The sequence below is a fragment of the Camelus bactrianus genome, chromosome 6, assembly GCF_048773025.1.
Source record: "Camelus bactrianus isolate YW-2024 breed Bactrian camel chromosome 6, ASM4877302v1, whole genome shotgun sequence".
NCBI lineage: Eukaryota > Metazoa > Chordata > Mammalia > Artiodactyla > Camelidae > Camelus > Camelus bactrianus.
In genome coordinates this window covers 25,919,144-26,034,392 of record NC_133544.1, presented here as the reverse complement: position 1 = coordinate 26,034,392, position 115,249 = coordinate 25,919,144, and the positions used below count along the sequence as shown (strand labels likewise).

Sequence of the window (115,249 nt, the reverse complement as noted above, 5' to 3'; positions counted from 1 at the left end):
TAATCTAGTAAGTTAAGTTCTTTTTAGGACGTTAACATTACAGAATGAAAGTTGTTAAATATTTTTACAGGCCATTTTAGGAATTTCAAACTTCTTTTAACTGCCTCTTTGGTCCTACCTGCGCGTTTAAGCTGTGTGATTGTACTTTCTTAAAAACCACCACAGACTTTGCCAGTTATTCCTTGGTAACAAGAGTAGTTGTTTTCTAGAATGACTTGAAACATTAGGTTGCACACCCGAAATTGACACAAAATTGTAAAGTGACTATATACTTCAATTTTAAAAAATAGTTGTTTTCCAGGGAAAATTAGTACTTGGGGTTTCTACTGAGGTCCCCGGTGAAGCCCTGTTATCAGCCCATCGAACCTCAATGACCCACAGAAGAAGGTTCTAATCCCAGAAACACAAACTACAAAAAGTGGGAAGTCCTCTAACAGCCCTCGCTCCGTGTCCGGCCGGAACCTTGACCTCAAGATGGCGTCGCGTAATTATAAGATCCAATCAGCTCCAATCAAAAATGGCAGAGTGGGTCGTAATTTACAGATCGAGCCTTTCTAGCCCCGACTAGGCGGTCCTTCTCTATGGTTATTCGCCACTGCATGGTGATTCCTAGCCAACCGTGAAGACTATCTATATATGCTCTTCTCTATGATCCTCCTCGCCACGCCCCCGGCCGCAGTGCACGCCGGGCAATAGGAAGACCTCCATAAGCTCCCCGCACAGCGCGGCGGCGTTTGCGGCCTGTGTGAGTAGGCCCTTTGGAACCAGTCTCCCGGCGAGCGGTGCGCAGAAATCTCGAACTGGTGGCGCCCACTCGTAACCTGGAGCCCGGAAGGCCGCGAAGACAGTACCGTTTCCTCAGCGGCGGGTGAGTTCACGCCTCTGAATGCGTGTGGAGACCGGGAGACGGGGGTTCCTCGGCTGGGGGAGGAGGGAAAGTCGGGGAGGCTGCAAAAGGGCCAGGGTGGGATGGGGATAAGGGGGGGTTGGGGTGGGGGAGGGGACGGGCACGAGGCTTAGGTTTCTCCACTTCGGTAAGGCCTCGAAAACCAATGGGCCCAGCAGGAGCCCGTGGAGGCCGGACCTACTGCCACAGCCTTCCTCTTTGCATTGTCGCCCACTTTCCCTTTCCTTTTCACGGTCCGCCAGAGTGGGCTCGGCCCTTTCTAGGCTTCACGTTTGCCACAAAACGATCGGTCCGCTCCTGGGGAGCCTTTCTCGGAGGCCCCTTTTTAACCCTAGCTTGCGGAAGCCCTACGGTAGATATTCGGGGCCTAGGATATACTTGTCCCAGACTTTACCTAGAAGCCGGCCAGCGCCCACCCTTTTTAGCGGGGGAGCTGGCCACCAACTGATTTCTTTCCCTTCCTCTTTGGTCATCTAAAGCCCGCCACCGGGTGAACTGCCCCCCCCCCCCCCCTCTAGTTCAATTTTGCTACTGCCCACTTTTTTTTTTTTTTAAGCACTCCCCCCCACCCCCAGGTTGGTTTGCTTGTCTGATTGTGATGAGTGTTGTGGTCCTGCCGCCTTCCTCCACTGGAGGTTATAGTAAACTGTGTCTCCGTTGACTCTAGCGGATGCAAGCTCCACGTTAAAATACGGTGCTTCGTTCTCATCCTTCTTTGGTCTTCAATACTATTTCTTAAATACATTTTTTGAGTTCTAGGAGTATGAAGATTATTTTGAGGTTATGTGATGTGGGTTTATATTACCATGGAAAAGCCATTTTGATTTTGGGCAGAGTGGAGCCGACCAAAAGGAGGGAGGAGATTGGACTCTTGCACCAGACTGCTATAGTATGAATTGGGTAGTTGCAGTAGTGTATAAACAATTATATATTGTCTTGGGAGCTTTAATTTTTTAAAAGGTTATTAACAAGAACATTCAGAGATCTAAAAAGGCATTCAAGTAATTTAGTCCATATTAACTGATAATATTTGTTATTTAAGAATTTTAAGTGAAGTATAAGAGCCTAATCGTGACTCTAAAATTTCTTCTTGTGTACTCTGAATAGACTTTAATAAAGTCGAAGTTAATCCTTAATAAGTTTCTCATTGGTATGTTATTACTAGAAACAGGCGTTGTGATAAGCCAAAACAGCCTTTGGATTGGTAATTTCAGGACAGAGGGGATCCTTGGAGACCCTACTCACTTACTGTGTTTCTTTGGACAAGTTAGCTTCTTCATCTGTTAAAGGAGAACAATATATCTACACCAGATAATTTGGGAGATTAAATGAGATAATGTATGTTGAAAGCTTTTGTAAACAGAAGTAAATTAAGATGTTAACTGATATTTTTATTAAATAATTCATCTTCTTGAGGTTAACAGATTACCTTTTTGGGTTCCCAAAATGTTTTTTTTTTTCCCCTTTCTTTTTCTTTTTTTTTTTTTTTTTTGGTAAGGTACCCAAATACTTTTCAGAAGAGAGAGTTTTTATTATCCCACTGTTGCATATAGGCACCATATGTTAATGATAGTTTTGACTACTTGTTTTGTGGTTTGCTTTTCCACTGTGTTAAGGCTCTAAGTATATTTTCAAAATAAAAATGAGTCTATTTTAACATTGCGTTAACTACTTGAGACTTAATGTAAGCCTGGGATTTTCAGGTTTTTTGGCTACAGGCAAATTAGCTACATATCTTTTTCATTTACACATGATTTAGAGAAAAATTATATTGACTCTTACACTGTGGACGCAGAAGTAATCATTGAATGTTTTAACATCTTACAAAAACATTCTGTGTATTTTTTATCATCCCTTGATATTTTTTTTCTGATACTACCACTGGTATTCATAAGAGGATTTTGATTGATTCTTTAAAGTTTTGCACAGCTTTTTCCTACTTTTTTTGAATTTTGAAACTTGAGAAAATAAAAAGAACATAATATTCCCACTAACTAGAATTATTGGTATTGCTTTTTTTCACTTTTAATTTTGACGTAGTTTAAAACATTTTAAAAGTTGTAAGAATAGTACAAAGAATTCTCAAGTATCTTTCACAGAGATTCCCTGAATGTTTACATTTTACCAATATGCTTTATCCTCTCCTTTTTATCTCCATAGTTTTCTTCTGAAATCTTTTTGTCAGTAAGTTGCAGATGTGGTGTCCCTTAACCACTAAATACTTAGGTGTAAATTTCCTAAAAACAAGTGCATTCTCTTAATTAACAGCAGTACGATGATCAAAATCAGGAAATAATACTGATACAGTATTATGTAATCTACAGGTCTGAATTGGATTTTGCCTGAAATTTTCCTGAATCAGTATTGCTCTTTAAAGCTTTATTAAAGTATAAACCTGTTGTAAATGTACAATTCAGGGATTTTTTAGTAAATGTGCAGAGTTGTGCAACCATTACTCCAAAAGGATCCCTTTTTCCTGTTTGCAAGTCACTCCCCGTTCCCACCCCAGCTCTAGACTACCACTAATCTTTTTCTATAGTTAGTATTGCTTATTAATCATTGAAATGATAAAATAGCAAAGTGGAAATCTCAGAAGATCAACTTAGAGATTCAAAACACTTGAGTGTTTGAGTTTTCCTGTAAAAGAAACTTTTTGTTAGGCATCTCCCATTCTTTGGACATGGAACACTTTTTCTTAGGAATAATTCCTGAATACTCCAGTTCCGTGGAAATTCAGTTGAGAAATGTTTTGAAAGATTTGCTTAGGCTGGGGCAGTTATGTCAGCAGTTATGTGTGGGCTATAAGCAGAGCAGGAAACAGTGCAAGCTGCACTAATAATCATTTATTATTAGCTGGACTGGCTATAAAACTACACATAATAACTTAAAATTTGCCCTTTTAGAACTAATAATAATGCTCAGAAAAGAACCTGGCACATAATTAGAGCTAGATGTTTTATTGACTGAATGAATAAGTTGTATATGAGTGTTTGCTGAGGTGACTCTATTAGTTCATTTGCCTCTTACCACTTCAGAATTTCAGCAGGCAGTGTCCTGATGGGGTTAGTCTGTAAACCTATCCTGGGGTGAAATAACTTTGTTTCTATCGGGATACATCTGCAATGGAGGAATACCCAGTAAGGGTATTTTCAGAGTGCAGAAAAAGAGTGGTTTAAAATAGTAAAGAGAAAAAGTGAGAAAGAGAAGAGTAGAATGCATGCATATGTTCAGTGGTAGAGAGAAATCTTATTTAGAAGTTTTTATTTTTTGAAGGGATGAAATTTATTGAGGTAAAATTTACATGCAGTAAAATGCACCCATTTTAATTTTAGTGAATTTTGACTAGTGCATAAACCTATATGACCACTGCCACACTAGAGGTAGGGAGCACTTCCAGCATAGCTGCTTGTTGTTTCATGCTTAGCAGGTAAAAATGCTTTGAACCTTCTAAAAGTGAAGTGGTACTATTCAGATAGTCTTAAAATGCTATTTCAATCATTTCAGTGCTAATAAAATAACCTCTGCAACTCTTCTTAAATCCCACACATAATCCCTCAGCAGTTGGCTGCATTCAAAGTATATCCAGAAACCAATAACTTGTTACCATTTTCACTACTTCCTGTTCTAGGCTAGCCCTCTTTTGTCTGATTATTGTAGTAATCTCTTATTTTCTGCTCTTTTTCATTTCCAGTCTTAATTTTAACATAGTGGCCAGTGACAGTGTTAAAATATGTCAGGTCAAAAACCTTTGAAATGTTTTCCATCTCATTCAGAGTAAAAACCAAAACCTCTGTTACAGTGGCCTACAGTCTTTGAACCCCTTCCCCAGGTAATTCTCGGCATCTGTCTCCCAGCTTGCCTCCAGTACCATGTTCCAGCTGTCAGCCTTGTCGGTCCTTCTGCAGACACTCCGTACCCACCTCGGGCTCTTAATATATGCTGTTTCCTTTACTTGAAAGGCTGTTGCCCCCAGGTGTGAATAGGGTTTCCTGCCTCAGTCTCTTTCAAGTCTTTGTTCAAATGTTACCTTCTTGGTGATCACCACCATGTTCAAAATAAAATACTCCCTAGCTGTCTTCCCTACTTCGTTCTACAAAGTATCTGACCACTTTGATTATCTATATAATTTATTGTAAGAGAGTATTACAATTATCAACCATAGGTAAAATGATAAGTTTTACTTATGGTTATAAAAGTTTATTCTCCTTTTTTACAAATGTCAAAACATACAAAACTTTATGTTGAAGTAAGTGATTGAAACTCTCATTTTAGGATGTTTAAAGTGAACATTAATATGTATATCAGAGATCACCAGAAATGTTTGTTTTCTGAATTCCCGTATGAGGGGCTGTTATCTTATTAAGATTACCTTCACCTTTGAAGTTCAGCCGATGCATAAGCAATTTCTGAACAGTTCTAGATTAAAAGGAAATATTTTGTAGAAAAATGAGAAGTGAACAAAATGGTTATATTAGCATGAACCAAAGCATAATCTGGTTAACTCTTAACAGAATGAATGATACACTTGAAAACCATGAAAAATATTTTAAACACCAGGAACATAGAGGGTTTTTTTAATTGTAGTATATATATTTAATACTTGAGAAAAAGTGATTCTAAGATGAATTCATACCCAGTCTTTATAACCATTGTGAGGCTAGGAGTACCTGTCACATGGTAGCTTCTTCTCAATGAATTTATTTAAAGAGGTTCTCAGAGTTTATTTGTTTACTGATTTATTCATTGATTGTTTATTCAACAGGTATTAATACCAACTGCCCTCCTAAGAAAGTGCTGAGGTAGAGCATTGTAATGATAATTCAGGAGCTTCTGTAAGTAGGACAGTAGCCCTCTCTGTTTTAGAAGGATATACGCTCTGTCCCCTTCCATGTAGAATATTTGTTTTGTTTTGGGGCAAACAAGTATTTAAAAAGGATTATTAAAAATTTCAATGCATTTACAATCTTAAATTAGTTGCATTTTTCTTTTTAATTTATGAATGGTACCTGCTTAGTATTTTAAGGCATTTCCAGTACCTTAATCACTAAGTATATGAACTTACGAATTTATCTTACCTGTAAAGCTTTCTAAACATTTCAAGTGTAGTGTTGTTTTTTGAAATTGAAGTTTAGATTATATAGAATACTGTACTCATCCTAACTTGCTAAGTAAAAAGAACACTCAGGAAGAATAGCTGTGAGGATGAAGGACATAGTTTTTACAGAAATGTCTAATAAACAGGTAAAAAGATATTCAGCCTCATTGGTTAGGGAAAATGCAAGTTGAAACAACTTTTTACCTATCAGATTGTTATAATTTAAACACTGACTTACTCCAGTGATGGTGAGGATATGAGGAAAGGGCACACCCATATATTGGTGGTGCTGTTATTAAGTTGTACACTAGTTTTGGAGGATGATTTAGTGGTAAAGTGTGGATACACATAGTACTAACCTGTATTATAGAATTATTTGCACAAGTACTCAGAGTTATAAGACCAGTATGTCCAATAATGTTTAACATTGTTTGTAAGAGGTAAAATATGGAGTTAGCCCTCAGTTAAATAGTTGTATTATATCTATATAGTAATAGTTTACTGCATTATAAATAATGAAATAGAACTTTATGAACTGACATGAAGAGATGTTAATGATAATGAGGGAGCAATGCACATAACAATATAGTATGATTATATTGTTTGCAGAAAATCACAAGTGATTGTATATTAGCTTGTGTATAGAAAGATATTTAGAAGAATACAACGATATATACCAAACTTGGGATTAGGGGGCAAGGAAGTGGAAGACATGCACTTTTTATCCTCTCTCATCTGAAGGGTGAGTAAAACAATATATAAAACAGAAAAGAAGATAGTAGAGACAAACTTTTTTAAAAGCTTCTAACAACTCTGGACTCCTTCAGTTGTAGTGTAGATGGGGAGTTTTTCCTAGTGTCCAATAGAAATATCTCCTATTAATCACATCATTACTTTTAACAGTATCACTCATATGAGATCAACCCACTTATTTTGACTACTTTTTTTAAATTAGTGCATGGAATTCTCCTACAACATTCTAATATAATTTTTCTACTTTTTCCAGTAGTTCTGAATACAAGTATGGTGACAAAAATGTGAAATTTGAGGGGGGGTGGACTCTTAAAATATTTCTATTCATTTAGCTAAAAGGCAAAAGTTTCTTGTGAATAATAACATAAACCAAATGAATACAAGTGTGTTTTTGTGTATTTTAAAAATTAAATGTTAGCATCTGATTCTTGAATTTTATTCTTTGGTTTATTGAATATCATTCAAGAATGGTTAAGAGGTTTACTTTTAAGTTTAAGAAAAATTACGGCTTTTGTCTCATTGTCACAAGTTGTATGTTCTCTTTATATTTGAATGGTTACTATGTGACCTGAGGTCAGGAGGTCCCGCCCTGGCGCTCCCCCCCCCCCCCCCCCCCGAGTTTGTAGACTCACTGAGACATTCATTTGTCCTTGAAGAACTGGCCAACACTGAATCAACAAATACCATGTAAGTTTGTAAATTTAGTTTTCAGGGTGTGATATGTATAAAAAAATGAGTGCATCAGAACACTTCAGGAAAAAAAAAAGTTGTAAGATACCTTCCTGGATTCTGAGTTTCGTTTAAAAAGATTCATTGATGTTTGGTTTTTAATTTTTGGATATTAACTGAACCTCAAAATTTTTTTCTTCCTTTATATGTATTCCCATATGATTGTAGGAGTCTATCCTGAACTTAGATCGTGTACTTTTGGGAACTTATTTTAGAAAAGATCTAAGTTTTAAAAATTCTCAATGGACAGACAGAGAAAAGAGGGTCTTTGCCAACTCCTTTGGGTAAGAAAACTTTAGAATTTTGCAGATACTCTAAAAATGAAGGCCAACAAACCAGGCATATCGAATTGTAAAGTTTTCAAATAACATGATTTGTCATGATTTCTTTCTTTAGACCGCTGCAGTAAGAATGTCTTTCCCACCTCATTTGAATCGCCCTCCCATGGGAATCCCAGCACTCCCACCAGGGATCCCACCCCCACAGTTTCCTGGCTTTCCACCACCTGTACCTCCAGGTAAGTTTGTGGATACTGTTTTTTTCTAACCCATCCCTGTGTCATTGCAATATTAACTTTAGGAAAATGATATGTTTGTAACTGTTGGTAGTAAAGATGTCTGTTAGCGTTCTGGAAATGTGGTGTCTCCTTTTCTTATGGTGGTAGTTTTCGTGTCTGGCTGAGTGTCAGAAACACCTGGGAAATTACAAAAAATATCTTTGTTTAAAATATAGGTAATACATTTATACCCTTCAAAAATCCCGAAGATACACAGTGAAGAATATTCCTGACATTCCATATAACTTGTTACAATCCCCTACTGAAAGAGGGAGACAGAACAGAGTTATTTATCCTTCTAGATTTTTTTTTTGCATATTACAAGCCACTATAAGTATATATTCTATCCATTTTTTTTTAACAGATATGTAGTAACATATGTACTGTTCTGCCCCTTGTTTTTTTAATACTTGACGATATATCTTGGAGAGCTTTCCAGATCACTATTTACAAGCTTCTTCCAAAGTTCTATGAAGTTAAAAAAAATTCAGGCTGCACCCCTCCCTGCTGAAACAAATGCTCAGAAATTGGGGCCCAGGAATCTCTATTTTTAACAAGTTCACAGGTGATTCCTAGGCATCCATTTAAGCACAGTTAAGAGAACCCACATTTGAGAACCATTATCTTGAGGTTCATAATTAACATTGCTTGGCTTAAGAGAAGGAGTTTTCCTCTGGTTTATAGGTTTAAAATATTTTAATATTTTAATGTGGTTGAAAACATTTCATACAAAATCAGCTTTCCTTCTGAAAGATAGTATCTTTGAGTTCTTAATTTGCATGTTAGAAGTATTTTCTTTTAATAAAGAATCCATGTAATCCAGGGTGAAATCAACAAATGATCTTGTAAATCATCCAGAAGTACTTCTTTTTGAGGAAAACTTTACACCAGGGACCTGGCTTTAACCATTGGATTATCTATTCGAAATTACACTGTTTTACTAAAGAGCTTGACTTCTACAAAATCGAAGTACATTGCAGTTGGCTTATATGATGGGTTGTTAATTCATAACATGTACATCATAGAGATTCATCTTTGGGGGCCTTCTACCCCTAGGCCAGGTACATAACAGTGTTGGAGTAAGTGTTAAAAGCCACAAGATAAACATGGCAGTTTTTCTGGCATATCATTTAAAACTTCAAGGATTTGAGAGTAAATCATAATTTAAAAAATCAGAACAACTACTTAATGCATATGTATTTTGGGGGGTAGAATGCAATATTGGTACAAGTTTTTAAGACATGGTTTTAGCAGGCTGTTTTAAGTTGTTCCTTGTGTGTTTGTTACCCCTTGCTACCAGGAATGTAGTGTGAAAGTTTAAATACTATCCTTTTATTATCCCACGTGCCAATCATTGAATTTATCAATAACTTAATTGCTCTGTAATGGACTATAAAGAGATTTCTGCTGAAAAGGATTGAGAAAATAATCTTAACAGAAAACTTAATGAAGTTAGTTGTCAACCATCAAACAGATTACTTACTTAAGAAGGATAATGTCCTAAGCCACTGTCATTTGGGCATCAATTTTTGAAGGAGTCCATACCCTGATTTTTATTTATATGTTTATAGTCTCCTAATAAGATCTGTTTTTTTGATAGTATCTACTAATGACCATGATACTTTCTAGCAAAGTCCTTGTGTTACAGAGTTATAGGGAAGAATAGTTTATTTTCTATTTGTGAAGAAATTTAAAGGGTTGGGAATGAAGCTTAATTACTTGTTTAGAATCAGGAAAGGTGACAATAAAAAATCAATACCTTAATTTCCTTACCAGTAGATTGATTTTATAGAAAATATTTTAATTGTTTTTGAATTAAAAAAAATACTAAATGTGACATTTTCTGATGAACACTATGTCAAATTATAAATGGAAGGAGTAGATAAATGGGCCATATTTCTCTTAAGGCTACTACTCCCAGCATATCTTTTAAGATGAGTCAGCAGACAGACCCCAAAGCCAGATTTTCAGTATTTCTTCATCTGATTCGTCAGTGCCATACTAATGTGGGCATTTGTTCACAGAGTGGTAATGCTAGTAAACAATTCTGATTCCATTTGCAACAGCATACAGAATCATTTCTGTTTAGGGAAGCATGCTTGGGTGATAAATTGGACTTTAGTTGCAGCTCATTTACTGCCTGCATTCTGTGGGCAGCATCAGTAATTGAAAAGGTAACTGAAATATATGCTAAACTATTATAATAATTCAAGACCACAGTACCCGTCTTCGTGTATAATTTTGTGTTACCTGTTAGTGCAATTAATTGAACTCTAAATGAGATAATGTATGTGGCAATCATATATATTAAATTAGAAAATAAATTTGAAAGCCCATACTTTTTCCTTAAAAAGTAATGCATGCATATAGAAAAAAGGACGTCCCCGTCACAGCTCCTGAGAGTTTCCTTCTGTAAAGACAGCCTTTCTTAGCAGTTTCTTGTGTGTAACTCTCCAGAGATGCTATGTGTATCCCAGTGTATTTGCTTATGTTTACTTCCGCAGCCCACTTGTTTTTTGAAACCTCAGCTAGTATATACACTTTGTGCATTTTGCTTTTTTTTTTTTTCACTTTAGCATGTGTAGATCTTTGTAATGAGCAGCAATATATTTCTCAATGTGAATTCTACATTGCATGAAATTAGTAAGTTGAGGTAGGAAACATACTATTAAATGTTTAGTAACTGTTAAAAAGGAAAAAAATTTTTTTCTAATGTGTCTTTTTCTGAATGTTTTGTGAAATAGAAAATTTATCTATGCAAGGGGTGCCACATAGATTATAGTTGGTAAATGGAGTATTTGTGTTTTGCAGAGTATAAAGTGAAAATTTTAGATACAAGTTGATGATAGTTTTGAGTGTCCACTGATTTAAGTGCTCCACATAAATGATCTCAGTTAATCTCACAGGACCTCTGAGGAAATAATTACCGTACTAGAATTGAGGAAACTGAAGCTGAGGTTAAAGAGCTTGCCCAAGATTGCATAACTAAGTGATAGAACCAAGGAATGAACCCAAGTTTTGATTTGCAGTCTTTTTTTTTCTATCTTGTACAATCTTCTATAGGCTTATTGATAGGAATCTTAATTTTATGTTTTAAAAATCTTATGTTAAAAACTGTGAAGTTATTTTAAATAAGTTATATTGGAAAATAAATGGATAGTGTTATATGTTTAAGAATTTACTATAGTCTTAGATGGAGAATTATCTTAAAGTAATGTTAGATTTAAACGGAAATGTAATTTCAGAACTTCTTGATATAGTTAAGTGTTTCAAAATTGTATTAGAAAAGTAGACTAATCTTTCACTGATTTTGCCCTCATTACCACCTTTTTCTTAGTTGTAAAATAGTAAGATTTCTTCATTACTTATGTACACAGGGACTCTCAATATATAGCTATTTGATAAGTAAACAATGTAGTTGAAAACAAAAATGCAGATTCCACTAAAATGTCAACAGTAGGTAGCCCTATAATAGTGACTGAGATTACTAATCTTTTTTTTTCATGGTTTTTGCTTTTATTAAATAACCAGGAATAACAAGAGTCTTCCGAGGTTTCCAGGTTAATTTCTTACTTGATACTTTTTTTTTTAACTTTCAAAGAATTTGTTTTTACTTTTAAAGGATTTGCTAATACCATTGTTAACCTATATGTGAATTTGTATTTGTAAAAGTTGCTGGTTTTGAGGATATACTGAACCAGATGAAAATGAATCAATAACTGTGCAGAATTTTCTATTTCTTAAAGCAAAAGCATGTTGTAGTAGTCTTTGCTTTTAGAGCAGTGTTTTTGTTTCTTAAGTTTATATAGTCTGACCTGATACTACATTGCTTTTGAAAATAAAGCATCCATTAATATCTCATTTTTCCCCCCTTAGTCCACTTAAATGAACTGTGAGTGAGGTACTTATTTGTACGGCATGTAATTGATATAGAATATATAAATGTATATATAATTGTATTTTTAAGACTCATGTTTTTTCTTAGGGACCCCAATGATTCCTGTACCAATGAGCATTATGGCTCCTGCTCCAACTGTAAGTATAACTTCAGGAGGAATTAGGAGATACGGTAGTGCTACTTCTTTTAAATCTAAATAACTTGATAAACTTCAGTAAATTATTTTAAATGTAAAAAGAATAATAGGGAGGAAGAGCATTCATGTATTTCATACTACTTACTTGAATAAGTATCATTTTCACTCAGCTGTACATATATGCAGTTGCTCCTAAAATATGCTCAGTAAATTTCCCTCTTATTCTCTAGATTCTTCATATACTTGTTATCTCAGATTTAGAAATTGGCTCTTCATCATTTACTCATCTTGTGTTGGTCCTGGGGGATAGGACTGATCTGACTTGTCTGATCTCTTAGAAGAAGGGAAAAAAAGAAAGGAATGATCTAGCAGAAACTTAAAATTTTGAAGTGAAAGTTGAATGAAAGTATTCTTTTCCTCCTGCCTACCTAATTTTCAGCTTCTTCCAAGCTATTTTTTCTCTGTCCTCTAGTATGATACGTTCAAGCTTTGTAAGGTTTTATTGAAGCCCTTCCTTTTCGGAAATGTTTCATTGTTCAGTCTTATGTCTTTAACCTTAATTCTCCACATTCATAAAGACTTCTGTATCCTTTAGATGTCTTAGTTAAGAACGCTAGTGTACTATATATAACACCTGAATAAATAATAAACCTCTTAAAACTGTTATTAGCCAGAATTTTTCTTTGAGTAAATTAGAATACCAAGCTTCACTTAGAATTCCACTATGAGGGAGGGTAGGTCTCATGACTTTCAACTGTTTTCTACCTGTGGGTTTTGAAGAGGGCTGGGAGTATTGTTACTTGTATTAAAAGGGTGATGAGAAGGGAACTACGTGGGCAAAGAGGAACATGCTATAAGGCAGACCAAGCGGCAGTCCAGCTTTTCTTTCATTGGACATCCATTGTTTGGCTCTTTTGGGAAATCTTCACATGACAGATACTCTTACTTTCTTACATTTCAGCCTAGGGAAAGGTGGGACTTGGGGTTTGGAGCAGCTCCCCCAGTTCACCACTTCAGTGCCTACTGTGGGTATTTTGCTAAATTCAATTCCATATACAAAGTTGAGTAAGACTATTCCTCCTTCTAGGAAGTTGAATGTTACAAGGCAAAAATAAGATACAAACACAAATAACTGAGAAAAGGTACTTTAAGTGTGGAGAGTGTGCTTTCGGGAGTATTTGAATATTCTGCAGGATGATTAGCAGGGATAATTGAAACTTGCTTTTATACTAGTATAGAATGCAGTTGTAAAGAAACTTCTGAATATATTTGATAATTTTAAGTGATTTATGATACCTGAAATGTTTAAAAGTTATGTCTTAAACATTAAAATAAAAGTCCTATCCAAGTTACTTTTATTTGCTTTTCCAAGTTGTTTTCAAAAGAAAGGTAATCTAAAAGTTCCACGTGGAACTTTTAGATTACCTTTCTTTTGTCATGAATATGTTTGCATTAATGAAAAATGTGCTTTGGAGCTTTAAATTAAGTATGTAGAACCCGTAATAATAATGTGATTTATATTTAATACTGTAAAATGGGTGTTTTTAGCCTAATGTTACATTAAACATGATAGGAAATTTAATTACAAGTTCATATTTTATTGCTTTTCTTCACTTTAGGTCTTAGTACCCACTGTGTCCATGGTTGGAAAGCATTTGGGAGCACGAAAGGATCATCCAGGCTTAAAGACTAAAGAAAATGATGAAAACTGTGGTCCCACTACTACAGTTTTTGTTGGCAACATTTCTGAGAAAGCCTCAGATATGCTTATAAGACAGCTCCTTGCTGTAAGTTAAACTGTTTATTTTTCATTAAAAGTTTTTTTTGTTGTTATAAATTTCAAACTTACAAAAAATCAGAAAGAGGACCCTGAATAATTTTCTTTTTATTTTGAAGTTTCAATCCTGTAAAAAAGTTGAATGAATGTTTAACACTCTTGTAACACATTTTGCCACATTTACTTTCTTTCTCTCTGCATCCCCCACCCCCCACACCACTCAATTTTTTTTCATAGTAATTTGAGAGTAAGTTGTGACATTAATTACATTTCACCTCTGAAGACTTCTTTTGTCTCCTAAGATCAAGAACACTCACCTACATGATCACAAAACCATTATTACATTTAGGAAATTTAAGGCTAATACATATTGTTAACTAAAATATTCAGTTCATAAGTAATTTTCTCAGTAATTAATGTAATAGCTGTTTTTTGTGTTTGGTTTATAATCCAGTCAAGAATTATACATTGCACTGAATTGTCACATCAGCTTCTTTATTATAGACTAGTTCTCTGTCTTTTTGTTTGCTTGTTTTGTTTTTGTCTTTCATGGCATTGATGTTTTTGAAGCATCTGGGACTTTTACAGAATGTCCCTTTCAATTTGAATTTGATTGTTTGCTCATAGTTATTTTCAGAGTAAGCATTCTTTTAAGAATGGTTCATGGGTGATGTATTGTTCTCAGTGCAGCATGGTAAAGAACACACTATCTCTTGATCCTATTTTTGGTGGTTAGGTTTAGTTACTTGGTTAAGGTGGTCAGCTCTCTCTATTGTAAGGTTACCTTTACTCCCTTTGTCATTTATAAGTAACCTCTGGGTTAATATCAGTCCTTTTAACAGCCTTTAAAACAATGATTTTAGCATCAAAAGGTAATTGACTGACTTCAAGTTTTTATTCTGAGCATACATAGTATGTTTTTTTGACTTGGTCAGTGATTTTCTTTTCTGTCTTAGTCTTAAAATTTTATCCTGGTGTTACATGCACATTTTAAGTGAAAAAAATACTGAATGATTTTTTAATGAAAAATAGCAGTCCCTGTATTCACTTCCTCCATAATCTCCACTATTTCTTAGAGAAATTATTTTAAAATCTTTTCTTCATTTTATAAGTAATATACATTATTGCCCTTTCTGTTTTATAAATCGTGTGATCCTTGCATTAGAAAGGAAATAAATACCCACAAATCTACCCTTGTCAGACCTTAGTATTTTGTAATATTAGCTTCACATTTTTATCCCAAAGAAATAAAATACTACAGTTGAAGGTCCTAATTCTCATTTTTTTCTTCCACAGAGGTAATTAACATAGGTAATCCAGTATCCTAAATTTGATATTTATCATTCCTATGCATATTTTTACTTTATTTATATATTTATATATTAATAAAAAAATTTATGATTTGTAAGTTTTAATTCTATAGTCCTCCACAATTTTCTTTTTCACCTAACATATACGTAGCTCTAGGATTATTTACTTTTGATTGCTACATACTATTGCATTGTAGAAATATGCCATAAATTGTCAAATTTTCTATTAATGGTCATGGATTATTTTCATTTTTTGATAGTATGTTTTGCTATACTATTACTGGTAGTAGTCTTCCTACACGAAGCATGAGAAAATTCTATCGTGTATTCTCGTAGGAGTGAAATTTGAGTTACAGGTCATGCTTATCTTCAGTTTTACAAGATAATACTAATTTTTTCCCCTAAATGGAACACTGGAGGACATTTTAAAAAAGCATCTTTATTGACATATAATTCATATACAGTAAAGTTCACTTTTATAATGTATAATTCAGTGGTGTTTAGTATATTCAGAAAGTTGAGCAAACATCACCACTGTTTAATTCCAGAACATTTTTATCACCCCAGATAGAAACCCTGTACTCATTAACAATACTTTACATTTTCTCCTCCCCTCAGCCTCTGGCAGCCATTGTTCTACTTTCTGTCTCTATGGATTTGCCTATTCTGGGCATTTTAGATAAACAGAATTTTAGAATATGTGGCTTTTTGTGTTTTGTCTTTTCATTTAGTGTAATTTTCAAGGTTCATCTATATAGCTTAGTAGTGGTATTTTGTTCCTTTTTGTGGCCAACTAATATTCCATTTAATGGATTTACCACATTTTGTTTATCATCAGTTGATAGACAGCTGGGTTGTTTCCACTTGGTTTTTGAATACTGATTCCGTGAATACTTGTGTACAAGTTTATGTGTGGGTATATGTATATGTTTTCAACTTGAAACATCCCTTTAAAAAATTGTTCTTGATTTATATGTACAGCAGAGTATTTTCTTTTTAAGCTTTCTTAGGATTCCTGAATTTATTTTTTCCATTTCTCTTTCACTTTTAAGACATTCCTTAGCTGTCTGGTGATCTTTGATTGTTCATACTTAAGAGTTAGGGATTAAAAGGCCTTTGTCTTTGTAAGCTGTAGGATGGTGGGCATCGTTGTAGGTTAATCCAGCTGGCAGCCAGAAGTTTTGAATATTAATACGTGGGGTCTTTTCTTTGAGGCTGGTTGCTTTTACTAGAAAACTTCCGATTTTATGCCTAGTAAATATATGATTTACTGCCTATGTAGGCTTACAGATGCAGGACTGAGTGCAAGCATTTGTTATAAGTTTACTTTCTTCCCCTCTTAGTCACTCTGTATCTCATCTAGATCTTTCACATTTGGTGCTCCACATCCCAAGCCTGTTAACGTTCTCTTCAGACTGTGACTCTTATAGGCTGCCTTCTCTGGAGGTGGGAATAGGGTGTTACTTGAAAAGAACTTGAAAAGGCTTTGATTATTCCTTATTTACAGTGTCATGCAAGCACCTGGATTTTTTTAACCTCAGATTTCACCCCTATTCTCCACTGTACTTTATCCCTCCAGTCTGGATCCACTGGGCTTACTAGAGTCAGCTCAATTCTTTGTCACTGGTAACTGCTTCTGTAGTCTCTTGAAGTTACAGGCTTCTTTGCTGTACTGAATGAGTTATTATCCATCCATTTGCTTTTACCTTTTTAAAATTTTGCTGAATTCTGTTGCTGTTCCTTCATGTGATGTTTGACCTTAATGAGTTTTTAATCTTTTATATTCTTAAATTATCATTTTAGTGGTTTCTCTGAGGGGAGATGTGAAAAATTCATGCATTCTCTCAGCTTTGACAGGCAATCTTCAGTTATCATTTTCCACAAATAACTTTTTTTTACCTTCTAGTTTTTATTTGAATAATTAGAAGTAATATTTAAGAATAACTTTGAAAATAAACTATATGTACTAATATCCCACCATTCAGACATCCGCCCCATTAACATTTTGGAATATTTCTGATCATTCTATGTAAATTTTTTTCTTTACAGAATTAAAATCTTAACTGTATATCTGAAATTTCATGTCCCTTGGTAGTTTTGCATCCCATATCAAGCATTTCTGTGTAAATCCTTTGTAATATATACATGTATTTTAAATCATAGTCTTTCTGGACTCACTTATATTTACTCAAATTTATCATAGTTTGTTTTAGCTGTTAAAATATTGAGTATTTTGTTTTATATATTTTTTTGGATAAATAATGCTGTAAAATTTCTGTTAAGCGATAAGCTTTTTTTGTAAATAAATATCAGTAAACATTTATATTTTCCTTTAAAATAATTTGTTATATATTTCATATAATAGGTTTGTGGGAATTGATAAGAGTTAAGAAATTAGTTGCTGACATGATCTTTTGTTTTCTTGGTTTGCTTCTATTTTTCCTGGTGGGAATATAATTGTGCTTTTATTTGCATTATATAAATTAGCTTAAGTGGTAAGGATCCTGTTTGGTTTGTTTTCTTTTAAAGAAATGTGGCTTGGTTTTGAGCTGGAAGAGAGTACAAGGTGCATCTGGAAAACTTCAAGGTAGGTAATTTTTTCTTTATATATTGATTGTTTTAACCTAACCTATATGCATAAATCATGTTGGTATTTACTCTCATGGTCCTTAACTGTGGGAGTGTTCTACTAGTGCTCTGTCTTCACTTTTTTTTAAATAATTATGAAAACTATATTTTATACCTTTACCGAAAACTTTTAGAATAAGTTTCCATTTGTTCCTCTGAAGATTATCATGCTGTGTCTTCATTCTTAGAATAGGCTTAAAGGCAGTTGGGAAGATGTTGGCTGAATATTGAGACCAGAAAATAGAAATATATAACAGGAAGGAAATGAAAAAAATTATTCAGACTAACTGTGTTTTTAATAAGATTACTTTAAAAAGTCTTTTTTGTTTCAGCATGAGTATATGATCAAGACAGAACAATTAGGACTTAGGAGGAAAGTAGGAGAAGAGATGATGAGACGACCTGCTAGTCTTAAAAACAAACTGTTCTTGTTGGTGGAAACACCTGTTTGATATACATTCTTTAAGCACTTTTTATTATGGGAATTATTATATATTCATACAAATACAAAGTTAGAATGTTACTATGAACTCCCATGTACTCATCAGCTAACTTTAACATATATCAATCACCTCATGGCCAATTGTACTTAACCTGTATCTTTACCTATTTCCTTATATTATTTTTAACTTTATTTTTTTGAATTTGTTTTTGGCTTTATTTAGCAGGTAGGGAGGTAATTAGGTTTATTTATCTATTTTTAGAGGAAGTACTGGGGATTGAACCTAGGACCTTCTGCACACTAAGTATGCACTCTACCACTTGAGCTGTACCCTCTCCCCCATATTATTTTTAAGCACTCCTGAGCACCAGATCATTTTGCTTATAAATATTTTAGTGTGTCTCTAAAAGATAAGGTCTTTAAAAAATATATCCAAAATATTATTATAAGACAGAAAAAATCAACTTTTTCTTTTTTCTTAAATAACTTTTTATTAATTATTAAGTCAGTGTTCAGATATCCAACATTCATTCAATATCCAGTCAATGATGAGATGTCCAGTGGTCTCAAATGTAAAATTTTTAGTTTTTTTGATTCCAAATATATATAAGGTCCATGCCTTTCAATTGGTTGACATATTTTTAAGTCTCTTTTAATATTTTAAGTTCTTCTGTCTCTCTTTTTTCCCTTGCAGTTGCAACTGTTTGATGGAGAAACTGGGTCATTTGCCCAGTGGCATTTCATCATTCATTTGCAGGTTGCAGCTCCAGTAGAATTACGTGCCATGTATCTCTGTCCTTTGTATTGTAATGTAAACTGACTGGTAGTTGTAGCTTGAGACTTGATCATATTTGAGTTTGTGTGTGTTATTTTTGTTGATGCTTTTTATATGTAAGAATTCTGTAAAAAAAAAAAAAAAGAATTCTCTGAAGGTAGTGTTCTTCCATTAGGAGACTTACTGGGTCATTTTTTTTTTTCCAGTAGTAGCAGCTGTTGAGTTGATTGTTGATATCTAGGTTGATACATTCATTGGGGGAGGTTGCAAAATGACAGTCTGTTTTAAAGAATTCCATAATTCCTTCATTGAAGAACAGATCTTCATTGTAGTAGAATACTTCTATAATGGTAAACTTCCTCTTTAGTGTACTATTTGGTTACGTAGAGGTACAATGTGTATAAGAAAAATAGGGTAAATGCTTTAGTTCTTTCATTTTTCAAGAAAATGAACTTGTATCCTTAGCATCAGCTGGCAGTGACTTTTTTTTTTTAAGAACCATTATAAGGCAAGTAAAAGACAAACACAAAGAATCATTTTGAATTTGTAGATTGAAGCATACTCAATTTGTTGTTATAATGCTTAATATGGATTGTCATTATTATCACTAGTGAAGCTGAAGTTGTTTCAAGTTGACTCTACAAATTGGATCTCCAGTGATTTTGACAGAAGCCTTCTATAGCTTCCTTGTTATCTGGGATAAGATATTCTAAGCTCAGCAAGTAGTTTTTCTACCCCAGACAAGAGATCAGCCATTTCTCAAGGAGCTCTGGTTCCTTTTAGTGGGAAATTGCTTTCAAAATCAGTCTGGGAATTAGGTGTACTCATTGTAAGAGTGGCTTGGTCTTTGCTTTTACATTTTTCCAGTGCACATTAATTCAAATTCAAGACTAAATAGTTTTTATTTAATCTTTTCTGTCATATATCTGTATTTCCTTTCTTCCACACTGAGAAACCTGGGCTTCAGCACTGAGATGATGGACTATTAAATAATTACTGGCTTACTTTATCTCACATTGCACATAAAATAGTTTCAAACTGATAGCACCAACACTGTTATCCACAATATGATTATTGAAATTTTCTTTTTTATTGACAAGTCTTTCTGTCCTTAGGAGGTATCATACTAAAGTTGTATGGCCAAATTTTCTGCTTTAAAATGACTCAGAATATATGGTTATATAATTAACTGTATACATATTTGGATTCATTTGTTTAATTTGATTTTCAATTTTTAGATTACTCTTTTAAATTTAATTTTGTTTTAATACCTGTTTAAAGTCATGGTAATAATGAGACTAGTTATTAAAATGAAACAGAAAATTAGACTGGTAGCAAGAATAAAGTTCAGTCTTTTGTAGTTTAACATCTCATAATTTAAAGTGCTGTTTTTAGATTCGAGTAGTCTGTTTTCTGTTAGGAACTCAGGGATGGAATGAAATCATGAAATAATTGGAAGAGTTACTCATAAAATCTGATTCTCAAATATTTTATCAGCACTTCTAATAAGTAGCCATTTGCCTGATTATAATTTTTCTTTCTTTTCTCTATTTTTTTTTTCTCTTTTTTGTTTGGTTGTTTGAGGGTGCTAAAAGTGAAATCCTTGGGGTGGGTATTACAGCTCAGTGGTGTAGAGCACATGCTTAGGATGCATGAGATTCAATCCCCAGTACCTCCATTTAAAAAATGCTATAAATCAACTATACTTCAATAAAAAATTTAAAAATTTTTTAAAAATTAGAATAAAAGTGAAATCCTTATCAAAGATAATTGAAGGAAAAGGAGGAGCAATGACATAAATAATCCTTGTATTATAATATTTGGTCTCTGATGATTTCAATTTTTCATAAGTATTTTTCATCTTTCATAATTGCATTGATATTTCATTAATTCTTTACATCCATTGCTAGCCTTCGGATTCTGTGAGTATAAGGAGCCTGAGTCTACCCTCCGTGCACTCAGGTTATTACATGACCTGCAGATTGGAGAGAAGAAGCTACTTGTTAAAGTTGATGCAAAGACAAAGGCACAACTGGATGAATGGAAAGCAAAGAAGAAAGCTTCTAATGGGGTATGTTTTTTATAATGTTACCTCCTCTAGGCCAACTGTGTTCTTTCAGTGTAAATACTTCTCACTGTAAATGAATCTAATATGGGGCTTCACAAGATCATCAAGAGGGTGTTTATTTATAGTTTATAGTCATTTAAAGTCTTTTATCTACCCATAGTGGGTGGATGACTGTTGGTTTGCTTGTTCCAGGTTGGGATGAAGGTAGTAAGGGAGGCTGGACAAGGTTAACTTGCCAGAGAAAACACTGGTACAGACTATTCCAAACAGAGCTAATTCATTAAGGCAGCTTTGTAAGTAAGTACAAAATATATTTCAACCTACACAATTTTTATTAGTTGCCCTCTTAGAAGTACACGTTCTAAAATGAATGAAAAAAAGTCTTATTACTTTGATCAGGTGGTGGCTACATTAAGTGAAGCTAAAAGTAAAGGAAATTTTTGTATGTTGTGTTGTAATGTATGCCTTATTACTCTCTGTCAACAGAGCAAAAAATAGCTAAAATCTGAGTGTATATTTCCTTGTTTTCCTTTCCTAGTTCCTTGTGACACCTCAAGCTGAATGGATCCAAAATAGATCCGTTATTACCTTCCTGTCGCTACAAAAACAAAACAGCCTTTTTACTCTCTTGAGATTTTCATTATCGTTCAAAATAGAAATAGCTTTCTTGGTTTCACCACTCCTTCTTTTACAAAAACATTGTTTAAAAATTCATAAAATAGAGCAACCTATAAAGAAGACATTAAGTACCACCCATAATTCCACCATCATTATTAACCAGTGTAGACATTTTTGTTGCATAATCTTCTAGGCATTTTTCTGTGTAGATGAATATAGTTTTAATTAGAATATATGAATTTGATTTTTTTTTTTTTACACAAATACAGGGTTGAACTCTTAAGTACTGTTTTGTAAATAGTGTTTGTTTTTTTTAAAACTTATTCCTGTCTTTCCCTGGATTTTTAATAGTATTTTAGCTGATTTATCTACATTTACTTTCTTGTATGGCTGGAACAGCATTGCCTATATTTCTAAAACATAAGTATAATTATGTGAGCCCTCTGCTCATGTATCCTTAGTTTTGAATTGCTCACAGTATAAAGCTCATATCCTTAGCATGCCATTCAAGACTTGCTCTGGCCTGTCTAGCTTTCCCCATCAGTCCTTCTCCATGTGTCAGTCATGTATCTCTAGAAACTTCCTTTGTGCTCAAATGTTCTCATTGCCCATCCAAACTCGCTGTTGAAATTCTATCCATATAGTTAGAATGTTTCTTGATTCACATAACCTTCATTAATCCTATCCTTGATTCCTCTCAGGCAGTTCAATCCTCTCCTCTCATATAAAGGAGGATTTTACTACTGTTACATCAGTCTGCTTTGTAGTATATATTGTTTGTATTGTTCTCTCACAGCTCCTCATATCCTGTTTCATCCCCATATCCTGCATTGTCTAATTACAAGATAGAAAGGGCAATAAATTCATAGACTATATTTTTTCATCTTGTGCATTCATAGAACCTAGGACAAGATCTTGCCCATAGCAAGAATGAAGTGAACATTTTATCATAAGTTGCAGTTTTATTGCTCACCTGATGATCTTAACTGTGTTTCCCTAGCTTTATAAGGAAATACTATAATTTACACTCCAGAGAAATTATATTTTATCTCTTACCAGCACTGTTGCCTGTCATATCACTAAAACCTTAAAAAAAAAAAAAAAAAAACCAAAAAACCCCAACTCTTTGCAACATGACTTTTTAGATTTTCCTTGCTGTGTAACTGAATTCTTATTTAAAATAAAGCTTGGATTCAGTGTCTTCAGAGTTTTTTGTGTAATTCCCTGGGACTCACTGTTTTACTGTGTTTGATCATTAGCTTGTGAGGTGGTTTACATTGTGGTATTTGCAAATGGTAGATTCTGAACATGAAGTAAATCGTTTCAGTGTATATTTGTGTAAAGAAGGAAATGCACAATTGTGTGACTGATTTATTTTGTAATTGTCATTAATAAGAGGAATCACAGTTAAATCTATTCATATTTTTCTTCAAGAATGGAATTGAAACCACCTCTAAAAATAGAACAGCTATTTCAGATAAAACGAAATTAAAAAAATTAACAGAAATGACTTGTGGGTACACTTGGCTTGGTGCCCACAGGTACTTGAAGTCACAAGATAAACATGGCGTATCTTCCTAGAGTGTTGATTTTACTTGACAATATTGGTAAAATGAAAACATTGAGTGGTTCTAGCAGATACAATTTTTTTCAAACAACTAAAGCAAATACAGCTATATATATAGTGGATAGATTGCAGATCTGTTATGTTTTAGGATAAAATGAAAGTGTACTTGTTCTTTATGGATTTGTTGGAGACATTTAGAAAACAATGACTTAAAGTAGTTAATATGAAAATGAGACACTGAGAAGCTTGTATGTTACAATATTCAGGCATTCTCCTGATTTCCCAGGTGTAAGAGAGAATACAATTAGTTGTCTAGTTCTCTTTGATTAAAAAAAAAAAACACAAGTTTGCCTAGAAAGAGAGTGAGATACTTAATCCTGACCTGGAATTTTAAGAGGAGTTATGTGCCTTGAGTATAGTCGTTCAATTAAACTCTTTTATTTAGATTTTGTAAAATTTGTAGAAGCAATATTTTTGACCTCTAGTAAAAGTATTTTTCATTTGTGGTACCTATGCTGATCTAGTCCATGTCCTGTTCCTTTCTGGCTGTTCAGCAATAACAGTGTAAGAGTAGAGATAATGTTAATTGTCACAAGTAGTGGCTGTTAACCACACATTCAAGAACGAATTCTGCCAAGTGCTGTAAGTACAGATAATTGGAAAGAGCCACTTGCATTACATTTTAATTGAGGACAGACTAGATACTGTAGGTAGAAACATCTTCATGTCTTTGTCTGGAAGTTAGTCTAGTTGAACCTACATTTTCTCAAAAGAAAGAGCTCTGTATTTGCTTAAGTTCCCAAAGAAGTTCCTGTTTTGGACTCCAGACATCAGTGCCAAAAAGTGAGCTGTTTTCTAACTGGCCAACCAGTAACTTTACTATGGAAGTTTTTGATTCCTCTACAAAGAGCCAAATAGGTGGGTCACATAAACATCTCAGATATTCAGTTGATTTCTATGATCCCCTTGTACATCTAAACTCTTAACTGTTTGCTGCTCAGTATTGTTGAATGTGCTTTCTGTTTCTGAAGTTGAAGAAGAAATTGGAAATCAGGAAATTGTTTATGGTTCAGGACCCAGAGGTAGATTTTGAGTTGAAACCAAGAATAGCCTTTCCTTCCATGGCATATCTGGTTGTTTTTGTTTTTCTTACATTAACAATTGATTAAGATATTTGGGCTCATAAGCTTTTCTTCTAAAAATGTGCATTTTCTCTCTAGATCAAAGGGCAATAGTCTTTTGTAAGGTGGTGTGAATTAGTTCATTCCAAATGCTGTATTTCTAATTTAGGTAAGATCAGCTATACTAATATTTAAACTTTGGTTTAGGATGATAGTGGTAGGGAATTGAGGAGGTATGAGTATTTTTAGTTGAGTAAGCCTTTGGATTTATAACCCCACCTGTATCCTTACACTTAGGAAAGCATAGAGATGTAGAGGGTTCGTGGAAAGCAATTTAGAATGTAGGGGGAAAATGCTAAAGATAGGTACCCTTGGATGCTCTCTCATGAGGTATGTTTTCATGATAAAACATTTAGGTCTCAACAGCTAAAGGTTTGGGTAGAATTAGCCATGTTTGGTACAAGACCTATGGTTTCAGTGACCACAGTTACTGGAGGGTTAATTCTGTCATTCTGTCATTTAAAATCTGTGGAGAAGCGAATATCACTGAATGGATTTTAGGGAAAGCTGCATAAAGACCTTATTGTGATATATTATTGATTTAAAATAAGAAAGGAACACATCACCATAATTTTAGTTGACAGTATTTTTAGTAAATAATGTAGGCAATGTAATTACAGTCCTTGGTTAAAGCGTCTTGTCTTTATCCAAGGTGCTGACTAGAAAATTGGCTACAAGAAGATTAGATGAAGAGGCAGGTTTGAGAATGTACGAAACTCAAGAGTGGTTAGTTTTATAATACCACATTTAATGGCATAGAATTTACCTGTATCATAACCTTCTCTTACCTTATATTGTTGAATGCTTAAGGGCAAGTTATTTCTTTTTTCAACTTTAAATTTTTTTTAACCATCTAGCATAGTATCTTGCACATGATAGCCTCTTAAGAATTTGTTGGGCAAATTAATTTAAGAAATAAATGCTGTTGAGTAAGTATCCATTAGCAATAGCTTTCAATATGCTGGTGGTGGTTATGAAGTCATGGCTACGTTAAATGAAGGAGCCACTGGCATGAAACTCACCTTGAATAGAGTTGCATGCATTGTGATCAAGAGCCAGCATTTGTGCAGAACTGCAGGGTTCTTGTTTGTATCTGAAAATTAGTACAGTGTATGTTTACCAAGTAAATTGATAAACACTTGGGGAATGCATGTATGTATATATAGTTTTAAGTTACAGAAGTATTGTACACATTCATTTTTATGTTTATCTTTTTGCTTGTTATACTTTTCTACCTTTCCAAGTTTTAAGAGGAGAAAAGTTGAGGTTAAATGGAAACTATTCAGTGTTGGGGTCATTCTCTGGATTTTGTCATTTGAACTGGATTAATTCCTTAACTAGGAGGCTAAAAATAAAACGTAAGATAGAAACAAGAAGAATAGCACATTGGAAACCAGTAATTTTTTTTCACATGGACACAATTAACAACCTAGACTTCTTTTAAAAAATGATAAAGTCCTACAAGTACTTACGTGTGAGAAGTATTACAACATGAATTTTGTGTTTTTAATTTTTTTTTTATAATGTCACATGTACAAGTTATGGGGAGAACTACATTTGTTTAGAGTTGATTCCTCAGGACAGTCTGAGCAATTGTGAAAGTTTTGCAGATATGTTGTATAGTATGCTAGTCCTGTGATTAATCTTTCTGTAGCTGGTTAGTGGTCAGAATATACTAGCTATCAAGGAAAGAAAGGAAAAGAAAATGATAAAGTACCAGTATCTAAGGAAAAAACAATAAAACGAATGAAGTTAAGAACAAAATTTAGTTTGATGAAGTTAAGAACAAAACCAAATCTGCATTTAATAGGACTATGGAGATGTTTTCAAGAAAACATGTTTGTTTGTTTTGTGTGCTAACTTGTTTTAGAATGATTTTCATTTTCTTGTTTGATTTTTCTCCCTCCCTTTCCTGAATTTGCCTTTTTTTTTTTTTTTAAAGAATGCCAGGCCAGAAACTGCCACTAATGATGATGAGGAAGCCTTAGATGAAGAAACAAAGAGAAGAGATCAGATGATCAAAGGGGCCATTGAAGTTTTAATACGTGAATACTCCAGTGAGCTCAATGCCCCGTCTCAAGAATCTGACTCTCACCCTAGGAAGAAGAAGAAGGAAAAGAAGGAGGACGTATGTGTTAACTGATTTCTAACAAGAGTCAGTTTACTTCTTGTGGTGTCACTCTTGTGTTTTTATTACTTTCCAACTTTTGAGGGGAAAATAGAATGACTAGCATTTTTAGCAGTATACTCTGAAGGCTAATTTGACCGTGTTTTACCAACAAATTCCTAATTTTTTTTCCCCAAGATGGTCCTGTTTTGCATGTTTGAAATGCAGTGGCATGGAGACTTGTGCTTATTTATGGATTCATTAAGTAAGAGGATAAAAAAAAATGCAAACGAGTGATAAATAGGAACTGATATTAAAGGGGTAAAGTAAGATTATTTTTTCTGGCCACAGAGTGGCTGGCCTTGTTTTGCCTTACTCCCTGATTATTATTCTTCTGTCTCTGCTCCAAGCAGTATACCAGGTCTCGTTCACTGAGAATTTTCACCCGTTTTCAAATTTTTAGCCACCTTTCCTTAAGAACCACATCTCATTCCACTCCTTGGATAGTAATGCCGATGCCCTTATAAATGGAGTACTGTGAAAGAGCCCCACAAGATGAAACACTCCTCCCCAGAGTATTACATCATCACCCACTTTTGTCAGCTTAAACTAATTGAATAGTAGGGAGTCCAGGTTGAAAGAAAATGTTTGGTTTTCTTATATTTATTTCTTTTGGATAAACTTTGAGAAATGATGGGGAGTGTTCTTTAAAAACATTGGAAGTATCTTATATACATGGATTGTATTTGTCATGAAAAAGTAGTACTGTGAAACCTGTGAGTTAATATCCTGGGGTAGTTACAGTTCATACTATTTTGGATTTTATTGCCTTTTAAGGCCATTTTCAGCTTTCTCTGTGGCCAAATACATCAGATACATTTTTATTACTTGTCTTGTTCTTTGTCGTAGTCGTAAAAACCTGTCTAGTGAAGTACCAATCACTGGAAATGGTAATCAGTAAGAGTAGTCAGGAATAGGGTAATTGAGACCTGTAGAATTTGTTCTTTTTTTCCCCTGCATTAATGGCAAAGAAGAAAATAACTAGAGATACGTGTTTGATATGGGTTGGGAGGAGACAAACCCTGCACTATGACAGGAATTATAGGTAAATTTGTCATTATGATTGTTTCCTGTATCTTGGATCAAGGGAAAAGCGCTGCTAGTGCGAGACCCTCCTTACTCCATTGGTTGAGGTTGTTGGAGGGAGAGGAGGTGGTGGGTCATGGGTGGGGTTATAGAGAATGAGTGAAATCTTTTTTATTATCAAGTAATTTGAAATCAAGAAAATATTACAAAAATCTTGCATTGCTTACAGTGTAAACATAAACTATTTATTGAAAATTGTTTTACAGAGTAATATGAACTCTTCGTTTGTTTGTTTTAATCTTTGTGGATTTTTCCGCAGATTTTCCGCAGATTTCCGGTGGCCCCACTGATCCCTTATCCACTCATCACTAAGGTTCGTTTACATTTATAGACTTTGACAATAACTTATGCTTACTGCTAATTGCCAGGTTTGTGATTCTTATTCATCCGATTCTTCACTATTTAACTTAGATCATTGAATTTGTTGCTATATAAGTTCTATTTATTTATTTACCCCATCTTCTGTAAGACCTGTACAGAATATCTAACCTTTAATTTTTGTTTGTTTGTATCGATGTAGACTAATCTTTATGTATTCCCACCTCTCCCCCTTGTCTTTTAGGAGGATATAAATGCTATAGAAATGGAAGAAGATAAAAGAGACTTGATATCCCGAGAGATCAGCAAATTCAGAGACACACACAAGGTAGTATTCTTGTTTTTTCACTTGATACCAGTCTAGACTTTTTACAGAATCCAAAGCAAACAGACAAAAAAATCAACCTTACAGTAGAATATAATTTTAAATGCTTTTTATAGGTATAATTGATATTTAGGTAGAAACAAACAGAAGACCAGTACCATATTAGAGTAGTCCTTGGCATATTGTACATAGTTTTTTCAGTTACTGACTACTCTGCAGTCATCTCACTTTAATATGAATAAAAGCTAGTTTTATTTTAGATTTCAACATAAACTTCAAGGTCAGATTTAAACTAGATTCAAGGGGGCAGCAGGATAACATACACTGTAGAGTATTTCTGGGGGCAGTTATTTAACTTAATCTTAGGAAAACCTTTTCTTTAGAGCTGAGATTAAAATTTAAGATTATATTTGTATAGATTTAAGTTGAGAGGGGGAGATTTTAAAAAGTAGGTCAGTGGTTACCAGACTTACCAAATTTTAGATGCATGGAAGAACTGTAAATTCCCATAAAGCTAATCTATTCATTGACCCCCACCATTATGATAGAGATCATATGGTGACTAATGCAAGATGAAACTCTCAGCTTGGAAAGTAACAAGGAATAGGATGTAAGTATGAGCTTCTGTTTTTTATTATATTTATGGATGCCCCCTCAGAAAAATATGCAAAGGGGTAACTGGCTTGGAAATGGGTATTTGTGCATAGTAAATCCCACTCACGTGTTTTGCCTATTGAAAGCTTCTCTCAATGACAGTGCATCTGTGACTGTTCACTGGTATTGAAGATGATGCTTATGGACGGTGAAATGCAAACACTGCATGAAATGTATTTTAATTTTAGAGATGATTAAAATGTTCCTGGTTCTTACTCCAAAGACTGAGTGAGCTTTAACTCAATGAAATGTTACGTGTTCATTTTTTCTTACACCTTTCAAAATCCCGTGTTACTGCCATTGAATCATTGCAGATTGAAAACATTATTATCCTGATGCCCAGCCCTCGTTCACATACACAGGGCCTTTTCAGGAATTAAATATGTCTAAAAGCACAGATGTAGTTCTCCCAATTAGTTTTGAGGGTTTAAAAGGTAGTTCGTGGGAAGTGATTTTAGACAAATAATCTCAGTTAGGTTCAGTACTCACTCACATTCAGGGTCTGAGTGAGCTTGAAAATGGTATACAGTTGTGTGTGTGGTTTACCCCCTTTTTGTTGTTACTTGTTAAATCCTGTCATGTCATTGGTAAAGTATGAGGAAATCATGTTTTTAAAAAATTAATTCAGGAGATACTTGCTTCAGAGTTTGAGAAGCTGTCAGGCCTTTGACTGCCTTACATGTATTTTACTGTGGGGAGAGTGTTTTGAATTTCCAAAATTGTGCTTTAAAAGTAAACTCAAAATGAAAAAGGAAAGCAGTTCTTTTTATTGGGTGGTATAGTTAAAGGGGATGTTTTAAACTTCAGTAACAAAAAATGAGCTCAGTGAACCTTTGCATGTTTTGGTATGAGTTTATTAAATAACCACGGACTATCAGGGTATCAGCGTGGCAGGGGGCGTCCATTTACAGCACGGACGAGTCTGAAGAGAGAATAAGGTAAGATTTATGATTTTTTTTCTGTCCTTTCTTCATTATTTCATTACTTTCGTATGTCTTTTGAGACTCACTTCATTTCCTCTTTCTCCAGTCTTTGTCTTAAAATATATATGTGTGTGTATCTGTTTCCTGCATATATTATCTTATATACTCTTATAGAAATGCATTTAGTATGGACCAGAGTCACTCACTTTTTCATTTACATAGAACAAAACTTTTGAAATGAGTCCTGAAACAATATTATTTACATAAATAGAACTACACTTAAGAAATAAGTAGTATAGTGAATAAGCAGGAGTAAAAACATTGAGGGAATCTACAAAAGACATTTATTATTGGAACAGCTAAAATAATCTGTAAGTATTATCTCAGAAATGAACAAATTTCTTTATAAGTGTATGACACAGAGGTAAGTTTTATGTAGTTTAGCCTCATTTTATAGTATACATTTTTATATTCCATTAGAACTGTTTCCAAAATTAGAAGTTGCCCCTTTAAATAGTTTTCAGTTTCTGTCCTCTTTCTACCATTTCTTTTCTCTTTGTAATGTCAATGTGTTCAGTATTGGCTCTGCCTACGCTCCACTTTGATAGAGCCTGGCACAGCGGCTGAATATATTGGTTTCTCACGCATTAGCTTTTCTTTCATAATCCTCTGTCAGTTCTCTGATCCATGAGCAAGAGAAAAGGAGTGTAACAGGTAAGATTGCCTTTTAAAGTTGTTTTAAATGCTTTACATGACTGAGAAAAGAAAAAAAATGCACATTTTATTGTTGGAATTTAAATATTTCGGTGACACTAAACATGGAACCAAAGGGAAAAAAATGTGTTTTGTTTTTGTTTTGTTTTTGCTGTTTGGGGTATTTTTTTTCTGAGTTTGTGTAGAAACTGTGTGGTACACTGGTAATCTTGTCAGGGTACAAACTTCGTCTGATTGTTATTTGGTTTATTTGTGAACCATGTACTTGCTCTTCCTCCCAGAAGCATAGCTTGTAGGCAAGGTTAATCCAGTGTTGGCGATCCATGTCCTAGCACAGCATCTGTAAGTTAATACGCAATCGTTCCTTCCAAGGATGGATTTGTCACTGTTGATATATTTTTATTGTCTTATAGGCATAATGGGCATAAATATATTGCTTTTTAAATTAAGCAAAAAATTAATTAAATGAAAATATTATGATTATGTACATTTTTTTGCTTGAAGTGAGTGATTTTCAAACTTTTTGTATTTGGTGGGCTGTCCATCTTGTAATGGTGGGAGTAAATGTTTCCATAGATGATAAGGCAGATATTGGTTGAGTTCACCTTGTCTTTTGGAGGGTGGGCAAGCCAGAGGGCAGAAGATTTAGTTGCATTCCAGTGAGCTGACTCTCCTCCCCCACCTCCCCTTTAAAACCCTCAACTAATAACCTTTAGGTAATGGGAAGTCTGGGGTGATAGTATCAGTAATCCCAGTGACTTGTAGAAATTCATAATGGAAAGAATTACGTTTTAGCAAAGTGATTGTATTTCTAGAAATTATTATGAACCATCACATTCCTTATGGTCATTTTAGTTATTTCATAATCATTGAGTGGTCAGCCACACTTGACACAATCTCCCAGCATCCAAGATTGGAGATTCCTGGTTGGTGTAGAGTATATGGTTTTGCACGAAATCTAGACTTGTTATTGCTTCTGTTTAATTTGTCAAATAAAACCACAGCTATTTAATATAAAAGTACCAGTGGTTTGGTTTTTTTTGTTGTTGTTGCTGTTTCCAATATTGGGCATTGCGCCGGGGAAGTCTGAATACTGGAGCTACAGAGTTAACTCTAAAAGTATTTTTGTTGGTTTCTAGAAACTGGAAGAAGAGAAAGGCAAAAAGGAAAAAGAAAGACAGGAAATTGAGAAAGAACGGAGAGAAAGAGAGAGGGAGCGTGAAAGGGAACGAGAAAGGCGAGAACGGGAACGAGAAAGGGAAAGAGAACGTGAACGAGAAAAGGAGAAGGAACGGGAGCGGGAACGAGAACGGGATAGGGATCGTGACCGGACAAAAGAGAGAGATCGCGATCGGGATCGAGAGAGAGATCGCGACAGAGATCGGGAAAGGAGCTCAGATCGGAATAAGGATCGGAGTCGATCAAGGTAAGGCTTTATTGAAGTTATTGTTTGCCTGATAGCTTTTTCCTGCCATTTACATTGATATGATGAGGGAACTTCCAGAGCGTGCCTAGCTTTCTGTCTCACATGTGTAAATAAAACATTGGTTAAATTAACAATTTTCAACCTCAAGTTAGCTTTTCTGTGTGAAGCCAGTTTTTACACAGACCCAAAACACACCAACTGTCCACCCAGTGTTCTGGATGGCTGTGATTCCTTTTTGTCTCTCTGGGTCAGTGGATAATTTTTTTTAGTCAGCATTTCCTTGAGGTCCCCTATACTGGAAAATGAGCTCAAGCGCCACTGCATTTAGCTAGCCCCTGATATCTGCTGGTCCTAGAGCCCATTGGATGGCCACAGCTCACCTCCTGAGCTCTCAGTTTACTCTCCCTTTCTTTATGGTTACTGGTAATTTCACTTTGGTTTTGTTTTATTTAAAAATCTTTTGTAATTATATTGAATTCACTTGATTTATCATCAGATTCTTCAAGAATGAGATAGAGCAAAAATGAACGAAGGGAGTGAGTAGAAGGAGGGAAGAGAGGAAAGTTCACTTTTTTTATTCTTTCAAGCTAGTTTTCCAATATACATTACTATGTTGCAGATACTCCACCTGATTCTAGTTGATGGGAAGTCCACTGGTTGCTGGATTTGGAATTCAGTAGTGCTCTTAGATCTTCAGTGGGCATTAAAATCCTTCCCTTCCTTCCTTCCCTGGAATAACCATCACCCTCTGGAATAACCATTATTGATAATTTGACATACCAGTGATTTTATACTTGTATTACAAATGTGAATCCTTGAACAGTATATTGACTCATATACATACATATATTTATATTTAATTAGATCCATGGCACCCATGTTGTGCAAGGGTCAGTTGTAGTTTTAGTTTATCCAGGCAACATGGCAAAATATTCTTTGCTTCACATCTTTGCCAGCATCTTTCCTTGATCACCAGTATGGTAGGCTATCTTGTAACATATTTTTTGGCTCTTTGTATTTCTCATATCCAGGTTTTTTTGTTTTCTAAGACAGTGGTAAGCATTAACATTGAATTTAGAATGCAATTCACAATTTGGGGCTAGGATTATATTCTGTCTTTCTGACAAATAAATAGCAGTTTGTAATTCTGTAGAAATCAAATGCTGAATTCTGATTTGTGAGTTTATGTACCATTTCATAATATATATTATTTTCCTTTCTCTTGGTTTTTAAAGGGAAACACAAAGGAAACTGACATTTTAAAATCTTTTGTTTACATAGAGAAAAGAGCAGAGATCGTGAAAGGGAACGGGAGAGGGAAAGAGAGAGAGAGAGAGAACGGGAACGAGAAAGAGAACGAGAGCGAGAGAGAGAGCGAGAAAGGGAACGGGAGCGAGAGAGAGAGAAAGACAAGAAGCGGGACCGAGAAGAAGATGAAGAAGATGCATATGAACGGAGAAAACTTGAAAGAAAGCTCCGAGAGAAAGAAGCTGCTTATCAAGAGGTAAATTGAGGGAATGCTTTTATTCTTAATTCTTAGTACTTAGTAAAAAATTTTAGAGCCCTTTGTATACTTTTTTTTTTTTTTTTTTGGATCAAGCCACTGTATTGAGGGGCTTCAGTAGAGGGTCAAAGGGTTGGGAGGACAATGAGATCTGACCTCCTCTTCCTGGCTGGGATCTCCTCGGCTGCACAGTCGCTGAAAGGAAGCCCTTTGTATGCATTTTTAAAGTTTTGACAATTTCTTTTTTTAGCGCCTTAAGAATTGGGAAATCAGAGAACGGAAGAAAACCCGGGAATATGAGAAAGAGGCTGAAAGAGAGGAAGAAAGAAGAAGAGAAATGGTAATATATTAGGTTAAAAATAAGTAATTTTTCAGGTAAAAATCAGATCAAATCTTTACTGTTAACTAGAAGTAGCTTTATAATAATTATAAGCTCCCAGTGTAGATAATTTAATTTTTATATATTTCAAGTAACCTTGAGACAATTTCAGTTCACTAAAATGGGTTTTCCTCGTACTTTTCACATTTTTACTCCCTATAAACTAAATTATCTTTCAACATACTGTCAAAGTAAATCTCTCATAGAGTAATATACAAAAAATGAGAATTTATAGAACTTTCCTTGATTAAGAATTTGCAACATTTTTCAACTTGAAGATTTGATACCATTCTGTATTGGTATAGTACATTTGGATGAAGGAAATAGTCATAAGAAACCTGTTTTTAGAAATCAAAATTACTGTCTACTATATATAACACTTAGGAATTGTTGTTTTTCCTTATGTTACTATACTATCCTTCCTTTTAGCTACATAATAATCATAAAAATGAATCTTATTATTTGCATTTATACTGTTTGATAAACTGTAACAGTGAAGCAGTTGGCATAGGTTGTTAAATAAGTTAACTAAGTAAAATGACAAAAAGATAATTTATTTTATCATAGTGTTTGCTTTAGTAGTATGTTCCATGTGTTCTATCTTTGCCAGAATTTCATGAAAGTTTCTTTATCTCCAGTTTGGAGATTATTCTTCCAAAAACTTCACTGAAGTTAGGAATCTTCTTCAAATAGCTTTTGAACATGAGACATAGAGGGAATTTTTGTAAGTAACCAAAAGGGTGCATGCAGCAACTAGATAGATAGTATGGGTTTTCCAGATGGTAGATCCTCTAAGGTCATTTAGTTATTTTTAATTTCCCTGGATTGTAACACCCATTCTAAAATTTATTCTTCAACTCTTGATTATAAAATAGAGAATAATATAGTAAGAGACATAATTATTTGAAGATATGTTTCCCAACACCAACATTGTATTGCTAGATTTGAAGTGATTCTGCTTCCTATAAGCAAATATGAAACCTGTCTTTCTAGAGAAAAATTTCCCATTATTTTTTGGGGGGGGGGGGAGCTTTAAAAAAATCTAGTTAGAAAAGCAGTTGCTTGCTTATTATAGAATGTTCAGCCGAAGTGTATGATGTAAAAAGTTAACGTTGCTACTCCTCACGAGTGGTAACTTAATTTTTTAGTATGTACCTTGTGGATCCTCCTGAATATTGTCATTGCTACCTGACCATCCACTTGAATTCATTTGACAAATTTTGAGTGTATGTTATAATCTAGCCTTGTGCTAGGTACTGGGTATACAAGAATAACTGATGCTTGAAAGGTTTAAACAAGTGAGTAGTATGGTCAGAGATGAAGTAGTTATGTCAGTGTTTAAGGTATGATAATGGTGTACTCACAGTATTTTGGGAGTACAGAGAAAATGATTAATTTTGTCTAGGGGAAGGAGTTGGTCATGGATAGATGGTTAGATTGGGGAATTCTTTACAGAGATAACATTTGAATTGCATGAAATGTGTTAAAATTTTATTGCAGTCAGAAACCTACATCTTTGTTTGTAGGTATAATGATTGTTGATATAATACATAGAGATGTAGGTTATAAATAGTTAATTTTATATACTTTATATCTATATATAATGGTTAGATGTGACTTCTACTAAATATAATAGTTGTATTTAAAATTCCAAAAATAGGAATAAGAGATTCATGTACTTTCATGGTTTGTGTACTCAAAGTTAGGCAGGCATTTCCTTTAGATTAATGCATAAATGTGATTTAAATTTCTAATCTAGGATTTCATAAAAACTAGTTCTTGTACTATCATCTACCTTTAAAAGAGAAGTTAAATATTTTTATCCAGTTAACAGAGTCAGTAATAAACTTTCAGTGTTACTTCTTGGTGTGCTCAGGTTTCATTAGAAAATACTACACTTTGAAAATTACATTCAGAGAGGAAATTTATTTTAGCATACTATATGTGGTTTTCATTTCACAAATAAGTCCTAAGTCTGACTTGTTATAAGGGTAAAGATTAAAAAAGGAATCCAATGTTATTTACATTTAATATCTGAAGTTTATGAGAATTACAAAGTTCAAGTAGTATGGATAAGAAAAATCTGTTCCCAGGAAAGGGGGAGGGGGTAATGTAAATCACTTTTATGTTAATTTTGCACACTTTGTCCTTCATTTCCTCAAAGGCAAAAGAAGCTAAACGACTAAAAGAATTCTTAGAAGATTATGATGATGATAGAGATGATCCCAAGTATTACAGGTAAAGAAGCTTTGCTTTATGAACTCACACATTCAGCTTTTTATTAGCTGTACTTTCTCTTGTCTACAAGAGAGTGCAAGTTCACTCAGTGGAATAAGAAAGAAAGAAATCCTCAAATTCCACCTTGTAATTATCCCCATAGATGATAGTGAGATGGGGGCCGGGTGGAGCTGTTGGAAAAGGATTTGACAGTTCTATGCTGCTTCTTTGGGGGAAGGCCCGTAATAGTGTTACAGCTAATCTTTATGACTATCTACCATGGTCTGGAAAATTTTGTATTAAAGGATTTCAGGAGTACTACATAGCACTCTGAACACCCTCCTACCCGTCCCCAACCCAACTGATAGACTACTATGAAGTGAGAGTTGGGAAGCCTGCCTTCCCTCATCCTTTTTTTTCCCCCATGATGTTTCTGAACTACTCTCATTCTTTTAGTACCTACAGCACTGTGGTTTTGTTATGCTGCCTCCACTCTAAACTCTAATTTCCCTCAGGTTATGCACAGTATTTTGATTTTTTTAAATCTCTCATGTGCCTGACGTGATCCAGGCATGTAGTGAGTGCATTTAATGTATATACTTTAACACACTGTAGCCAAAATAATTAAAACATTGAATTAGCAACTTAAATTGAAAGAATGCCAAGGATTTGACTTTGTAGAAAAAGTAAAAAGATGAGTAAAATTATTGAATCACAAAATAATAGTACATAATTTCAACATTCTGAGATATAATAAAGTGCTGGGTAGAACCTCTGCTTTTTGTTGATTATTCCCTACTTCCTTCTTTGATTCCCACCCCCCACCCCAAGGAAAGGAGTTTATTTAAGTTGGAGATAGAAACTATTATTAGGGGTGTTATTACTCCATGTATTAATTTTTTTACAAATTGGCATCCAAGAAAACACAAATTATGTGTTAGAGTTAGAATAGGTATAAAATGAGTACTCTTCTTTGCTCTGGAAGCTTCTTTTCTACTTATTTTAGACACTTAGAATGACTTAAGAATGAGGCATGGTGATAAATGACAAGACAGTGCTTACTTATTAAACACTAACATGTAGACAGCACACTGTATTGGGTGTTCTGTAGACACAGAACATTAGTAAGACGGTCTTTAGTCTCTAAGCGTGAAGCTTTTAGTATGGAAATGATTTGCTTTTGGAGACATCATATGTAATACCTGATGGTCTGAGTATCAAATAAGGCCTGTTATGATTTACTTTTGTAGAGGAAGCGCTCTTCAGAAAAGATTACGTGATAGGGAAAAGGAAATGGAAGCAGATGAACGGGATAGGAAAAGAGAGAAGGAAGAGCTGGAGGAAATCAGGCAGCGCCTTCTGGCAGAAGGGCACCCGGATCCAGATGCAGAGCTCCAGAGGGTAAGATACTGTAACATCCGTAACAATAGTCTTCTGAGAATATTATGTCATCTTAACCAAGCCAACTATGGTGTAGTTTAGTTTATAAGGGAAGTGCACTGTATACTCCATGCACTTTTGTGTTTTGGGGGAGAATATTAGTACTTTTTCTTTATTGTGTATGTCATCAGTATTAGTTGATTTACAACTTTAACTGTTTTAAACATCTTTCATATGTCTTAACGCCTTTATTTCTTGTTAAATGAATATCTTTTAATGTAACATTGCTAGAGACCTGTCCTTCCTACATGTATATGCTCTGATACATAATGACTTTTGTAGTTTGAGTTCTCTCACTGCCAGCCTAAAAATTTTGTTTCCAAAAGATATTTTCGCTTGTCATTTGAAAAGGAAGAGTGCCATAGGACATGGCGCCCACGTATTCTTGCTTTTTAGAAATCATGTTAGAATAATTATTAATATATCATGAATCTAATACTATAATTCTTTGTATCAACTTTAAAAATTCTTATATGCTATTAACAGAAACCACATCTTCCATGACCCTTTTATTTTTCAAAGTGAAAGTTTTTTTTTTCTATTGATTAAGTACTTACATGAGTAAATAGAAAGTTCACACGACATAGAACACAGTAATGAAGACATTTCTTATCAGCCATTTATAATCATTATAAATGTGTGGTTATTTTTTTTTCCCTCAAAAGAAACTATTTATTTAGAATAAAACAAAAGCAGCTCAACTGTAAGCACACGTTTGAGTGACAGCTACTTTTAAGCTATGTGAGCCATAAAAAAGGTTTTTCTTTACTTTTCCAGAAATCTTGTGTACACAACACAAAGCAAGGTCATTTTTTTCCACTTCAAACACCGGCATTGGCATCACAATAGCAGATTCACAACTTTAAGCTCCCATTTTAGTAAAATGCACAAATACTAAACAGATTAGCTTTCTTCCATCAAGAGGCACATGTAAACTCCACATAAGCCATCACTTCTCTTCAAAAAGGTCCATTAGAGCTTTGAATTCCATATCTTCATCCGTTGTTCACCAGTTTTGCTTGCGGGGCGGGGGGAGGTTATTCAGTACAAATGTTTACAATATTAAAAAGATATATTTCCCCTATGCCATTATAGATGAACGTAATGTTAACAAGTTCACCTTGACTTCAGAAAGCACCAATAATACCCACTGACACACACCTTGAAATGAATTTACCGTATGAATAGACAACAAGTAGAACAGTAGGGTGGATTTTTTTTAAAGACTGCAATTAAGTGAGGATTGTAGGACTGAAAATATCCTTTGTACTCATGTAACTGAGTAAAACGTCAAAAAGTTTTTCAGAAAAAAGCAAGTGTATAATCAATTTATAATCAATATATTCTAAATATAACTTAAAAGATGAAACTATAAAAAGGTGTTTAGTCAAATTTTATCCCCTCTATCTTCATTCTGTAAATTATACAGAGCAATTCAGACTTAACTCCATTAAGTAGAAAGGGGTCAAGGTACAAAGCCTTTTAAAAATCCACCTTCATCTGTGTTACCAAAGATAGCAGCTGTTATTTTCTTTTAAGAAAACACTCACACAATTGCTAAACAGCTAAAGAACACTGTAGGACTTTTATGTTCCAACTCTGTTTACACCGTACATATAAAACTCCTCATTAGGCTTGACAGTTCACCGTGGTTACCTGAAATCCTTTCTCCCTTTGGGCACATCACTACAACCAGCATGTTAACAGGGTCAGCTCTCTTCTTGTTCTCATACCTAACTCCTATCTCAAAACCAGATGCTGTGGCAGAGACAGGAAAAAAAAAAAAAGTCCAGGAATTCCCTCCAAAAATTTTCTAACAAAAAAGGTCACTAAGGCCCTCTTCTCAAGAGGATTTCCCAGTTCTGTTACCACAGGTGAATGGTTCCTACACGGACCTAAACTGCAGTTCAAGCTGCACCTGCATAATGAGCAATTTGACTCTGAAGAAAGTGGATTTAAAATTAAAGAAACAAAAACCTGTCAGTGAAAATCTGCTCATAAATAGGTTCTAAATAAACCTAAGCAAGTGTTCGACTCTGAAAGCAACAAACACACATCTTACTTTTACTACTCTACCTCAAAAGATCCAATTGAATTAAGAACGGCCAGAGTATATTTACCTTCAAAATGTGACAAAAGCTTATAGCAGCCAGAGGATGGACATTTTTAGATTTAATCCTTAAAAGGGAAAACTTAGTCTACTCTCAGTTGAGAGTCAAAGTATACATCTCAAACCAGGAATTCATATTTTTGTGAGGAAAACTTTATAGGAATCCCAGGTACAACCAACAAAATAATATTTTTTAAAAAACTGGCTAGGAGCTGAATGATTGCTTAATTTTTCATAAACGTCAAAGCTGTGATCTAAAAATCTTAATTAGCTTGATTTTTTTTTTACCAGTAATACTAAGTCATTTAATGATATACTGCAGAAATTTTTTTCATTTGAATTGAGATCCAGAAAAATCAATTAAGCAAATACATATTTTTTCAAGTAAAAGAAACAACTGGTTGTTACAAAGAACATCCAATGTTGAAATTATGAAATTCTAGCTAATGAGAATTAGAACCAGATAATTTTAGACTTTTGCTTTCATTCCACTCTGAAGCTTTAAGTAGATAGTTTGCCAATATTACAAACCTGCACAACAGAATGGGCAACAGAAGTAAGAGATTCACCTGAATGATGGCACTCTGTAGGTAAGCACCAAACTAAACATAATTGGTTATAATACATACATTTAGAAATGGTATCAAGCCATTGTTTCAAAAACACTGAAGCACAAATTGCCCAGATCTAACAAAAGCTGCGATGTCAGATAAAGATTCGAACAAACATGGAGCAAAAACCACAGTACTCTTCAGTAAGCTGTCACGTCAACTTTGAAAGAAAGAAAAAAAGAAAAAAGAAAAAAAAGAAGGGAAGAAAAAAAGAGAAAAAAAAGTAAATGTGTGGTTATTTTTAAAATGTCACACACATATACATATACTCCACTCACACAACATTTTCTAAATACAAATATCATTTACATGCTATTTTCTGATGTGCTTATTTTTTCCTTTTTACATTTTTATTGAGGTATAGTTGACATGTTAGTTTTAGGTGTACAGTGTAGTGATTGGACATTGATGTACATTATAAGTTGATCATCATGATAAGTCTAGTAACCGTCTGTCTCCATACCATTACTTAGAAGGAAAAAATGATTATATAATGACCAAGTTGAGGATTTGTGTTGCCTCTTACGTAGTGTCAGTACTCTTCTAAAAGTTTCTAGAGGGGATGTTATAGCTCAATGGTTAGAGTACATGCTTATCATTCATGAGGTTCTGGGTTCAATCCCCAGTACCTCCATTAAAGTAACTAAATAAATAAACCTAATTACCTCTCCTCCCAAAAAAACCCCAAAACAAAAAACTTCCATAAAATGAAGTTTCTAGTTGTGATTTCTTTAATAAAAGTATAAGAACATACTTTTTCATTTTAAATTAGCCAACTATTAGCATTTACTCTTGTTATCTCTGAAGAGTGTATAAAAGCTCCTGAGGAGTGGTAAATATATGTGAAATACTAAAAAGCATTTTGCAGAGTACCTAATGTGATTCTATAGATTTACATGGCTTTCTGATTATAGAAGTAAAGCAGTGTTTTGTTGTTCCTAGTGAAAAAGAAAAATAGAGATTTTGTGAAAGATACTGTAAAACAAAGCATTGGTTGAACTGAATATAGTTTTGGTCTGTTTCAGTTAATCAGATTTTTTTTTTTTTTTTTTTGATTGTAGATGGAACAAGAGGCTGAGAGGCGCAGACAGCCACAAATAAAGCAAGAACCAGAATCGGAGGAAGAAGAAGAAGAAAAACAAGAAAAAGAAGAAAAACGAGAGGAACCCATGGAAGAGGAAGAAGAGCCAGAGCAAAAGCCCTGTCTCAAGCCTACCCTGAGGCCCATCAGTTCTGCCCCATCAGTTTCCTCTGCCAGTGGCAACGCAACTCCCAATACTCCCGGGGATGAGTCTCCCTGTGGTATTATTATTCCTCACGAAAATTCACCAGATCAGCAACAACCTGAGGAGCATAGGCCAAAAATAGGACTAAGTCTTAAACTGGGTATGTTAGCATCTCCTTCCTTTTTTCTCTACTTCTCCCCCTTCAAATACCTCAATTTTGCCTCAAGGTAAAAAGTAAGTATGTGCTGCTTGGTAGGTAGATAGAAGATTATTCAAAAATGCCTTTTTAGCTCATGACTGTTTTCATAGTTCTACTAGTGCTCCTATATGTGCAGCTGCCTCAAGTTCTGAGAAGAAGTGAAAAGTTAAATTTTCTAGCACTTGTGAGTAGTGAGTTATTTTTTAAGTTGGGATCTTTCTCTGAGATTTGTGGAGGTACATTTTATACTGCTTTTGAGGGATGGTGGGTTGTAAACTGTAACATTTGAAAATTAAGTCATCATGCTAATGTAGTATTTTTACTGTAGGTGCTTCCAATAGTCCTGGTCAACCTAATTCTGTGAAGAGAAAGAAACTCCCTGTAGATAGTGTCTTTAACAAATTTGAGGATGAAGACAGTGATGATGTACCCCGAAAAAGGAAACTAGTTCCCTTGGATTATGGTGAAGATGATAAAAATGCTGCCAAAGGCACTGTAAACACTGAAGAAAAGCGCAAACACATTAAGAGTCTAATTGAAAAAATCCCTACAGCCAAACCTGAGCTCTTTGCGTATCCCCTGGATTGGTCTATTGTGGATTCTGTGAGTAGCAAATTGTATTTAATCATTTTATTTTGAGGTTTTGGTTTTTAATAAAGCATACAAACTTAGTTGATTCTACTAATGACAAGTAGGATGATACCATTGGCTAGAATCTTGACATGGCCAATAGCTTATTGTGGAAATTCTTAGTGGCGCTTGAAGTCTCCATAAATTAGAAGCAAATGCTCATATCTTGATACACACCTTTATCAGTTCAACTTTGAATGATCGTGTTTTATTTCAGCCTTAAGAAAAACTATGAGGTTATATAGGGTTTTTTTTAGTAAATATAATAAAAAACTCTTCAGTTCAATAACCATGTTTTTATTTTGCAGATATTGATGGAACGACGAATTAGACCATGGATTAATAAAAAAATCATAGAATACATAGGTGAAGAGGAAGCTACATTAGTTGATTTTGTTTGTTCTAAGGTTAGTCTTTTACTCTCTCCACCCTCAACATTTGCTATATACTTTAAAATATTAGACAGTTTCTAAATTGAACAATTTTGTAGAACCAAGTCCATGATAATTCAGTTTCATTTAAGAGATTTATGGCTACTCACGTGAGCCCCTTCACACTATTTCAGACCCCTTGCTTCATGCTTTCATTTCTGAGGTTAAGGAAGACAGTTGCTGACTATTGCCAATTTTGCTCTCTCCCTGCTCCTGAGAATGCTTCACCACCCTCTCCTTGTCTTAATGGTTAAAACATTGCTGAAGTACAGTTGAGGAGGTTTTGTGGAGACAGCCAGTAGCTTGTCTCAATTCCTTTGTCAGTCGTCCATCCTTTGGAAGAAAAGCAAAATAGTGCTCTTTATAGCATGATAGTAGTGTTAACGATTGATGACTGTGTGCCAGGCTTTGTTCTTGATAGGTACTGTGTTAAACATTTTATAGAACTTCATCTTCTTTAAACCTCCCAATAATCTTAGTAAGTTGTAAGTTACTAATAGTGTCCCCATTCTATACATTCTATACATGAAGAAGTTAAAGCTTAGGGAGAGGTTGTGTCTTGATCATGGTTACATTATAAGTGGCAGAGCCAAGCCTGTAAAACTCATACTCTTAACCACCAAGGATTACCACATCCTTTCATTGTCCCCTGAAGGCAAAGACTTTATCTTATCTTTAATAAGAAAATTATTATAGTAGAAGAAAGTTATTTTTCTATAAAGGAATAACTAACTGTGTTTTAAGGAAATGCTGTTTTTCTACCAGCACTGTTAAGTAGGAATGAGCATTAGGAATGGCAAATATAAGTGGCCCTTTCCATCGTAATTTTTGTAGTATTAAAACTCATTAGTAAATCTGGATATGGATTAGAAGACATAATATAGTGACTAAGATTCTAGGTTTAGGTGTCAAACTTCTCTTGAAAGGAAGGGGATTCTGGGAATTAAGAATTTTATAGAAAGGTTCTTCTGCCACAAATTCTCATACTAATTTGAGGGAACCTTAAATTTGTTTTGACTGTATGCTAACGTTTTGTTTGTTTTCAAAAATGACATAATTTTTTTCTTTTAGGTTATGGCTCATAGTTCACCTCAGAGCATTTTAGATGATGTTGCCATGGTAAGTTAGAAATTTACTGTTATTAATATTTTAATTAATATCATTGGGAACACATTAACTTCTCTGAATTTGATTGATTTTCTACCCATGTTGGTCCAGAATCTTTATAGGCCTGAATTTAAATTTGAATATGCATTAAAAGAGGTTTAAAGGCATTCACACAAGATATCATTAGACAAGAGTAAAGCTAGATTTTTCTTTTTTATCAGTCTCTCTCTTCCCCTCCCTTTGGTTTTTGTGTATATAAATATAAATCCTGTATGAATAAATTCATACATTTATAGAGCATTTATTAAGTGCTTACTGGGTAGAACATTGTGCTAGAAGCATAAAAAGGTGGACTATCTGCTTTTAAAGAACTAGCAGGGAGATGGGTATATCAATGTTGATACTGTAATATACTTGATATAATGGGGTTATGCAAAAAAGATAATGAGGTCAAAGGGGATAGAGCATCTGATGGTGTTGAGGGCAGTTAGGGCAGTCATCACAGGAATTGCCATCTCAACTGAGACCTGAAGATTGTATAACTCTTGTCACTTGGACAGGTGTCTTTTGGGTTGGCAGTGGTTAAACATCAAATCCCCATTTGCATTTAATTTGGATATTAGAGTAGTGGTTGCATTGATTTTTGTGAGAAAAGAAAGGAGGAAGAGAATTGATGGTAAAGATAAGAGGATACTGAATGAAGTATGAACTCCAGTCTAGGAAGAGAAGGGAGTAATACCAGAAAAGAGCTGGTAGTTTGAGTGCATCGAGGACTTGGTGGTTCCAGTGAAGGTTGTGGGAGATGTGTGTGAGTGAAATAACTGGAAGGAGAGGTATAGTTAGAGAGTAGAATGTTTAAGAATACAAGTGATGGATCAGTCCAGATGATGGCAAGATGCAAAGGATGGTGGTGGGAGAGAGTTTCTGGGGCAGAGCTGATAATTGTTTAGAATGTTAATAAACTTTAAGCCAGGTCATAACACAAAGAAACTGAAATTCCTGCGTGTTGCGACTGGGATTGGAGAGAAATACGAGAATCAGCTGCAAGAGCACTAATTTAATGTGGATGAAAAATGGTATTTGCTAGACAGCTGCTCTTGGAATGAAAAGATGGTGTAATGAGATCTCATGAGCCTCAGTGGAAATAATGTTTACAAGGAGACAGTAAAGATCCAGCAGCTTTCCCTCTCCTGTGGAGACTAAGGATTTGAAAGTGACAAACTTCCTCACGAGTGTCAGGGTCTTTAGGGGACATACTAGGTTTTCAATTAAGGTAAGGAGATAAAAAGTCAAATTAAAGAAGCTGAGGATGGTTAGTATAAAGTTGAATAGGGTCCAAAGGACAGAGTGGGAAGACAGCAATGGAAGGTGAGTCAGGGAGGAAAGAGGAACATCAAGCATGAGATAAGGTGGTAGATGACTGGAGAAATTTGCATTTTGAGCTACAGTCAAAGTCTTCAGGGAGTGGCATAGTGGGGTGCCTAACCAAAAGGAGCTTTAAGGTCAGGATATTTTGTGTCCACGTAGTATATGATGTTTAAGCCAGACAACATTAGCTTTCTGCTGCCTAACCAGCCCAGTGCAGCTGTTTAAAATTCCTAAGTAAGCCAAATCTCTAACTACTTTGAAAAGTTTCACTCTAACGCTGAGCCTCAGATGAAAGGAGAAATGTGAATGGATCTCAGTACTTGGGGACAGAATCTTAACTTCCTTGACTTTCCAGGCTCTTTAAAAAGTTATCCTTGTGGTAAAGAGAGAATTTCATAGTTAGGCCTGATTAAGGAATTAAAAAAAAAAAAAATCAGTGTTCTGGGTTTTGGCCTTGGCAGAGATACAGTCATTGTTGGTGAAGACCATATGTCAGGGTTAATCCATTTTGATCTGTTGAAATACTTTGGTATTTGGAGTTTAATTAGACTCTGCTTAATCACTTGTATTGTTTTTGATTATTTTCTGGCCCATTGTTGATCAGAGTGGGAGGAAACCAGTTGAGCTAGTGTCAGCTGGTTCTGGAAATAGCTCATGGATCCTCTAAATATTTCTTGAATAAATGAGGTTGAATTTTTAGCTCGAAAAGTATTTTGCTCTTATCAAAAATCTGACATTTTTTCAAACTGTACGTTTCTTCATTTTACATTAATTAATGAGTTTTGGTTGCAGTTTTGTCCCTTTATCTATATTTCCAGGGTATGATTTCCACATTAATTAGTATTGCAGCATAGCTCTCTCTTGAACTGCCAGTTTAGTCTGGCTCATAAAAGTCTTATTTAAAGTTCTTTATTTGTCATCATTGAGAAATTTAGGGAAATTTCTCAAAATCATTTTCTGACTTCTTTTAGGTACTTATTGATCACTCAGGTCCTAAGCTCTCTTGAAGGCTCTTTGTATATGTTAACTCTTTTAATTCCTACCATAGAACCAGTATGATACAACTATTATATCCTCCATTTCACAGATAAGAGAACTGAGGCTCATTGTGATAAATAACCCAACCAAGGACATGTAACTAGTAGGAGGTAAAAGTGGGATTTGAACTCAGGCAGTGTAGTTAGAGATCTGGCTTGCTTAACTGCTAACCTGACCTGCTGCTCCAGAGTCCTGGCAGCATTAGGCCACATGCCATCATGATGGTGGTACCCTGGAGCTCAGTCATTGCTGCCTTCTGTAGAAGAAGCATGCTATTCCATTTTACCACATGGCAGCCCTGGAGTGGAGTGCCATACTTGTGGGGGATGAGGACAGGAGGAGTGGTAAGGACATGATGCACTAAGTAAGTAGACAGAAAAATAATTTGATTTGCCAACAGGAAAAGGCCTTTTATTTATTCAGTAGTCTTGTGTCCCTTGCAATGATACTGTTCACTTTGTATCCCAGACACTATATTAAAATTAATATATTCTCATTTAATAGTTCAGTGTCACATACATAATGTGGACTCAGTAAATGTTGTGAGATTATTTAGGGGGTGATGAGTGAGATACTCTATATTATTATGTAGTTATATAACTAGTTCTGTCTGAATTACCATGTTCTTTATTACAAGCATTTGCATTCCTTAGGAGATAGTTTTTCAAGACGTGTAAATGTAGTATTTGTAAAGTTGAAAGTTAGAAAAAAAACTGGAGTACTGTGGTGTCAGTATTTAGTAAGCAATGGAATTTTGCTGAATGCTTTTTTTTTTTCGGTAGTTTACTTGTATTAATACATTTCTCACAGTAGGTTTCCTTTAAGTCATTTTATTGAAAGTAAATGCTTTTAAAAAAAAGAAAGAAAGAAAGAAAGTAAATGCTTGTTGGTAGGTAAAGACCTTTTTTGATACCAGTCACTGTTGTTGGGAGATGCTGATGATTGCTTATCTTGCATGTGAACTTTTTTTGTGTTTTTCTTTTTCTTTTCTAGGTACTTGATGAAGAAGCAGAAGTTTTTATAGTCAAGATGTGGAGATTATTGATATATGAAACAGAAGCCAAGAAAATTGGTCTTGTGAAGTAAAAAACTTTTTACGTTTAGAGTTCCATTTCAGATTTCTTCTTTCCCACCGTTCAAAGGACTTAAAAATTTTTTTTGTCTTCAAAGACATTTGTGAGATCTGTAATTTTTTTTTTTAATGTAGAAAATGTGAATTTTTTTGTCTTCTAATTTGTTGATGCCCTGTGTACTCCTTTGGTTGTAAAGACATCTGAATCCTACCTTGGTTCTCTTTATACTCACCAGGTACAAATTACTGGTATGTTTTATAAGCCACAGCTACTGTACACAGCCTATCTGATATAATCTTGTTCTGCTGATTTGTTCCTTGTAAATATTAAAATGACTCCCCAATTCTTTTGCAAAATTGCACTTAATATTGAACTGTACTGTATAAACACCAACATGAACAATGTTAATCGAAAGAATGCCCATCACACCTATTACCCTTGCCCCTCTGATCAAAAATGGCAGGCCCTCATGAAGGCATGGAATTTAAAATTAGAGTGCAAAAATTAGCAGACAATCCATTCCTCTTATATCTCTGTATGAATGTGTTTGTGTGGTTGTATGTATAAAAGTCTTACTTTTCCCTAATTTGCTTTGGAGGGTTCTGTTTCCTTAAACATTTCCTAATTGAATAGAATTGTAAAGGAAACATGGTATTGTGCCAACCCAAATGTCTGGGGTAATTAGGTTATTAGTCTCTCAGAGCATGGTATTTTCCTGTGACAAGCAAGTCTTAAAAGGAGTGGGGTTTTTTTCTGTTCATAGCTGGCTACATCAGCCTCTCTTTTAAGGGAGTATGAATCATGGTGGTCCCCCCCCCCCCCCCCCGATTTCATTGTTGAGAAATGAGGCAGATCCTTAGATTCTGGAGAGCTTTATTTTATGCATTTTTGCACTAATTGGTCCTTAGTTTAATTTTGATGTACCATTTTGTTTAAAAAAAAACAATTCAAAAAGCATTAAGTCAAAAACTTTTTAAAAAATAAGCAAAAGATAAAACTAAGCAATTTTACAGATTAGGAACATTTGACAAAATGCAATAGGAATTCAGCAAGGCAATTTACAAAGTTTACATCTATTTTCTAAGGATAAAGTAAATCGTTTAAGGTAGTTACCACTAATTTTTTGTTTTATAAGGGTTTATCTCATGTGTGTATACACAGGCACATACTTTGTTTACCTCTGCTCATCAAAGTTTAAAAATGTACTGATGGTGTTCTTAGAGACATACATGGGGCTTTCTTGATTGTAGATCAGAACTTACCAGGGAGCAAAATTACCTGAAAATCTTAACAAGTTTTTAAACAGTTCTTAACAGAAATTAGGTGCAGCTATTCCCATGTCTGAGTATTTATTTAAAAAAAAAAAGATTTGGGGGGGAGGGTGTTAAAAAAGCATAACTGAGCTTGAGTTACTAGATTTTTTTACATCTTAAGACATTTGAAAACACTGTTCTTAACATTGGACCATGACATGGTTCCATTATGTAAATATTTCAAATATTAAAAATGTATATATTTGATCTCGGGGACTCATTCTTTCAGAGTCTTGTTAAATAAATGGCATCATGTTATAATTGTGCAGTGCATCCTAGAAACTTAATTTGAAAATATGGGCTGAATTTTTGATGGAATTGATTTTTGAATATTAGTAACTGAAAGTCAGAGGCCATTGTGGATTTTGGATTAATTTATACATCTATAGAGATACCTTATTTTGAATTATCTATACGTCTATGTAGATACCCCCTTTTAGTGTTACAATTTTTTAAATTGTGGTTTCTCAAGGGAAATTTTCAGAAACATGCTCCTTGCTATTTACAGATTCATTTACTAGTTTTTCTCAGATTGACCCCCAGTGTAACTCCTTGTTTGAGCTGTTTATTATGCCTCTGTCTTGTCTTAATTATTATTATTTCTAAGGCATCATATTAGGTTGTTTTTATTTAGCCAGTATTAGCATGAAAGTTTATTCAGGTAGATTTAATTTTCCTTGCTTTGATCTCTCCTGCTCTCTTACCACATTTACCTTAAAAGGGCCCTTATGTGAAATCCTTAGGGGCATATACCACATACTGTGTAACACCTCCAGTGAGATTTGTGTCAGGATCCCAAATGTATGCATTAACATTTCTGCAGCAGAACAGGAATGATCACAGTCACTGGATTAAAGACTGCTTCATTTATAGCTTAATGTCAGTTCATATCTGTTTTTGCCACCATTAAACTTGGAGGTTTTCAGAGTTTTTTATTTTTCAAGTTTGTATGTAAAGAACTGGACCTGTCTAAGCTGGTATAGTGTAGTGTCAGAATATACATAAAGAAAAAATTTTTGCTAAATTGCTTGAGCTTTCTGGATTGTCTTTACCATTTGCCCATAGATTAATTTGGGAACCTTAGTTAATTCATATTTACCCATTCAAGTTATAAAATTATATGAAAGTTTTGAGAACCATTCTTGATCTGGCAGTTAGGAAACCCAATATTCTTTTTCCTCATTTGACCCTATAAATAAAATAATTTTAAATGTGTACATCTGTCTTGTCTACAGGAAGAAAGTGGTTTTTCTCAAACTTTAACATGCGCTTGAATCACGTGGGGGATCTTGTTAAAATTCAGACTTAGTAGCGCTGGAGTTGGACCTGAAATTTTGCATTTCTGGCCAGCTCCCAGATAGATGGTGCCAGTACTAACTGTTCCAAGAACTACTTTGATTAGCATTTTAAGGTATCTACTCAGTACTAGTATTATATCCTAAAAGACTGCACAAATGCTGCTTTAGTTTCTTTTCAAGTAGATTTTAAAGAGAAAAACATTTTGGGGGGCAAATAGATATTTAAGTTCATGAACATAAAGCAGTCTTCCAAAAATGATCCCCAAGAACAACTCTTAATATTCTAGGCTTTATTTCCAGCCAGCCCCAGAACATTTTCTCTTTAGAGAACTTTTATGTTGTTACTCTGCCTGAATCTTACCATAGTGCTTCCCGGTAAACTTTTTGTAACAGTAAAGGCTGATGATTTTGTGGAGAGTGCTGTTTCAAGTACTTATCAGGCATGAATACCAGATAATGGTGAACAAATTGAGAAAAATGAGCACGAGAGTCAAATGAGGCTAAACACTATTATAATGTTTTCTCCTTTAATATTAAGTAAAAATTTTAAGTGCAAATAAATGTAAGCAGGTGTACAGTGTGTATATGAAGCTTATTTACCCAACTCTTCTCTAGTAAGTTCTATGAATGTTTCCACTTTATACCCAAACACTGCTTAAGGGTTTTGTGTCAAAGTGGTTACACATTTTTCCAAGTCATATTTCAGCATTCTATTCCTGTGAAACTGAGAAATTGTTTGCTTAGCAAAAGATGGTGAGGTTGATTTGTGAATGCCACTGACTAATAAAGGGTATTAGAATGAATGCCACATAGGCAAAAAAACAGGCAGTCTAAGTGTCAGGAAAACTAGGGAAATTCACATATATTTTAAATCCAGGAATTATTACTGTTCATTTATACTAAGACTAAAGTGAGCTTATAATTTTTGATAAACTGGTAGATTTTTTGAAATGTTATGTTAAATTATTGCAGTATTTGTTTATCTGCATTTGAATGCTTACATTTTCCTCTTTATTTAATTGACAGATTCTTTGCCTTTCATCTTATTACTTGACTCATATGAAAGCCAAATTAGGAATGTTAATCTAAAATGCCTAGGAAGGAAAGATAATTTCTATAAACGAAAATGAATAAAAATTCTTTTCAAGCCGTCTTGTTTGCATTAAATGACACTCAAATCTGCCTGTGCTGCCACATCATGTAGTAGTTGGATTGATGACTTTTAGATTCTCTTGCACAGAGTGGTAGCTGAATTTTTAAGCAGCTATCCCTTTCATCTTTTTGCATATAACTTATGTTTGCCATTGAAGCACACTTGATATGTGCCGTTCATGTTATAAACTAGGTGGAGTGATAGGCATAAAGAAACCAAAATCCTTCTAGGAGCTGACAGTCTAGTAGTGAAGAAATAATAAGGATCACTAACAGACGTATATACAAAGTACTATATGAATCGTCATATAGTAATATAATTTAATTATAGTCATATAGCAATATAATATAATATAATTGAGATAATTTCAAGGTTGAGAGGGAAGGGACAATACGAAGATTCTCAGCAGAGGTAGTAATATAGAGGGGACCTTAGAGATCACATCATCTTAACTACCTGATGCAACACTGTTACAGTGTTCTCCAAAGTTGGATATCTAGATTTCTGCATATTGGATTCTAATTCATGGTCTAGATCTGCACTACTAAGCTTTTAAATTCATTAAAATTAAATTTTAAAATTCAGTTCTTCAGTCACACTAGCCATGTTTCAAGTGTTCAGAAATCATATGCAACTAAACTGAATTTAAAAATCCAGTTGCAGCATTCACATTCCAAGTGCTCAACAGCCATATGTAGTTAGTGGCTACTAATATTGGATGGATATTTCAGAATTAACATTACTGTGATTACAGAAAGTTATGTTGGAAAGGTATGGTCTAGATGCTAATATCCACCTAAGGGCAGTGGATAGTGCTTACTAATAAAGTTCCCCCACAGGAAGCATTTTTAGCAAACCTTCATTAAAGCAAAAAGTATTGCAATTTAAAAATAGTTCTAAACAACTTTTTCCATTTTTTTTCTTAGAACCAAAGTAAAAATTAGTGGACACTTCATATTGTGGAATCTGGACATTATAAGAAGGTTCATTTTTTTTTTCCTGTCAGTTTAAAAATACTGCCAAATATATCCAGGTGAAGAGACATGACTAATTGTTACTGCAGTAGGTATTAGAAAAGCTAGATGTTAAAGTTTCATTTTAAATATATTCTTTAAGCAGATTTTTTAAAAAGGGTCCAGGTTCTTTGTTAAGAAGGAATTTAGATTAATAAAATATTGACAGACATAAAGAACTGAAGACTGAAAATACAAGTTGAGTAACAGAGCCAGCCCTTCATCTTGAGCTGTCCCAATCTAAGGAGACCAATCCTTGCAAAGAATTAAAGCCATCTAAGAGCTAATAAGAGAATGTGGCCAAGCACCCAGCCCTGATGACAATATTATCTCTCATATTTCAATTCTACTTTACTCCCATAACAAACAGGGCAATGACACTGTATAAATGAAGGCAGACTGCTTTTTATGTGGGAAGTGTTAATTGGATTGCCTTGGAATCAGTGGTGTAAAGAACTGGCCTTGATCCTGACTCTATTGACTAGTGACTCTAGTCTTTAGCAGCCCCTCTCCCCAGGTAGTTCTTCTAACAAGTCTGGCACTCTGGATTTCCCATCCACTTCATCTGTTACTACTTACTATTGGTTTTGGCCACCATTTATTTTTGTCATTTGTTTCTCCATCCTGCTCCCAATTTCCAGACACTTACGGGGAAAATACAAATGCACCACTGCCGGTAGCCTGGACCCTCAGTACCGTTTTTCTCATTGTCTTATTGAACTTAAGCTCTCCCCCACACATTGCAGCTTTACTGTTTTTAAACCTCCAGTAGATAGGTATGAATATGTAAAAGTCATTTCATTTTCCCCCTTACTTAGCAAATAACTCAAGGTTTATAAAACCTTAACATCAAAAAAGTCATTTAGGCATGTTCTTTCCAGTCCTAGCTCTCCAGTTTATAATAACATGCATCTTGGATCTTTGCTTTCTATAATTAATGATTGGTATTCCATCCATCCTATCCAGAGACCTCCCCCACTCCATTGGCTCTGGTTTCTAATTACAGTTTGCAGTTTCTTGAGTCTTGCTCAGGTGTTTCTGTTATCTTTTCTCCTTCAGGCTAGAATAAGTTTCAAAGAACACAAAAACAACCTTAGAATTTAGATCTGAGTAGCATATAGTTACATGTGCCCTCCAGATTTCTCAGGTCTCACTCAGTGTTTGTATCTCTCCATTCTACTGGTGACTGGTGATAGCCTAAATGAGACTGGCTTTGTAAGAGGTTACATCCTAGTTTATCTCTTAAAACTATGGACATCTGCTCTCTATTTGGGACTTTTCTTGGTATCTAGGACGTTACTTTAGCCTTGTTCCTCTAGTCTGTGTCATTCTTAGTGTTTCTTTGCTGTTCTTCCTCTGTTTCCTGGGTTTTTATACTCCTAAGAAGATGAAGAAATACAGAAAAATGTACCTGTAGTTCCAGTTATTCAGTCATTGATTGCTTTTTTTTAATCACCTTTGTTTCCTTTTTGCGGGAATGTGTTTTGACATATGCTTGAATCTTATGTCTCAGCTTTTAACAGGATGAGTGTTTCTGTTACACTTCTGTTGATCTTCAAAAACAATTTTATTGACATTTGGTAAAGTAGGTGAGTCATAATTTATTGCAGGATGTTTAGCATTCCAATTTTTGCTATTAATAATACTCCATGAACATGCTTGCACAAAATTTTTGTATTGAAATTGTTTCTAAGGATAGTTTACCAGCATTTTAAGACTTTATACTCATATTACAGATTGCATTCAAAGAGATTGAACTAGTTCACAAATAAATAGATGGATTTTAGTTTATGCTTGTTTGACAAATGTATTGTACTGTTTATGTGCTAGGCACTGTTCTCGGCATTCAGCAATATATGTGAACAAATGGAAAAATTCTTACCCCTGTGAAGTTTAAGGAGGGAAAGGAGAGATGAGGACTACAAAGAATTGGGGGGGATGTCAACCTTATTTTCTCCCAACTTTTCCTGTTAATGGAAAAACTACTGCTACTTCTGTTCTTAAATATGAAGTTGTGTGTAAAAGCTATTTAAATCCGTTCATGTATTCGAGGCGGGCAGGGACGAGAGAGGTATTGGAGACTGATGCTTTAGGAATATGAATGGTTATCTTGGGGGGAGAATTTAAAAGAAATAAAAATCTCATTTGGCCAGATGCCATGTTACTGATTTCATTTTCAGTTTCCTAATTACCTGTGTAATCAGAATGTGAGTGTTTCTCCATTGTCCACCTTTGGTTTTACGTGATAGTATGCATTGTTTACTTTTAGCTTTCAGATGAGTGTATGAGTGTGGTTTGCTACCTAAGGAATTAGTTATTGGTACGGCCTTTATGGCCATTTGAAGGAAAGCCGGCAGATGCGAAAAATCAAAGGACCATTGAGCAGCTCAGTATGTACCAGATACCCTCTTAGGGTTTGGAATTACAAAAATAAGACAAGTTATGCTCTCTGAAAGCTTACCATCTAGGAAAACTGGTCTTGGAGCCCAAGAATCCTAGACAAAGTTTGTTTAAAATGCAGTTTCTCAGGTTCTCTTACCCACCAGAAATTTTGATTTACTGGGTAAGGGGTGGAGGGCATAGGTATTGACAACTTAAATTAGCATACTTTTGATTGCGGTGCAGCTGATTCGCATTAAGAAACACTGTACAAATAGGTATTACCGAGAAATGAAAAAAACGTTAGATTTAAGATGCCATCGCTTGTAGGCAGGGAGAAGCACATGCTGGGTCCATTTTACGTAAAAATTTTAATTCTCAGCTCAAGAGCATTCTCAGATCCCTGAAAACCCCAGACCCGCGCTGGCACTCTAGGCAGCTCCCGCCAGGTCAAGGAGGCCACCTGTAACGCAGGGTCTCCCCAGCAATCCCGCTCACCACCGGAAGCTCCACCCCTTCCTATGGGCCCCGCCCCCTCAGCCAGTGGGGCCTCGCCAACGACGCCAGGGCCGGAAGTGACGACACCGATGAAACCTTTTGGGAGGGGCCTGGGCCGAGCAGCTCCAAAGGCCGAAATTTCACATCAGAAACAAAACAGCAGCTGCTCGGGAAGGAACCTTGGCTGCGAGAGGATAGTGGTGGCGGCGAGGCAAAGGTAGGTGTGTGGTGGGGGGTCCGGGGAGAGAGAAACGCGCCCCTCGTTTGGTGCCGACACGGGTGGCCGCGGGCAGGCCCGGCCCTTTGTCGCCTCCCGGGCCGCAGAGCCGGTGTCCTCGAGGATGAGGAGCCGGGCGCGGCCGGGCGGGGACCGAGGAGCCCCGTGTGGGGAACCAGAAGGGTCGGCCAGTTTCTCCGGCTCGCGGCGCGCGGTTGGGTTGAAGAGCGATTCCCTTTCGCAGCCTTGGTCCGGAAGTGCTGGTTTCCCTTCGACATCTCTAGGCGCAGGTGCCTTGACCAGGATTGACCGTCTTGCCTGGAGTGGAGCAGGAGAAAGAGAAAGCGCCTTGCTCTGGGTCTGGCTGAGCAACTGGTGAAACTCCACGCCTCCTCCCCCTAGTGTGTCCTTGTCCAGAGAAAGCAAGTGGTCCCCAGGACCAAGTTCCTTCTTGTCTCCGTTCGGGGCGAAAAACAGGGTCTCATGATTTTGCCTTGATCTGGACTGTCGCGAGGCATATATGTCTAGTGCTTTGCACGTGTTTTAGATACTTGGCGTTTTCATCCCGCTCAGATTCCTTTCAAATAAATATCGCTTCTCTTGTAGGAAAGTAACTTAATTCTTGCCTGCTTTGGACAAGATGAATAGCTTGTGCAAGGTTTACTGTGGGAGATAAGAATAGTATGCAAATAACTACACGGTAAAGCAAATTGTAAAAGTCATAATATTCCCTGAAATTTGAGGCAGGTAGAGATTACGTCTGGCTAAGGGCATCTTGTTTTTTGAATTATCTTTTACAATGGAAAGGTTTTCACCCTCGGAGTTGAAGTGAGGAGGTCATTATATCAGAAGGTGTACTACAAAAGAGGGGCCCTGTGGATCTTAAGGGTCCAGCAACCCAGACTGCACGTTAAATAGCTGTTATGAAAGAGAATAAAACAGCAAAGTAGATTGGAACCTGTTGCATTTGACTGATTTCAGTCACCTGCAAAAGCCAATTTCAGTTCTCCTTAACTCACAGATTTCAGCCAACTTAAACCCCGTCCCACCTCCACTTAAGCAAATCCTTAACAGTGAAAAAAGAAGCCTGTTTATTGAGTGCATGGTTCTTTCCCCCTTACCCACCTTTCCTAAAGAAAAGATGATAGAAGTGGCATCTATCTTCTGGTTTTTCCATTTGTGTTCTCTGGTCCTTGGGTGGATAGTTACCACAATTCTGGGTATATTTTCCTCTGAATGGATATGATGTATTGCTAAATTTTAATTAAAATTAAATGACTGCCCCTAGTCCTAGATTGCTGTGTGAATTTACATTTGGGGAGAACTGGGGGATTGGAGTTTGCCTCTGAGAATCATTCTAGCAGGAAAGATCTAACATTCTACCAAAGCTTCTGTGCTCCTCTTCCTCTCTCTCAGATCCAGGTTCAGTCTACTCCTGCTTTCCCACTACTGTTATATTCGATTGTAGGGGGAGACTTACTTCTTTTGGATATATTCTGAAAAACCTTTCAAAGACCTCTAATGCTGCCTCTCCTTCATATCCTAGATGCCAGGCAGATTTGGATGGTGTTCTGAGGTTTGCTTTTGATAAGTTTTGGTTTGCTTTGATAACCTTAACCTGGTAGGGGGGCTAGAGAGGCTAAGAGATTTGAGGTGATTTTTGTATAATCCAGGTGAGATACATGATTTTGATCTTTGGTAGTGGCAGAGGCTTAGAAAAGAGGAAAAACATGAACAGGACATGACAGCCAATTGCGGAGCAAGGAGTAAAGCATAAAGCTGATTAGGAGGCTTTAAGTTTGGAGAAGTGGGGAGATCACAGAAATAAGGAAGTTAGGAACAAAGAACTAGTCTAGAAAGGAAGATGAGGAAGTGGTTTGGAAGTATCACTTCTGAAGTGCCAGCAGTTGAAAATATCCTATGGACAGGCTTGGAGCTGTAAATGTGAATCACTTAAATAGACTTAGCTGTTGATGTTGGAGCAGTGGAGGAGATGCCTAAGGAAGGAGGGGGGCAAGGAAGCCCAGAAAGACCCTTCAGGACACTTATAATGGGGAAGTGGAAGAGGATGAGGGACCCGCTGAGGAGAATGAGTGGTGGGAGGGGAACCTCCATAGTGCAGTGTAACAGAAACTGAGGAAGGGAGGGAAGCTTCAAGAAGGAAAAGATTGTTAGAAATTTTCAGTTTAAGCCTGTTGTAGGAGAAAGAACTGAAGCTTTAGAGCAGCACTGTCCAATAGAAACAATGCGAGCTGCAATGGTTAATACTAAATTTTCTAATGAGCATAATTTTTTTAAAACAGAAATAGGTAAACATAATTAATTTGAGTAACATATTTTATATAACCCAGTGCATCTAAAATTTTTTATTTCAACATGTAATAATATTAAAATGTGCTTATCTGTCTTCCCTTCTGATAAAAGCTCCTTATGTAAACAGAAGCATTATCTGATTCAATAACCTGGTGCCTAGCACAGTGTCTGGCTATGTAGAAGAAACTCAATTAAGTGTTTGTTGATTAAAGGGTATTAATGTCTGGTCTTCACAATGCTTGTACAGTTCCTTAAGTTGATCTAAGGCAAAAGAGAAAATGCAGGTATTGCTGAGTAAAATCAATGATTTACAAGTTAATTAGATGTGAATAGTTATTTTCATTAAAGGTTAGTCGTATTCTACCCATTTCCACCACAAATTTGATACGACTCAGGGTAATTATACCTTTTATGTAGAGTTATTGAAATTAAATTTGGGGGGGAAAGATTCTTTATAATTATATAAACATTGATATTACAGGACTATGGTCCCATATCCACAGTTCTTGAATCCTGAAAAAACTGAAAGACTTTTCATAATTCATTTGACAGCGAAATCTAACCTGAACCTATTTATGTAATTTAAGACTAAGGTATATATTTTTCTATATGTTTATTAATGTGTTTGATTTTGTGGTTCTAACTTAGGACACTGAGGGAACATTATAAAACATGGTATTTGCATAATGTGACCTCTGTAAAATCCAACAAATATATACATTCTAAACATATTTAGTCCTAAAGATTTCAGGTAAAGGATTTTGGATTTGTAAGTCTTTGTTCATTTTTTCTGCATCTTCTGAGTCCACATAACCATTATTATTTGAAAACAACTGTGGTAATGCTACATAACAGACCTTCGCCAAACTCAGTGCCTTAAAGCATTAGTTCTCGCTTGGCTTAAAGGTGTGGGTCTGTGAATCAGCTAGGGCAGTTCTGCTTTGCATGTCTTATTCTGGGGCCCTAGCTGAAGGGACAGTGGCTACCCAAAGTAAGTTCTTGTTGATGTAGCAGCCGAAGTACAAGAAAGCAAGGCCACCTGCTCAAGTACAGTTTAACTGTCTGTTGTGCCACATCTCCTAAGATCCCATCAGCCAAAGCAAGTCATAAGATTGTGCTCACAGGCATGGAGTGGGTAGTAGACTGCGCCCACCTTGAGGCCAAAGCAAGTCAGAGCCAAGCTCAACATCAGTGCAGAGGGGAAAGATATTCCTCTGCTGGGGATGCTGGGCGAGGGAGTGCAAGATTTGCTGAATAATAAACTAATCTACCACAGATGGTTCACAGAAGTAGAGTGGGAAGGAAGGAGGAAAAAATCACTAAATAGGGTGTATCACTGTCCTTGCTCTTTTTAGGGCCTACCGCTTTCACAAAGCCTCTTGTAGGGCTAGGGAAATTATTTGCTCCTAGTCTCTTAAAATTCTGAATATCTTTCCAGGATGTATTACTGAAGTTTTAAACTCATTTGAAATTATTTTTATTGATTTTAATTATAGAATGCAATTTGGAGATTGGTTACATTTATTATTGCATTGAGCTTTTAAAAACTCAAATAGAGGCTCTCGCAGCCCATACATATAATCAGAACTTGGGCTGCCTGTCCTAGAAGAAGCTGTCAGAGCAACACCAAGACTGATTAAATTCTCTTGTGGAAAGAGAATAAATCACAAGTTCACTTGGCACTTGAAAACTTTTTAGTGGTTTTCTAAGTGAAGGGGAAACTAGTTCAGGTGGCTAGAATCATGAAAGCAAGCCACAGTCCTTTGTACTGGGGAAGATTGTGACGAAAACAGTTTCATGAAAATGTTTGTTTCTGTGGAATACGCATTTTGTTTATGTTTATCTCAGAGTGAGGAAGGAAAATGGTATCAGTAATTAAACATGCTATAGTTTAGTTGTTAACTTGGGATGTAGTGAGAGACAGAAACGTACTTTTCTGTTGGTGCTTCCTTAAATGAGATTTTTAATAAACTTCACTTTGGGATTCTAAACATTTCTCCTGTGGTACTTTTTAAAGCGCTGATGGATAGGTTTTCCGATTAGGCTTCTCTATTCAGCACGTCTAAACTTTGAGATTATTTGTATTCTCCTGGGCCTTTTTTTTTTTTTTTTTAGGTTTTGTAGTTGCTGATCAGAGAAGGATTTCTTTTTCCTTTTATCTGATCGAGCAAATGTTTTGAGAAAAAGGAAATGGGATGGCAGTGAATTCAAGTATTGTGCTTTGTCAGTTTCAGAAAGTCTCTAGCAGGTGGCCAGAGAGAGAAAACACCAAAATCTATTTACATCCCTACTCCCACTCCCTCTGCAATCCAGGTCACATGAGAGATCCTCACTTCTCAACAGCTATCTTTTCTTGTTCTCAGGGCGCTGCTAAGAATGTTATAAAGTCCACTAGTGTCTTTTGCCACGCTGCGGAACAATGGGGTTGTTGACCTTCTCCATGCAGTCATCAATTGTCTTCAGCTGTTACTGGACCAAAATCAAATCTGGCTTTGCTTGCTCCTTTCATTGTACCAACAGTCTTTGTTCACCAGGCCTGACTGAAAATTTAGCTCGCTAGCCCTGTTGCCTGCCTATGCTTCCTACTGAGCTCCATGTACAGAGCAGCTCTTCCAGGGAGGGTCACCCTGCAGCTGTGATCTTCAGCGCATCAGTGGAGGTGTGAGTTTTCTCTGGGTTAACTGGCAGAGACCTGGGCGGGGCATCAGAAGATCTGGCTGTTACTTGCCTCTTAATTGTGCACTGGCAAATTGTTTCACCTTTCTTGCGCCTTAGTGTTTCACATATAAATACTGATATGCCTTTGTGACAGTCATCCCTCAGTATTCAGAATTGGGGGACTTTGAGAGCAGAGAAGTGGTTCCAGGACTCCCACTAACCCCCACCTGCATGGATACCAAAATCTTCAGATGCTCAAGTCCCTTGTGTAAAATGCATAGTATTTGTATATAATCTACACACATCTTCCTGTATACTTTAAATCATCTCTAGATTACTTATAACGCCTAATACAATGAAAATGATATGTAAATCATGGTAAGTGCAGTGTAAATGCTATGTAAATATTTGCTGACCCAGGCAAACTTAAGTTTTATTTTTTGGAACTTTCTGGAATATTTTTTCAAATATTTTTGATCTGTAATTGGTTCAGTCACATATGCAGAACCCTAGGATAAGGAGGGCCGACTGTAGTATTGGGATATGCTGAAGTGACTGCTATATTATTGATGATTCTTTTAAGATTTGTCTGAGAAAGCTCCAATGTGATAGTCAGTTTGTGTGGTTTCTTGTAATAGCTGAATAGATCCTGTAAGCATAAGGCTAATAATGCAAACTACTTAAATTAAAATGACCAGATTCTCATTATAGCTTATTTGAAAAATAAATAAATAAATACTATGACTATATGACTATATAAGGAATGCTTTTTGCACTTCAGTTTTTAATTTATAATTCAGTTATTGAAGTCTAAGATCTCATTTATTACTCTTTTAAAAAGATCTCATTTACTTCTAAGCAATAGTTTTACTAGTAATAAAAATCAGCCCAGTGTTTCTTGATGCTCACTGTTGTAAACTCCTAAAGGGCAGGGATGAAGTTTTACACAGAGTCAACATATTGTGATACCTGAGTTTTTGCTTTGCTCCTTTACTTACTGGATGTGACCTTGGGCAAGTTTATGAACTTCTGTGTGCCACATTGCTTTCATCTGTAAAATGGGTGGAGTGAACATAATTAATTAAATCCTCTCAATGTCTGTCTTTGATTTTGATATAAGTAGATAGCCAGTAAACTATTTAGTGAATGGGTAATCACTTGTCTTCTATTAATATTTTACCTGTAAATGTAATGCACTTTATTTATTTTTTTATTTTTGCCTGCATTGCCCTTTCTTGCCTCTTGCTCGTTTTGTTTCTGAGGGATCATACAAGAATATTAATGACAGATTTCTAAGGGTTTTTCTGTAATTAAGCTAGCCTTTAAATGACATGGTATAATCTTCAGAGCAGCCAGTGGAGGTTACGAGTTGCACCTTTTTCTGTTTACCATCCTGTGACATTTCTGGGTTAGCTGAGGTAGTAGGTACTGTACTAAATGTTTTTATGGAAAAGAAGAGAATAATATGTGCTCTGTTGCTGATCATAAATGCTACATTAATGTTAATTTTTCAATTAGATAGTCAGCTTTTAAGAATCTGGAAGCTGGGGGGAGGGCAGTTGCTCAGTGGTAGAACCTATGCTTAGCATGCACGACGTCCTGGGTTCAATCTGCAGCACTTCCATTAAAAAAAAAAAAGAATCTGGAAGCATAGGTCAGAACATTTACTTACAGTACTTTGAAAAGATAACTGTCCTATTGGAATCCACTTCTCTTTTGGGTAAGCTAACACACATATTGCCAAACCTTAAATATATTTTTGTGGGTTTACTCCCACAAAAATCTATTTGAATTATTAAATTGAAATATTTAGGAATGTGCACAGATCATAGGTATACAGCTCAGTGAATTTTCACAAACTGTAACCTCACCCTGTATAACCAGCACCCAGATCAAGAAACATTACCAATACCCCGAAAACTTCCTGTGTACCCCCTTCCAATGAGTAACCCCTGTAAAAGTAACTATCGTCTCTCTTTGCATTTTTGATTTACTTTATTTTTTAAACAAATTTACATTATATTTAAAACACAGTCACATAATTGTCTTGTGTAGTTAATAACAGTTTACAGTCCCCTCGTCTTAGTCCAGCTAACTGGGCTGAAGTTGGAGAGGAGGAGAAAGGTAGGCAGGTACATAAAAGCATGTAGGGTAGAAGGGAAAGCATATCTTGATTAAAAATTTGTCATGATTTGAATGATCCAAATATAGGCAATTAAGAGTTAATTTGAACCCAGTACCTTTCCTAGAGGAAAAAGTTGCTTTATGTGTTTTTGATGAAAGATCATTAGAATAAAAAAAAAAGGAGTATTTAGAGGGTACTTCTACCTGAAGCTAAAAGTGAAAATGAAACGGAACATTGACAAAATGCTTTCATGTAAATACGTACGTGGTAATATTTTGATACTGTAAGTGAATTAGAATACTGGTTAAGTATGCAAACAGATTTTTTCCTTCTATATTTCTGGAGACTTTCAATGAAAGGGAAAATTGAAGTCAAAGAATTAGCTGATATAAATTCAGGTAGACAGACAAATGGGAATGTGGGCCCCCAGGAGGGTGGACTCTGGGAGATAGGATGATGTGCATAAACAAGGCTGTGCCAGGATGCAGAGGAGAAACTGGGAGTCAGGAGTCTGCAGTTTTTGTCCTGGTCTGCCCTATTGTGTACTTTTGAGCAAGTCACTGAATTTGGGTCCCCTTCTGCTTTTGTAAAAGAGGTATGTTACCTGTTTACCCTGCCTTGGGACATTGTGATAAGGAGAAAATGAGATGATAAAAAGGAATTTTGCAAAATCAAAAGCACTAGACAAATAATTTTACGGAGATATAAAAATTAGGTTGGATTGGTCAGCATTGAAAAGGAATGTTGATGAGAACATTCTTTAAGATCATTCAGCTCCCTTTACTCTGGATCTGAAATCATTAGATATCTTTGTGATTGAAAGTATCTGGTTTCTCAGGTAGATCTACTCATATCTTGAGCTGACAAAAGTTTGTCAGTTGAAGGTCATGGCAAATGTATACATTCTGGTTTACAAATTAGTCTTAAAATTATTTAATTGGTGTGAATGGATTTATTAGGATTTGACCAACTCTGGGTAACCTGGTAAAATCCTATTTCAGACCTAATCTGGGAGCCTGCAAGTGACAGCAGCCTGCGAGGTCCGTAGAAAGCTTGGCCTGGACGAGAACACATGAAAGAAAGGTTTGTTTTTGCTGAAAGTAACTTATAAAAGTGTTTCAAAATGAAAGTATCATTGTAATGCACGAAGGGTTGTTTTCTTTTTGCTTTTTCAGAACCCCAAGAGGCTTTGTTTTCTGTGAAAAAGTATTTCTATACAGTTGCTCCAATGACAGAGTTACCTGCACCCTTGTCCTACTTCCAGAATGCACAGATGTCCGAGGACAACCACCTGAGCAACACTGTACGTAGCCAGGTACTGTGTCAGCCTCTGCCACTGCCCTTTAAGACTCTGAATTCAGTGATCACCTTCCCTCACCTCCAGAGAGGCTCAGGGGCTGAGGGGCTTTCTCTGCTTTCCCAAATTTACATAGTTGCCCGACTTCAAGTGAGGGCAAAGCATGGTACCATTTGGTGCTGGGAGCAGAAGGCTGTGTGAGCATTGGGTGTTGGTACAGTTCCTCCCGGGCTCAGACATCACTTCCTCCAATGACACTTCTCCAGCTTCCCCAGCTGTTATTTTGCATGTCTTGCTCTTACTCTTCTATGGGCTGAGTACATGCTATTGACTTTTTAGTTTTTCAGTGCCTTTCCTGGTTCTTAACAGTGCTCAATAAATGCTCATTGACAGAATGCACAATGATGGATGCAAGGCTAAGTGTAGAAGTCCTAGGAGAGATGGAAGGAGAGAATCAGAAAGGGGATGTAATTCGTGACAAGGGTTGGAGACTCTTGACTGACTACACGCAGACCAAAGCTGCCTGCCGCTGTGTTAGCTAATCATTATAGATTGAAGGCAGAGTCCACAGATGGCCTGTGTGATGGCTGGGGAGTCAGTAGGATTTTTAGGGGTTGAGCCAGGATGGCAGAAAACACAAGGTCAGTGGGGGAGGGTATAGCTCAAGTGGTAAAGCACATGCTTAGCATGCACAAGGTCCTGGGTTCAATTCCCACTACCTTCTCTAAAACCGTAAATAAACAAACCTAATTACCACCCCTGCATAAAAAATAAGCAAAAATAAATTAAAAGAAAAAAAAAACACAAGGTCAGTTGTAAGCTATACAAGCTGAGGGGAGGGAGTGGAGGAGGCAGACTTTTCTGTTGGAACCAAAGGGCAGAACCAATGGAAGAAGGAGACAGGTTCTAGGTCAACAAAAAGAATTTTCTCACAATAACTGTACATCTGAAAGAGCATGGACTGCCTTGTGGGCTGGCGTGTGCTTGTCACTAAAAGCACTTACAGAGGCTAGAAGAGGACCAGCCAAATCTGCAGAGGGCTAGTTCATGGAATGAGCAGTGAACAGGAACACTAAGTGGTCTGGAAGTTCCTGTCCCACTCCAAATATATAGGATTCCAACTAAGGGTCAAAATGTGGGGAGGAAGGCTTGACAGAGTAGACTTTGATGGATGCGTAGGATAGGAATAGAGCAAACTGGGAGGTCATTACTGATAGAAGAAATAACACTTGTGGAGGAAAATTTTTCCTACAATATAAACTGACAGGGAGGCTGAATCTGGAGATACATCTTCAGAGGCAGATCACACTGTATTGCTAGAACATTTTTAAACAAGTGAAATAAATTTTAAATGAATATCAAAGGAAACCCTGAAAGGGAGCACCTGAAGGATGGGGCGGCAGGGGTGCCTGGTTCATAAGAGGTGGTACAAAGACTGATCTTTCTGGCAGCGCATCTGCTCCTCTGCTGTGTGTTGACAGCTTGACTTTTTGCTGTTCCCTAGGAGTGGCCTTTTGAAAAGTTAGGCTGGGCTGAATTATAAAGTTCTTTGGATGCAGGCTTCGAAAGTTTGAAGGCTACAGACTGTACTCATTTTCAGACTGTTACTTCAGAGGAAGGAGAGGGAAAGTGGAAACAGCAGACTTAGTCGGGTCTCTTGGTACCCCTTTCTTAACCAGAGCAGCTCCTATTTTATCTGCTTTGCATCTTGATCTTCTGTGGATCTCTTTGAACAAATGATTCCACAGCTAACAAATTTGGAAAAAAAAAAACACTGTTATATGTCACTCATCTGTCCCAACCCTCCAAAGACATCTTATCTCAGAATAAAATCTGGTCTATGAGGTTTTAACCTTCCCTTCCTTCCTCCCCACCCCCTCTGTTATCTCTTACCACCCTCTCCCTCCCTCACTGCTTCCTCAGTCCTGCTTCTGGACCTGGGTTATCGTCCCAGTCTTCTCCAATGGCTCCCTTCACTTCCTTCAGGTTACTGTATCAGTGAAACCTTGCCTTCCTCGGCTCCTGCTCCCTTCCGTGCCACCGGGCACTCCCTATGCCCTTCCTCTGCTTTACCCGTGCGTAGCACTTACCAATATTTCTAGCATACTGTCTGCTTACACGTGATTTGTTTACCTGCCTCCCTCCAAGAACAGTGCTTAGTACACAGTGAGCTCTCCACTGTTAGTGTAGTGTTGTTCTTATCCCTCACACTCAGATTTTGTGGGGCTTTCATAGTATTTCTTTCCTGCCTTTTTTTTTTTTTTACACCTTTCTGATTGATAAATTGAAAAAAAAGGGTGCTCTAGAGGAGGTATAGTTGACACAGGATTATTACTGACAGTTCCATGTGTTCCTGGTTTAATTTTAGCAAGTCTTAGACCTCACGTTCTCAGTGGTACCTTCCAGATCTAATAGGGCACCACTGTCTAGAAATTCAGGCCTAATTAATTTGGTTAATTTTCACTCTGCTATTGATAATATGATGTCAAATAAATTCATCTTTTGTTTATCTCCTTAAAAATACTTTCTACAGCTTACAGAGATCTTATGTATATATCCTCATATTTTCCAGTTACTACAGGATAGGTATTATTCCCTATTCCAGTTAAAATGGTTGTCCAAGACAACATAGAAAATTAAATGACAGACCTGAAACTTAAAACTATGGTTTCTAATTTCATACTCACTCCAGTGTTCTTTCTGTTCTTCCACTGTCTTACCCCAGAAAAATGTTGTAATACTGAAAGGAGATATTGTATGAAAAAAATACTGGAGAAGAAAAAAATACAAAGTCTGTGTATTCATTTTGCACCAATGTGCTTTAAAAAAAAATCCCAAAGAAAGAAGAAAAGAATCTCATCATTAAGTTTTTTAGCTATAAAGAAGCCATTGTGCAAGTGTATGCTCTGGCTGGTTATGAAAAAATGGGGGTAGGTTCAAATTTAAATTGGACATAGAAGACGTGTTTTTGCAGATTAACTGAAAGCAGCTCTTTTATTTCTGCTGTTGAATAATGGGGTTGTTAAATACAAGTGCAAGAAGACAAGCCTCTGCAGGCATAAAAAATCCTTACCAGGCTTATTTCTTTATTTACTCAGGGCTAGTTTAGAGGAATCAAAAGGCAATTGAGAAATATGAAAGTTTGAATCTTTCCATATAACTCAGGAGAGGAAATGATCATACTGAGTGTTTTCAGTGTGTTGGACTCTGCTAGATACTGTCACAAACATTGTGTAGTTTTAGGGCCTTGCATTTTGAGGACATTTACCGTAAATGAGCAGATTTTCCTTCTGTCTTCCCCTATTTTGAATAGCTACTCTATTAAAGTGCTTACCTATGTGAATATATCCTCTAGAATATACAAGCATGCTATTTTACATTAGATATTACAAAAAGAAAGGAAAATTCATTTAAAAATATTTTTGAAACTGCAAGAGATGTTAATAACTTCCCTACAGGCTATTCAAAGATTGTTGTAAAGAAGTGGGGACTCTGTTCCTTTCCTCTGCTCAGCATCTCCCTCCATGCTCAGGAGCACCCCTCATCTTGAGCTCATACCATGAGGCAATCCTTTGAGTCTGGGAAAGAAGTAAGAGGGTAACCAGATATTAAAAGTTATCCAAGAATGCTGATTAAATTGGCATTTAGGGATTGTGGCTGAGTGACATGTAATCACGTTCTTCAGAGGGAAGAACTAAGTTTGATCCGCTTGTAATTTGAAGTAGCTGTGTGTAAGTTTAGTTTAATTTAGCTAATTTTGTGACTATCTCATTCTTCCCATCTGTAAAATTAGGTGATTTGCTAAATAAATTCTCTTCTAGAAGTTTTGGTGTAACCAGAAGTTTTTTCTTTTTACTGAAGTTTACAATATTGTATCAATTTCTGGTGTATAGCATAAAGTTTTAGTCATACATATACATGCATATATTCCTTTTCATATTCTTTTTCATTGTAAGTTATTACAAGATATTGAATATAGCTCTCTGTGCTATATAGTCGAAACTTGTTGTTTACCTATTTTGTATATATAGTAGTTAGTATCTTCAAATCTTAGACTCCTAATTTATCCCTTCCTACCCACTTACCCCTGATAACCATGTTTATTTTCTATGTCTGTGAATCTGTTTCTGTTTTGTAAATAAGTTCATTTGTGTCACTTTTTTAGATTCCACATAGTGGTACTGTATAATATTTGTCTTTCTCTGACTTAATTCACTTAGTATGACACTCTCCAGGTCCAACCATGTTGCTGCAAATGACATTATTTTATTCTTTTTCATGGCTGAGTAGTATTCCTGTGTGTGTGTGTGTGTGTGTGTGTGTGTGTGTGTGTGTGTGTACACGTACACACCACATCTTCTGTATCTAATCATCTGTCAATGGACTTTTAAAAGTTGCGTCCATATCTTGGCTGTTGTAAATAGTGATTCTGTGAACATTGGGGTGTATATGTGTGTGTGTGGGGGGTCACTTCTTTAAAGTGTGATAAATCCTGTAAAATTAAATGGAATGCTAACATATAACTATTGAAAGTGGTAATTAAGTACTTGGGGCCCTGAGGAAAAAAGTAAATGAAGGGTGCTCTAAATTTAAAATGAATTGGGTCCACAGGCCCAGTCAGCCTTTGGATGATAGTGTTGTTGTACTGTTTATAGTATTGAATTTGTTTCCCCATTTATGTCACAGGAAAGTAGGAGAAAAAGAACTTAAAATCTTGGGGACTTCCAGAGAAACATGTTTGTTTTCTTATGAAAGTAAAGTTAGAAATCTTTGGCACAGATCTTAATAGTTTGTTTTTAAAAAAACACACAACAAAAAAACAAACTCTAGGTTCAGGCCTAACACAACAGCACCATAAATGTTGACTATTATCTCTAACCAGTTGTAGCAACCTGTCAGGGAAATTCCAGCCTTCCTTGATGATAGAGCAGTGGTTAAAGCTCTAACTCCAGCTAATCACAAAGCTTGGGCAGGTGCTGGATGGAATTCTCCATGCTGTTGGAAACATATTACGAATGATTAATAAACATTTTCAAGTTTTCCACATAACTTGCCAGTTTTTCAGTTAAGCTGCTCTTTAGTTTTTCCTACAGTGCAGACTCAGGAGCCTCACATTTCTAATTGTGGACATCCAAACAATATCTATAAAGTGTTATAGCATTGATACTTTTTCTTATAAATAAATATGCATCTTAAGTAAATAAATAATATGCAGACTATAAATCTATCAACATAATGGAATACAATGTAAATTTTTAGGCATGTTGACTTATTACATGGGAGTGTATGCATGAAATACTATTTGATGAAAAAAATAGGGTGCAATATTTGTGAATGTTCACTATAACTATGTACCTGTGTGTATGTTGAAAAACACTAGAATTTAAGATGTTGTAAGAATAAGTTGTTTTCCTTGTAAAGTCATCTAAGTTCATATTCAGCAATACAAAATTATAAACTTAAGTATGGCAAAAACTGCCGTGAACAAAGTCAAAAAACAAACTGGGCAAAGGCTTATAATGCCTAATGACAGATATATCTTAATATATAAAAAAATCTTATAAAGTGAAAGGGGACATGAACAAGTCAGAAATGATATTACCAAAAAATACAAACAATATATGTATATGAAGGAAGAAGAAGAAATATAAATGGTAGTAAATATATGAAGAGACTAGTTGGGGGAGGGTATAGGTCAAGTGGTAGAGTGCAAAGGTCCTGGGTTCAATCCTCAGTACCTCCTGCAAAGGAAAAAAAAAAAAAAACTTAATTACCTCCCCCACCAAAAAAAAAAAAAAAAAATTTGTTCCTCCCTCCCCTCCTCAAAAGTCAGTCTGTGATTAATCATGATCATAATAGACTAAAAAGAAAACACTAGTTAATCAAACTTACTAATAATCAGAGACATGGAAATGAAGACCTTTCATTTTTCACCTATCAGTGAGCAAAGATTGATCCCCGTTGCTACTAAAGGTATGGGGAAATAGGCATTCTCATTTGTTGTTCACAGGACTTAAATTTGTGTTTATTTGGAAGCAAGTTGTCAGTTGAGTCTACTAAATACACATGCCTTTTAGAGATAATGTGGCAATTAAATCTAAAAGTCCACATACCTTTTGACCTGGCATTTCCAGTTCTAGATTATCCTGTAAAAACATTTACATAAGAGTGCCAGGAAATATAGACAAGAATATTTACTGAAACATTATTTGTAACAGAATTTTGAGATAACCTTCCAAAAATATTTATAAACTTTCATTTTTACTATTTCTTTTCATTACAGAAATAAAACTAAAAAACAGGGGCGAGCAGGCAGAAAACAAGGTTCTGAAAAAAGGGCAGGTTCTACACTATATTAAAAATCCCTCCATGATTTTTGCTGTTCGAGAGCTACTCTCCCTGCTTGAGGGTCCACATGCCTTCAGTGGCTGGACCTATAGTTTCATCAGGTTCTGAAGTAAGGAGAAGGGAGAGAGAATTAAAATGAAGCCTCTGACTTAATGGTGTAGGAGCCCTGAGGAATCTGGCTTCTTAGGAACTCACTTCCCACATGCTCACCACTTCCCTTAAGACCCCACCCTCCCTGAAAGTTACAACATTTATATAGTGAGTAATCCTTCCTCTGCCGCTGAAATGAAATCGTTTGTAGTGGCTACAACACTGGTTTCTCTGAAACTTAAAATAGCCTTTAAGGACAAAACTGCAGGCAGTAAAAAGATCAGTGGTAGCCACGGTATAAGGGAAAGAGAGGGGGCAAACAGGCAGAGAGCACAGAGGATATTTAGGACAGTGAAACTATTTTGTATGGTACTATGGTGGATGCATTTATTACACACTTTTCAAAACCCATAAAATGTACACTACCAAGAGTGAACCCTAAAGTAAACTATGGACTTTGGGTGATAATGACATGTCAGTGTAGATTCATTGATTGTAAAAATGTCCCACTCTGGTGTAGGATGTTGATGGAGGGAAGGCTCAGTTTTGCTGTGAACCTAAAACTGCTCTGAAAAATAAAGTTTTGTTTTGTTTTTTTTTAATTAAGAAACAGAGGGGAGGGTATAGCTCAGTGGTAGAGTATGTGTTTAGCATGCACAAGGTCCTGGGTTCAACCCCCAGTACCTCCATTAAATAAATAAACCTAGTTTCCTTCCCCCTCCAAACTCTCCCCCCAAAAAGGGAAAAAAATTAAGAGAAATGAGCTACCAAGACACACATACAAGGCCTTTATGTTCTCATCTTTTAGAAATATATACTAAAATATTTATGAAGGAAATATGTTTGAGTTTGCCTCAAAATAATAGTGGGGGGCAAAGTGGTTAGGAAAATAGATGGAATACTAGCCATTAGACAATAAGTGCACATTGGGCTTTATTATATACTCTGACAATATTTGTTTTAACTTTTTCCATAATAAAAAAGTTTGTTTTAATTAGCATTAAAGATAATGCTAAGTCATCATTCTAATATTTAGCCAAGATTTTTCATTTTGGAAATCCCTCAGTAGTTCTAGGGTCACCTTCTTAATGTGACAATTTTCAAAGGACCTACATACCTCTTTGAGAAAAATACTTTTTAAAAAACAGCTTTTTTGGGATGTAATTGGCATTAGTGAGCTGCGCATATTTAAAGTATAGAATTTAATAAGTTTTGACATCTGTATATACCCTTGAAAACACTACCACAGCCAAGATAATGATCATAACTATCACCCCTAAAAATTTCCTAGTTCTAGAATATGAAAACAAATATATGTATGTTCATGTATGACTGAAGCATTATGCTGTACACCAGAAATTGACACAACATTGTAAACTGTCTTTACTTTGATAAATATATATATAAAAAAATTGCAGAAGGTTCCTGGTTCTACTTAATCTCTCCCTCCTGCCCCTCCCCAACTATTCCCTATTATAGCAGGAAACCACTGATCAAATTTTTGTCTCTGTATTCTAATTTTCATTTCCTAAAATTTTATATAAATGAAATTATACAGTGTATATTCTTGTCTGGCTTCTTTCATTCAGCCTAATTTCAAGATTCATCAGTGTTACGGCATACATCAGTAGTTTATTCCTTTTTATTACTGTGCTGTATTCCATTATATGGATATACCACAGTTTTTAAATCCATTCGCTTATTGATGGATATTTGCATTTTTTCTGCTTTTGGGTTATCACAAATAGGCTGTTATGGACATTCATATACAGATCTTTGAATGGTCATATGCTTTCATTCATTTTGAGTAAATACCGAAGAGTAGAATATGATCCAATGTGGTAGGTGTGTATTTAACTTTTCAAGATACTGTCAAACAATTTTCTGAATTGGTTGTGTAATTTTGCACAAGAAGTGTATGTTTCTCCATATCCTCATCAGCACTTGGTACAGTATTTTCAGTTTTTTAACCCTTACTAGTATCATTGTGGTTTTAATTTACATTTCTTTGAATAATGTTGTTAAGTATCTTTTCATGTGCTTGTCCTCCTAATATCTTTTGTGAAGTATCTATTCAAATTTCTTGCTCAGTTTTTAAATTGGATTGTTTGTTTTCTTATTGAGTTTTGCAAGTTCTTTATATATTCTGGATACAAGTCTTCTATGATATATTTGATTTGCAAATATTTTCTCCCAGTGTAAGGCATGCCTTTTTATTTTATCAGTGTTTTTTGAAGAGCACAGAAATAGATCAATTTAAATATTGATGAAGTCCCTTTTATCTTTTTCCTTTTGTGAATCTTTTTTTTTTTTTTTTTGGTGTCATATCTAAATCTTTACTTAAGTTCTCAGAAGTTTTTCTACATTACTTTCTTCTGGAAACTTTATAGTTTTAGGTTTTACATTTAGGTCTGTATAGTGATTATAATTTTTTATATATGGTATGAGATATGGACCAAAGTTCATTTTTCTCCATTTGGGTAAACAGTTGTTTTAACACCATTTTGTTGAAAAAGACTATTCTTTCATCACTAAATTGCTTTGCACCTTTGGCAAAAGTCAGTTGTCCATATAAGTGTCAGGCTGTTTCTGGGCTCTCTATTTGGGCTTTTTGTCTTTTTGCCAATACTACATTTTTTTTTTTATTACTGTAACTGTATAGAAATCTTGAAATCGAGTAGCCTTAATTCCCCAGCTTTCAAAGTTGTTTTGGATGTCCTTAATTTCCATATTAATTTGATAAACATTTCTACAAAAAATCTGCTAGAATTTGATTCTGATTGCATTGAATCTATAGATCAGTTACGGGGAGTTGGTAGAACTGACATCTTAAGAATATTGAGTCTTTCAATTTATGAACACAACAGTATATCTCTACATTTATTTGGATCTTAAAATTTTTTTAATTGTGGTAAATGACATACCATAAAATTTTAAATCTACCATCTTAACCATTTTAAGTATATAGTTCAGTAATATTAACTATATTCACATTGTGGTGCAATAGATTTCTAGAACTTTTTTGACTTGGAAAACTGATACTCTATACCTATTGAACAAAAAATCCTCATTTCCTCCTCCCCGCAGCCCATAGCAACCACTGTTACATTTTGGGTTTTTTGAGTTGGACTACTTTAGATACGTCACATAAGTGGAATTATATGGTATTTATCTTTTTGTGACTTGCTTATTTTACAGTATAATGTCCTCAAGGCTCATCCATGTTTTAGCATGTGACAAGATTTCCTTCTTTTCTGAGGCTGAATAATGTTCCATTGTACAAATATATCACATTGCCTTTATCCATCTGTTGATAGATATTTGCATTTCTTCTATTTCTTATGAATAATGTTGTAATGATCATGGGTGTATATCTCTTTGAGATCATTGCTTTCTATTCTTTTGAATATATACCTGGAAATGGGGTTGCTGGATCACATGACAATTCTATTTTTAAATTTTTGAGAAACCTGCATACTTTCCTGCACCATTTTACATTCCCACCAGCAGGGCACAAGGGTACTGATTTCTCTGCATCCTTGCTAATACTTTTTATTTTGTTTTTTTGGTAGTAGCCATTCTGACGGGTGTAAGATGGTATCTATTTATAGTTTTGAATTTCTCTAGTGACTAGTGATATTGAGCATTTTTCTGTGCTTGTTAGCCATTTGTATGTATTCTTTAGAGAAATGTTTATTCTTTTGCCCATTTAAAAATCAGATTTTTTTGTTGTTGTCAAGTTGTAAGATTCTTTATGTATTCTGGATATTAACCCATTATCAGAAATATAACTTGTGAATATTTTCTTACATTTTGTGGTTGCCTTTTTACTATGTTGATTGTTTCTTTGATGCATGGAAGTTTTAAAGTTTGATATCTCATTTGTCTATTTTTGTTTTTTTTTTTTAATTGAAATATAGTTGATTCACAATATTTTGTTAGTTTCAGGTGTACAGCAAAGTGATTCAGTTATATATATATAGTTATATATATATATATAACTATATGTATATAGTTTTCAGTTAATTTTCCATTATAGATTATTATAAGATATTGAATATAGTTTCCTGTGTTATACAATAAATCCTTGTTTATCTATTTTGTATATAGTAGTCTGTATCTGTTAATCCCATATGCCTAATTTATCCCTTCCCTCCTCCTTTTCCTCTTTGGTAACTGTAAGTTTGTTTTGTCTATTTTTGCTTTTGATCTTTAATTTCTCTTAGCAATATTTTGTAGTTTTCAGTGTACTCATGTATTTGCAGTTCCACAAGACGATGCTCAGGGTCAGTGAGTAGCTAGAAGGACTCACAGATCTCAGAAAAGCTGTTTTACTCACTGTTACAGTTTATTACAGTGAGAGGTTACAGATTAAAGTTAGCAACAGTAAAAAGCGCATTTATCAAGGTCACAGATCCAGGAGACATCAGGCCCAAGTTTCCAGTTGTCCTCTTCCAGGGGGAGTGGTGTGAACAGTGCTTAATTCTCCCAGGAACAGTGTGTGACCACATGCATGCAGTATTGCCTCCCAGGGAAGCATACTTGAGCCATGGTGTCCTGGAATTTTCCTGGGGCTGGTCATGTAGACATGGCTGACCGTAGTCCTCTAGCCCCCCCCAAGGTCAAGGAGATACCACGTGGCCCAAGATACCCACTGTGGATCATACTGTTAGCAGTGTAGCCCAAGGCCTCATATAAACAGAAGCACTCTTAACAGGCAGGATATTCCAAGGGCTTAGAGGTTATTTTCCAGGAACCAGGTCATATCTGTCTTTGGCATGTACAGGGTTTGGACACCCTGACCTGCTGAGTTAGTCCATTAGAGTACAAAAGCCCTTTCGCATCCTTTTATTCTTCAGGTCTCAGCTCAAACGTCACTTCCTCAGAAAGATATTCTCTGGTTACACTATCTGTAACCATGTGTTTATCACACCACTGTATTATATAGTACTGTCCCAGCCTGTAATTATCATGTTTATTCTGTCTTCCCCTGCTTGAAATCAGTTCATGAGAGAGGTCTTGTTGACTACTATATCCCTGTACATAGCTGACATTCACTGTTTTTTAGTTAATAGGTATAACTCAAACAAAATACCATAAGCCAAATAGAAAAATGGCCAAGGATAGTTAGTTCCACTTAGTTCATGGAAAAAAATGCTCATCTTTCCTAATAATAGGAGAAATAGAAGTTAAAATTACACAAACCCCATATTTTACTATCTATCAGACTGATAAAAATCCAGGCATTTCACATGTTTCATACTACGCTGACAAGGGCTTGTTGAAATAGTCACTCTCCTGCATTGCTAAGTCTTTAAACTGGTACAGCTCATAAGGAGGGCTATTTGGCAGTATAAATCAGCATTTCAAGTGCATATATACTTTGACCCAGCAGTTTTACTTCAGGGAATTTATCCTACAAATACACCCCCATACATATGAAATAACTTACAGGGGCATCCTTTACAAAAGTGTTTGAAACAGCAAAAAATTAAATGTTCATCATTGGGGGATTGACCTAATACATAATAATACATTCATGTACTGGCTATGTAGCTGGTTAAAAAAATTTTTTTTTAATTTTTTTAGAGAATAAGTATATTCTTTAGTGATGTGTAAAAAAAAAATCTCTAAGATACATAGTTTAAAAAAGAAAGCAAAATATAGGACAGTGCATTTATTGTGCTACTATTTGTGTGGACAAGGAGGATGAGAATATATATTTGTATTTGCTTGTATATACATAAGGAATCTGAAAACATTTGCCATAGTGGGAGTTTTTTTTTTTTTTTTTACTATATACATTTTTATACTCCTTGACTTTTGAACCATGTGCATGTTTTACCTGTTTAAATAAATAAACTGTATTGTTTTAAGGCATTAATAATATAACTAGTCTTAAAAATAGTTCCAAAGGACTACTGTAAAGAGGAAGGGTGTGTGGGTGTGTGTATTAAACAAAGCTCTAGTATTCCATATCAGCTTAGGGGGCAGGGCAGGGTGGGGTTGGCTAATGTTCATTATAAACCAGAATATCCAGTTGAGTACCATGAATGAGCATATAATGATTGCCTCTTTCATACTAGATTCACCCAGACTGCTCATGTAGTCTGGTAGGACAGCTGTGGTGCCATAAAAAGAACACAGGTTTTGAAGCAAGAGACTTGAGTTTGATTCCTGCCTCTGCTATTTTCTGGCTGTGAGATTTTTGGATCATTTGCTTTAATGTTCATCTACCAAAACCTTCCACCATATGAAAAGAACAAATGAGGTGATGTGAGAGTGCTTTATAAATTATATAAACACTTTATATAAATTATATAAATGCTTTGTAAATACTATAACAAGAGAGCTGTTATTACTTGTATTTTAATTTATATTGAGCATTAATCAGCTCATCAAGTTGGTCATAATTATATTGCTGAATATTGGCATAGTAGTAGTCACCTCCTGAGAAAACAGAAGTGTGAATTACTTCAGCTCTCCTGCCCCTCAGCTGTCGGTCATACTGTGCCCCTGTTCTCCAGATCAAACCTTCCTCCTAACAATTTCCTTCCTACTGAACTTCAGTGACTTATGTTCAGCAAAAGTTATCTTTCTTGGTGATTAGGGTATATATTTCTATCTTTTGCAATAGTCTCCTTTCTGTTCCTCATAGGGTTTGAATCTTCATGATGTTTGTTCCATAAGGTCAGTTACTTCCTGGTCTCCAGGCTGAGGCGGAGGGCACCAGTACCTTTGTAAGGCCAACTCTTCTCCCTTATTTTGTTCCCCTCCATTTACCCCCTACCCTGTTTCATTAGTTATCATCTGTCTTATATCATCAATCTCTTCCTGTACTCCTGACTCTGTACTTTGATTTGACAAGTATGCTCAAGTCTCTTAACATCCCTAAAATAACTTTCAAATTTGAATTCCTTCTGTTGTCACATTTTTTTTCTTCAAAGAATGACTGCCTTTAATTTCTCAGTTTCCATTCATCTCCTAGTCCATTATGATTTATGATATGACTTCCCTCTGAACTGTTTTACTTTTATAAAGATGTTGGTGAACATCCCACTGCAAACTCAGTGGCTTTGTGGCTCTCACCCTGCCTGCTGATGACACTTCTTTGAAATGTGCTCTTCCTTTAGCTTCTGTGATATATTGATTCCTGGGTTTTCTTCCCTCTTCCCTGTTCTCTTTCTTGCTGGTTTTTCTCCTGTTGCCTGCTGCTTACGCTTAGGGATTATTCACACTTCTCTCCTTGATCGCCATCTCACTCTGTATTTTCCTTCTACAGCTGTTATGTTACATTAATGCCCAACGTGTCCATCTATACTCTCTCCCTGAGATTTCATCCATTTCCATAGTTATAGAAACTAATGACTTCCCCCAACTCTCTTCTTAGCTTGAAATTCTTATTAATTGCCTTTGGATTTGACTGTCTGGTTGCAGTACTTCAAATTTACCACCTCCCTAACTAAAATCTCCCTCCTCTCCTCCAGGCTGCTCATCTTGTGTTCCCTATGTCTGTCAGTGCCATCACCACCTTTCTAGTCCCTTATGCCAAAAAACTCCAGATCACCCATGACTCCTTCCTGACCATTCACATGTAATTTGCCACAAAGCCCTATAATTCCGCTTTTGAAATATTTTTCTCATGTCTCCTATTTTCCATCTGCCATCAGTCAAGTTTCTTAAAAATGAAACATAACCTGATGTGTCACTTCCTCAACCTTAACAATTTTTATGACTTTCTGTTGCCTTCAGGACAAAGTCTGAAGTCCCTGACATGGCAAACAAGGTTCTTCACAACCTGTTCCTAACCTTTTTTACTGCCACCAGCCCTGACCACCCAGTTCTCCAGCCAGCTCAGGAGTACCCATTGGTTTTCTGCATCAGCCTGGCTCTTCACTTTCACACCTCGATGCTGCTGTTCTTGTTGTCTCTGTCTGGAGCTCATTCGCCTCCACCCCTGAAAGTTCTGCTCAAGAATCGTATCTCTTATGTTGCCTTTCTTGGCCACATGAAATTAATCAATCAGTCCTGTAGCACTTTATTCATACCTCTAATAGAATAGTCCTTAAAACTATCTTGTAAGCTCCTTGAGGACGGCATCTAGATCTTACTGATTTTAGTATTGCCACAGCAGAGTACCTGGAACATAGAATTCTGATAACTATTTGAGGAATGAATATATTGAAAGTAAAGTGAATGAGAAAGCCCACACTGAGTCTGCAGGGCTCCCATGTTGGCTGGTGAATGACACATTGAGAGGTGGTTAAAAACTCAATTTATGCAGTCACACACACCTGGGTTCACACCCTCTCTGTATTACTTACCAGCTCTGGCTGTTTCCTTGCCTGTCCAGTTGTGGTGATGGGGTGGCTGTGAGCATTGAAGGTAAAGCACATACAATAATCCCTGGTATCTTGTAATAATTTTAAGCTGTTATTAAGTGTGTAGTGTATTTTTAATGAATAATAGTAACTTATTACTATTAGTTAGGCTTGAACTCTGTAGTCACAGTGAGGTACAAGAGTGGCGTGTTTTCACGTGATCTTCCTGAAAGAACCGTTTCTTAACCAAGCTGATTACATCTTAGCAGCAGCAGTGACTGTCCGTCTTCACCTCCTGTTTTATTTACATCTCTGTGAGGAGACCTAGTGCTTGTTATTTTTCTCCTGTTATCTATTATTTTTATTATTGTTGTTAGTGCTCTTGGGTTTCATTCTACCCTTTTCGAAAATTTGGAATTTTAGATACGAACAGTAATACCAAAAAGGAGGTTGAACCTGAAGAATATGAAAGGATAAACCCAGGATAAGGATGAAGGTAACAAAGTGGTGTTTGGAGTAAGAGAAAAGTAGAACCTAAACGTGTTTCTAATTTCATTCCATCATTCATCATGTGTTTATTGTTCCCTTCCTCTATACAGGGCGAGGTGAGAATGGAGAGGGGTGAGGGTGGGAGGGCATCAGAATTGTTAAGGCCTAGTTTCTCTCTCATAAGATTTTTTTAGTTGAATATTTTTGGGGATAATTGTAGATTTACATGCAATAGTAAGAAATAATACAGAGAGATCCCTTGCACATCACTACAAGGATTTTTAAGTTTTACTAATAATGAAGGTGAGATAGTTCCTTGTAAAGGTGATATGAAACCGCAGGTAGAAAGCACCTGATGATTTTGAAAAAGGCGAGAGTACTCTGCTTGCAGCTGCAGCCAGTAACGAAGGCTTCATTGCAGGTGTCTTTTTTAAGTCACACCTCAGAGAATGAGTACAACTGTATTGGGTTGAGAATGGAAGGAGAGAATGAGGTGAGCCAAGAGCCAAGTGAAAGGGCTCCTTCAGTGGACAGTGGTAAATAATCTAAACTTTTAAACTGAAGAAACTAAACACTTCTCGTAAATGGATTCCTTCTTGCCAAGTTTCTAGAACTCACGTGATGACGTGCCTGTTGTTAATCTCAAGTCTAATCATTACATTTTCTGTCTTTGATAGAGAATACCTTGATTCTGCTGAGAGTCTAACTTACTGGAAAAGTTTCTCCTGTGCTTTCAGAGTGACAGTAGAGAGCGGCACGAGCATGGCAGCGAGAGGCGGAGGCGCGGCAACTCCGAGTCGTTATCCAATGGCCGAGCCCAGGGGAACTCCCAGCAGGTGGTGGAACAAGACGAAGAGGAAGATGAGGAGCTGACCCTGAAATATGGCGCCAAACACGTGATCATGCTGTTTGTCCCTGTGACTCTCTGTATGGTGGTGGTTGTGGCTACTATCAAATCAGTCAGCTTTTATACCCGGAAGGACGGGCAGCTGTATGTATGAGTGTTTTACTTTATTATTTTGTGTGTATGTGTGTGTTATGTATGTATGTATGTATGAGTATTTTACTTTATTATTCTCAAGGCCAGTGTAGAAGTCCTTCATAGCATGTCAGGCCTCTGCACTGAAGGGACATGAACACTAGAGAGTCCATTCTCTCTGATGGCCAGAAGCAGTTGATACTTTAAGTAGAGAATGAAAGCTGCAGAATTATATTCCTATATGGTGTCCCTAAATAGAGCTGCATTTATGTGGAATTGAGCAGGTAAGGAGTTGAGTAGTGATCTTTACCACCTCAGGCCCATGGGCCCATTGTTCTTCTCTCTGGAATGTTCTTTTCTGTTTCTAACATTGGTGGATTCATTCCTATCATCCTTCTTATCTTGGCTTAAATGTTAGTCATGTTAAGTCCTGAAAGATAACTTCTCTGATCCTCCTAACAGCATTAGGTCCTTCCTAGTATTCTTTCTCATAGCAACCTATTCTTTTTTGACTTGTCACAATATGCAAGTATATATTTATTTTCATTATTTAATGCTTGGTTTCCTTCTATGCCATAAGGCCTATGAGGGTGTTTCCAGGGTAAGGTATATAATAAATGGTCAGAAAAAAAAAGTTGTTAAATGAAAGGATGAAGAAGTAATGCAAACTGGCACAAAGTGCTCACAAAGTTGTGTGGATTCTCTGATGCTTCTGGTGTCTGGTGGATTGTCTGATGCTTCTTATCTCTAAGAAAAATGCTTTGATTCAGGTGTCACCTAGTTGTGTTTCTAGGACTCTTGTGGAGCTCAAAATTTTTAATGAATTTTGTAATTTAAAATTGGCAGGTGTCTGAAAAACTGTGGGTTCTGAAAGCCAAGCTTTAAGCTTTTGAGAGAAAGTCTAAGGCTTGAGTGAAGGGCAGGGGTTGGAGACAATAAGGAAAAGAGATTGGGAAGCGTTATTTGTGTTTGGCTGCAGATTATAGAACAGGGTTAGCAGGCTGTAGCCCACAGGCCAAATCTGCCTGCCATCTCTTTTTGTAAAGAATGTTTTATTGGAGCACTGCCATGTCCATTCTTTTATATATTGTCTACAGCTGCTCTCATACTACGATGGCGAGTCGAGTGGTTGCAACAGAGATTATATATGACATACAAAGCTTAAAATATTTACTCTCTAGTCCTTTACAGAACGTTTGCTGAGCCCATCACAGAAAATCAAAACAAGTGGTTTAAATGATGCACGGATTTTCTCTCTTCCACAGAGTAGTGCAGAGGTAGTAGTAGTTCAGGCTGGCGTAGTGGTTTCTCATTCATCAAGGACTCAAGCTCCTTTGGTTTTTTTTTTTTTTAATCTTCTTTCCTCTTGGTTATTTTGGGGTCCATTGTTGACACCAGAGGCCCAGCCTTCATTCAGACAGCAGGGAAGAGTAGGGGAGAAGAGGACATAAGACGTTTCTCTCAGCAGAACTACTCCTTTCTTGGAAGTTCCATACAACACATCTGCTTATAATTCATTGGCCATCAGTTAGTCTCATGACCACACGTAACCTTAGTGAAGGCAGAAATAAAGTCTTTAACTGGGAACATTGGCACATGGAATTAAAGCTTTTATGTGAATGAGCAGTGAGGGGAAGATGGACATGTGACATTTTCTCAGGGCAACTCCAGTTGCAATCACCCTACAGATGAAAGATAATGATAAGCCATTTTACCTTCTGACAACCCCTTGTCACCTACGTAGTTTATGTGGCAGAATCCAGCTCTTTAACAAATCTAATAAGCTGTGGAGAAAGAACATTTGATGGAGTAATTATCTCAATATAAAGTATCCACTAGATGGAGCCAGTGTCTGGCTCACATAGGTCTCCATACTTTGGATATCTCCTTTTATTTTAGCGTATAGCTATTTTTCTTAGGTTAAAAATTCTTGGCTAGATTGATGAGATGAAAAAAGTGACTTATATGAGTTGAATCAGGGAAACAAAACTGGTGTTGGAGGAGGGTGTGGTTTGTGATCTCCATTAACACTTACCTGGGGCTTTTGTGTTGTTTTATTATAGAATCTATACTCCATTCACAGAAGACACCGAGACTGTGGGGCAGAGAGCCCTGCACTCGATCCTGAATGCTGCCATCATGATCAGCGTCATCGTCGTCATGACTATTCTCCTGGTGGTTCTGTATAAATACAGGTGCTATAAGGTGAGCAAGAGACACAGCTTTGCTTCCCACCATGTTCTTTTTATGGTCGGGTTTTCCTATCACCTTACTTGGTCTAATAAAGAAAAAGATCTTATAGTCTAGAACTAAGTTAATTTTTAGTTTTTCCCCCTTATTTGTGGAACATTTAAAAAATACAAAAAGGCATAAATGGAAGACAAATGTTTTCATATAATACCACAATCTAAGTGTTTATAATGTTTTGACTTGCAGTATACTTAGGACATTCCAGGATATATCCTAAGACCTTTGTGAATTCCCTCATTGACAGATAGCACTATTGGATATAAATGTCCCCATAAAATGCATAATTTAAAAAAAATTCAGATTTTCAACTTAAGTATAGAGCAGTAAAGCCACCTTCAGACGCTGTGGTTAAACTCATTAGCAACTGGCTGTATTGCTGCTTCTGAATTGGTAGCCAGCCATTCCCTCACCATCTCTCCTGCAGGAGAACTAATTCTTTGCTTGAGGAATAAAAGCAGAGGAGGTTATGCAAGAAAGTCACAGGCCCTGCCCTCCCAGCCCCTGCGCCCTTAGCTCACTCTCTAGCTGAATGACTCACTTCGGGATTTCGGCCATCTGGCACATGTTTCAGATTTATGACAGAAAAAATGATAAATTGTTACAAGTCATAAACCTTTAGGCTCATTCTCAAATAAAAGAAGTAAATATTAACCTTTCAAACACTTAAGTTCTCTTCTCTTTTATTGATTTCTGTATATTCTTTAGCAGGGTTAAAATAAAATGTGTAGTCAGTATGTGTCCTTCTTTTAACTTTTACTTTGATGTAAGCATTTTTCCATATTATAAATTCTTAGAAAATATCTAATGGCTACATAATATTTGACTCAATGAGTCTATTGTAATTTACTTCGCCTAACTTCCCCGATGTTGGACATTTAAGTTGTTTCCAGTTTCTCACTATTCTAAAAAACAATGAATGTCTTTAAGCATAGAGCTTTTTGTTTTTCAGATTATTTCCTTAGGGTAAAATCCTAGGCACACAATTTCTGGAGCAAATTTTCTACGTATTTTTGACGGTCTTGGTATGCAAAATTTCCTTTTCAAAATGATAGTATCAGTTTGTACTTAACACTAGTAGTGAATGAGGCTGTCTTACCCCGTCTTCACGAGCACTGAGTTTAAAAAAAAAAAAAATCTGTGCTAACCTTTATAGGCAAAACAAAATGTCTTAATTTTAATTTGTGTTTGATTACTAGTAAGATCAGATACCTTTTCAGTGTTAACAAACTCTGAAATTGTACGGAATTTAACCTTGTTTGTTGAGTGGGTGGAAGTATTAACCTAAGTGATGCCCAGCTGCAGTTTGACCTCAGCATATGGAGACTGAAGAGGAAAGATGTATATGATGGTGACACGTAGTCATCAACATTCAGAAAGCCAAAGAACAAATGATGTAAACCTTTGCTGGGAAACATTCTCCTTCCCCTGTTTAAATATGCTTGTGTCTTAATTACTTCATCTTTTTTTCACCATATGTATTTTGTCTGCATATAAATGTTTACTTGCCAGTTCCATTTCTCTGCTTTATTGGACTCTCTTGTGACTTGTATCTGGATTACGTGCTACTTTTTGTTCTTCTCCTGTTATTGGGAATCACCTGAGATTTTGCATTCTTTTTTGGTGTTGGGAGACCTCTTTTCTGCTTCTCTAGCCAGAACTTAGAGAGTTTCTCCTGGAGCTTTCATTGTCTTGCTGATGCCCACCTGGGTTGTGTTAAGTTTGGCAGAGGAGGGTAATACTGGAGGGAAAAAGTGGTAAACTCATTGCTGGCTTCCCAGTACTTCTCATTCCCCAGACTTTAGTAGCTGTATGCATTCTATCCAGATTTTGTAGTTGCATTTGGTAAGAGAGACAGGGTGGAATATATTTTTACTCCATGTTACCTGGAACCTTTCTTGATGTATTTTTGGTCACTTTTTTGCATCTTTTAGTTAATGCTTCATATTAGTTTAAAAGGTTTCATATCAGTCTAAAAGGTTTATATTCAGCTGGATTTCCAAATTCACCCATTCGTTTGTGTTGTTTTGTTTTGCTTTGTAATGTTCAAGTCTTAGCAAGCACAGCCAATTCTATAGAAACATGTTTACTTTGACTCCTAGTATAAAAAATAAAAGAAGCTTTTGAGTCAGAAATTCAGAAACTTGCCAGGACCTGTTTGGCAATAAGCCCTGAGGATTTGTTATGTCATTGGTTGGTTGTGCAATATTTGTGAGAAGCACAAGAAGCTAAAAGACCAACCAAACCTTAAAAAGGAAGAAATGAAAAAGGCAGTTAGTTATTAGTTGCCGTTTGTTATAGATGAAACTATGTAACTTACTAAAACCCATGATTTCTGGCTTGGAAATTTGGGATTTAGAGGAGATTCTTGATGTCCTTTACGGAAGAGGCTCTCTTCTTTCAGAGTTTTAGTACAGGAAAGCTGGGCTAGAGATTTTTGTAAGATGAGAAAGTCCTGTTTTTTACCACCTGATGTTCCAGAAAAAGGGGAGGTGTTATTTTGTTATCATCAGAAGCTTTGAATTAGGTAATAATTCAGACAATTATAACATCAGTGATTAACCTAAATAAGAAAACCTTTACAACCATTATTTTAGGCAGAGGGCTAATATTTTTACAATATGAAGAGAACTTAACAATTAAGAAATTAAAGCTAATTAGAAATTAAAACTAATAAGAAATTTAAAAAACCCAAGCAGAGAAATTATGAGGGAAATATAGATGGCCAGGAGGAGAGAGAGGAGAGAGAGAAGGAGGAGGGAGATAAGGAGAGATGTGTATGTGTATTTCCTCACTAGTTAAAAAAAAAAAAAAAATACATATATATATATATATATATATGTTAAAAAAACAAATTAACATTTAACTTACTAAAGATTTATCAGACCTTTTTTGTGAAGTGACTAAGCTAATATATATCAGTAGTCAGTAATTAGAAGACATCTATACACTTCAATTCTGTAATTTTTGCTTTCATGATTTATCCCAAAGAAAGAAAAATGCTGAAGAAAATTTGCATACTAGGATATTCATCTAGCATAAAATATAATCGGGAAAAAAAAGGAAAATACCACAAATTAGGTTAAATTGTGGGTTCATGTATTTAAGTAGACTATTATTTAGTCATTTAAAAATCATTTAAAAAAATTTGGTGGCATGAGAATATGTAATAAAATATTAAGTTTAAAAAGCAGAAGATAAAATCTTATGTTACTTGATCCTAATTTTTTAAAAGTTCTCTGTACTTGCAGACAGAAAACATGTCTGAAAAGGAAATGTTAATATCAACCTTGGTCCTCATCGGTCAGTGGGAATTGTTTTCTTTTTTTAGTGTTTCTATATTTTCTAAATGTTATAAGCATATGTTACTTTTGTATTCAGAAGCATGCTGGTTTTTTAAAATAAAAAACATTCCCATGTTCCCTTACCTCCTCCCCCAAAAAAGATAAAAAAAAAGAAAAAGCGTTTCTCAAGACAGTTGAGAATTTCTAGTATGTAATGTTTACTCTAGCCCTTTGTCTGGAGCTTGATATGGAATACCAGTGTATATCTCCCACTCTTTAAAGCTTTTCTATTTTGTAATATTTTACATACTTTTTAGTCTTATAACTTGGAATATTTCTAAAGCTGAGACTTGTGAGCATGTGGACTGGGATGCAAGTGGGAAGAGACCTTTCTGCTTAAGCCTTATTGGTTTATTTGCTGAAATAGATCAAGGGCTCCCTTTAGAATATTTTGCTAAGGTTGAATTCTTTGCTTAAGTTAAAGTACTTAGAAATTACAGGTGTCTTCAGTTTACTTTGATGTGTATTAAAATGGACTAATGGATGGAGAGGTGGATAGAAATGTTACACAGCAAGTACAGCGAAGTGTGAATGGTTAAATTTAGGTGGTATGTGGGCAGTGGTTCACCATGTGTTTGAAAATTTTTATAATAAAATGTTAAGGGAAGCTTTTGCAAAAAAGCACCAGAAATTAAATTTGTTGTGTTTGGATGGTCAATTTAGAGTATTCTGTTGTCCAAGGAATAACAACTTCCTTGTAAAGCTACTCTTTTGACCTTTTCCCAAATTCTAATGTTTCATAAGGTTGTTTTAAAGAAAGAGAAGCAGCGAGAACTTTTAAGAAAATTTTCTTTCAAAGGAATTAACAATCACAGATCACCTTGGGTGATCAGGACAGAACCACAAGAGAAAATTAACATGGATTCTAATCGCAATGAGATTTTGATAGCTTTGGAGCAGGACTATTGACACAGCTGGACCTGGGAGGTTGGTGTGGGAGATTTAGGGAAAAAAAGAGGACAAAATAATATTCTTGATTTGGAGCTTTTCTTTTCTTCCTTTCTTCAAGGTTTGCTTTGATCTTTTCAGGTTAAGAGATAAGTTTAAGTTGTTGGTTAAGTAGCTCCTTTTGAGCTACTTAATTGAAAGATTAAAGCATATTATGAGTATATCCACTTCAAAATAACTTTACTTTTTGTTAGAAATTACTTGACAACTTATGCTTCTCCATTCTATTTTTTTAAAGCTCCAGACTCCTTGGGTTGTAGCATTTTCCCAAGTAGACTCATTGCATAAAATTATAATTAAAAATTTTTATTTTGTATAGTAGATTATAAAAATCAAGTTCTGATTCTCTCTCTCATATTAATAAGCTAGCTGTTCCTGAGTTAGTGACTAATATTATATAGTCCTTTATGAATTCTGCATGATAATGAACTGATTTTAAGTGTTTCAAAGAATTTGTAATATTGATACTTATTAATGAACCGGGTGAAATAAACATAGCATTGCAATACTTCCTGAAACCTCAGATTCTGAATATTCTTTTGTCAAATGGTTATATTTAGAAGGCATAATTTCTCTGTACCGTTAATGTATGTATACATAGGTTACTTAAGTGCATATCTGGCTTTCAATTTTATTGAATTTTATTTATTATTCATTTTTTCAATTTATTTATTGTCTATTTCAGAAACACACAAAATTCCTCCGTTGAAAATATTGCTATTTTAAAGCCAATTGTTGGCTCCGTTTTGATAATTTGGTATTTTAGAATGCATTCTTTTTCTTTTTAAAATTTTACCCGTTTCTAAAGGAACAAGGCTCTATATATGTCTTGCTGAAATTTCTATTTTCTATTGTGAGTAGTTCAGCACTTGAGTTCTAAGTATTTACAGATCCCAAAGCCATTTTTGCCCTGCCATTTGAATATCGTAACATATATAGAAATAATATACTATTTTTGAAGTAAAATATTTGGATTATTTTAGGGTTATGGGATCTGTTAATTATATTGAAACACTTTCTTTTTAGGTCATCCATGCCTGGCTTATTATTTCATCCCTATTGTTGCTGTTCTTTTTCTCATTCATTTACTTAGGGTAAGTGGTGAAATATTTGGTCTATTTTTCAGAACTGAACTCTGGGCTCTGTAACTGTCATTTAAAACCGTATATTTTGTTGTGAATTACTCTTAAATTATAGTTGTTTTTATACATAGGTCATATTTGGTATATAAATATATATACATAGATATATAGATATATAGATATATCTAGTTAGAGACTAACACAACATTGTAAATCAGCTATACCTCAATAAAAAAACTAGTTGATATTATCATAGGAATATTCTTTTGTTGATCCTTGTATAATCAGCAGAACTGAAAGAATTCAAGACTAGTTCATTTTAAGCCCTTTTAAGTAAAAATTATTATATTCTTTACTTCTAGTAGAAATCTATGAATCAGAATGTTTAAGTACTCAAGCATGTATATAAACATGAATTAATTGGTTTTCAAACTTTTCTGTTGTTTCATCATTTTTCTTTCAAATGAAATCTTACATGAAAATTTCATATATAAAATAGAAAAAGTGAAGCTGCTCTGTTGAAGAGAACAGAGAGGCTCAGAGATTTGTCAGCCTGTCCTTTCTCTCAGCCCCAGTGGCAGAATACAGTTTGTTATGAACCATTGCATTAACTCTTAAATTAGGAACAAAAGCAGTAAAACTAAAAAATAAATTGAAGAGTTAATTTTTTGGTAGAAGCAGGGGGAATAACCATAGACAAAATAAATAAATGTGAGAATCTCTATGAAATGGATGATTTTCTAGAGAAAAATTCATTACCACAACTGACCACTGAAGCAACAGAAAATTTAAGTAAAGCAAAGAAAAAATACAGAAAGTTGTTGAAGAGGTTCTCATCCCACCTCCACCAGTAACAACAATACCAGGCCCATAGTTTCATAGGGAAATTCTGCTAAACCTTTAAGGATTGGATAACTCTAATACTATTCTAAGTATTCCAGAACATATAAAAAGAAGAAAAGCTTCCAGATTTGTCTTGTGAAGCCAGCATAACATTGATACCAAAAACCTATAAATTATCAAGAAAAAAGAAACTATAGACCTATCCTATTTATTGATGTCAAAAGAATAACTAAATATTAACAAACAAGATTCAGCAACAACACATTGAGGGAGTAATACATTATGCCAAGTGGAGTTTGTCTGCAGAATGGAAGATTGGTTCATTACTAGGAAATACCGATATAAGTCGCCATATTACTAGGTCATCGTCTCGTACAGGCTAAAAGGCATTTGATAAAATTCAACACTTGCCCTTGATCAAATTCTGTATTAAGACAAACAGATGATTACTTCTTTAACATGATAAAATGTGATTCTCATTCTAAAGGCTGGTGTCATCCCCTTAGGAAAACTCTAGAAGCATGCCTGTTAACATCAGGACAAGATGAAGATTTCCTATATCACTGTTGTTGTCTAGAGGGAGTAGTGAACATGATTAAATGAGGGAAAGAAATAAGAGCTATACAATTTGGAAAAGAAGGTTAAGTTATGTTCAAAGATAAAATGATTATTTACTTCGTTTCAGGACTAACCAAAAAACACTTAGAATCACTAAGTAAATTTGGTAAGGCGACTGAATACAAAATTAATAAACATAAATCAATAATCATCACATAAATAATTAGAAAACTTAATGAAAAGAAAAAATCCCATTTGTGGTAGCATCAGGAAAGATAAAATATCTAGGATTAAACAAGAATTGCACAAGATGTATTATTAAGAAATTTTTAAATGCTTCTTAAGGGATTAAAATTTGGAAGACTTAAACATAATGGAAAATTATACCAGGTGATATAGAAAGAATGTCACAAAAATATCAGTTCTAAGTTTATTTTAAATTTTAATATAAACTCAATAAAGATATGAATAGAATTTACTTTTAATCTGGACTAGATGATCTTAAAGTTTATTTGGAAAAATAAGTAAGTGAAGATACCCAAAGAATTGTGAAAAAGGAAAAAAATGAAGAGGTACTAGTCCTACCTGTTATGAAATTATAAAACTACGATAATTAAAATAGGGTCACCTGTACCATGAATAGATGATCCATAGAAAATACTAGAAAGACTTAAAAAAGCTCAAATATATATAGGAATTTAATATATAAAGGAATTTTAAACATATATAAAGGAATTTAATCTGTGGTAAAGATAGTATAGAATTAGTAGGCCATAGGTGGATTATTTGGTAATTGATGTTGGGATAATTGGGTAATCATCTTGGGGGAAAAATCTGGACTTCTTCCTTGTATCTATACCAGGATATATTCCAAATGGATTAAAATTTTAAATATGAAAGTGAAACCATAAAAGGACTAAAGAAAACTATGGGAAATGGGGAATTTGATTTTATACACACACACACACACACACATATAAAATATATATAAAACATTAGATTAAGAAAGGACTTTTTAAGTTGTATTATTTTTAAAATACAAGTATATATACACACCTATATATATAAAACATTGGATTAAGGAAGGACCTTTTAAACAAAACCCAAAATAACCAACCAGCCAACCAACCACACCATGAGAAAAACTCAGAAGATGAATGACAAACTGCTAAGTGTATTTTCAACTTATTTTATAGACAAAGGCTAATTTAGTTTATATATAAATGTACATGGCAGTAAGACCAACAACCTAACAAAAAATGGGCAAAGGATTCGCAAAAATAGTTAACAGAAACACAAGTTACTTTTAAATATATGAAAACATGCACACACTCCTTATAAAATGAATGCTAATTAAAGCTGTGTATTAGATTAACAAAGATTAAATAATTGGGTAACTATTCTAATTTGGCAAGGTTGCAGGGAAATAAGCACAAATTGGTTTATAACTTTTATTAAGAGCAATTTGACATACTGCTTAAAACTCTAAATGCGTATGTCCTGAACCTAGTAATTTGTAAGGATAATCATTACAGCATTGTTTCTAACAGCAAAAGAATGGAATCAATCTAAATGTCCATCAGTAGAAAACTGGTTAAGTAACTTATGGTACATCCATACAATAAAGCCATTAAAAACGATAAGACAGTTCTGATAAAGTGATGTGGAAAGGTCTCCATGAATATCATTAGGAGAAAAAAGCCTGGTTTAGAACAGTATGTATGCTATCATTTGTACCCAATAAAAAAGTATGTATAAGATATATGGACACTCTCTGAAAGAATATACCTGCAATTAATAATAGTACTTTCCTTTGGAGAAGGGAACTTTGGGACAAGGTTTGGGGGGGAGGTACTTACTTTTCACAGTATATGTTATGTATTTTATGCATGTATTACTTAGTCAAAGATTAAAAATGGTTTGTTTGTTTTGAGTGCTAGGATGTCTGAAATGCTTAATGCAAATAACTACATTGTTTAGAAATTTCAACATTTATTTTGAAATTTCAAAATGAAAAAATCATCTTTCTGGAGAGTCTCCAGAACCCAGTTCGTGCTTGAATGAGTGCTGTCTTTCTCCTCAGTTACCCAGAGCGTATTCTATATTATTAGATGGTGAAATTTTTCCCCCCAAATTAAAATAGTGTTCTTCTTCATTATAAAAATGCTAAACATTCATTGTAAAAAAAAAAGAAAGAAAGAAAGAAAGTAAAATAAAAAAGAAAAGAAAGAAAAAAGGAAAACAAAAAGACATTTTTTAAGATTATAAAGAAGAAAAGTAAAATATGGCCAGATTCCTATCACTTGGAGATAAGTCCTGTGTCTTTTTTGGAATTAATATATCCATCTCTTGTTCTCTCTTCTTATATACTATTTCATGTAAATGAGATCATTTCTTTTAGGTAATAGTGTTTCATGCTCGTATTCCATGTTTGTGTGTGTATAAAAAGATATATATATTTGATAGCTGTATTAAGTTTAATTTTATGAAAATAACATATGTCCTAATTCTAAAATTTATTGTGCATGTTTAATTTTTTCCAATTTTAGATACTTCAAACAAGGGTTTCCCAAAATACAGAATGGCATTTTAGGTGTTATATGGCCTTCTTAAAAGTTTTTGTACTTATTTTTATAGCTCTGGCCTGTGATAATGGTTTCCCATTTATATGAATGTTACAGAGTTTTCTGTTAAAATAAGCTTAACTTGAGGGGAAAAAGTGAATTAATTTAAAGAAACGTTGTTAAATAACAGCACAGTTGATTTAAGATATGGTAAAAGTATGAAGGTGAGATATGAGTATCTCATGTTTGGGAATCATAGTTCTAGACAGACAATGTTTTGATGGAAATTATTGTGCATAATTTTAGGTATCTGTTTAATTTTTTTCAGGGAAGTGTTTAAAACCTATAACGTTGCCATGGACTACATTACGGTTGCACTCCTGATCTGGAATTTTGGTGTGGTGGGAATGATTGCCATTCACTGGAAAGGTCCACTGCGACTCCAGCAGGCTTATCTCATTATGATCAGTGCCCTCATGGCCCTGGTATTTATCAAGTACCTCCCAGAATGGACTGCGTGGCTCATCTTGGCTGTGATTTCAGTATATGGTAAAACCCAAGACTGACATTTTGTTCATCACAGAAATACCTCACTGGTGTGTTTTCCTTCCTCTTTCAGTTATCTTGGCTTAGGGAGAATGATAACAGGAATGTCTCATAGCTTTTCAGTAAATAATTAATTAGCTATAGTACCTTTTTCATATGAAGATTTCAATTTTTTTGAGATATAAGCTCTTTAAAAATGTTTTATTATTGCCCCAGTCTAACTCAGGAAGTATCTGTAGACTGCTGGTTGTAAGAATTAGATTTGAATCCCATCTCTACCACTCACAGCCTTTATGACCTTGGGAAGGTGACTTGGGCTCTTTGATCTTCAGTTTTCTCTTTTGGAAAATGGAAACAGTACTTCTCAGAGTTGTAAAAGAGTTCAGAATATGAGTTAAAAAGCACTAGCAGGGTGTTTAACACACATAAAATGCTCACCTAACTTTTAATATAAAAATTAGGTTACCTACTTTTTACAAGGAAATGTGGATAGAATTACTCTTTTAAAAATAAAACATATTTAGGCAATGTGAGGTTCAAATGTATTAGCAACCATTGTGACGTGGGTCCTGAGAAGTCAGAATATGCCCTAGCCATGAGTAACCAAGGCAGCTGTACAGGTGTGAACTCTAGCTATCGCCCTGCACAAAAGCCAAAAACTCTGTTTTCAGAGGTCAGTATGTGGTCCCTATATGATAACTGTGCAGGCTCATTCATCCCTATTCAAGTGCTTATTAAAATGTCAGATGACCCGTAGTAGGAAACCCCATCATCCCCACTTGATTGATGAAAAAAAAGTTTGCGGAAATAGAATTGGATTGGTTCTGTTCTCATATCTGAGCAGTCAGTCATAGAACTATAGAAGTCACATTCTCTGTGCCTGACTTTTTGTAATAGCCTTAGGTTATATAGTACTTGATGGTTTACAAAGTACTCATCTTTTATTGCACAGCTGTGATTAAGAATGCAGTTCTAGGGTGAGGGGGTGCTTAGTGGTAGAGTGCATGGTCCTAGTTCAGTCCCTGGTACCTCTGCTTAAATAAACAAATAAATAAGTAAACTGAATTACTTCCCCCCCCCCCCAAAAAACAACCAAGAATGCCGTTGTAGACTCCATCCAATGAGAAACTGGTTAATATTTTGCAGTCAGAGATTTTACCAATATACTCTTCTGTTCAGTGCCTTTTCCAACAGCCATAGTTTGCCTTCACCTTTGGTTGATACATATATCTTTGCCTAGCTACTTAGCAGCCCTACTGTTGCACCTAATCTTTGCAGGCTAGAACTTAACCACATCCGACTTTTCTCCAAGAGCACAGAGAACACTGATCATATCATCCTTTGAAGAAATTCATTTGACCTACTTGTTGAGGACATTCAGATATTCCAAAAGAGCTCATAAAGGGGGAATGGCATTTCCCTGTATGTACTGCAAGGCTCTGTCACGCTAGTTAAATTCCTGAAAATTATTTGGTAAGCTGAGGGCTTCTGCATCTCTGACACTGTCAAGAAATAACAGTTGACCCTCTCTGCACCCACAATGTTAAAACAAGCCCAGTATCTTTTAGGCCTTTTTGAGATCTGGAGACAACAGACCCTTCACTTACAAATTTTACTTAAGCCTTTGCAAATTGACACACCTTGAATTGGGGCCCTTTAGAACAAAGGTCTCTAGAATCTGTCCAAATTGTAATACAATAGTTACTCCCATCAGTGTCTCTTCTCCCTGCCCCCAGAGAACCATTCACTTAGAGGTTTTAGCAGCCTCTTTTCATACCTTCTAAAATCTCTGGAGCACTCACTATGATCATAAATTTCCCGTGGATTTCCGGTGTGAGGAACTACCCCTCTGAGTCCCATGCCGTATATAGGATGGTGATTTCTGACTGTATATTGAGCTCTCCTAGAAACCGGTTCTCACAGCCGTGAACCTGTGAAGCTCCGTATCTCCATATCATGGAGGCAGCATTCTACCAGCTCAGCACAGCCTCCAGGGCCTTCCTGCTAAGACAGAAATGTTATCTGTATGATGGAGCTAAGTCTGGGTCCTCGAGAGTATGCCACCTGCAGGAGAGGGTGGCCTCTTCTTTCCTCTGTCTCTTGCCAGTTGACAGGGTGCTACAGGTTGCCCCTCTCTTGGACCCCTGGCTGCCTCGGGAGCCCTTTTGGATCAAATGAGTGACCAAACAGCAGTGGGAGTTTACACACTTTATGGACAGCATCCAAACTACGTGTGATGGAGCTTGTTGGAGAGCTGCGCTTTTATTCCTTAATCCAGGCATCCTTGATCAAAGAATGGGATCCAAGGGTCAGCAAACTTAGCTAAACTTTAGGCAGTCATCTTACCCTGGCCAACAATTGGCTCCATCTGTTTTTTTATAGACTCTTGGGCCAGTGATCTAGCCACCTGCTACTGCCAGTGGTAGCAACAGCAATTACTTATCCAAGGTTTCTGTCTTTAGGGAAAATAACTGTGAGACTCTCTTGCCTCACAGATACCAAAAACATAGATCAAAGTTACACATGTCTCTCTATATATTATAGCCACGATACAGGCCTCCTTACTTTATCCACTTTGGAGTTCTAAGCATTGTTAATAGTGACCCTTTTACTTCTAAAGATACAGAATGCTGGGCTCCTGAACAAGGTGTTCAGTGGAACCTCCACCAGACTTACTGGTTCATGCTCCAGGCCTCATAGGGCACCATTACAACACAGTAGAGCAAGTTAAAACTTAATTAACTGAAAATGGCGTATTTGTCATCAAACATTGGGGGTGAATCATAATAAAGAATCTGATTCCATTTTTTTATATTAAAAAAAAAAGTGCTAGTTCTAGGGACAGACTGGGTTTAAATCCAGACTCTTCTACTCCTAACACTTAATGGGTATGGGGCCACAGACACATTACTCAACCCCTGAGTCTTAGTTACTGTGAAGATTAAATTAAACAGTGCGTATAATACACTTGGAACAGTATCAGTATTAAAAATATTAGCTGTTTTTTAAAAATATATAATCCTGTGAAGTAAGCAAGGCAGTTATCCTTGTTTTCCTGCCAAGAAACCTAAAGTTTATAGAGATGAAGTATTTGCCCAAGCTTAGGCCATTTTGTCTAGAATCCGAGTCCTGTATTCTTTCTGCTACAGCACACTGCTTCTCCCATCAACCCTCTGTACATGTACAAATTATCATCTCTACAAACCTTTGAGCTTTAAAATAAGAGACTTTTGTGTCTAATATTTAGAATAATGATTCTTAATGCCATTTTCACAAGGTCTTAAGATGTTTAATTTGTCACAAAGGTTGTTCTAAAAATTTCAAAACAACTAATTTTAATTCACTTTAACTGCTCTAAAAATAAAGGAGTTTATCAATTAGCAGTTCTATAAGTAGGAGTATGTCTTAAAACCTAGTTACAGGACATTGCAGCTTCAAACACGTTGAAAAAAAAATCTCATTATTTCAGAGTATGGCAAATTTCCCTTTTCTCATCCATAACACAGGGGAAGCAGTGAGAGGAGAAATTTCTTTCTCTCTCTCTCTCTGTGTGTGTGTGTATTATTGTAGTAGTATAAAAGAAGACATGACCACTACACAAGCTATCAAATCTTCCTTTACAAATTTGGCTGTACTTGTATAGTTTTACTTTTTTTAAAATGTTTAAAATTATTTTAAATGTTTAAAATTATTTTAAATGTTTCTGTATTCTGAATTCTCTTCACACAGCAAATGTAAGAAAAATTGCATTTGATGGAAGGAGATGATGATAGAATCAATAATCATTTAGACATATTGCTTCCTCCTCTGATGCTGTTTTTGTAAAATAAGCTACTTTTCAGTACCACATTCTGAGATGAATATTTGTGAAGTGCTTTTGATGAGAAAACTAAAGAAATGCTAAACGTTCTGTTGCAAAAAGTTTGTTAGTTTGTTTTGTTTAAATTTACTTCCCTCTTACGTCAAGTATCCCTAAGTAGTTCATATACTATTTTCAAAAGAGAGGGAAGAGGAATCTCTTCTACTCTGTTCTTGTATTTTGAAAAGTTCAGTCAAATCCCCTCTATCACATCCCTCCTAAAGTCAGGCTTCAGTTTGTGGCTCATTGTTATGATATGTTAGGCAGTGGCATGTTCCTGGTTTTGCTTATTGGAAATTCCAGCTGCTCTGGTTGTCTTACCATTATCTCTGCCTCTTTTCTTTAAACTGGGAAAACTTACTCCTAGAACCCAGTGATGATACACTGTAAACTAACCAAAACAGCAGTCAGACTAAAATGAAATTTGCACATATCTTCTGTGCGGTTTTGTGTATTTTGTTTAGGTTGTTTTCTCTCCCCAACCCCCTCCAGTTTACCTGCTGTTTATTTCATATTCATTCAACATCTTTTTGTGTTAAAAAAAAAAATTAAACCTTCTCAATTGGTTAGTTCCTCCCTAAGACACCTATTTACAAGTTTAGCCAGTACAGTTTTCAGATGTCTTTTCTATTTTTCTCTTTCTAGATTTAGTGGCTGTTCTGTGTCCAAAAGGCCCACTTCGTATGCTGGTTGAAACTGCTCAGGAGAGAAATGAAACTCTCTTTCCAGCTCTTATTTATTCCTGTAAGTATTTTGGAATGATCTTAAATTAGTGAACAGCTTAGAATTTATAGAGATGCAAACACATGTAATTGTGGTCGTTATCATGATGCTTTTTCTCGTCTTCAGTACATAACATTAATAGAACTATGGCTACTCTGTTTCCTTGCAAATGACTGTCTTTTGCCTAACATTGGTTCAAGAGCGTTTTCAGTACGTATAGAGATAGAAGAAATATTTAGAGATTGGGGAGCCAGTATTCTTATTTAAAATCTTATTAGTCAAGAGTTATTGAGTACTTGTTACATACATATATTGCAGGTGAATCTTGCATTAGCTTGTTGAAAGAATTGTACTATTCATTCAGAATGTGTTTGCCCTTTTTTTGTTTTAAAGTCAGATATTTACTGGGCATCAGCCTGATCTGCTCCCCAGAGCACTGTGGAGGACGAAAGGATGACTAAGATACTTTGACTTCCATCAGAGCTCATTTGCTTACAGTTTAGAGGTCAAATAAGACAAGTATACAGCTAAGCATCATTCAAGGCAGAATGTTATCACATTCAGAAGAAGCACAATCAAAATGCAGAAAGAGTTCAAAATAGGGAAAATCTGGCTGGGGAAGACTTTGTGGAAGAGACAGCATTTGGACTGAACCTTTTAAGGGTGGGTGGGATTTCAGTAAGCACAGATGGAAGAGTCAGTTCCAGAAGTGGTCTTGTCACAAAGACTGGCTTAGAGACATAAGTGTGGGCAGTCTTTATCAAATTTCAAGTGTTCAGCTTGACTGGAGCATGGAGTACAGAATGGAGCAAGTACTAGGAGATGAGTTTGGAAAGGGCAGATTAGGGCAAGATCAAGAATAGCTTTGAGTGACTGGTTTAGATCTCTGTATGCTATTCATGACTGCTTGGGAATCATAGAAGGTTCTTGAATAGGAGAGTAATGTGATCAGAGATGTGCCTTTGGAAGCTTGCAACATGGTGTGAGATGAACGGCAGCAGGTGGGAACTGAGATAATGGGAATTATAAATAAGCAGATGTTGCCATGATCTAAGTAGAAAATACTGAGGGTCTGAGTTACGGGATTGGTAATGGCAGTCAAGGCAAAGGCCTGATGAGAGTTTTTGGAGGTAGCATCAGTAGTTTCCAAGTACTAAGAGTTTAAAGCCTGAAGGAAGGATGATAAAGTAGAGATGTTTTTCTTATTGGAGAAATCTGTGGTGTTGCCTGTGGCCCATATCTAATTTTGTTGGCAGGACTTGTGAGCCATCCACGTAGAAATTTCCAGCAAGAGTTTACAAGTGAAGTACCAGTGCATAGGAAAAGATAAAGGAAAATGATAGAGACACAGAACTGAAGAACATGGTAGACACGGCTGCAGGAGTGGATGAGTGATTCAAGTAAAAGGAGGAGAGGAGGCGAAGGATAGATCTTCATCAACTACTGTGTTTAGAGAGTGAGAAAATGGAGAGAGAAAATAATAAAGGGAACAGAAGAAATTATCAGAAAATTGGGAAAGCCAGCATTTTTCACTTAGCAATATCATGATTGTTTTTCATATCACTACATGAAATACCAGTTAACTAATAACTGTTAGTGATTATTTAGACTTCTTTGTGTATTTTTTTAGCCACACCTTTAAATTTCTTGTTTTATGACTGGCTTGGTATAATACTCTTTTCCATATTTTCAGAATTAATTTTTAATTATACAAGTAATACATTAATGCATTATCCTTGAAACAAATTTTTAAATTACAGATGAAGTTAAATTTCACTATAATTGTCATCCACAATCTTAATACCTTACCAAGCATTTACTTACCACTGTTATCAGTTTAATATATATCCTTGTGGACTTTTTGCCTATTTTTCTGTTGAGTTATTGAAAAAGCAGAGTTTCCAGAAGGAGAAAATGTCAGATGCTATAATATAAAGAAGTCAAAGATAATGAGGACTAAGTAAACCGTATAGAATTTGGTGTTTAAGACATCGTTAGTGATATTTAAATGAGCAATTTGAGTAGAATGATAGGACAAAAGCAATATTCCAATGGGAGGAAAGTGTGCATCTCGCTGGGTCGGTAGGGGGTGTGTCTGACTGTCTGGGTTTTGCTGCTACTGGCACTGGCAATGGAAGTGATGCAGCAGACAGAGAATGAGTGGTGAAGGAAAGGTAAGTTTTACGTATTATTTTAAAGATTCCTGTCTCACAGGCAGAGCACTGGTGACTTAAGAAGAAAGCAGATTTGGGGAAAGGTGTTTCAGGAGAGAGAAGATTTAGTCATGTTTCTAAGGTTCAGGGAAAGGAGCCAATAGAGAAAGGCTTTGAAGAGTCCAGCAAGAAGACATAATTCTTGCAATAATTATTATAGTATATAATTATAATAAATAATGTAATCACTGGAGCAAAGTAATAAACGAAGCAGGTAAAAATTGCTCTAAGAGTTCAGGAAGAGAAATTAGATGAGAACAGGGGAAAGACCTAGAAGGAAGGAAAAGGAAGACAAAAGCAGAAGATAGTAAGATGTAGAGAGAAGTCAAGTTGGGAGTACATGTTAGTTGACTCAGTCTTTCTTGTGAATTTGATGTTAAAGCATCTATGGGACATAGAGAGGGTAGGGATTGTGCTTGTAGCTAGAGATGTCTGGGAAAGTTTTAGAACACCCAGTGTCTGAAATGCAAGAACATTTCTCTTACTTTTTTTCCAAGATAAATTTATTATATCACGTGCTTACTGTGTTTTTCGGCAGAAAAAGAACAGATGAGGTTCGTTTGTTTTAATTTTGTTGGGGGGAAGTATTTAGATTTATTTAATTTTTAATGGAGATGCTGGGGATTAAACCCAGGACCTCGTGCATTCTAGGCATGCCCTCTGCCATTGAGCTATACCCACACCCTCAGATGAGGTTTTAAGCATCAGCATTTTCCTCTTAATGGTTGGGTATGAGCTTTTTCTGTGTTATTCCTGGAAATTAAAATTTATTTATTTTGTATTTGTGCATACAAAATGTTACACCAAATGTTAATAGTGAACGCTAGGAATTTAAACTAAGGTATATATTGTAAAAATATAGAAGGATGTTCACAGAAGCAATGGTTATATTAAGAAAAAGATGGAAATAACCTGTGCCTGTCAAAGGGGACACTTTCAAATGATTATGCTACATTCGTACAATGGCTAGTTGTGTAGCCATTTAAAAGAATGAAGTAGCTATATATATGTTCATTTTTTTAATGTCAGATTATATATTAACTACAAAAATCAAGATTTAAAACAATTCATGCAATATCCTATGTAAGGAGTGGGAGAAAGGAGCTGTATATAGATGTGTGTGTATATGTATAAAATCCCAATAATACATTTAAAAGCTGATAATATATTAATAGTGGGATTTAGAGATTGAGACAACTTTTACACTTTTCCTTGTATCTTTCTCTACTTGTAGGGTTTTAACTGTACTGTATACTTTTTTAAAAGTTAATTGTGCATGTGAAAGTGAAGGGATTGTGAGTTTTACAATTTTTCTTAGTTTTAGGATTTTACATTGTTCTACTATTGTGTCTCTTGTTAGTACCACAATAATGCTGTGTAACAAACCACCTCAGAACTCAGTGCCTTAAAAATGTAATGATTTACCATCACTCCGGCATCTGCAGGTCAGTTGACCCTGCTGATCTGTCTTGGCTGTGGCAGCTCTGCTACATGTGTTCCCCCATCCTCTCTGGACCAGCGGGTTAGCTGAAGACTTGTTCTTCTGGTGTCTAGGGGAACAGCAGGTCAGCAGGCCTTCTGAGGCCTAGGTTCAGTATTAGTCCCCTGTCACCTCTGCCCACATGCCCTTTATTGACGCGAGTCACATAGCTGAGCCCCTGGTCAGGAGGAGGAAGACTACGTTCCAGTCACGATGGGGCCACAGCAAGAGTGTGAGTGCATGAAGGGTGAAGAAGGGGTCTTTCAGTCTGCCACAACGCTAATGTGTATGTTAATTTTGTACTCAAGAAAAAGTATTTACTCTATTTTTAAAAAAATCATTCATATATAATATCTTATAAAACTCAAGTCTGTATAACATTTGATATTCTGAGATATTTTTGTAGTAATTCCACATATATGGGGAAAATATGAGAAACCTTTACCTCCTGCGTAGATGAAATATGTTCAAGAAAGTATCTGTTCTCATGAAATACTGAATCTTTCGTGAGGATTTTATAAATCACTGAGCTTGAGAGTTTTTTTTTTTTAACAAAATAGACAAAAATAGCAATATTAATCAGTACTTTCCCTCTGAAATGAATATAATCATGAATATGAAAAGTTTTAAGTCAGTCCTCTCAGCTATTTGTCCTTTAAAAATACAATCGTTTTATACATTTGTATACTCTTCCCCAGTTAAGGAAGGGTATTCAGTTTGCAAAAGGGTCTCACCCTCAGGCATTTTTGTGAGCATTTTTGTTGGTTTTCTATGTCCTGTGTTCTGACAGGAAAAATGGACACCTACCCTCTGAACTAAATCATTCTTCCCTGGTTGTGACCTACTTTGGTAGCTTATCAAAGAACAAAAGTAACAATTCGTTGAGGTCGACTATTTTATGTAAAGTTTTTCTCTGACTTGTATCAGTTTGGAAAATTTTTAGATTATGTTTATTTTTAACTTGCATGTTTTTCTGTTGATCTAAGATGTTCAGTGTTAAGTTGAAAGCTCAGAAAGTGGGTTTTTTAGATATTATTATAGTAATATTAATTCGTTCAACAAATATATATTCTGCTCATGATAATTTACATACTACCTATAGTTAGATCTGGCCCTTGGCCTATTTTTATACAGCCCTATAAGCTGAGAGTGGTTGTTACATCTTTAAAGAGCTAATAAAAAAGAAAAGAACAAAGAAGAATTTTGTGACAGAGACCAGATGTGACCCACAAGCCTGAAATGTTTACTTTCTGGCTCTTTACAGAAAAAGTTTGCTGACTTCTGACTTCCATGGTAATATTAAGTGTTAAAATTAAAAAATTTGTAGCTTTTTTCCCCCTATATTTACATAAAGAAAAAGTCAAATAGATAACCTGCTGCCTTCATTACCAAGAAGGCTACAGAAGCCTTGTACATGGTGGTTGTCTTTCTGTTTCCCTTTCATTGGGTTTGAATTTAGTTAACAGTGAATCGCCTGCCTGGCTTAATTGACTTTGATCAGTTATTCTGGTTATCGTATAATGAGACTTGTTTGACTTCAGAATTACAAAGCTGTGAATGAGTAAGTGCAGCTATTACAGGATTTTCATCCTCTGTCGTTGTGTTACTCATAAGTTATTCAAGAAGCCTTTGAGTATTAGGAAAATGGATATGAGCCCTAGTTTGTCCTCTAATGTAGTTATAAAAAGTAATTTGTATCAGTGAATTCATACTACTTTAGGATTTCAACCAGTCCAGCTGTGGTTTCAGTATAGGCTTGCTGGCCTGAACAGTTTTCCTCCTGGTTACTTTTCAGGGGCTATAAATGACAATGAACTGCTATAGTAGCAGCTGCAGTTTGAATGTTGCAGTAAACATTTTTCTTTTATCTGTCAAAATCAGGAAGAACCTTTTATGGTTGTTAATATAGATTTACTTCTGATTATTAAGGATTCTTAAGGTGACATTAAGAAGATTGGTGATTAGTGTGGAGAAATAATGACCTGCTATCTATTCGTAAGCTTTCCTTCTGTGTTTCCAGTGCTTACCTGTACTTTTGTCTTTCTCAACAGCAACAATGGTATGGTTGGTGAATATGGCAGAAGGAGACCCAGAAGCCCAAAGGAAGGTATCCAAAAACACCAGTTACAATGCACAAAGTAGGTGACTTTTATTCGTTAATTCCCTGGTTTTGGGGGTCATTGTCATCTTGTAGGCTGATGATGGATTATAAAGCAATGGTTTTTAACTGCTTTCTTTGGTCATGGACCAAAGAATACCCAGCAAACACAGATAAATATTTAAGGAGTTCAAATGCTCCAAACCCAGTAGTGCAGCCAAGGTACCCTAGATTAAGAATTTCTGCCACTGAGCACCATTAATACCAGTCTGGAAATGTTTCAGTTGAGGCTGTGATTTTAAAAAGTAAAATAGGCACTCTCTTCAAACCTGTATAAAAATGAGAAGCTCTTGTTTGACAAGGCCAGAGTAACTTGAATATAATATGATTTGCAGTATTACAATGTTTATGCCAAGAAGATAAAATATTCCAGGTGGACGTGACTTTCTGGAAGAGGATAATAATGGTGACTGGTGACCTAGGATGGGAGACTGAAAGGCTCACTTGTGGATGCTACAGAGACTTTACGGTGAACACACGTTAGGAGGAGTTATTAGGAAGAGTTGAGGAAACAGCACAATATCAATAGCCAAGAAGAAAGGAAACTTTTTTTTTAAAGGAAAACAGAGGGCTAACCTTATGAGAAAGCTAAAAAACAGAGGTAGAATAAAGGTTAGTCAGAGAAGAAAAAAGGGCCTTCATTGAGTTGCTATTTGTCAGGAAAGGGAGAGTTAAGGTTTTATAGAGCCAAGAAAACTGCTGATTTAGCATTTGAGTCACCACGAGAAGGACACTTTGAACTGGGAATTCATATTGGGGACCCAAAAATATTAGACCCATTCTGCAGTGAGCGAGGCATTAGACCAGTGTAGACCTAGGAGACAGTTGCCACAAGTCTGGTTGTTGTGTTAAACTAAAAGAAATTAAAAGGTTGGTTATCTATGAGTACATATGTAGATATATATGAGTTTGTGTTTTTAGTGCATCATGATTTTATTTTTTTGACAAATGTTGATTGAGCACCTAATTATGTGCCTGGTGTTTTGTTAGGCACTTGGGCACTTAGCACTGCATGCAATATCCCATACCTGTGGAGCTTATGTTATAGCCTGTTTGGGGAGAAACACATGTTCACCAAATAATTCCACAGGTAATTCATACAGTTTGTGATAAGCACTACAAAGGAGAAGTGTAAGTTGCTGTGAAAGTTTATAGTAGAGGAGTTTCATTTATTCCGGAAAGTCAGGAAGGCTTCCCTGAGGAAGTGACAGTAGGAGATGGCCAGTGAAGAGTGGAAGGAGAGCTTTCCAGAAGCGGAAGCAATGTGGGCAAGGGCCTTGAAGTGAGAAGGGTCTGGATGAAGCGCAGAGCCCTCAGTAGGAGTGCGGTTGGCATTTCAGGTGGGCGTTCTTCACTGTGGGACTTCCCCTCACGGCGCAGGATGTCCAGCATTCGTGGCCCCTCACCCACTAAATGCCAGTGGTGGCTTTGAGGTTGCAGTAACCAGAAACCCCTCCATCCTAGTTATTTCCAAACACTCCATGGATGGGAGGTATTCTTTGAAAACCACTGTATTAAAGGAACTATAAGTTTGATTGGAACAAAGGCTGTAGGATTCCAAGAGGGATGTCTTTAAAGGAAAAAATAGTAGAACTCAGAGGTTATCTGAGCAAGTGCCTAAAATAAAAACATCAAGATACATACAGCACTATGAGCATGTTAATTATAATTAAATGTGGAGGTAAATACCAAAAGAAATAACTGAAAGGGTTGAAGGTAGGGTGAGGATTGGGAGTGAGGAAGGCATAGGGCAGAGCAGGGACTGCTGTTTTCATTTCTAAATCTTATACTTTTATGATTTTATAAACTCTGACCCAGGGAAGATTTAGGTTTTGTGGAGATCTGGTTAAGAAAAAAATACAAAGACAAAACTGCTAGAGCCCCTCCCAGAAAAAAAAAAAAATCCATATAAGTGAGAGGCCTGAAGCTTACATGCTCTCATGGTGAATGAATAAATATGAACATATATTATTTTTATAAAAAAAAAAACTTTACTTACGTATTTTAATTATCCTTGATGTATAGAAGTTTCTCGAGACAGTCATGTTATGCTCAGAGTTTTCAGTCAGACTGAGACATTATAACAAAATGAGTAGCCCATAAAAAAATTCACTCCCTCCTTTCCCCTCCTCCCACCCCTCAGTAGTGGTCCACTTTTGTAACTTAGTCACTAAAGCCAGTGGTGAGTGCCGTCAGCTGCAAAGATCAGAAGAAATGTCTTCTCACATTAGCCAAAGTCTGAGGTGTAGGCATTTGTACGGCTGGCTAATTTTATCACTCATTGATACTATCAAGGGCCCAAGTTCTTTCTGTTTTCCTGCTCTGCCATCCTTAGATATGGGCTTGGTCCTCCCACTGCTTCTCATGGTCACAAGATGACAACTGGAGTTCTAGGCATCATACCCAGATGACACAACACCCAGGGGAAGAAAACGACCGTTTGTGTCTTCCTAAGTCTCTCTTGAAGAGTGAGAAACATTTCTCCCAAGTTTCCAGCAGACTTTGCCTTATCACACATCGACTAGTCCCAACCCCACAGCCTTAGAGCTTCTCCTTGGGAGGAAGAATGGTGGGATGTCCGTGCTTCAGCTTGGATTGGTGAGGGTTTACCCCAGAGTCATGTGGCTGAGAGGTGGGCACCCAAGTACATCAGGACTCTGCTCTCAGGAAATAAGGGGAGAAATGGCTGTCGGGGAAGCAACCAACAGGTGCTGCTGCAGCCCACAATTTGTGGTTTAAGAATCAGCGAACCCACTTGGTTACAATGACGGGTAATTACTGTTTCCATGCAGTTTTATTACAGGTATTAAGAAATTTTTCTAGTACTACAACTGTGATTTCCACTTTTTCTCAAAGGCACAGAAAGTGAGTCCCAAGACCCTGTGACAGAGAGTGATGACGGTGGCTTCAGTGAAGAGTGGGAAGCCCAGAGGGACAGTCGCCTAGGGCCTCATCGCTCTACACCGGAGTCTCGGTCTGCTGTGCAGGAACTTTCCAGCAGCATCCTAGCCAGTGAGGACCCAGAGGAAAGTACGTGCATTTCTCTACATTGGAAAGTCATGAATTCCTTTAGGTGCTGCATGGTCAAACTCTCCCCAAATAAAATGAATCAAAGTGGTGCAGTCTAAATGCAGCTTTTAGTGGGAAATAACAATAGTTGGTGCTTTTTCATAATTAAATTTGTTAATGGGCCAAATTCTGCCCCTCAGATTTTTAAAATTACCCCTCTACAGCCTGATCTTTGGCATTTGTTTTATAAGGTAAAAGATTTCGTAAATATTATTATTCTGGTTAGACAGAATGTGTACAAAAATTTCATTAATATATTTCACTCTTCGCTGCACAGAGACCTATGGATTTAAATGTTTCGACCTTTTACATTATTATTCGTGTTGTTGGCAAGTACTGTATTTTATTAATTTTAAAGAAAATCAAAGGGATTTAGGTTCTGTGCAGAAATGTAAGAGTTTCTTCAGTGTCTGAGGTGTGTTGTCACTTAGATTCAGGTCAGCACCTGAGGCTTTTTAGGCTGTTGGCCATGGTTCAGGCTCAGTCATCTCTTCATTTAGTCTTAGAGAGTTAAAAACTCTCTAAGAGATAAGCATATTTCCCAAATAAGTTATCCTCAATTTTTTCATTTTCACAAAAGTGAAACTTTTGATTAAAACATTAGAGCAAATATGTTAAGTAGTTTCAAAGAAACAAAACACCTAGATTCCTTAGCTTCTCTAATCACCTTTTTTTTTTTTATGGAGGTACTGGGGATTGAACCTGGGACCTCTTGCGTGCTAAGCATGCGCTCCTTCACTGAGTAACTCCCACCCGCCTCTAATCACTATTAATTGTGACCTTGCATTATCCTTCAGCTTGAGCAGAACACTTCTTACAGCTCACCCTTAGTCTTTTACCTGGATCAGAACCTGGGCATATCCATGACTCTGGAGCTGGGTGAGTTTTCCAGATGTTAGAGCCAGCTGTAGCCTGCAACTTTCGCACTCCTGGGAAACCAGACACAGTGGCCTCCCCTTGCAGCCAGGCTCGAGCTTGCCTTGGCTGGTGTTTTCTCCGCGTGCAAAGTTTCCACTGTAACTAGGTTACCTCTCCTGTTCCTCTCCTCTTTTCTCAAGGTGTGTAGAGCCAAAAGACAGCAGTAAAGTAGCTGCTGAGCATAACAGCAGCATAATTCTCCATGACTGCCTTTCTGTCCTGAAGATTCTCCTGAGCATCTCTTCATGTCCTTGTCTTCATCTCTAACCTTTTTTTTTTTTCTTTTTTAAGGAAGACCCAAATATTGCCTCTTCCAACTTCAGATTAATATTTTCTTTATCTGGGACCAATATAAACTAATAATTGGCATTCTTTCCTCATCTTAGCATCCAACACGCACATTAACCATCTCTGACTATATTAGTGTTTTAAACAAGGCTTCTGTTTACATACAGAAAAGTCTCAGTTACACTAGAATTTAATACATAAGTCACATATGTCTTCCAGAACAGTCTTTTAAAAACCAGAATTTAATCAGAAAGCTGGACACAGAGTTTTTAACTAGAAATGTAAACCATATTTATTCAGTGTGCAGTTGGTCTCCTAGTGCATTTCAAAATATACTTCTTTCAGACATCATGCCAATGATGAGCTTGTCCTGAGTGTACCACTGATAGATTAAACATTTATCAGAGTAGTGAAATTAACCTGTTATTTCCAGGAGTGGAAATTTGACTTATAGAGGTTCTTTTTCTATAACCTCTATGGAAGATTGGGAAATAGATTTTGCTATTTACTTCTAGTGGAGGAGGAGATTTTAGTAGTAAAGAGGTAAAAAAATATATTTCAAGAAGCTTTTTATATGTTTATGTAAAAGATGATAGGAAATATTCATTATTTTCATGTTACTGTAACATTTAATCTAGGCATCTATTCTGCCAGGGGTCGTTCAGCAAAATCTTTTAAGAAAATATTCACCATCATTTATTATCTTCACCATGTCTTGTGTTTGGTATACCTGCAAATGCCCCTTTTAATATTAAAGGAGCACCATAATTACTTAAAATTATTTTTTAGAGTTGGCAGAAACAAAACAAAACAGTAATAGGCCTACATTACCATTAGCAAATAGCAGTAAAATAACCAGCAGCCAATCTCAGCATTAGCACTTGGCAGTGGAATGCTGTTAATTCACTATGTCTAACTTCAGCAGTTTCCATTGCTGTAATTTTAGTTGTTTGGCCATAGCATATTTTCATTGAATAAATCAAAGAAGCTATTTAAAGAAAACAGATTCCTGAGCAACATGATTTTTCTTAGGTTTTATAAACTCATTCAGTCGGTCTCTTCTGGTTGTGAAATAAAACTTGTTGCTTCAGTAAGTGCCTAAAGAAAAAAATGGTGGTTACTTCTTTGTTTTTTGACTCTATTTTAATTTTGCTAATTAAATATGTCCATATTTCTCTCTCTATTAAAATGAATTCTGTGAAGTATAACTATAGCATTTGCCATAATATTGCTATTATTTAAGCAAACGTAAATTTTTAAATGAAAGAAACATGAGGCCGTAAGTTTAAAGCTTGATTCAATACATTATTTTTATTTTTTGATACCTCTGTTGAGACATAATTCACATACTATACAATTCACCCATTTAAAGCAGTAGCTTTAGTATATTCACAGAATTGTTCAAATATCACCACAATTAATTTTAAAACAGTTTCATTACCGCAAAAAGAAACCCCACACTCCTTAAACTGTCACCTCTCCAGGCCCTCTCATCCCTCTTCCCCCTATTTAAAGTGTACAATGCAGTAGTTTTTATTATATTCACAGAGTTGTGCAACCATCACCACAAGCTAATGTTAGAATATTTTCATCACCTCAGAAAGAAAGCCTGTAACCATTAGTCCTCATGCCTCCCAAAACCAGCTAAGAAACTATCTTAATAGATTTGCCTATTCTGGACATTTCATATAAATGGAATCATACAATATATGGTTCTTTGTACTGACTTCTTTCACTTAGCTTTATGTTTTCAAGTTTCACATATGTTGTAGCATGTATTAGTACTTCGTTTCTTTTTATAGCCAAATAATATTCCATTGTACAAATATATCACATTAATCATCCATTCATCAGTTAATAGACATCTAGATTGTTTCCACTTTGGGCTACTATACATAGTGTTGCTAATAACATTCATATATACCTTTGTGTGGATGTATTTTTTTATTTCTCTTGGGTATATATACGTACGAGTAGAAATGCTGGGTCATGTGGTAACTCTGTGTTTAACTTTTTGAGGAACTACCAGACTATTTTCCAAAGTGTCTGCACCACATTCCTACCAGCACTGTATCAATGTTCCAATTTTCCACATCCTCACCAACACTTGTTATTTTGCGTCTTTTTGATTATAGTCATTCTAGTGGGTATAAAGTTGTATCTCATCGTGGGTTTGATATGCATTTCCGTAACGATTAATAATGTTGAGTATCTTTTTGTGTGCTTTTTGGTCATTTGTACATTTTCTTTGGGGAACTGTCCAGATCCTTTGCCCATTTTTTATTTATCTTTTTTATCATTGAATTGTAATAGTTCTTTATGTATCACTTATCAGATAAATGTAGAATTTTTCTCCTGCATTATTTTTAAAAATTCATTTCTGTAGCATTTTTTTCTCGAAGAACTTAGTTTCTCTTAGTTTCTTATAGCTCTTAATATTTGGAATCAAAAGTCTTTCTAAGGCTATCATTTGTTTATTCTCTGGGTGTGCCAAGAACTTTCCCTGTATTATTTTTAATTCTCAACAATCCTGTGAAATCTCTCTGTAATCCCCATCTTACCGCTGAGGAATTTGGGAGTTAAAGAAGTAAATCAGCTTGCCCTGGATCACCCAAGTAACTAAATAGTAGAGCTGGGCTCTTTAGCACACCTGAAACTGGTGAAAATATTTGTCAGTCTGGGAAGGTTGGCAAGTTAAAGGGTAACTGACTGTGTAATTCATAGCATCAGATTTCATGTGTCATATGTTAATTTTTTTCCATTAAGGAAGACTTCACTGTGGCTTCCCAGGATTTAAGAAGAACACTGAGAGGGGAGGGTATAGCTGAGTGGTGGGGTGTATGCATAATATGCACGAGGTCCTGGGTTCAGTCCCCAGTACCACCTATCCAATCAGTCAGTCAACCAGCCAACCAACCAACCAACCATCCTCACAAATAAAAATAAAAAGAACACTGGTTTCTCAGTAAGATCTTATTAACCAGCACTCTGTTCCTTTCTCCTGCACATGCGGAGCAGACCGTGCTTCTCAGGGCCCTCAACCGCTATCTTCCAGAAGTGGTTTCTCTAACCCAGGCAACAAAACTTTAAGACCAGGATCAAACTTCAGTTGAGAGTAGTTACTTAACAACCAGAAAGTTGAAAGCCAGTTGTAAAGCTTTATGGGTTACTGTTGGACCCCAAGTGAAAGCATATTTTTTAATCTGTAGTTTAGCCTTTGGTTGATTATTTATCACTTTAAAAAGAACTTGAAAGGTTAAAAATAATGTTTGACAACAGAAAACCTAGGACCTTTGCATTTCTGTGTAAGTTTTAAGATCAGCTTGTCAATTTCTACAAGCTGATTAAAATTTATTTGGAAATGTAAAGAACTTAGAATACCCAAGACAATTTTGAAAGAGAAGAAAAAAGTTGGTGGACTTATACCATCTGATTTCAAACCTTACTCTACAGCCATAGTAATCAAGACAGGCACAAGGACAGGCACATAAATCAGTAAAACAGAACTGTGAGTTCAGAAATACACCCTGACATTTATGGTCAATGATTTTTTACAAAGGTGCTAAAATAACTCAGTGGGGAAAGGATATAATCTTTTCAACAAATAGTGCTGGGACAGCTGAATATCCACATGCTAAAGAATGGACAGAAACCCCTACCTCACCCTGTCTATCATGCACACAGTCAAAAATTAACTCAAAGTGGATCACAAACTGAAATGTAAGTGGTAAAACTATAAAACTTCTAGAAGAAAATACAGAAGAAAAACTTCACAACCCTGGGTTGGGCAAAGAGTTCCTTAATATAGCACTGATACATAGAAGAAGAAAATCAATAGATTGGACTTTGTCAAAATTAAAAACTTTCACACTTCAAAAGATACCGTTAAGATACCGTTTCACAATAGCCATGAGGTGGAAACAACTTAAGTATCCACTGACAGATGACTGGGTAAACAAAATGTGTATACACACAGTGGAACATTATTCAGCTTTAAAAAGAAAAGAAATTCTGACACATGCCACAGCATGAATGAGCCAGGACATTATGCTAAGTGAAAAAGCCAGTCACAATAAGACAAATACCATATGATTCCACTTAAGTGAAGTACCTAGAATGGTCAAACTCAGAGACAGTAGAATGGTGTTTCCAGGGGCTGGAGGGAGAGAGAAAGGAGGAGTTACTATTTAATGGGTACAGAGTTGCAATTTTGCAGGCTGAAAAGAGTTCTGTGGATAGGTGGTGGTGGTGGTAGGACAATAATGTGAATGTACTTAATGCCATTGAACTGTGTATTTTACCACAACTTAAAAAAAACAACTATTTTACCACAATTAAGGAAAGTAGACGAAGCCAAAGACTGAAAATATTTGCAAATCATAGTGCAAGCCCTGTTTGGAGAATTTGTAGTTAAGTTATATAAAGAATGTTTACCACTCAATAATAGGAAGATAATCCTATTATTGGATTATAGGGAAAACTTTGGATAGACATTTCCCCCAAAGGAGAAATATAATGGCTAATAAGCACATGAAAAGATACTCAATGTCATGAATCATAATGGCTCCAATCAAATAGACAGCAATGCCAAGTGCTGCTGAGGATTTAAGAAACCGGAACCTTCATGCGTTGCTGGTGAGAATGTAAACTGGGACAGCCAGCATGGAAGACAATTTGACAGCTTCTTTTAAAGCTAAACATAAACTTACCATATAACCGAGCAGTTCCACTCCTAGGAATCTCCCGGATTGAAATGGAAACAACCTGTTCACACAAAGATGTATATACTGATGTTCACAGCGGCATTATTTGGCATTATTCTTAATAGCCCGTAACTGAAAACAATCTTAACAAAATATAGTATATCCATACAATGGAAAGCTATTCATCAGTAAAAAGGAACGAACTACAGACACATGCAATATCGTGGGTAAACCTCAAAAATATTATGTTAAGTGAAAGAAGCCAGTGACAAAAGATTTCACATATATTGTGTGAGTCCATTTCTATGCAATGTCTAGAAAAGGCAAATTGATAGAAATAGAAAGCAGATCTGTGGTTGCTTAAGACCTGGGATGTGATGGGGATTAACTATAAATGGGCACAAGGTATTTTAGTGGGGTGGTGGAAATGTGGTGGATTGGGGTGATGGGTCATTGAATTGTACATTTTACAGTGGGTGAATTTTATGAAATATACCTCAGTAAAGCTGTTTTCTGAAAAAAGGAGGTAAATGCCTATCTTGTGAGGATTCATTAGAACAGCTGGCAGGTATAAACTAGGCATTCAACAGATATTATTTATTGTTATTTTTTAAAATATAACCGTAGCATCTACTGTTAAAAGACTCCAGAGTCAGCCACATAGCATCTGAACCTCCTGTTACAGAAATCCAAAAAAAGAAAGGGAAAACCCAGCTAAAGCCTAATTTTGTATGATATCATTTACTGACTTCTCATTCAGCGTAGGATGGAGTGGGGGCAGTGATATTTTTAAATTGTGAAATCATAGCAAAGAGTGACAAACTTTTATAATCTTTCCTTTTTAGGGGGAGTAAAACTTGGATTAGGAGATTTCATTTTCTACAGTGTTCTGGTTGGTAAAGCTTCTGCAACAGCCAGTGGGGACTGGAACACAACTATAGCCTGTTTTGTAGCCATATTAATTGTAAGTATACACTGTGAAAATGTGTTGAAACTTCTCATCTCAAAACTGATTAAAAGGTGGTCCTTTTAACCCCAGCTAGGCTGAGTGTTCGAGTCACCTTAGGGGCTTTTTAAAAACACAAATAATTGGATCTCACCTATGTAGTTCTTCACCTGGCCACACATTAAAATCCCCTGAAAGCTTCTAAAACTGTCTCCACCCTGAGATATTCTTATGTAATTTGTTTTAATTGTGTATTTTTTTTAACATTTTTTATTGATTTATAATCATTTTACAATGTTGTGTCAAATACCAGTGTTCAGCACAATTTTTCAGTTTTAGATGAACATATATAATTGTGTATTTTTTTAAGGGTCCCCAGAAAATTCTGGCAAGTACCTCTGACTAGGAACCAGTGCTTCAAGCTTGGCAGTGTAAATGATGTGAGGAATTGGCTGTGCTAGCTAAGTCTTAGTGGGGTGGGCAGATGCTCACATAGTCTGAAATTGGTGGTGGTTTTGTGTTTAAGACCACAACCTGCAGCACGCAGTGTTCCTTGGGGCAGCAAGTATGAGGCAAGAAAAGCTAACACAGTGCATGGTCCTACAAAGATTTTGCTAATGGTGTCACAGCGTGAAGCTGAAGCTTTCAGAGCTGTGATTGATTTAAGTAAATAAGTCATATTTCTTATTGCTATTTTTGCTAAAGATGTGATATCTTTGATATATGTGAGTGAAGTCAGATGAGAGCTTAGACAAGAGCCTTGACTTACGCATTTATTTTGTGATTACATTTGCGATTTATACTTGGTAATATGACAAGTTACAATTTTCATTTATTTTATTTCTCTTTTGATATTAGTGTTCTGGATGTGTTGTATCTTTTAAGAAGAAAATTACTTATTGTGGATAAACCTGAAATAAAGTTCAGCCTCCAGACTGTATAGTCAGTGTCTCAGTAACTAGGGTAAAAAAATGGACTGTATTATCTGGCTGCTCTGTGATTACAAGAAAGCAGTATACACTTTCTAAACAGCTTTTATTGGTTTATTCCATGAGCACCTCTTTGTCCCCACACACCATAAAAAATGTTCTTCGCTTCTGGGATTTAAGTTAGTCAAACTAAACTTATAGTAGCCAACTCAATATTTTAGATAGAAATTTCAGTATTGTTTAATTGTTTTCAAAAATAACTTTACTTATTTTCAGATTCTATTCCCTACCTAAAATTAGAGGATGAAATATGAACAACGTATGCATGATGAACTCTGTTGCAAAGGAAAATAACTGTTTCTAGATTTAATGAAAAAAAATTTGTTCTAAAATTAAAACTCAAAGGATCGTATTCAGTTAACCAAATTAAAACCAAGACTTGTGATTGTTTCTTGTGCACAAAATGCTTGCATAATCATGTCTCGTTTGTGTCTTTCCCCCTCTTCTCCACAGGGTTTGTGCCTTACCTTACTGCTCCTCGCCATTTTCAAGAAAGCATTGCCAGCTCTTCCAATCTCTATCACCTTTGGGCTTGTTTTCTACTTTGCCACAGATTATCTCGTGCAGCCCTTTATGGACCAGTTAGCATTCCATCAATTTTATATCTAGCATATTTTCAGTTAGAATCTCATGGATTTTTCTCCTTTAACTATAATAAAATCGGGGGAAGACAAAGGTGATTTTCCTGTGTCCACATCTAACAAAGTCAAGATTCCCAGCTGGACTTTTTACAGCTTCCTTCCAAGTCTTCCTGACCACCTGCACTCTTGGGCATTGGAAGGAGATGTCTACAGAAAATGATTTTGAACATAGGTCCTTGTGACTGAGTCCCTCAGTGCAAAAACTACCAGATTTGAGGGACAAGGACAAGGAAAAGTGACGGGCCAACAAGTGGCTGTGCTGCTACCAGCAGTTTGACCCACAGTCGCAGGTGGACTTTACCAACACTGCAGACTCTCAGGACTACCATTACCAGGAGTTAAATGAAATGATTTAAACCAAACAAGACTCTTCATCTTAAACTACATGTTGAAAGCCAACCTAATAAATCTGTATTGAATTCTGAACCTTTTCAGGAGATACTGTGAGGAGAGCAGGCACCAGCCGCAAAATGAAAAGATGGAAAGGGGCTCAAACTTTCAGACTTTTTTGCTGCAGACTTACCATTTTTAAATAAGACTTTTTTCACCTTGAGTCGAGTCAGATGTGTAGGCTGATTTTGACAGTTTTTTTCTCAAGCACTGAAACTCATACCATCTATGGTTGCCATTTCTTCCCAAGGCCAGTCTGAAGTTATTTGAGGTTGTTTTATCTTAAAAGCCTAACCTCAGGTTCCAAATTCAGTACTTTCTAGAAATAATGGAACTGTAACTCGACGGTTCCTTATCACCCTTTTCCACGGGATTCATAACTTTTCTCCGTGCTCGCAGGTTCCCTTGCCCCAAGCCCCCTCCCTTGTTCCCTGTCTCCCTTCACTCCCCTCATAAGCACTTCTCCTCTACAGCGAATAAGACAGCTCCGTTATGGTAGCAAAGGATCCAGTTACTCTAGGGTTTTGCTCTTCATGTGGTGCAAAGAATGTGTTATGAATCTGTGCTATCAGCCTTGCTTTCTTAACTTCTTCAACAGCAAATACAATGTGTGCCCAAAGATGGTAGAATTAAAGAGTAAAATGGCTGGTGAAGCACTTTGCCTGGTTTTTCATTTTTCTTTTTTTTTTTTTTTTTTTTTAACTACAACCCATTGCCTCTGACAGTAGGTCAGAATTTGAACCAGTAGCCAAAAGCTGGTGGTTTATAAAGTTTGAGTCAGTCGTATCAGGAGAAAGCAAGAACTTGGAGAAAGCTGTTACTTCACTTGCTGAGCTCTGGGAGAACCAGCTGCCGAGAGAAGA

At 35.8% G+C, this 115,249-nt stretch overlaps 2 protein-coding genes across 3 annotated transcripts; both read left to right on the top strand.

The window, feature by feature from the left end:
* The first annotated feature begins 683 nt into the window (after nt 1-683).
* Nucleotides 684-51,147, top strand: RBM25 (RNA binding motif protein 25). The gene is made up of 19 exons (XM_010962504.3): nt 684-868; nt 7,881-8,001; nt 12,026-12,075; nt 13,694-13,861; nt 17,691-17,748; nt 20,917-21,077; nt 26,383-26,568; nt 27,953-28,006; nt 28,256-28,339; nt 31,767-32,053; nt 33,335-33,557; nt 33,808-33,897; nt 36,101-36,174; nt 37,404-37,554; nt 41,376-41,700; nt 42,068-42,342; nt 42,678-42,776; nt 43,872-43,919; nt 47,307-51,147. The coding sequence occupies exons 2-19, from the start codon at nt 7,896-7,898 to the stop codon at nt 47,397-47,399; spliced, it is 2,532 nt and encodes an 843-aa protein (XP_010960806.2). The 5' UTR covers nt 684-868; nt 7,881-7,895; the 3' UTR covers nt 47,400-51,147.
* A 3,953-nt stretch (nt 51,148-55,100) lies between these two features.
* On the top strand, nt 55,101-115,039 carry PSEN1 (presenilin 1). Of its 2 annotated transcripts, none has more exons than XM_010962534.3 (12): nt 55,101-55,257; nt 63,355-63,436; nt 63,529-63,656; nt 79,636-79,889; nt 81,941-82,082; nt 87,443-87,510; nt 91,792-92,012; nt 96,514-96,612; nt 102,336-102,422; nt 105,299-105,472; nt 112,266-112,384; nt 113,809-115,039. In XM_010962534.3, exons 3-12 carry the CDS (start codon nt 63,582-63,584, stop codon nt 113,962-113,964), a joined length of 1,395 nt encoding a protein of 464 aa, XP_010960836.1. In that variant the 5' UTR covers nt 55,101-55,257; nt 63,355-63,436; nt 63,529-63,581; the 3' UTR covers nt 113,965-115,039. The 2 variants fall into 2 exon arrangements, with proteins under 2 accessions (XP_010960836.1, XP_010960819.1); XM_010962517.3 differs by having other exon boundaries at nt 63,529-63,668.
* The last annotated feature ends 210 nt before the right edge of the window (nt 115,040-115,249 follow it).

Excerpts from the sequence above, each read along its gene's own strand:
- RBM25 (XM_010962504.3), top strand. The coding sequence starts at position 7,896 with ATGTCTTTCCCACCTCATTTGAATCGCCCTCCCATGGGAATCCCAGCA. Across the intron at positions 12,076-13,693 it reads TTATGGCTCCTGCTCCAACT|GTCTTAGTACCCACTGTGTC; the intron begins GTAAGTATAACT and ends TCTTCACTTTAG. Across the intron at positions 33,558-33,807 it reads AAGAAGCTGCTTATCAAGAG|CGCCTTAAGAATTGGGAAAT; the intron begins GTAAATTGAGGG and ends TTCTTTTTTTAG.
- PSEN1 (XM_010962517.3), top strand. The coding sequence starts at position 63,582 with ATGACAGAGTTACCTGCACCCTTGTCCTACTTCCAGAATGCACAGATG. Across the intron at positions 79,890-81,940 it reads ACCCGGAAGGACGGGCAGCT|AATCTATACTCCATTCACAG; the intron begins GTATGTATGAGT and ends GTTTTATTATAG. Across the intron at positions 102,423-105,298 it reads CACCAGTTACAATGCACAAA|GCACAGAAAGTGAGTCCCAA; the intron begins GTAGGTGACTTT and ends TTTTTCTCAAAG.